This window comes from Bos javanicus, chromosome 10 (assembly GCF_032452875.1).
Source record: "Bos javanicus breed banteng chromosome 10, ARS-OSU_banteng_1.0, whole genome shotgun sequence".
NCBI lineage: Eukaryota > Metazoa > Chordata > Mammalia > Artiodactyla > Bovidae > Bos > Bos javanicus.
Genome location: NC_083877.1, coordinates 5,590,907 through 5,735,085, shown reverse-complemented (window position 1 = coordinate 5,735,085; position 144,179 = coordinate 5,590,907). Strand labels below are relative to the sequence as shown.

At 44.0% G+C, this 144,179-nt stretch overlaps 2 protein-coding genes, 1 long non-coding RNA gene and 1 other non-coding gene across 5 annotated transcripts; 2 read left to right on the top strand and 2 right to left on the bottom strand.

Annotated features, from left to right (window-relative positions):
• The first annotated feature begins 3,077 nt into the window (after positions 1-3,077).
• TRNAW-CCA (transfer RNA tryptophan (anticodon CCA)) lies at positions 3,078-3,150 on the top strand. The gene has a single exon. It is a non-coding gene; the product is annotated as a tRNA-Trp (tRNA).
• Positions 3,151-7,555: 4,405 nt separating this feature from the next.
• On the bottom strand, positions 7,556-11,776 carry DRD1 (dopamine receptor D1). The gene is made up of 2 exons (XM_061429985.1): positions 11,214-11,776; positions 7,556-11,119 (listed from the first exon to the last, which is right to left on the bottom strand). Exon 2 carries the CDS (start codon positions 10,614-10,616, stop codon positions 9,276-9,278), a length of 1,341 nt encoding a protein of 446 aa, XP_061285969.1. The 5' UTR covers positions 10,617-11,119; positions 11,214-11,776; the 3' UTR covers positions 7,556-9,275.
• A 39,884-nt stretch (positions 11,777-51,660) lies between these two features.
• On the top strand, positions 51,661-113,792 carry SFXN1 (sideroflexin 1). 2 transcript variants are annotated; one of them, XM_061429984.1, is made up of 12 exons: positions 51,718-51,999; positions 68,092-68,264; positions 92,185-92,355; positions 93,277-93,375; positions 94,837-94,912; positions 95,482-95,567; positions 96,794-96,921; positions 100,032-100,081; positions 106,576-106,597; positions 107,514-107,563; positions 107,970-108,017; positions 111,373-113,792. In XM_061429984.1, exons 2-12 carry the CDS (start codon positions 68,101-68,103, stop codon positions 111,433-111,435), a joined length of 957 nt encoding a protein of 318 aa, XP_061285968.1. In that variant the 5' UTR covers positions 51,718-51,999; positions 68,092-68,100; the 3' UTR covers positions 111,436-113,792. The 2 variants fall into 2 exon arrangements, with proteins under 2 accessions (XP_061285967.1, XP_061285968.1); XM_061429983.1 differs by lacking the exon at positions 106,576-106,597 and having other exon boundaries at positions 51,661-51,999.
• A 3,244-nt stretch (positions 113,793-117,036) lies between these two features.
• On the bottom strand, positions 117,037-128,332 carry LOC133255561 (uncharacterized). Its single transcript, XR_009738976.1, has 4 exons — positions 125,710-128,332; positions 123,004-123,081; positions 118,141-118,852; positions 117,037-117,710 (listed from the first exon to the last, which is right to left on the bottom strand). It is a non-coding gene; the product is annotated as an uncharacterized LOC133255561 (long non-coding RNA).
• Between the last annotated feature and the right edge of the window lie 15,847 nt (positions 128,333-144,179).

Sequence of the window (144,179 nt, the reverse complement as noted above, 5' to 3'; positions counted from 1 at the left end):
AATTTACTTTTGCCTTGAAAGTATTACAATGAGGCTATTTAAACAGACTGTTGCCTTCTTGCCCTGGATTCCCTCTCAGAGTGGACCGCCTTTAATCCTCCCTTAAAACAGTCAGGAACACGCTGTTTTATGGCAACCACACCATCAAACAAGGAAAAAACCAGCAGCTCTTTGGGCAGAATTAGAATGGAGCTCCCTCCTTCCCCCTAGTTTAGCAACCAACAGCAAAGTGTGTTAAACCAGCATCTTACAAATGGGGTTGGACATTATCTTAATTACAGTCAACATGTTTATAATGCTAAATACATCTGACCTAAAAACTCAGCCTCAAAACAGCATGCATGCGGCTAGATAATCTCAGAATGGGCTGGTGACATTTGGTTGACATTTCCTCTCTCTCTCGTGTGAAAGGGTTGATCACTCACCAGCGATAAGAGAGACAGCCCTAGCTTGCCATTTAAATCCCCTTCCAATTACTTTCCTGCGATTGTATTAGTACTGGAGAAACTGAACTTAGCAGAGATCAGCCTTTGCAACTTCAGCAGAGTCAACCCCACGGTGAAAATTAAGGTATGTGTGTAAGCAGTATTCATTTTCATAAAATGATTAATTCACCCTTGGACAGCAAGGAGATCCAACCAGTCCATCCTAAAGGAAATCAGTCCTGAATACTCATTGGAAGGACTGATGCTGAAGCTGAAACTCTGATACTTTGGCCACCAGATGCGAAGAGCTGACTCATTGGAAAAGACCCTGAAAGATTGAAGGCAGGAGGAGAAGGGGACGACAGAGGATGAGATGGTTGGATGGTATCACTGACTCAATGGACATGAGTTTGAGTGAGCTCCGGGAGTTGGTGATGGACAGGGAAGCCTGGCGTGCTGCAGCCCATGGGGTCACAAAGAGTCAAACACGACTGGGTGACTGAACTGAACTGAACCACTCATTTAAAAATATATCCACTTGGGTACGTCTGTGTGCCAGGCTATGCTGGGCACTGGAAGGAGAGTGTAGAAAAGGATCCATTCTGTGCCTCCAGGAGCTCCCGTGAGAAACAGGGACACAGACAGCACCCACAGGATGCATGCCCTGCAGTGGGCTGCCAGCCTGGGGGAGGAAGGGCCACAGAAAGGCTCCGCGGAGGCTGACACCTGAGATAAGGCCCAAACAGATGAAGACAGGAGGGAGGGAGTCCCAGGTGGAAAGAGAGAAAAGGGGTGTCAGCAGAGCCTATTTGAGAGCAGATGGCTCAGACGGTAAAGAATCTGCCTGCAGTGCGGGAGACTGGGATTCGATCCCTGGGTCGGGAAGATCCCCTGGAGAAGGTAATGGCAACCCACTGCAGTACTCTTGCCTGCAGAATCCCATGCACAGAGGAGCCTGGTGAACTACAGTCCATGGGGTCGCAAACATTTGGACACAACTGCGTGACTAACACACAAGAAGTGAGCAAGGCTGCAGGGAGGGTATGAGGAGGGGAGGGACGAGCCACTTTCAACTGACGGTCTGGCTAGTCACTCATGTGCTGAACGTGCCCTCAGAACATGGAGAGCGTCCCAAAGCAATTACTTTGACAGCCTAAGGGGCCTCATTTGGATCAAATTTTCTTGTGAGTTTCAATTCATCTCTATTCCAAGTCCTGTATCTAGAAGACCACACAGTGCCCACTCCTCAGACCTATGTTTTGCAGGTACTGGAGTTCCAGCCTCAGGCATTCTCACTCCCTGCCTGTGGCTGCCCAAGCTCTGTCCATCCCTCTAGCCCAGCTCCAACACCACGTCCTTTCCAACTCTGCCCATCCCAACGCCCTCCCAGCAGCACTTCCCTCGCCAAGCATTTTCCCCGCCCCACCCTGTTGTCTCATCCCTCACCGCCACTCCTCTCCCAAAGCAGCACGGAGGACCAGCCAGGCATAGATGAATGTTTGCTGAACCAAACTGCGTAAGGGTGCCCTGATCAAACTGATGGCCAAACGAGGAGCGCTTTGACCTTTGAATAGGCCATCTCCTCATTCTGTTATCTTTGAACTCCACAGGGTGACAGTGTTAAAATTGAAAGGGCCTCTTGACTTCAACCTTGTGCTTTATTCAGACCACCAACCTTAGTCTTGCTCATGTTCTAATGTGGGTAAGAAGATGGGTACCCGGGGTTTATATACAATCCTCTCTATTTTTTGTACATGATTTAAAATGTGAATGATAATAAAAAGTATTTTTTAATCCACCAGTATGTGAGGTGATGTGGGAGCCCACTTAACAAGTAACTTGTTTGGTTAGGCCTGGTTCCTGGTAAACAGAATGGGTTCCTGATCAAAAGAATAAGCTTTAAAGTCCGACAGCTCTAGATTTAAACCTGCTGCATCATTTACCAGCTGTATGACTCAGGACACAGCACAGGTCCTTTCTGAATCTTCATTATTTTCATCTGTAAAATGGGGGTGTTGATGATGGCACCCACCTCACAGGGTAAGTGTGAAGGTGGAATCAGATAATAAAAGGATGCACATGGTACGATGCCCAGGGGCTCAGAAGAATGGTCCTACTGACATCACCTGGCATCGCCTGCTGTTAGCATCAGCATTTTCCTTCTTCTTATATCTTATTTTTAAAACATTCTTTGGTGATGGTTTATTTACATACCTATCTCTACTTCAAGCTCCTCAAACACTGGGATGCTATCTGATTATTTCCAGCATCAAACACCGGAGAAGGCAATGGCACCCCACTGCAGTACTCTTGCCTGGAAAATCTCATGGACGGAGGAGCCTGGTGGGCTGCAGTCCATGGGGCCGCTAAGAGTCAGACACGACTGAGCGACTTCACTCTCACTTTTCACTTTCATGCACTGGAGAAGGAAATGGCAACCCACTCCAGTGTTCTTGCCTGGAGAATCCCAGGGACGGGGGAGCCTGGTGGGCTGCGGTCTGTGGGGTTGCACAGAGTCAGACACGACTGAAGCTGCTTAGCAGCAGCCGCAGCAGCAGACACATGACTTGAATCACAGAAAGTGCTCACAAACTTTATTGATTGCAAACGTCACTGATTATATACATCAGCACACATAAGAATGAGGGGTCTTCCCTGGTGGTCCAGTGGTTAAGACTCCAGGCTTCCAATGCAGGGAGCCCAGGTTCGATCCCTGGTCAGGGAATTTGATCCCTTATGCTGCAACTAAGACCCATCACAGCCAAATTAAAAAAAAAAAAGAAAGAAAGAAATGGAGGGACAGTGGACAGTGTATGCAATGACCTCTATACAACGAGTCAGACCTCAGGGAACTGTAGGCCCCTGAGATCTCACGGGGTTCTACCCAAACATGCTAGAGCGAGCCTTGCAGACCTGCACACATACACCAAGCACTGAAAAAATAAACTTCACTGAAACTGTGGTTCCAGCATCCCCTGTTTTGACTTGCTCATGCTTTCATTCATTCAACAAAGGTTAACGAGCAATTCCTGTAAGACAAGCAGTGTGCTGGATGCTCAGGAATATATGCGTGCTAAAGCCGCTTCAGTCGTGTCCAATTCTTTGTGACCCTGTGAACTATAGCCCACCAGGCTTCTCTGTCCATGGGATTCTCCAGGCAAGAATACTAGAGTGGGTTGCCATTTGCTTCTTCATAGGAATATATGGAGAAAGGGAAACGAAGGCGGGTTTTGCTCTCAAGAGACACATAACCTAGGGAAAGAGAGAAGTAAGGAGATTATTTCATTACAGTATGGCAAACCCTTCAAAAGAAATAAGAAGGAGAATAGAAGAAGGAAGAAAGAAGGCCTTCTGCAATTAAGTCCTGTTGTTGTTTAGTGCTAAGTCGTGTCTCCTTTGCGACTCCATGGACTGTAGCCTGCCAGGCTCCTCTGTCCATGGAATTTCCCAGGCAAGAATCCTGGAGTGGGGTTGCCATTTCCTTCTCCAGGGGATCTTCTCAACCCAAGAATAGAGCCCACATCTCCTGCATTAGCAGGCAGATTCTTTCCCACCGAGAGACCAAGGAAGCCCTAATTATGCCCTACTGAATCTTAAAAGATAAGTAGGAGCAGGCAAACAAAGGAAACAGGGAAGCGTGTTCCAGGCAAGAGGGCACGGCATGTGCAAAGCGTAAAGACAAGAAAGGACTTTGTACACTCCACAAGCTGTAAGAAGTTCCGAATGTCTGTAGAGATAGTACTAGTGGGAGTGGCAGAGACCACCAGGGTTTGTCTGTTTTTCCTGAAAGTAACTGGGAGTCACTGAAGAATGTTAAGAAGGGCATGAGCTAATATTGGCATTTTGGAATTATCACTTTGTTAGCTTTCTAGCAGCAAAGAGAACCAGAGAAGGCAATGGCACCCCACTCCAGTACTCTTGCCTGGAAAATCCCATGGACGGAAGATGCTGGTGGGCTGCAGTCCATGGGGTCGCTGAGGGTCAGACACCACTGAGCGACTTTACTTTGACTTTTCACTTTCATGCATTGGAGAAAGCAATGGCACCCCACTCCAGTGTTCTTGCCTGGAGAATCCCAAGGATGGGGGAGCCTGGTGGGCTGCCGTCTATGGGGTCGCACAGAGTCGGACACGACTGAAGTGACTTAGCAGCAGCAGCAAAGAGAACAGACTTGGAAAATCTATCATATTCCTATTTTACCGGTAACAGATCTAATATTGTCAAGCCAGAAAAAAATCTTAGAAATCACCTCTTCTAACCCACATATTGTAGAGATGAAAAAACTTACTTTCAAGGGTTATAAGGTAGTTTATCAAAACTACTTATCTTTTAAAAATTACTTAGTGAAATTGAAAACTCTGCCCTACAATTCAGTCCCTCTAGTTCTCACTTTGCTGGCATAGCTCCTAGATAGGCTCCTTTCTATGGACATAGCTCAGGGAAGAGCCTCTTCAACGACTGAAAGCATTTACCTGGTCTGAGAGCTGGTAGAATATATATTCTATGAGCATGAGAAAAATTGTAACTGGTTCTGTCCATTTTCTCCTAGTGATTAAAAAGTTAAACCCTTTTAAACCAGAGATTACTCTTTGAGCTTCTAATACTATTTAAATTACAACTCCCAAATCTTGAATGATGTAACAGACTCAAGTCCAAATGCTGCTTTTTTTAATTCTGTGCATTACATGGTGGTTACTTAACATGACAGAAGGCAACAGGACCAGATTGGCCTGGTAACAAGGTCTTAGAGGGGTTCTCGGTGCGGTAATGCTTACCATCCCCTCAATCCTCCGAAACAAGAGACAGGTTGATTATGTCATGTTTATATCCAGGAAATCGCAAAGAAACCCACAGAGGTGCACCTAATCTACGTAATGCTACAGTCTTATGATCCACGGGGTTAGTTCCTTCAAATGACCACAGTAACCAGATCAAGCAGTGAGGTACGTCCCAGTTTTAACAGCCCAGAGCTGGCCAGCCATCAAGTCATCATTCCTGAAGCAAACTGTGCAGGGTTAAGTAGATTTCATAAACTAAAACACCAGGGACAGGTTTATTTAGTAGCTATCTAGTGGGAAAAAATTAAGGCAATTGTCTTAACCATGCTGATATAAAAAGCTACTTGCTTCAGCAATACCAGATAACCACAGCAAAAGAGAATGGGAGAATCCCAAACCACATGCACTCTGAAAGGTATTTCCATTTGCTTTAGCAAACATGCAAAAATTCAAATGCATAGCAGCTCCATTATTAGGAATACAATAAATATTGTCATCAATCCCTTCCAAGCAGAGATCCTACAAAGATGCGGTGAGCTTAAGATTTCAGACCTCAGGACCCTTATAAAACACGAGCATCATTTCAACCCTCACAAGAATCTGTGTGTTTAATTCCATTTCTCAAATAGTCAAACAGGCTCAGAGAGGTACAGTCCTTTGCTTACTCTCTCACAGTTTGAAAGTGGCAGCTGCAATGTGAACCCACGTCTATCCAAAACAAAGCCCGGGCTTTTTGCGTTCCAGGCCCCCACATGTGGACTGGCTCCTGGCCTGTAGAAGAATCAAGCTGAGATGTGTCTGTGTAGGCCTGGGGGAAATCATGATGGAGCCGCCAGAGAGTGCAGCGTTCAGGAAGTCCTTGAGACTGGACTATTTATCAGGTTTGCTATTTAGATGACCTCCTCCACTGAAGAAGTTAATGCAGAGGTTTTGTTCTTCCCATTTAATGGATCAAGACAACTGAGACTCAGAGACCATGACTTGCTTAGATCCCAAGAAAATCAACAACTTTCCTGCATAAACTCCAAATCTGCCAATTGGAGCCCAGGGCTCAGTGTCCCTTCCTTAAGACTTCTTGTTATTCTATTGCCAGTAAAAGCTCTGTATTTATCTGAACAGGAAAGGCATCTTCTTAGATGGAAAGGAAAAAGAACACCTCTTTAAACTGTCTCTGTCTTGCTAAAGTGTCTTACATGTATCTAGTATTATGAAGGCTCATCAGGATAGTTAAATGAAATAAAATGACGTATTTTAAATTTGCTTTTATGGTTGTAAATTAAATTCTCTGAAATATTTTGTCTGTCAAATGAACATTTCATAAGATACCCTCCATTCATCCCACACGCCAGAAACCCAAAGTACAGCCTCATCCACAGTGTCCTAAATTTTACGAGTATTTAATAGTCTTTATTTTTCATTCTGCCAATGAAATACACAGTGAAAGCTTTTGTGCCGTGTTTCATTGGTTGGACAACAACAACCCCGGGCATCACAGCTCATGTTGCTGGACTACTAATTACAAAACAGCAAAATTAAGCTGCAAAGAATCAAGATGTGCAGAAAGTTAGGAAGCAGAACGAAAAGGCATCATGCTTTGAGTGAGTTCATTCTAGATGTGTTCATTATCTGCCAAAGCCTAGGAAAGGCAAATATGGAATTTAAAAAGACACCATCTGTTGTGTGATGTTCAAATTATAAACTTAACCCTTAATTTTTACATCACCTGCTGTTCAATCATTTTCCTTTGGGATTAAGAGGAAAAAAAAAAAAAAAGCCAGGTTAGTACATGATCTAAGCAGGTTTAGCAGGATCAATGGAAGTTTTGTGTAAGACTTTTAAATAAGCCCAGTATCACAGTCTGTATATTTTCTCCAGAAAGAAATTCTTATATTGTACTCTTAAAACAAATACTAGTCATACAGTGGTTGCCATTAAGTCACAGGTCCATGACCACACAGAACAAGCCAGTCTTTTCTGTAATTTTTATGTTATTTAAAATCTCTAGACTCTTAGAAAGTAAAAATAGAGATTTTAAAAGTCTTTTCAATCTGTAAAATGAAAAGGAGAGTAATTCCTTGAGCAAAGAAGGAAGTGTTTGTTTTTTTTTTAATTTTTGGTGGGGGGAGGGGGGAGAATGTTTTTGAGACAGAAGGAAAAGTTTATAGCCCAAAGCAACTTTCTGTTTAAGTATCCAAAGGCAACATATGCCACACATAAGAGGAGACTACCACTAAAAAGAAAAAGAAAAGCAACATATCCTTGAAAATGCCCAAGTTTTCTTACGTGTAGATCTGAAATATTCTAGTGTTTAAAACTCACTTAACTACTGTAGCACAAATGCAACATTCAGGGTGGTTTTGAGTTCACAAAATAATTTTATTATATGTAAGAAAGCATACAGGCAGTAAAATTAAGAAAACATTCACAATGCATAAATAACACAGACCTGATGCAGGAGATAGTTTTCAGTAGATATCTTCCTTGTTACCCACTACATCTGAATGTTGAGTCAATTACTTATCCACAAGAATACTTTGTAAACATTTCCAAAAAATTCTCTTGAAATGCCCCACACGAATTAGTATCTGGCAACAGAGACTCAGAATACTTTTTACAATCCAGGTGATGACACAGGAACTTGATGCCAAAGCACAGAGAAAGGGCTAGCATTTGTCAAAAGAGATGCTGATGGCTTTAGGGTGCTTAACACGAAAGGAGAAAGGGGCTCCTGTTTTTTCCGCCAACAGAAGTGTCTTACTCAAGGATGATAACGAGGCACTATCTGCTAGTTTTATACCATTAACAGTTAGACTTTTTAAAAGAAATCAATTCTAAGTTCAGATTAAAGCATTACCAAAATAGCCCCACTGAGCAGCTTGGCTGGTAAGACGGAGAGGAAGGACTTGACCTTTGCCCCTGGGTGAGACTCTTGTGACACACGAGTTAAGGACACTCACTGTCTTCACTGCACATCTCTAACCAGGGCAGTCATTTATCTGGTTCAGAAAAGCTATCTGACACAGGATATGAGCAAAGACAAAGAGGGCCAATTATTTTACATAAATACAAAATGGCATATACTTTTTATTGCCACCTAATATAAATTTCGAGTTGGATTCTTCTTCAGCTGACTTTTATTTCAGATATTTACAGAACTGCAAATCATTCTGCTGGGAAAGTCTTTGTCACATAAAAAATTTTGAACACAAGAGTGGCTATGCTTTTTTAAAATCTTTCAAAATCTTTTTAGGAGAATAAAGCTATCACAGCATTTGTCAATTCTCATCTCCTATTTAGCTGTGCCAATAACTTTTAAGGAACAGTCACAGCTTCATTTTCTGTTCGTCTTTGCTGCGTTTCTGGAAGTTACAAATGAGCATTTAGGCTCTCAGAGAGTCTGTGTTTGTTTCATTGGCTTACAAAGTGCTAGTCAAATGAACAAAATGCTATTTTAAGATCTCAGATAACTCATTCTATTAAATATGATAAATATAGATTTAATATAATAAATTTAAAATATCCATATAATACAATAAATAAATAAGACCAATATCAACTAAGCATCAATTCTGGGAGAAAAAAAGTCCCATTCCTACTGTAAGGCTCAATTTTTTTTTTTTTTTTAGGAATAATTTATAAAGGCATGCACCTACCTTTACAATCTGAAAACTTTGCTTGGACCAGTGTTAGCACCTGTTTGTACACAGCAAACTCAACCCTTCTCATTTCCTTCCTGGAAAGCTTCAATTTTAAAGCGAAGCTGTTCATTGTTGATTCTTTGCCCTATTTTAAAGTCCTAAGAATCAGTTTCTAAAAATAACTTTGGAGCCAAAGACAGGTCCCTTGTGAACATTCGCTTCACCTGTGTCCCTCCTGATTCACTATGAACACCACAGAAAACACACTGGAACGCAGATTAAAGTGTAGATAGCTGTGTTTTGAGGGGAAGCAGCAGGGGAGAGCTCGCCCGACATCTCGAGTCTCAGCACGCCTTAGTTTTCTCACCACGAGCCTCAGAGAAAACTCTTGCAGCTTTTGGGACGAGCGTGACTGGCAGGATTCGCCCCAGGGCTCAGGTCGGGTGCTGCCCGTTTTGTGTGATGGGCTGGATCTTCTCAAGAGAGACGTCAGTGTCATAGTCCAAAATGACAGACAGGGCTGGGGACAGCTTCTCCAAGGGCTTGGCTATTCCCACCGCCTCCTCCTTCTTCAGGCCCTCAGAGGAGCCCACAGCGTGTGGGATCAGATACACCACATTGCAGTCCTTGGAGATGGAACCCCGAGGCTCGTGATGGCTGGAAAACACCACAGCCCCATTGTTATTGATGCTAACCGTCTCTATGGCATTATTCGTCGTCGGGCAAAGCCTGTAGCATCCTAAGAGGGTGGAAAATGCCTTCCGAAAATCAGCATTAAAGGCATAAATGATGGGGTTCAAGGAGGAATTAGCCCACCCAAACCACACAAACACGTCAAAGGTGATGGAATCGATGCAGAAGGGCTTGGTCTCTCCAGACCCACAGAAGGGCACCATGCAGTTCAAGATGAAGAAAGGGAGCCAGCAGCACACGAACACCCCCATGATCACCGACAGAGTCTTCAGAACTTTAGTCTCTCTTTTGAAGGACATCTTAAAGGAGCTTTCTGGTTGAGAACACTCCATGGGGTTTCCATTACCTGTAGTGGTCTGGCAGTTCTTGGCATGGACTGCTGCCCTCTCCAAGGCTGAGATACGCCGTATTTGTTTCTGGGCGATCCTGTAGATCCTGGTGTAGGTGACAATCATGATGGCCACAGGGATGTAAAAGCTTATTAGAGAGGATGAAATGGCATATGTCCTGCTCAAGCTGGAGTCACAGTTGTTGATGGTCTTGCCCAGGGAAGTGGCGTTCCCCTCAGAGGGACCTGTGGGTTTCGCCTTGTGCCAGCTGAGCTGCACGGGGATGAAGGAGATAAGAACCGACAAAGTCCATGCCACACTGATCAGAATGAAGGCTGCCTTGGGGGTCATCTTCCTCTCATACCGGAAGGGGCTAGAGATGGCCCAATACCTGTCCACACTGATCACACAGAGATTGAGGATGGATGCGGTGGAGCACATGATGTCAAAGGCCACCCAGATGTTACAGAAGGACCCGAAGGGCCAGAAGCCAGCGATCTCGGCCACTGCTTTCCAGGGCATGACCAAGACGGCCACCAAGAGATCCGATACAGCCAAGGAGATGACGAAGAAGTTGGTCACCTTGGATCGCAGGTGGCGGAACCTGATCACGGCGGCACAGACCAGCGTGTTCCCCAGGAGGGTGGACAGGATAAGCAGCGACAGGAAACAGGCTGTGAGAATGCGGAAGGAGAAGTCCCTCTCCGCCACCAGCCCGGTGCCTTCCATGGTAGACGTGTTGAGAGTCCTCATCTTCCTGAGGGTGAGCACAAGGGGGCTCGGACACCCCCAAGTTCCTAAGCAGGGATTGGGGATCGGTCAGACCTGCAGGAGTCCTCACGGGCCACGCAGCCCCTTGCCCAGCCCCACTTGCTCTTCTGGGTGGAGGTCCTCACCAGCATTCCACCAGACGGCTGCAACAACCGAGTGGCAGGAGCCTGCCCGTGGCAGTCCGAGTCAGCCCCTTGGAAGGTCCCTCTTGCTCTCTACAACTGTCTTCTGACTTCCTTGCTCCAGGTCACTGTCGTGGGGACAAGATGACCTTTCAATGCCTCCTGGAAAGCCCTGGTTATTTAGCATATTCTAAGCTGTCAAACCAGAGACTCTCAGGCCTCTACCGAGCTAGTCAACTGTCGTCACATTCCGGGTCTGTGGCCTCTCTGGTGGTGACAGATAATTCTCCCCTCTGAGGCGCAGCTTAAAATACATGCCCCGCTCCTCCAAGCCCCGGGCTCTGCAGCAGCTCCCCTAAAGCCCTAGAAAGCAAAGAGAAAGCAAAGGTCGTTTGCCGAAAGGAGCAGATCGCATCTTCACTGTCAAGCCCAACCCAGCTCCCTCTGAGCCACCTACCTTGCCTTGGGGTTGTCTCTCTCCAAGCCCCCGGGAGCTCCTGGAGCTCGGAGAGCAGTCTTCGGAGGCGATGCCGCGCCAGGGCACCCAGGAGGCGCGCCTGAGTCCTGCCCTGCGCGCGCAGCTTGGGTTCCGTGACCGATGAGCAAAAATCGCAGGAGCAGGTTTGGGACAAGGATCCCGGGCCAGGTCTACAGAGAGCTGGCGTTGCCCCCCACTGCCTGGAATGGCTGGAGGCGGTTCAAAGCGGACGAGACCCCGGGAAAGGGCTTCCAGGCTCTCGGAGAGAGGGCACCCCCAGTACTACTCACCTGGGCAGCTACCTTTCTCCCGGGGCCGAGCGCCCGGGCACCCCTCGAGCTGCCTCTGGCCCCTCGGGGATGAGCCCTGCGCCTTCCCGCGGAACTGCCCGCTTCCTCCCGAGAGCCCGTGGGCACACGAGGCAGAGAGAGCCGAGCTTGTACCGGAGGGCGCCCGGGCCGGCCGGATTCCCTCGGGGCACAGCCCACCCCGCCCCCGCGTCCCCTCCCCTGCCCCGGAGGCGGGCCTCGCTTGACAGGCAAGAGTTGCGGGCGACAGCCGCACGTGGTTCGCCCGGCTGGTGCCGCGGGCGAAAGGGGTGGGGGGAGCCCAGCTGAGTGCTTGCCCGTCCCGGGTTACCCCGCCAAACCCCGGGCCCCCGGAACCCGGGACGGCACCGGGACAGGGGCCCGTGAGAAAAGACCCCTAAGTGAAAGCCTCAAGCAAGCCCGAGTCTCCAGGAAGCAAAGCTCCGCGCGCCATCCAGCGCCTGCGGGGGTCAACCCCATGCCCTTCTCATGACCAAACGCAAGCTGGGAGCCGGCTCACTCTCCCACGCACATCAACCTCCAGAACAGCCCGGCTCCGACAGGCGCTGCCTCCAAGGGCCCCTCAACTGGGATGAAACGTGCCCCGCGAGCGCCTGTACTCACCGGTCGCCGGGAGGGCTCCGCGCAGGAGCGCGCCTGGGCGGGTGCGCTCCACTGCGCCCCGAGGGCGCTCACCTGGCGCCCAGCTTGGGCAGCGCGCGTGTCCACGGCTGTGGTCAACGCCGGACTGCAGCCTTTGCCCGGCGCTCGGCGAGCGCTGCAAGCCCAGCGCCACGCTTTCAGCGGGCCCGGGGCGCCCTCTGCCGGCCGTTTTGGCTTCCAGCGCCCCGACTGCGCCCTCTCAGACCCCAGCCTCGCCGCGCCTGGACCCACACTTCCTCGACCATGACTGCCAGAACCTGGGAAAGCGGGTGGAGTTCTCTGCTTTAAATCCCTAAAAACTGACAAGGGTGAAAATTTTCTTTTGCTGGCACTTCATTCCTTGAGCCAATGTACAATATTTTCCAGAGCGCTTACTGCATGTACCAAGAGCTACAGGATAAGCAAGATGTAAGCTCTTCTCCCAAAGAGTAAACCAGAGAGATCTGGCATTTACTGAACAGACTCTGGGTCCCAGACACACGCCATATGTCGCCCACCCCTTAAAAAAAAATATCCCTCCTCTTAAACTTCCTCATCTCCATTCTGCCCAAGTGGAAAATCAGGTTCAAAAATGTACCCAAAGTTACAGGGTTGCTGAGGGTGTGCCAGCTGCCTGACTCCCACCTTCGTGTTATTTTCACCTACACATCACTGCCTTCTGGGAACTCTGAGTCTAGTCTGGGATTCCACGAACTACATAATTACCCACAAAGCTTATTTAAGGAAAGGACAGGATGGAAGCAAGGGAGCCTGGAGATGACTGCCTCTGAGCCCCTCCCCTGCTGTCCTGGACAAAATCTCAGGGAACAGACTTCACAACTAAAAGGCAGAAATTACCTTTATGTAAATGGTGACATCGCAGTGCCTTGCTGTGCCTTCCTAAGAGTAGGGAAGATAAGCGAGTAGTTTCCATGTCAGACTGCCTGGCTTCCTGTCCCTACCCTGCCACCGCCGGTCATATATGCCCTCTCCCCTCTCCGAGCTTGCTTTCTTCCTCTATAAAATAGTGACGGCATAAAAGGTTTGTTCTAAATATTCAAGGAGATGATGTTTGTTGGGGGCTTGGCACGGAGCCTAGGACCCAGTCAGTTCCCTTTCCTGGTAGGAACCCCTGGGGGCTCATTAGAAAATCTATAGTCTTATTTCGCTGAGAACCTCACCCCACATTGAAAGCCACAATTTTCTTGGTAAAAACCCTGACTCTAAATAATAATTCCATTCAATTAGCCAGTACAAGCTGCACCTTGGTTTTCAATGAAAGAACCGCATTACAGACAGCAGACCCTCCTTCGCTCCCATACCCAGCTGTTCTCCCATCCTCACCTTTACTGTCCCACACAGTGGGACATGGGGCATGAGTCATGGTCACAGATGCAAGCTTTGCCACAAACCTGCCCAAAGAACCACATGCTTGCAGAGTCTTAAAGCCATGCTTAGCATAATACTTCCAGACCATTTTCCTTAAAGTAGTCATTCCCCAAACTTCCTGGCTGTATTGCATCTTTCTCTCCCTTTTCCTAACAAGTGAAAGGATATGCTTCTGGTTGAAGATAGCCATGTCAGCCTGAACATTCTACCCATGAACTCCCCACATTCTGCCCACCCACCCTGGAGTGTTTCCACTGCGATTACCCAGAAACACACAGGTAGGGAAAATTCAGCAATAACCTTAAAGGCAGGAAGCAGGGAATCCTTTTCTGGAGAATAAAAGGCAGATTGTAGTGACTGAGCACGCATGAACAGGATTGAACTGGAGGAAGGAGTTGACCCGGGATTTTTCATCTGAGAAGAAACTCCATGAGAACACGCTACAAGATAAAAGTAACAGGGCCTGGAGGTCAGGACAAGGCCAGTGTGAGGTGTAAATTTCTAGTGATTCCCCTGAGAAATACACCCAGCGTCCAAACCTCCCAGAGTCAATAACCCTGGCACTTCCCACTGCTCTTTAGATCAGAGCCCAGTGGCAACCAGTCTGATATCCAGTGGCGTCACATTCAATGAAACAACAGTTCAACAGCTGAAAAGTATTTGAACTGAAATTTAAATATGAACCAAAACCTCCGTTGGAGGGAAATGACTTTCACATCACACTTCATATCCTCTTTCTCTCAAGCTCAGCAGCTGCTCAACAACAACCACACACACACACAAAGCTTTCTTTTCTTTGCTTGAAAAATTCCCTAAATTCTTTCCAAGCTATCCCACACTGACCTGTGTCTTTTTCTCTCAACACATTCACCTGAAAAGTCTAGGTTATCAAATCTACATATTGTACAGCTTGAGAAGTATATCTTCTAAGAGAAAACTTCTGCCATTTTTACTGTCTGGACCTCCAATTTTCTCCTTACCCATAACATATACCCCCCCCCCGCCCCGAAAAGACTCAGGAATGCAGCTAGAGGAGGGAAGACTCTGTGAATACCTAACGGGATAATTTTGTTTCCTGTCACCCAAAAAACGAAAGAGTTGGACAATTTCTTACGATTCCAAGACGGACTCCTGAGGTCTCTTTCTGGCAAACGTAGGTTATTGATTTTTGAACGTCATTGCTAATGGAGCAGGAGAAAGGAAAATGTAACTTAAATCTCAGGGTTTTTTCCACTTTGCAGAGAGTGTGAATTTCAGAGGAACTTACAGTTTGGCTAGAAAGTGAGCATGTTAGTTGCTCGGTCGTGTCTGACTCTTTGTGACCCCATGGACTGTAGCCCGCCCGTCTCCTCTGTCCTCGGAATTCTCCAGGCAAGAATATTGGAGTGGGTAGCCATTCCCTTCTCTTGGGAGGATCTTCCAACACAGGGATCAGGTTTGGGTTTTTTCCCCCATGTTTTCTCTCCCGAAGCCAAGGTGAAACAAAATCTTCCGTTTTGTTCTATAAAAATCTCCCCCACAAACATCAGGAACTGAATATAAATGCAAGCAGGTATTAGCATTAGATCGTGCCGGGAATGTAAACCTCAGCACAAAAGCACCTTTGTTTCCCAAATTGGCATGTCTTTTAAGCACTACCATGATTTATGCACTGCAGGGAGGGGGAAGTTAAAATGTTGCTTTTCAATAAATTTTTATTTGGCATTTGTAAAAGTAAATGAATGCAGAAGGCACGCTATCATAGGGGAGCTTAAGCTCATAAAAGACTAAATAAAACAACTGATCTGTCAAGTATAACAAATGAAATATTTGGGAGGCTTTAGGATATTAGCTAATAGGATATTAGCTAATTTAATTAATTTAAATTAGCTAATAGGATATTTAATTTAAATTATATTTAATTTAATTTAAATTTAATATTTAATTTATATTTAATTTAACTTAAATTAGCTAATAGGATATTAGCTAATTTAATACCCTAAAGTGATTGCTTATAATGTTAGTGAGAAGAGATAAAGGTTGGCTGACCTTGACTAAATAGCTAGAATGCTTGTTTTACATCATAAATACAACTTCTCTGAAAATTCCTGATCCCATGTTGAAATTTCTTCTCCTATAGCTTATTATATGATTCAAAAATCAACACTATTAAAAATTTTAAATCCACAAGTACCTCGTTGGGTGGAGTCTGCGAGGTAGTCCATCTCACATACTGTGTGTGTGTTACTGTTGGGTCTTTCTTGGTTGCCTTTGCTCTCTGTTGTCTGACTTCTGTAGGCTTCCCTGAGTCGTTTTTATGATTTCTTTTTATCTCCTTCATTGCCTTATTGTCTATAATCCTTTGTTTTGATATTTTCGTGCTATTTTCATGCTTTAGGGTTCACATCATATACATGAGACGATGTATAAGATGTAGTTACAGACATAACGGTTTTACTGTGTTTCACAGATATTGTGTGTTTTACAAATTGAGGATCTGTGGCAACTCTGAGCAAATCTGTCAGTGCCCTTTTTCCAACAGTGCTTGATCGCTTTGTGTGTTTCTGTCACATTTTTGCAATTCTTATAACATTTCAAAGTTTTTCATTAATTTATATTTGTTATGGTGATCAGTGAGCTTTGGTGTTCCTGCTACAACTTGCTGAAAGCTCAGGTGATGGTTACCATTTTTTAGCAATCAAGTATTTTCTTAAGGTATGTACAGTGCTATTGCACACTTGGTAGACTACAGTATAGTGTAAAACACAACTGTGTATGTACTGGGAAATCAAAAAATTTGTGTGACACATTTTATTTGTGATATTCACTTAATTGTGGTGGTCTGGAAATAGACCCACGGTAGCACTGCAGTACGCCTATATATATCTTCTATCAGACATATGTATGATATTTTACAGATCTGTGAAAGACACGTTATGTCTTATACATCTTTTTCATAGACTGTCTTCAAGTGAAATGCACCATTGTTTGTATAGTTAAGAAATTCACAATAGTATTTTTCTATGTCTTTCCTTTCAATCTTTGTGTTGTTTTGTCATATATTTTACTTCTATAATGATATAAATCCCAGAATACATCATTGTAATTTTTCTTTAAATAGTCAATTATCGGCAGCACTGTTAACAATATCCAAGACATGGAACCAACCTAAAAGTCCACTGACGGATGAATGGATAAAGAAGATGTGATATATAAATACCCAAAGGACACTACTTAGTCATGAAAAAGAATAAAATAATACCATTTACAGCAACATGGATGGACCTAGAGATTATCATACTAATTTAAGTAAGTCAGATAGAGAAAGACAAATATCATATGATATCATTTTAACATAATGTAAAGTATGACACAAATGACCTTATCTATGCAACAGAAACAGACTCACAGATAAGAGAGAAAAACTTGTGGTTGCCAGGACGGTTAGGAGGTGGGAATTGGAAGTTCAGGGTTAGCAAAAACGAACTGTTATATATAGAATGGATAAACAGCAACATTTCACTGTATAGCACTGGGAACTATATTAGTATCCTGGGATAAACCGCCACTCCAGTACTCTTGCCTGGAAAATCCCATGGACGGAGGAGCCTGGTGGGCTGCAGTCCATGGGGTCATAAAGAGTTGGACACGACTGAGCAACTTCACTTTCACTTTTCACTTTCATACACTGGAGAAGGAAATGGCAACCCACTCCAGTGTTCTTGCCTGGAGAATCCCAGGGATGGGGGAGCCAGGTGGGCTGCCGTCTATGGGGTCGCACAGATTCAGACACCATTAAAGCAACTTAGCAGCAGCAGCAGTGATAAACTATAGTGAAAAAGAATGTACATCCACACATATAACTGAATCCCTTTGCTGTACAGCAGAATTAACACAATATTGTAAGTCAACTATACTTCAATAAAATAAATTTTAAATAGTCAGTCATCTTATAAAGATATTAAATAGGAAAGAACTATTATGTATTTATGGCATAGTAATGCAGCCATGAAATTAAAAGACACTTACTCCATGGAAGGAAAGTTATGACCAACCTAGATAGCATATTCAAAAGCACAGACATTACTTTGCCAACAAAGGTCCGTCTAGTCAAGGCTATAGTTTTTCCAGTGGTCATGTATGGATGTGAGAGTTGGACTGTGAAGAAAGCTGAGTGCCAAAGAATTGATGCTTTTGAACTGTGATGTTGGAGAAGACTTTTGAGAGTCCCTTGGACTGCAAGGAGATCCAACCAGTCCATCGTAAAGGAGATCAGTCCTGGGTGTTCTTTGGAAGGACTGATGCTAAAGCTGAAACTCCAGTACTTTGGCCACCTCATGAGAAGAGTTGACTCAATGGAAAAGACTCTGGCGCTGGTAGGGATTGGGGGCAGGAGGAGAAGGGGACGACAGAGGATGAGATGGCTGGATGGCATCACCGACTCAACACACATGAGTTTGGGTGAACTCCGGGAGTTAGTGATGGACAGGGAGGCCTCGTGAAGAGTCCGACATGACTGAGCTACTGAACTGAACTGAACTGAACATATATGTCTCTTCTGATGCTCTTCATTCTTCTGAAACTAGATCCATAGTTTCATCTGGTGTCATCTTTCTGATTGAAGGATGAACTTTAACTTTTCTTACTACACAGATCTTCTGGGATTGATTCTTTCAACTTCTATATCCCTGAAACGTCTTTCTTTTGCCTTCATTTCTGAAAGACGGCCTGCTAGGGAGAGGATTCTGGGTTGACAGGTTTTTCCTTTTTGTGCTTTAAAAGGTTGGTCCACTGTTGTTTTATTTGCATTGTTTTCAGTGAGAAATCCGTTGTCAGCTTCAGCTTTGTCCTTCCGTATGGAACATATCTTTTTTCCCCTGCCTACTTTTAAGATTTTTTTTGTTTATTATTGATTTTGATCAATTTAAATGTGTGTGGGTTTATAGTTTTTGTCAAATTTGGAAAATTTTGGCCCTTAATTTTTCAAATTTTTATCTGTTTCCCCTTTGTTTCAGGTTCTTCAATCATATGTGTGTTAGACTGCTTGGGATTGGCCTACGGCTCACTGATGCTTATTCTATTTTATTTACTCTCTTTTCTCTGCATTTTCATTTTGAACATTTTCTGTTGCTATATTTTGAGTTCCCTAATATATTTATTTTTCACTGTCTAATCTGTTCTTAATCCCATATTATGAATTTACCATCTCATCATTTGTAGCTTTCTTCTCTTGAAGTTCTTTTTGTGTCTTTTTTACATCTTCTATGTCTCTACTTAACATTCTGAATGTATGACATATATTTATAATAAGTGTTTTACTGTTCCTCTTCACTAATTCCAATCTCTGCATCAGTTCAACTGATTGCTTTTACTTCTTATTATGAGTTTCAATTTCCAGTTCTTTTCATGCTTAGCAACTTTTGACTGGATTCCATACACTGTGAATTTTATCTTTGGGGTACTGGATCTTTCTATATTCCTACAAATATTCTTGAATTTCGTTTTTAGAACACATTTAAATTTCTTAAAAACAGTGTGATCTTTCCAGGTATGGCTTTTGTGGTGGTCTGTTTAGGTTGAACGAGAGCAGTGTTTAGTCTGGGACTAATTGTCTTCCTTGACTGGGGCAAGATTCTCCTGTGTGCTCTCTCCAGTGCCGTGTGAGTTATGAGGTTTTCCAATCTGGCTGGTGGCAACAAGCCTTGTTCCTGGTCTTGTGTGAGTTCCCTATAATATAATCTCCACACTCCCATATCCTCACATCATATACAGTAAATTCTCTACATACAAACAAGTTCCATTTTGAGAGCTTGTTAGTAAGTCCAATTTGCTCATAAGTCCAAAGTAGTTAGCCTAGGTACCCAACTAACACTATTGGTTATATAGTACCATACTGGAATAGGTTTGTAATACTTTCCACAAAAATAATACACAAGAAAACGTTTTTAATCTTATAGTACAGAACCTTGAAAAGTATGTCCAAGCTGGGTTTAGGAAAAGAAGAGGAACCAGAGATCAAGTTGCCAACATTCGCTGGATCATAAAGAAAGCAAGGGAATTCCAGAAAAACATCTACCTCTCTTTCATTGACTGTGCTAAAGCCTTTTACTGTGTGGATCATAACAAACTATGGAAAGCTCTTAAAGAGATGGGAATATCAGAACATCTAACCTGTTTCTGTGAAACCTGTATGCGGGTTAAGAAGCAACAATTAGAACCTTATGGAACAGCTGATTGGTTCAAAATTAAGAAAGAATTGAGCAGTCCGCTGCAGCCCTGTTTAACCTATAGGCTGAGCACATCATGAGAAACGCTGGGCTGGATGAGTTACAAGCTTAAATCAAGATAGGCAGGAGAAACATCAACAACCTTAGATATGTGGATGATACCACTCTGATGGCAGAAAGTGAAGAGGAACTAAAGAGCCTCTTTATGAGGGTGAAGGAGGAGAGTGAAAGAGTCAACTTAAAACTAAATATTAAAAAAAAAAAAAAAAAACTAAGATCATGGCATCCAGCCCCATTATTTCATGGCAAATAGAAGGGGACAAGGTGGAAGTAGTGACAGATTTCCTCTTCTTGAGCTCTAAAATCACTGTGGATGGTGGCTGCAGACATGAAATCAGAAGACAATTGCTTCTTGGCAGGAAAGCGATGAGAAACCTAGAAAGTGTGTTGAAAAACAGTGACATTACTCTGCCGACAAAGGTCTGTATCATCAAGGCTATGGCCTTCCCAGTGGTCAGGTACAGTTGTGAGAGCTGGACTGTAAAGAAAGTAGAGCACCAAAGAATTGATGCTTTCAAACTGTAGTGCTGGAGAAGACTCCTGAGAGTCCCTTGGACAGCAAGATCAAACCAGTCAATCTCCAGGGAAATCAACCCTGAATACTCATTGGAAGAATTAATGCTGACGCTGAAGCTTCAGTATTTTGGTCATCTGATGTGAACAGAGGGCTCATTGGAAAAGTCCCTGATGCTGGGAAAGATTGAGGGCAGAAGGAAAAAAGGGTGTCAGAGAATGAGATGGCTAGATGGCATCACCGATTCAATGGACATGAACTTGGGCAAACTTTGGGAGATGGTGAGGGACAGGGAGGCCCAGCATGTTGCAGTCCCTGAGGTTGCAAAGAGTCAGACATGACTGAGCAACAACAACATGGTAAAACAGCTGGCATACAAGGGCTGGCATCAAGTGAACAGGCAAGAAGAATTACTGACTGGAGGAGGGAGGGGAGGTAGGAGATGGCAAGACTGAAGGATTGTCAGCAATAGGAGATGGAGGGCAAGCTGCACTTTCATTCACACCTTACATGACTGGACATGCAAACACACATTTACATTTTTGAAAGTTTTCTACTTAATGGTTCATATGTAGGGGACTTACTGCACTGATGAGTTTCCTGTGAATACTCTGCTACTGCTAAGTCACTTCAGTCGTGTCTGACTCTGTGCGACCTCATAGACGGCAGCCCACCAGGCTCCCCGGTCCCTGAGATTCTCCAGGCAAGAATACTGGAGTGGGTTGCCATTTCCTTCCCCAATGCATGAAAGTGAAAGTAAAGTGAAGTTGCTCAGTCGTGTCCAACTGTTAGCGACCCCATGGACTGAAGCCCACCAGGCTCCTCCGTCCATGGGATTTTCCAGGCAAGAGTACTGGAGTGGGTTGCCATTGCCTTCTCCAAATACTCTAAGGGATGCTAAAGGCCTCTGGAGTTCCCTATCTGTCTGTCTGTCTCTCCAGGTCTCTCTTTGCAGTACTTTATTCTCCAGCTGCCTTGATGTCCCTGGACTCTAAATGATGTCTCTTCAATTCTAGGAGTCCACCAGACTCCACCTGTGCTACCCTTCCTCTCACCATGACCTGGAAATTCTCTTGAGTCAGTAAGCTGGGACAGCTATAAGTCTCACTTCATTTGGTTCCCATCTCTGAAGGATCACCATCCTTTATTGTATGGTATCCCATATCTTAAAAACCATTGTTTCATACATTCTTCCCAATTTATTGCTTGTTTCAGATAGGAGGATCTATCCAGTCTCTATTACTCCTGTCTGGAAATAGAAATCTCAGCTTTTAAAATTTTAAGTCTAAAAAAGGCAAAGGAATCTAAGCCAACAAAGGAAATTGGGATTGGAAACAAAGATTAGTACAATACTGATTTTCTTCTGATTTTCTTTGCACCTCCAAACTGCTCCTGGCCCATGGCTCTGGGCTGCCACAAGCACCAGATCTAGCCCTGGCCCACCTGTGTTATGACTCCAGTGTTTTCCCTCTTCCCCCATCTAATTCCCTCAGTTTTGAGAGATACTTGGAGTCAGTTTGGCCCAGTCTGGCCTTCTGGGGTTGTGGACAGAGTCAATTCTCTGAGAAGAAATGGAATGGTAACAAATGGCATCATGCGTTCTGTAAATATTTATTGAGTACCTGTTATTGGCCAGGTGCCTTTCTAGATGCTGAGGCCACAGCACCATACAAAGAAAACACCCCTGTCCTCGTAGCATTAATATTCCTGCACTAAATCATGCCCAGCTTTTTATAACAAATTGCCCTGAGTTTCAACTTTGTTGAAAGAAAGGATGTTCTTACTGACAAACCATAATCTAAGCTAAGATAAAAGATGGGCTCATTCAGAAAAGTTGTTTATACTATGTAAATACAGAATCTATTTAAGTCACCTTAAAGAGTCTTCTTTAGGCCATTTACAGAAAATACAAGGCCCAAGGGAGAGGCTTTGCAGAGAAAATGCCGAAGCAGGCTTTTGTAAATCAACGCTCTGTGAAGACTCAAAAGAAGCTAATTTGTCTGTTGGGCCTATGGGACAATGCATGATTAGAGGACTCCAGAGAGCATCCTTCAATTCACAAAAGAATTCACGAGTATGAAATGGCAACCCACTCCAGTATTCTTGTCTGGAAAATTCCATGGACAAATGAGCCTGGTGGGCTGCAGTCCATGCAATTGCAAAGAGTTGGACACAGCTGAGGAAGCACACACACACCAAAGAGTCAAAGCAGCTTTTCCAGCTTCAGGAAGGTACATAGAGGGACCAGGGGAGACTCCCCAGAGGAGGCAACACTTGATCTGCTCTTAAAAGAAAGAAAGGAAAAAATCCAGATGAAGTGAGGGAAAGGTATGTTTGAGAAAGAGAACACAGTATATGTGATGTGATGGCAATGGGAGAGGGGGTGGGGAATGATGAAAGAGGAAGTTGGAAGATTGGAAGAAATATAAAGAAGAGGGCCCACCCCTGCTTTGGAAACCCAAGCAATTTTAAGGTCAATCAATATGCTTTGATTTAGAGGCTTCGGGGTGGATCTCAAGAATAACTAGCAGGACTTGTGTTCATGGAATAGAGAAACTAGAGGCAGAAGCCCCCACATAGCTCAGTGGCTCCAATTTGGAAGACATAGGGAACATGGAGGAGCATGGTCAACACCCTTGCAGACAGAATCCTGGGATCCTTGTGAAAAGGTTTCCTCTCCACACCACCCATGAGCTGTGTGGCTTCAGGTTCTAGCCCCTACTTCTCTGGAACTACTGCGTCACCAACTGCTTACTCAGAACCCCCACCAGGCCATCATAACTGTGTCCCCATCTTCCTCTGTGCTGTTCCTCTTGTGATTCTTCTCTTGGTGAAAGACATCTGACTCCCCCAGGTACAACAGTGGGACTCGACACATTACCTGAGGTCTTTACTTGCTTTTTCCTACCTTTAAAATCATACCCCCACCTTTTTATTCTTCTGAGATTCATGGAGACTCCCTTTTCTTTCTTTCCAAAACTACTATTCTATTCCAGGTCTCAACATCTCTCATTTGGTTAGTGCAACCAGCTTCCCAATCCTCGTCCCAGCATGTGCCTTCCTGAGTTGTTAAGTCATAGGTTATGTGTCTCTCATCTTCACAGACACCTTGTGAAATGGGATGAGCAGAACCTTTCATTGCTCTTCCCATGTTCCCACCTGACGCTACTGGATATGGTAGCAAGTATTATATGTTACTTGTCCCTTTCTTTAAAATGTAATACGTCTTTATATGTTATATTGGCTCTTAGATTTCTGTAGGCATCACCTCATTCAATTCGATTCTAGTGAAAGCACTGTTATTTTCAGCTTTGCAAAGGAAACCCTCCTAATTACAAGCAAAAGAACAGCAACAACAAACAGAAAAGCTTATAAAAATTTTACCAGACCCACTCCCATACTTTACATTTTAAGGTAACAGGATTAGAACTTAACAATAGAAAAATCTTACCAAGCTCAATGAAACTATGAGCCAAGCCATATAGGGCCACCCAAGACAGACGGGTCATGGTGGAGAAGTCTGACAGAATGTGGTCCACTGGAGAAGGGAATGGCAAACCACTTCAGTATTCTTGCCTTGAGAACCCCATGGACAGTAGGAAAAGGCAAAAAGATAGGACACTGAAAGATGAACTCCCCAGGTTGGTAGGTGGCCAATAAGCTACTGGAGATCAGTGGAGAAATAACTCCAGAAAGAATGAAGTGACAGAGCCAAAGCAAAAACAACACCCAGTTGTGGATGTGACTGGTGGTGGAAGTAAAGTCTGATGCTGTAAAGAGCAATACTGCATAGGAACCTGGAATGTTAGGTCCATGAATCAAGGCAAATTGAAAGTGGTCAAACAGGAGATGACAAGAGTGAATGTTGACATTCTAGGAATCAGCAAACTAAAATGGACTGGAATGGGTGAATTTAAATCAGATGACCATTATATCTACTACTGTGGGCAAGAATCCCTTAGAAGAAATGGAGTAGCCATCATGGTCAACAAAAGAGTCCAAAATGCAGTACTTGGATGTAATCTCAAAAACGACAGAATGATCTCTGTTTGTTTCCAAGGCAAACCATTCAATATCACGGTAATCCAAGTAATGCACCAACCAGTAACACTGAAGAAGCTGAACAGTTCTATGAAGACCTACAAGATCTTCTAGAACTAATACCCAAAAAAGATGCCCTTTTCATTACAGGAGACTGGAATGCAAAAGTAGGAAGTCAGGAGATACCGGGAATAACAGGCAAACTTGGCCTAGGAGTACAGAATGAAGCAGGGCAAAGGCTAATAGAGTTTTGCCAAGAGAACACACTGGTCATAGCAAGCACCCTCTTCCAACAACACAAGAGAAGACTCTACACATACACATCACCAGATGGTCAACACCAAAATCAGACTGATTATACTCTTTGCAGCCAAAGATGGAGAAGCTCTATAGAGTCAGCAAAAACAAGACGGGGAGCTGACTGTGGCCCAGATCATGAACTCCTTATTGCCAAATTCAGACTTAAATCGAAGAAAGTAGGGAAAACCGTTAGACCATTCAGGTATGACCTAAATTAAATCCCTTACAATTATACAGTGGAAGTGAGAAATAGATTCAAAGGATTAGATCTGATAGACAGAGTGCCTGAAGAACTATGGACAAAGGTTCACGACATGATACGGGAAACAGGGATCAAGATCATCTCCAAGGAAAAGAAATGCAAAAAGGCAAAATGGTCGTCTGAGGAGGCCTTACAAATAGCTGAGAAAAGAAAAGATGCAAAAGGGAAAGGAGAAAAGGAAAGATACACCCATTTGAATGCAGAGTTCCAAAGAATAGCAAGGAGAGATAAGAAAGCCTTCCTCAGCAATCAATGCAAAGAAATAAAGGAAAACAACAGAATGGGAAAGACTAGATATCTCTCCAAGAAAATTAGAGATACCAAGGGAACATTTCATGCAAAGATGGGCACAATAAAGGACAGAAATGGTATTGACCTAACAGAAGCAGAAGATATTAAGAAGAGGTGGCAGGAATACACAGAACTGTACGAAAAAGATCATCATGACCCAGATAACCACGATGGTGTGATCACTCACCTAGAGCCAGACATCTTGGAATGTGAAGTCAAGTGGGCCTTAGGAAGCATCACTACAAACAAAGCTAGTGAAGGTGATGGGATTCCAGTTGAGCTATTTCAAATCCTCAAAGATGATGCTGTGAAAGTGCTGCACTCAATATGCCAGCAAATTTGGAAAACTCAGCAGTGGCCACAAGACTGGAAAAGGTGAGTTTTCATTCCAGTCCCAAAGAAAGACAATGCCAAAGAATGCTCAAACTACCGCACAATTGCACTCATCTCACATGCGTAAAGTAATGCTCAAAATTCTCCAAGTCAGGCTTCAACAGTATGTGAACCATGAACTTCCAGATGTTCAAGCTGGATTTAGAAAAGGCACAGGAACCAGAGATCAAATTGCCAACATCCGCTGGATCATCAAAAAAGCAAGAAAGTTCCAGAAAAACATCTATTTCTGCTTCATTCATTCAGCTTCCCTCAGAGCTCAGTTGGTAAAGAATCTGCTTGCAATGCAGGAGACCCCAGTTCAATTCCTGGGTGTGAAGATCCACCAGAGAAGGGATAGACTACCCACTCCAGTATTCTTGTGCTTCCCTTGTGGCTCAGCTGGTAAAGAATCCGCCTGCAATGCAGGAGACCTGGGTTCAATCCTTGGGTTGGGAAGATCCCCTGGAGAAGGGAAAGGCTACCCACTCCAGTATTCTGGCCTGGAGAATTTGCTGGACTATACAGTCCATGGGGTCACAAAGAATCAGACACGACTGAGCAAATTTTATCATCATTCATTATTAACTACACCAAAGCCTTTGACTGTGTGGATAACAACAAACTGGAAAATTGTAAAAGAGATGGCAATACCAGACCACCTGACCTGCCTCCTGAGAAATCTGTATCCAGGTCAAGAAGCGACAGTTAGAACTGGACATGGAACAACAGACTGGTTCAAATTGGGAAAAGAGTATATCAAGGGTGTATATTGTCACCCTGCTTATTTAACTTATATGCAGAGTACATCATGAGAAATGCCAGGCTGGATGAAGCACAAGCTGGAATCAAAATTGCCAGGAAAAATATCAGTAACCTTAAATACGCAGATGACACCACCCTTATGGCAGAAAGTGAAGAAGAACTAAAGTGCCTGTTGATGAAAGTGAAAGAAGAGAGTCAAAAAGTTGCCTTAAAACTCAATATTCAGAAAGCAAAGACCATGGCATCTGGTCCCATCACTTCATGGCAAATAGATGGGGAAACAGTGGAAATGGTGAGAGACTTTATTTTCTTGGGCTCCCAAATCACAGCAGATGGTGATTGCAGCCATGAAATTAAAAGATGCTTGCTCCTTGGAAGAAAACCTATGATCAACCTAGACAGCAAATTAAAAAGCAGAGACATTACTTTCCTAACAAAGGTCCATCTAGTCAAAGCTAAGGTTTTTCCAGTAGCCATGTATGGATGTGAGAGTTGGACTGTGAAGAAAGCTGAGTGCCGAAGAATTGATGCTTTAGAACTGTGGTGTCAGAGAAGACTCTTGAGAGTCCCTTGGACTGCAAGGAGATCCAACCAGTCCATCCTAAAGGAAATCAGCCCTAAATACTCATTGGAAGGACTGATGCTGAAGCTGAAACTCCAGTACTTTGGCCACCTGATGTGAAGAATTGACTCATTGGAAAAGACCCTGATGCTGGGAAAGATTGAAGGCAGGAGGAGAAGGGTATGACAGAGGATAAGATGGTTGGATGGCATCAAACTCTAAGGACATGAGTTTGAGTCAGCTCTGGGAGTTGGTGATGGACAGAGAAGCCTGGCATGCTGCAGTCCGTGGGGCCACAAAGAGTTGGACACGACAGAGCGACTGAACTGAAGTCACCAAACCCACTCCCATAATATACATTCTAAGGTATCAGGATTAGTCAGGTTTTCAGGAAGGAGAAACTGTCCTCAAGCAGGATACATTGTTGCTATATAATCCTTAGTACAGAGTTTAAACTGAGTTGTTTGTATTGTAATCATCAGTTCCTGGCTTAAAGAAAAAAAGTTTTATGTGACTAAGACTAAGGAATGTAGAGAAAAGCAAGATGTCTGTCCTTTCCTCTCCTTGAGAATGCCAGAGCCCTGTCTCCTCCTCGGGGACCCTGGTCTTTTTATCAACCTGCCTAGGAATTGATTCTCTGAATCCTTTATCCATTCTGTTTTCACCTGTGCCTGACACTCCATCCCTCAGTCACCTTGCATGTCCAGGGTCTTCAAACTGAAGATTCCTTTGACAATGCATTCTTGGTTTTGTACTGGTTTCGTTCTTCTCTTCACCCCCAACAGGGGACATGCAACACAGTCTATGGGCCTGAAAAAGTTACCAACTTGCTCTGGTCCTAATTCTTGGACATGACATTATAGTCAGCACCTACCCTGCCTGGAGGAGGAAACTGTTCAGACATGATCTCTACTTTGGCATTGTTTAGTCGCTCAGTTGTGTCCAGCTCTTTTGCCACACCATGGTCTGTAGCCTGCCAGACTCCTCTGTACATGGGATTTCCCAGACAAGACTACTGGAGGAGTTGTCCTTTCCTTCTCCAGGGGATCTTCCTGACCCAGGGGTTAAATCTGCGTCTCCTTCATTAGCTGGCAGATTCTTTACCACTGAGCCACCAGGGAAGTTCCATCTCTATTTTGCTCAAGATAAGTGAGGGGCTCAGAGAAGGGAAGTGAGTTGTCCGAAGTTACCTAATGAACAAGATGTTAGCGCAAGAGTCTTGCCAGTCCTGTTTAACCCCAAAGATCATAATCTCTGAATGTTGGCTGGAAGATGGCTGAGAGTCTATACATCAGAAGTAATTATTGCATCAAAAACAAGAGTTGGGGCTAATTCTCCAAAATCACATTCATTAGTTTGGGAGTAGGACTCATTATCACCATAAAAAAAAATTGTGTAAAATATTCATCAAGTGAAACAAAACAGTCAAGATATCAACAGATGTCATTTTTTTAAATCCAGATTTAGCAGGTTAATTAGAGAATATGAGACACAGTGGAAGAGACAGAAATCACTAAGGTCCTCTTAGGTTAAATTGTCGCAATACACAGCCCATGCCAAATGAATGAGGTTTCTGAATCAACGCCAGTATAAAAATGTTTTTTTATCTGTTCCAATACAATGAATGTCATGTTCATGCTCATTTGTGCTAAAAGGAAACACATTTCAAGAGTGAGAGCCAGTAAAGTAACAAAGTGGGAAAGAAACTCCTGTTTTTTAGCGCCATCTATGGGCCAAGTCTGGTGAAAGTTTCATCAGCCTCATTTTAAATATGAAGAAAGTGCAGCGCAGCAATATCATGTATTAATAAAAGGCAGGCTGGGATGCACACATGCCTAATTGTATGTGATTGCAAAGCATGGGCTCTATATTCTCCCACGTTTATGTGGTCATTCATTCAATAATGATTTATCAAAAAATCTATCATGGGCCAGGCCTCTATGACACACACATACAGACACACATACCCAGAAACATCTGCCTGGACATGCACACAGTTTTTGGATAAATGAGGACTTATTTGCAGTTTACAACTGTAATAATTTCTATGAAAGAAAGCAAAAAAGAGGAAATAAAAAAGAATGCAAATTAAGAGTAAACTTTTCGGTAGAATATGTTACTGTTCCAAATATTTGCCTCCTGGGAGAGCATTACCCTTCCCCAGCTCATTGACTTTAGGCTCGCCCTGGGACTTAAGGGTGCCCTCCCTAAGGAAGCATTATGAGTCCCCACCCTGTTGCACTCAGGAGTGTCCCGTGTGACTTGTTTTGGCCAATAGAATGTGGCTGGAAGCCGTGCGTGTTTTTGTCAAGCAGAAGCCTTAAAATCAGTTCTCTCTTCTCTCTCCCCTGGGTCCAGCAGTGTCCAAGGCAGAAACTGTGAACAGTCTGTCCCAGAGAGAAGCTGTGGTGGATCAGGGTTTCAGCCTTCCCTTTGCAGGGATGCCCTTGTTAGACGTCACTGAGATCTGGGCTCATTTGTTAGTGCAGCATGACACACCTTATCCTGACTTATAGACTCTCTTACCAGGGGTGGTCATTGAAGACCTCTTTGAGGAAGTAACATTTGAGCTGAGCTCCAAATGCAGGTTCCTGTTAGGTAAAGAGCAGAAAAGGCGAGCTTCCCAGAAAGGGTAAAACAGCCAGTGCACATGCCCTAAAGAGGGAAAAAACGTGGCATGGTCTACGCATCTGGAGCTGATAAAAGTGATGGAAGGGGAAGCTGGAGAGATGCCTGGGCTGAGTTTAAGGACAAGGGAGCCAAGGGAGGAGGCTGGATTGCATTGTATGTGTGATAAGAATCCACAGAAGGCTTCCAAGCAGTGACATTAAGTGATCAGATTCAAGTGTTTAAGAGATTTCCCTGCATTCTATTAAGCAGGAAAGGAATCAGGGAGTCCAAGTAAGAGGCTATTTCATTATTGAATTTGTGTATCAGGCACTCCATCCAATGCTATCATGAATTACTGCTCTCTTCAGAAGAGTCCTGCGTGTCAGTTGGGTCCTCTGGGAAGCAGACACTGAGAAGAGATTAGGAATACGAAAGAGGGAATGCCCGTGGAAGATAAAAAGGGAAGAAAGCAGAATTGGACCGAGGAAGAACTGTGATGCAAATCTGACAAAGTTTTAGCCAACTCAACCCTGTGGGGAACCTCAGAGCAGAGACTTCTCATCATGGGAGTCCTGCACCGGGCCGAAGTAGACAGGCCCTAGTGTTTCCACAGGGCTTTGTCATCTACCAGAAGAGAGTAGAGACTCTGCTTGAATGTGAAGTCAGATCCTAAAGGCTCTCCTGCAGTGGAACAAAACCTTTCTTAAAGGGAGACCCAAGCAGGGCACCGTGCCCTTTAAGGATGGATTTTTAGCCATATCTTACAAATTAGGAAATAGATGCTCAAAGATCATACTTTGACAATGTATTTTGAGTAAGGGTACATAGACTCTGGCTGACATCCTCTAATGGCATGGTCTCTGTGAAGTTCAGGTTAGTATTAATACTTATGGCAGGCACTGCCAGCACCCGTCCAAAGTCCCTCCCAGCTTGCCTGTCTGGGCTGTAGCAGACGAAGAGCTAAAAACCATATTTCCCAGAATCCTTTGCTGGCTACAGGCAAGTATGTGACCTCGCTGCAGCCTGCCTGCCACATCCCTAGACGCAGATGTGGCAGTGAGGAAGGGAAGCTGGGCCCCCAGCACATAAGAGAATAAAGTGGTGAGCCCTGTGGTGAAGGTTTTCAGTCCCCATCACCACAGTGTTTTTCTAGGACAATCCTTCATCTGACTGTTTCTCCAAACGGCATTTTTTCCTGATCATGCATTCCCAAGTCTGATTCTTCAAACATCCTGGAAGTTTGCAAACTATCCAATATCTGTTAACAAATGCCCTTCTGTTTAAAGTAGGAGAAGGGGCCTCTGCAACTGCAACTGAGAATCTTCAGAGAGGGACAGTACTGGTGTAAGTTCACTAGACTGTAACGGCACATATGCACCATTCAGCAGGGGAATGGAGCTTAGATCCAAAGGCATTTCCCAAGCTCTGGCACACTTTAGTGTGGCATTCCTCCCAACTGAGTCACCCACCACTTGGCCTTCGCAGCGTGTAAACAATATTTTAAAAGTCAAATACACACCTGGCAGTGTTTTGGTTAAGAGAGTCTAGATGCTTTCAGACCTGCTAGAAATTGCCTTGCAAGAGCCAGGATTTCTTTCCAGCTAGAAGCAAATTAACTTTAGCATCTCTCAAAAAAGCAAAATAATACTGCTGCACGGTGGGACTTAGCTACAGCACAGAAAAGCTGCTCACAAAGATTTTTTTAGTCAAGGCCGTTTTGAAGACACCCATTTTCAGTATTTGATTTAAATCAGAGAACAAGTATGATCATCTGTCCTTACCTGCCCAATACAAGCAAATCCTAGGCAATTTTCTTCAAATGATTTTTCCATACTGTGTAGCAGCCAAGAACATCAACGACTGACCTACAAGCCCATCCCAGTAAGGGCCTCTTCCTGTGCTGGTACGGATGCTGCATGGAACAGTGGTAAAGTAAGGAGAGGGCAAGGCGTGCACTGAGGGGAAGAAACTGACTCTGCCACCCAGTCCCGAGCTTTTGTGTCTTCCTCTCCCATCTCATGGTATCAAGGTCAGGACTGCACCAAAAAACTGACAAGCACGAAGCTAAGATGAGCTGGTCTGAAGGACCATGGGATTGAGTCAAAGGCGCAGAAGACCACCTCTCCCTGAAGAAACCATGTGAGCAGGACCACACCCAAAACACCAGTAAGACCACACCACCCTCGAGACACCCCAGACACAACAGTGCTGCTCCCAAGGGCAAAAGCCCCTACTCCAGTACGGCTGCAGATACAGTGTTTCCTGCCTCCCAAGAAGCAGGTCTCTGCGTTTTAATCCTATTCACTGGATTAAAAATGGCAGTATATTTATACAAAGAAACACTACTCAGCAGAAAATAAAAGGAGGGAGGGTGAAGTACTGATACATGCAACACTGTGGATGGAGCCACAGTCATGCTGAGCCAAAGGAGCCAGACATACAGGACTACATGTAGACGTTTCTGTTTATTGATGTCCTAGAAGAGGATGAACTAATATCTACTTACAGAATATTGAACTAATATCTAGTTACAGAAAGCAGAGGAGTGGTTCCCAGGGTGAGGGTCTGAGTGCCAATGAGCACAAAAGAAATTTTTTAGGACAATCAGATCAGATCAGATCAGTTGCTCAGTCGTGTCCGACTCTTTGCGACGCCATAATTCACAGCACGCCAGGCCTCCCTGTCCATCACCAACTCCCGGAGTTCACTCAGACTCACATCCATCGAGTCAGTGATGCCATCCAGCCATCTCAGCCTCTGTCGTCCCCTTCTCCTCCTGCCCTCAATCCCTCCCAGCATCAGAGTCTTTTCCAGTGAGTCAACTCTTCGCATGAGGTGGCCAAAGTGCTGGAGTTTCAGCTTTAGCATCATTCTTTCCAAAGAAATCCCAGGGCTGATCTCCTTCAGAATGGACTGGTTGGATCTCCTTGCAGTCCAAGGGACTCTCAAGACTCTTCTCCAACACCACAGTTCAAAAGCATCAATTCTCGGTGCTCAGCCTTCTTTACAGTCCAACTCTCACATCCATACATGACCACGGGAAAAACCACAGCCTTGACTAGCCAGACCTTTGTTGGCAAAGTAATGTCTCTGCTTTTGAATATGCTATCTAGGTTGGTCATAACTTTCCTTCCAAGGAGTAAGCGTCTTTCAATTTCATGGCTGCAATCACCATCTGCAGTGATTTTGGAGCCCAGAAAAATAAAGTCTGACACTGTTTCCACTGTTTCCCCATCTATTTCCCATGAAGTGATGGGACCGGATGCCATGATCTTCGTTTTCTGAATGTTGAGCTTTAAGCCAATTTTTTCACTCTCCACTTTCACTTTCATCAAGAGGCTTTTGAGTTCCTCTTCACTTTCTGCCGTAAGGGTGGTGTCATCTGCATATCTGAGGTTATTGATATTTCTCCCAGCAATCTTGATTCCAGCTTGTGTTTCTTCCATATTAGGACAATGGAAATATGCTATATTTTGATTGTTGTGGTAACTGCACAACTGTTTATACATTCATTGAAACTCCATGAGCCATACAATTTCCAGTGAACTGTACATTTTATTTTGTATCAATTATACCTCAATAAAGTCCATCAAAAATTCCTAGCACAATGACTGTCATCTATGCAGAATCTGTGTGAATCTACGTAAAAATTGCTTTGCTATAAACACTTGTTCCTTTCAAATACACAACCCTTCAGCTCTCCGAGGGTAGAGAAGGTTCTGCTGCCAGATAAATCTGATTAATAGTTATCCTTGACACAAAATGCTATGTTAACCTTTTCCTGGGAAAAAAAAAAAAGTTGGCTGGCAATGACTTTCTGTGTGACATTAAGTGTGATCCTTTGCTTCTAGGAGACAGTTTCCACGTGTGTGATGTAGAAACAGTATTACAGGGAAAGTTATCCAATGCAGGTTATATGAGGGTTCCAAGTTCAGAGCTGGGCAAATGGGTGTGTGCTCAACGTGCTGGTTTGTTTTTTCCATTCCATCAGTGAGGACTCTTTTGATTGCAACTAACAGACTATCTGACCCAGCTTATTTAAGCAAAGGAGGGTTTATTAGCTGAACAGCTGAACAGCACAGAGTTTGCACTGGCCTTAGGGAAGGCTGGATCCCAGAGGGCTGGCAGTCATACCACACCTCGGATTTCTCTTCCTCTCTCTGCTCCGTGTTCTGCCATATCAGCCTCATAATCTGTCTCCACACAGTCCACTCCCTCCAGCAGCTCCAGCCACTCTCTTTATGCCTCATTCTCACATCACAACATCCTCGATGCGCTCTGCTGTGTTTCAGATGGGGACCCCTGCCTATACCTGAGCCAAGAGCTGTAGCTAAGGGGGTGTGGTATGCTGATGCGCCAGTCACCCTGGAGCTGAAGCCTGGCCCAGTCCACCTAAAACAGATGGCTGCTACGCAACTGGGTAGAGCTAACTGCTCCAAATCAGAGTGCTCTCAGCAGAAAGAAGATAATGGATATTGAAAGGCAATCATCAAATGCCCACTGAATGCATTCTATCAGCCAGGGGCTCCATCAGGAATACAAAAACTACACAAGCTATTTTAACAGAGAAGATTTAATCTAAGGAATTGCTTGAATGGGTTTAGAACCCTGGAATGACAAAAAGGAACACTAAGCCTTCAGAATGTAGCCACTGCAGGAATCAGCCTCTGGGTTTAATGCATCTTAGGGGTCTGGAGGAGAGGTCAGGCAGGCCAGTCTGTGGTGGTGATCTGATCGGTGTCTCAGAGCTTGGAGGAGAGGGCTCTTGGATCCAGAACTCCAAGGAAGGGCACCCTATCTGTCTGCGCTAGTACCTCTGAAGAGGTGCAATGAGTCTGAATCTGGGCATGTGGAAAAAGCTTGGCCTTCGAGATGAAGAAACAGGCTGAGGTGATGCCAATAGGAAGCAACCACGAAGGGACGTGTTCCTTTTTCCTCGTTCAGTCTCTCATTTTCCCCAGGCCCTAGCAAAGGCCCTGTTCGCAGAGTCCTAGAATAACAAAGCAGGGTATAGAAAAATTGGGTTTGGTGCAGAGAGATAAGTACTTAATAACTAGCACACAAACCGGAGAAGGAAATGGCAACCCACTCCAGTGTTCTTGCCTGGAGAATCCCAGGGATGGGGGAGCCTGGTGGGCTGCCATCTATGGGGTCACACAGGGTTGGACACGACTGAAGGGACTTAGCAGCAGCAGCAGCAGCAGCACACAATTTACATGATCAGGGTATCAGTGAGAATATTTTGTTGCAAGCAATGGATAAATTCTAACTTAATTAGCTTATACTTAACAAAGTATATATATTTAAAAAAAGTATAAAATAGCCTTTGACTGTGTGGATCACAATAAACTGTGGAAAATTCTGAAAGAGATGGGAATATCAGACCACCTGACCTGCCTCCTGAGAAATCTGTATGCAGGCCAGGAAGCAACAGTTAGAACTGGACATGGAACAACAGACTGGTTCCAAATAGGAAAAGGAGTTCATCAAGGCTGTATATTGTCACCCTGCTTATTTAACTTCTATGCAGAGTACATCATGAGAAACGCTGGACTGGAAGAAGCACAAGCTGGAATCAAGATTGCCAGGAGAAATATCAATAACCTCAGATATGCAGATGACACCACCCTTATGGCAGAAAGCAAAAAAGAACTAAAGAACCTCTTGAGGAAAGTGAAAGAGGAGAGTGAAAAAGTTGACTTAAAACTCAACATTCAGAAAACTAAGCTCATGCCATCCAGTACCATCATTTCATGGCAAATAGATGGGGAAACAGTGGAAACAGTGGCTGACTTTATTTTTCTGGGCTCCAAAGTCACTGCAGATAGTGATTGCAGCCATGAAATTAAAAGACACTTGCTCCTTGGAAGGAAAGTTATGACCAATAGAGGCAGCATATTAAAAAGCAGAGACATTACTTTGTCAACAAAGGTCCGTCTAGTCAAGGCTATCGTTTTTCCAGTAGTCAGGTATGGATGTGAGAGTTGGACCATAAAGAAAGCTGAGCACTGAAGAATTGATGCTTTTGAACTGTGGTGTTGGAGAAGACTCTTGAGAGTCCCTTGGACTGTCAGGAGAGCCAACCAGTCCATTCTAAAGGAGATCAGCCCTGGGTGTTCATTGGAGGGACTGATGTTGAAGTTGAAACTCCAATACTTTGGCCACTTGATGTGGAGAGCTGACTCATTTGAAAAGACCTTGATTCTGGGAAAGATTGAAAGCAGGAGGAGAAGGGGACGACAGAGGATGAGATGGTTGGATGGCATCACCGACACAATGGACATGGGTTTGGGTGGACTCTGGGAGTTGGTGATGGACAGGGAGGCCTGGCGTGCTGCAGTTCATGGGGTTGCAAAGAGTTGGACATGACTGAGTGACTGAACTGATAACAAAGTATAAGTTCCCTAGAAGAATGGTTCCAGGATTGTATAATTCGGCTATTCAATATTGCACCAAAGATAAATGTTCTTTCTGTTTTTCCACTCTGACATCTTTAGAATGTGGCTTTTTCTTCAGCTAGTTTTCCTCATGGCAACAATATGGCTGCCACAATTCCAGACATCACATAGCCATTACAGATTCAGACATAGAAAAAAAGGACTTTGTGAAAGAAAATCTCTTTTTAGTTCAAGGAAACTTTTCCTTGAACTTTGGAAATGAAGGCATATGAAATATGCCTCCCAGCATATTTCTTCTCATATTTCATTGGCCAGGACAGGGTTACATGGCTATATGAAATCAACCCTCAACAAAGAAAGAAACTGAAATAACAAGTACAGCTTAGAGTAATCAAAATTTATTCCTGGGTAACATGTGGGGAGAGTATTTAGGTAAATAAAACTGAGGCTTGAGCCAGAAGTGTAGGTTAAATATTTAACAACCAGTACTCTGAGAAATATATATACATATGAAAACTTTATTAGAAATACACTGATGCAAAGGATGTGTAGAACAAAATTTACAAATGATAGTAAAGTATACAGTATTCTTTTATAAGTTTCACATAGACAACTGATATAAGATTCATTGATTTTTACTAATACTCCTATATTCTTAGTCAAACTATAATTGCAACTGATCAACAAATTTAGTTCTGATAAAATATTGATTGATATGGTAGAAAAAAGTTAAATAATGAAGATGTATATTTGCGCTTAACTCAGCCAATATATCTCTATCTCAAGCTCCCATTCCACAGAGGTGGTTGAAAGTTTATCTTAGTTGATTGAAAGTTCACCTACCTTCCCAGTTTCTTGGGGTTTAGTCTAAGTTCCAAAGCACATTAGAAGGGCCCATCACCTTTTGTTAGTTTAAAGAGGTTGCTATTTTCACATACACATACCCTTATGTGCATGTCAATCTTTATGTGTATATATATATACCCCTCATTTCTATCTGCCAGGAATCTTTTGATCTATCAGTTCTGTTTCCATACATGAGAGCCTGAGAATATCTATGAAGCTAAGATTCCCTCTTCCTAGACTCATTAAAGTCTGCCAGGGAAGCAAAAGGCAGGTTCCCTCTCCTTGGAACACATTAATATCCTGGATTTTCAACATTTTCCTTCTTCTCTTCTCTTCCTTTGATCTGATGGAATCATTCCCAGCCTGGGAAAGGAGTAAACTTTACACTCCTTAAATCCCCTTATCCACAGTTTAGTAGACAGTGTAGCAAAATCTGGCTCATTCTTTAGAGAAAAATGAAATTGAACCCCTACCTCACACTGTATACAAAAGTCGATTCTAGATTGATTAAAGACTTAAATGTGAAACATAAAACTACATAACTAGTGAATTAAATAGTGGAGTGCATCTTTACAACCTAGCATCTGGGGAGACCTGCTAAAACCTGGACTCAAGAGCTCAAAATATAAGGTAAAAAGCAAATGGCTTCAATTACGTAAAATTTAAAGATTTCTGTTCAACAAAACACACCGTAGACCAAGTTAACAGAAGAATGAAGGTTGGGAGAAGATATCCACAGTGTTTACAACAGGCATGGAATACTGCAAAGAAGCAAAGACGGGAAACCTGATTTTAAAAGAACAAAGCAAAAAACAGGCAATGAATATGATCAAGCAAATGCCAAGTAAATGAGAAGCTCCTCAAAGTCACTGATAATCAAAGAACTACAAAGCACAACAGTAAAATAGAGCTTTATTCCCTCAGACTGGCGAAGATCAGAGAGAATAATGATGCTAATTTTTTTGTGAGATGTGAGAAACAGAAGCCTTTTCTGTACGCTGCTGGTGAATGTTTAGATATTGCTGCCCTTCTGGAGGGTTCTCTGGCAGTACATATCTAAATTAAGTGTGCTTGTGTGTGCAGAAATCTCATCCCTCTGTATAGTTCCAGAGTCTTTATTAAACAGGACCGTAACTGGACATATGAGAAGGCATTTGTCACAGAACTCTTGATGGCATTGAGAAGCAGAAGGCATCCTGGTGGCCATCTCGGAGAGTGTATGTAAAATACGGTGGCTCTGCTCCATGGAACTGTGTCCACAGATAGAAGGAACAAAGAGATAGGCACACATGGTGAGACCTGGAAGTTATCAGACTAAGTGAAGGAAATCAGAAAGAGAAAGGCAAATGCCACATAATATCATTTATGCATGAAATCTAAAATATGACACAAATTATCCGTGAAACAAAAATAAACTCCCTGACGTAAAGGCATAAAGAACAGATTTGTGGTTGCCAAGCGGGTGGGGAGGATTGGATTGGGAGTTTGGGGTTAGCAGATGCAAACTATTATATGCAGAATGGATAAATGTCAAAGTCCTGCTGTAAGCACAGTGAACTATATTCAATATCGTGTGAGAAACCATAATGGAAAAAATGTGAAAAAATGTGTATCTATACATATATATCTAACATATATAAAGAATATATATATATGTAAGAAGGTGTGTGTGTGTGTGTATGTATATGTATATATAACTTTGGCCACTTGATGTGAAGAACTGACTCATTCAGTTCTCATTCAGGAAAAGCCCCTGATGCTGGGAAAGATTGAGGGCAAGAGGGGAAGGAGGCGACAGAGGATGAGATGGTTGGATGGCATCACTGATTCAATGGACATGAATTTGAGCGAACTTCAGGAGATAGTGAAGGACAGGGAAGGCTGGCATGCTGCAGCCGTGGGGTTGCCAAGAGTCATGCATGGCTTAGCGACTGAGCAACAACAACATGTATAGCTGAATCACTTTGCTATGCAGCAGAAATTAACACAACCTTGTAAATCAATTATGCTTCAATAAAATAATTTTTTTAAAAAGGATATGCACAGAACCTTGTGAACGGATTCAGAAAATTTACTGGGGAGGGGAAAGTAAGAGACTAAATGAGATCTACAGCAGAATAGCATTACTGTAATTTAAAAACCACATACCCACAACAATGTTACGTGTTCTACAACGACACGGAGTAGTGTCTTAGAGCTGTCATCTGTGGAGGGGAGGAAAACAGACAAGGAGAATTGGGATTCCGTGACTAAATAAAAGGGGAATATTTCTTTCCAACATGTCATCTCCACTCAACTGCTCTCCATCCTGCTAAAAACTCAGATGTTGAAGGCCAGAGCCTAGGAACATTTTGTCTGCCCTGTAGCTACTGTCGGCTGAGGAATTTGGCCCAGAACAGCTTGGTCATTTGAAGGGGAGGGAGGAGGCCAAAGGGAATGGGGGGAAGGTGATCAATTAATCAGCTAACCAGCTAATCTCTCAAAATATTATCCCATGGCAACTGTTTCGGGCTTCTTGGAGAGCATTTTCAAACCCATAAAAACTATCACATAAAAACTACTATATATACATGGATAAACAACAACAAGATCCTGCTGTGCAGCACAGAGAACCGTATTTAATATCCTGTGATAAACCACGGTGGAAAAAATACAAAAAAGAGTGTATATATATGTATAACCGAATCACTCTGCTGTACAGCTGAAATCAACCCAACACTGTAAATTAACTATACGTGAATAAAATAATTTTTTTAAAAATCCAGAAAAATAAAGTCTAATCCATCTCATCAATTTCCTGTGACTTGAGTGAGTCTGTTTTCATTGAAATTCAGTGAGGTCTGCTACATACAGTTGTACAGTTTGTGCACTGCACAAAGATGCCCCTGGCCAAGTGAGTGAATGAAGGGGAGCTAGAACCCATCAGGGGTTCTGCTTACAACTGGGCCAACCTGGAGCTACTTTAATCACAGGTAGAAGTGCTTTGATAATTTGTCTGCCAGTCAGACTGATCTTCTGTGGCTTCTACCAAAGCATTGTGTGTGCCAGCTGGAGCCCTGAGTCTCAGTCTGATCATCATTCTTATCAGAAATTTACGTAGCAACTCAAAGGTGTTTTTGCAGCCTCTGCTCTTAGGACAGTCCTTGAGGCTGTTTCCTCCTGGCCTTCCCTTTTGCCTGCCTTCCCTCCTTGATTTGGGTCTCTGTTCCCAAGTCACCTCCGCAGAGAAGCCTTCTCTGAACATTTCCTCTAAGATCAGCCCCCTTCCCATCCTTACCTTGCTCTATCCTCTTAGCCAGTTTTCTTCATCCCACTTTTCACTCCCTGAAGTCCTGCATATATCGGGTTATTTCCTGTCCCCCTCCCCCCACCACTGGAGTGTAAGTTCCCACAAAGGAGGGAGTCTCACTCGCTGGTACCTGTGTAGGGCAGGCATGGAATAGATGCTCAGTTGATGTACGTTGGATGGGTGAATGGATTGGACCAAAGCAGCAAACAGGGTATCATAGTCTTCTCAGATGAATTACAGAAAGGGCAAGGTGAGTCCTCACCCAGAGCAAAAAGAAACGTGAAGTAGTATTTCTTCCTTATTTCTGCCCTAATATGTTAAGATTAATTTGACTAATGAACCAGTTTCTTAAAACCCATAATGGAGTGAGTCAGCTTTCCCGGAGTAATCAACATTGTGTTTAGCCTCCAGGACCTATTTAAGACATAATTGGCTTCCAAGTGATATTCAGCATTGCTGTATTTTTAAACAAAGAGCCAATTCATGATGTGTTTTTCAGATGCTTTGTGTGTGAGACACATTGAGCTTTCATACCCCCCCAAACAAGAATGCTTTTAGGATTATTGTCTGCAGATTTGAGGAACAAAAGCCGAAGGCCTGTCTGCCCTCTGCTCACAGTCCAGCCCCCATTTCGGGCAGATGGCAGATCAGCTCTGCAATTAACCCACAAAGATCCCTGCAGTCAACCCCTGACACCTCAAGAACAGGAGGGGCCCCTATGAATCAACTGAAGGAGGATCCTGTGGGTTCTGCAGTGTTTGGACCACCCCTTGACTGCCGTGACCTCCATCCCCGGCTACACACTGAAGCATTAAAAATCCAGATTCCAGGTCCTGCCTTTTAGGATCCTGATGTAATTTGCCTGGATTGTGGCCCAGAAAACTGGATAAAATTGGCAAGTTTTTAAAGCTTCCTGGGTGACTCCAAGCTCTGGCCAGGGCAAGTCACTATTTTCAAAGGTCCTTGGTGGCACCGAGGCAGATAGCATGAAGCCCCACCGCTGCCTGCACTCTGCCTCCAGAGACACCCTGGGCTGCCGATTTGTCCATTCTGCTGTGCTGGCCCCGTGGCTTTCCCTTCCTGGGCCCCGACTCTGGCCCCACCCTCTCCCTAACCTCTCCAAGGAATGGATCCATGGGGGTAGTGCTTCTAGTTTTGACCTCACCCCTCCTGAGAAGTATTCCTACACGCCCTTCTCCACCTACCCCTACATCTTCCAGGCCAAGCCCACTCCATGCCCATCATCACCCACCTGGACCACAGCTCCCCCACCCACACCCACCGTTGCTGGCCAAAATCTTGGCTTTCTCCGTCCACTGAAGCCAAATAAAAAGTATGGAGACAGAGTTTGGAAGGCACAGGTGGCTTGAATTCTCAGCCGGCTGAGATGGAATCACAGCAGGCTCACGTCTCAAGAACTGTGCCCACCTCCCCCTCCGTGAGGAGTCTAGGGACTTATGCAAGGTAAGGGCTTGCAGTCAGGAGTCTGTGATGAGGAGCAAAGGTGTTAGGATCTTGTCAAAGACAGTCATAGGCTGGCATCAGTAACCCAGTAATTGAGTCTGGCGATCGGTGGCACTGTGCCCTTGTTTCTGATGTAACTACAAGGGGAAGTTGTCGTAAGGGCAAAAGCTAGACACAGGATTAGTCAGCATAGTGTGCGTGCTAAATCGCTTCAGTCATGTCCGACTCTTTGCAACCCTATGAACCGTAACCTTCCAGGCTCCTCTGTCCATGAGATTCTTATCCAGGCAAGAATACTGGAGTGGACTGCCATGCCCTCCTCCAAGGGATCTTCCTGACCCAAGCTCAGACCTGCATCTCTACGTCTCCTGCATTGGCAGGCAGGTTCTTTACCACTAGCACCAGCTGGGAAGCCATTTAGTGAAGAGTCAGGAAAATAGATATGAAGTATAGCTCCTGCGAAGTTAGGTGGCAGAAAAGCAGACTTGGTTACAGACATTAAGAGCGACAGGCAATTAAAGTAAAAAAATAAAAACAAAAAATCACTAGGAATGCTCAGGCCTGCCCACTGTTCTCTTTATCTTCTTTGTCCTTGAGAAAGCCAAAGTCACTCAGTCGTGTCTGACTCTGTGACCCCATGGATTAAAAAAAAAAAAACCCTCATTTCTCTTTTTTTACCTTTGCACTGCAACAAATTAAAAAAAAAAAAAAAAAAACTCATTCCCCTTTTCTTCCTTTGCACTACATCACCATCTGGTGGGGCCTCTATGTTCCCCCTGCAAAGAATGTCCTTTCCTGCCTGCCTCTTTACCCCGCATTCTCTTGCTTGTCCCTTAAATCTGTTGCCTCTACCCGGAACCCTTCCCTGACACGTATGTCCTCCCCCTGGGCTGTGTGTCTGCTGCTGAGACCACCTGGCCCTGCGTGGGCCCTGACTGTCTTTCTGGCAGGCGGACTGTATCTAACACCTCAGTGGCTATAGTACCCTCAATGGGGCTTCATCGGATGATATCAACAAACACAGCAAGAAAACTAACAAACAAACGGGACCTCAGAAACCTAGGACATTTGACTTGGTTTCCAGGTGAATCTCTGTCTGGGCTACAAGCAGTAATTTATCACTCCTATTTTTAACTTTCCAAAGTAAGAATGACCAGGATGCAGATTTTGCATGACAAAAGTGGATGTACAAGAAGCAAATGAGTGTAAAAAGGCCTGAATGCAGCCCACAGATCTTGTCTTTGTATTTAAAACAATACCTTACTAACATTCAAAAATTAAGAAATTCTGGCTCTTTTGTGGATTTCTGGTGTCTCTTGAAACAAATCAGAAGATGTGGCCCCTCAGGTTCCCATGGCAACCTCTCTGGTGGCTTTGTCCCGACCACTTGGCCCAGTTCCAGGCTCTCTGCTGGTCTCACCGAGATCAGGACCCCCAGGCCCTTGGAGCTCCAGCTTCTGGTCTCCATTAACCTTGCACATGGTGATTAGCATGCGTTCCACCAAGTCTTATGGTGTTAAGAGCATTTAACCTGGAATCAGGCAGACCTGGAGACACAGAAGCTGTGAGGTATCATTAGGTACACCACTTCACTGCTCAGAACCTCCTTCTCTGCCTTTCAGAGCTCGCAGACAAGAAGAAGGGACAGACCACAATCAGAGAACTGTGAAGAAGTAAGTGCTCTAACAAAATTAATACCAAAGTATACACCCAATGGAAGTACAATAAAGTGCCTGGCAAACTGAAGGACAGCTTCCTGGAGGAGGTGTCTTTCAACTGGGCTTTGAGGGATGTGTATCATTTTGTCCAGGAATCAAGACTCTCTGGGAAAGGCATTCCAGACCAAAATCTGAACAAAGACAAACAGGAAGAAAACAACCTGTTACAGAGTATATCATGAGAAATGCCGGAGAGGATGAAGCGCAAGCTGAATCAAGACTGCCGGGAGAAATATCAATAACCTCAGATACGCAGATGACACCACCCTTATGGCAGAAAGTGAAGAGGAACTAAACAGCCTCTTGATGAAAGTGAAAGAGGAGAGTGAAAAAGCCGGCTTAAAACTCAGCATTCAAAAAACTAAGATTGCAGCATCCGGTCCCATCACTTCATGGCAAATAGCTGGGGAAACAATGGAAACAGTGACAGGCTTTATTTTGGGGGGCTCCAAAATCACTGCAGATGGTGACTGCAGCCTTGAAATCAAAAGATGCTTGCTCCTTGGACGAAAAGCTATGACCAACCTAGACAACATATTAAAAAGCAGAGACATTATTTTACCGACAAAGGTCCATATAGTCAAAGCTATGTTTTTTCCAGAAGTTATGGATGGATGTGAGAGTTGCACCATAAAGAATGGTATAAAGCTGAATGCCGAAGAATTGATGCTTTTGGTGTTGGAGAAGACCTGAAAGTCCCCTGGACAGCAAAGGAGATCCAACCAGTCCATCCTAAAGGAAATCAGTCCTGACTATTCATTGGAAGGACTGATGCTGAAGCTGAAGCTCCAATACTTTGGCCACCTGATTCGAAGAACTGACTCATTGGAAAAGACCCTGATGCTGGGAAAGATTGAAGGCAGGAGGAGAAGGGGACGACAGAGAATGAGATGGTTAGATGGCATAACCAGCTCGATGGACATAAGTTTGAGCAACTTCCAGGAGTTTGTGATGAACAGGGAAGCCTGGTGTGCTGCAGCCCATGGGGTCGCAAAGAGTCAGACACGACTGAGAGACTGAACTGAATTGAACTTTCTGGAAACAGTGAGTTGATCAATATTCTTGTATCAGGGTAAAAGGTCAGAGATAAAGTTAATTGGAAGTTAAGGTCAGTATCAACAAGTCTTGAATGCCATATCAAGACTTTATCTGGAGGCAAGAATCAGTTTTCCGGTGGGGAGTGATATGATTTCAGATCTTGGAAAAATTGCTCTAGAGGCAGAAATTAGGTGAAAACACATGCCCCAAACATTGCAAACTAAATGCAAAACAGAACAATCCCCCCTGCTCTTTTATCCACGAAAAGATTATACTTGAGTACTGCAGCTGCTTTAGTCATAATAACCAAAAACTGGAAACACTGTAAATGTTCATCATTTGGAAATGGACACAAAATATGTGGTCTATTCCTATGAAGCAGAATTCTACACAACTAGAGAAGACAGAGTACAACTACATCCAACCACACAGATACATCTCAAAAACAGGCTAAGTGAAAGAAACCAGACACACACTCAAAAAAGCACATATTGTATGACGTCATTTAGATAAAGTTCCAGAACAGATAAAACTAATTAGAAGTTAGCACTAGACATCATCGAAGAGAGTTGATTAAAGTCAAGATAGTGTTTGTGCGTGCTCGTGTAGCCGCTCAGTCGTGTCCGACTCTCTGCGACCCCATGTACGGTAAACTACAAGGCGCCTCTGTCCATGGGATCATCCTGGCAGCCATACTGTACTGGGTTGCCATATCCTCTTCCAGGGGATCAATCCAGGGATTGAACCCACATCACCTGTATTGCAGGAGGATTCTTTATCACTCAGCCGTCTGGGAAGTCCCAAGGTGTTACCCCTGGAGAAATCAAGGAGTATGTTGACTGAGAAACAGCCTGAGGGGACTTTCTGGATGATTCAATGCATCCTCTTTGCTTGAGTGTGAGGCAGAGACCATGCCTCTACAGAGAAGTCTTGATGTCGCACTGGCAGGTGACCTCAGCTCAGCCGATCAGATTGACACGCCCAGTACCATGGAGAATCGTTTCCAGCAGTGGCTGCAATGAGCAATTCCAGGAGCAGAAGTGACTCTTGTGTAAGCTGTAGTGTCCGACATCCAGGGGTGGTGGCTGCAGGGCCCTCACCACGGTGCTGCTGTGCTGTGATTTGAGTGGGGGGGGGGTGGTAATTGCAGCAGGCATCATTCAAGGACCTGAGAATACAGTGGCGGGTAGACAGAATCCCTGCCCTTGTGATGGAACGTTCTAGTGCAAGAGATAGAGAAGAAACAGGTCAACAGATAAGTAAACACAGTGGTTTTGGATAGCAACAGTGCAGTAACAGAAATAAAAGAGTGTTGAACTCCAGTGGGAGTGGGAGGGTCAAGGAAGGCCTCTCTGAGGACGTGATATTTGACCTGAAAGCATTCCAGGCAGCTGGAACAGCATATGCAAAGGGCCTGAGGTGGGAATAAGTTGGCCTGTTCAGAAGTCAGGAAATTTGGTGATATTAATATGAAATTGCAGCAATGGGACAGGACAGATCATGCAAGTCCGTAGCTCATGATGGAATGTTCGAATTTAATTGTAAGTGTAGCTGGTAGCCATTGAGGATTTTAAAGCAGAGGATGAATTGATCTTATCCACATTTCAAAAGATCAGGGGATGGATTGTTAGAAGCAACAGTGAGGAGAGATATAAAGTCAGGGGAAGGATAATGTGATGGTTAGTTTTATGCATCAGCCAGGCTTGTTTAGAAACCCAGTTATTCAATTAAGCACTAATCTGGGTGCTGTTGTGAAGGTATTTTGTAGATATGGTTAACATCTGCAATCAGTTGAGTTTGCATAAAGAAGACTGTCCTCCATAATGTGGGTGGGCCTCACCTAAGCAGTTGATGGCCTTAAGAGCAAGGAATGATTTTCCCAGAGACGTTCAGCTACTCAAAACTGAAGCATCAATGGGAGTTTTCAGCCTGCTGGTCTGTCCTTTAAATTTCAGGCCTGCAAGCCCCCACAATCATTGAGAAAACTCCTTACCAAAACTCTCTAGACAGATAGATAGATAGAGGATGGATGGATGGGTAGCTAGCTAACTGTAAAGATAGAAACATACCCTATTGGTTCTATTATCTCAGTGAACCCTGACTAACACAAGTAGTTAACCTCTCAGAGTTTCGCTAAGGACTAAAGAAGATGTTTGTGAAAGTGACTACTATAAGCCCAGCTCACAGTGGATAGTCCATGACTGTTATACCCCTATGTCCCTCCTTCTGTTAGGCTCAGGATGAAGAGTTTGATTAGGCCAGAAAATAAAAGAAAATTCTGGGAGAAAACATACTAAAACTCTCTCAGGGAGAGTGCTGGGGAACAGCAGGGAGTACTTACACGAACTTTTGCATACCTCTACAAACTCATGGTTATGTATTTCCTCTTATCATCATAAATAACTTTGCTAAGAGAGTCTGGCCCTGGTGGCTCAGACAGTAAAGCATCTGCCTACAGTGCAGGACTACAGGACTGGAAAAGCTCAGTTTTCATTCCAATCCCAAAGAAAGGCAATGTCAAACAATGCTCAAACTACCACACAATTGCAATCATCTCACATGCTAGTAAAGTAATGCTCAAAATTCTCCAAGCCAGGCTTCAGCAATACGTGAACTGTGAACTTCCTGATGTTCAAGCTGGTTTTAGAAAAGGCAGAGGAACCAGAGATCAAATTGCCAACATCTGCTGGATCATGGAAAAAGCAAGAGAGTTCCAGAAAAACATCTATTTCTGCTTTATTGACTATGCCAAAGCCTTTGACTGTGTGGATCACAATAAACTGTGGAAAATTCTGAAAGAGATGGGAATACCAGACCACCTGATCTGCCTCTTAAGAAATCTGTATGCAGGTCAGGAAGCAACAGTTAGAACTGGACATGGAACAACGACTGGTTCCAAATAGGAAAAGGAGTTCGTCAAGGCTGTATATTGTCACCCTGCTTATTTAACTTATATGCAGAGTACATCATGAGAAACGCTGGACTGGAAGAAACACAAGCTGGAATCAAGATTGCCGGGAGAAATATCAATAACCTCAGATATGCAGATGACACCACCCTTGTGACAGAAAGTGAAGAGGAACTCAAAAGCCTCTTGATGAAAGTGAAAGAGGAGAGTGAAAAAGTTGGCTTAAAGCTCAGCATTCAGAAAACGAAGATCATGGCATCCGGTCCCACCACTTCATGGGAAATAGATGGGGAAACAGTGGAAACAGTGGCAGACTTCATTTTTCTGGGCTCCAAAATCACTGCAGATGGTGACTGCAGCCATGAAATTGAAAGACACTTACTCCTTGGAAGGAAAGTTATGACCAACCTAGATAGCATATTCAAAAGCAGAGACATTACTTTTGCCAACAAATGTCCGTCTATGGTTTTTCCCGTGGTCATGTATGGATGTGAGAGTTGGACTGTGAAGAAGGCTGAGTGCCGAAGAACTGATGCTTTTGAAGTGTGGTGTTGGAGAAGACTCTTGAGAGTCCCTTGGACTGCAAGGAGATCCAACCAGTCCATTCTGAAGGAGATCAGCCCTGAGATTTCTTTGGAAGGAATGTTGCTAAAGCTGAAACTCCAGCACTTTGGCCACCTCATGCGAAGAGTTGACTCATTGGAAAAGACTCTGATGCTGGGAGGGATTGAGGGCAGGAGGAGAAGGGGACGACAGAGGCTGAGATGGCTGGATGGCATCACTGACTCGATCGACGTGAGTCTGAGTTAACTCCGGGAGTTGGTGATGGACAGGGAGGCCTGGCGTGCTGCGATTCATGGGGTCGCAGAGTCGGACATGACTGAACAACTGAACTGAAGAGAGTCTGGAACTTAAGGTTTTCATTTAAATATTAAGTCTCACTGAATTCCCTGTTCTACAATGAGGAAACTTTCATCTTGTGATATATTCTGCAAGATCTTTGCTCAGCTCATGGAACTTATACTGTGCTCAGAAATGTCCCCCTATCTTTGCTGACTTAAGCATTGTTTTGTTTTTGCCATGCCCTGAACAGTTCAAAGTCCATATTAAAATGTCAGGGTTTTGCAATCTTTGTCAATGCAAGCCCAGCAAGAATCCCCAAGCCCTTGTCAACATCCTTGTCATCAAAGCTGAAAAATACTAGTTTAACTTCTCTGGACGCTGTTTCTGAAAAATGTTTATGTAAAACAATGGTAGGAACACATGTGGACACCTATTTTTTATTCTTTAAACCTTAGCTTATTTCTTCTTCTGTCATCTGCCTTCTTTTCTTTGATTTTTCAAATTTGGTTTTATTCAGCTCAAAGTCACCACTTCTGTGCACCTACCAGTCAGCAGAGATAGAACTTTAACTCAAAAGAACTTATGACTTAAAAAAAAAAAATGTGCTTGTGGGTTGATATATGGACTCCTATAACTAGAAGCCCAGGAAGTAGGTTAAGCTTCACTACTGAGTGAGCCCAGGGCCTGCAATGATATCATCTGAACTGTCTCTCTTGAATCTTTCAGCTTAGTTTCAATTCTGCCAATGGGCAAAAGCAGCAGCCCTGGCAGCCCCCAATCCGTATTCTTCCAGCTTAGCAACTCCAGGAGGGCCAGCGGAGGGAGGTGACTGCTCTTTTCCCCAGTGTCTACATATAAACTCAGGGCAAGATTCTGGTTGCCCAAGCTTGTGTTACATACCCATGACAGTGGTAGGCAAGAGAAGATAAATTCCATGACTGATGATCTGACCTGGATCAAATGAAGTGAGTGTTGGGAGCTCCCCAAAAGAAATTGGGATGCTGAGAAGGTAAAATACACCCAAGAAAGAATTTTTGAAAAATGTCCCCCAGTTTTCACTTGTCTATATATCATAGCTATTTATAGTCACTATACATCTTCTCCCATTAAGAGATAAAGAATCTTCGCTGGTTGTGTGACTTACTTTGACCAACAGGATAAAGTAGAAGTGAAAGCAACCTTGAATTGCTGGAAGAAAGAGACTTGGAACAGAGCCCAGTCAGTCCTCTTGTACTAGTGAGAAAGTCCTGCCAAGACCCGCAGAGCCACCAATTGAGTAAGTTTTGCAGAGCCCAGCTTTGATTGGCAGAAGTGCCAGCCAACCTACAGATGCAGGAACAAAAATAAATGTTTATGAGTGTACACTCGAGGTTTTTGTGGTTCTGTCGCAGCATCAATGTGGCAAAAGATAACAGATAAACTTTGTATCTACCAGCCCTCTCTCTCATCCCCATTCTGCCCCAGAGGTAAGCATCCCCCCCATGTGCTCATAGCACTTACTTTCACAGCCCATATTACACTGTGACAGTGTTTATACTGAGTTATAATCATTTATTGTAACTACTTGTTTACATATTTATCTCCTTGACACTAAGTTATTTTAGGGAGGAATTTTTTAAAATCTTTTTAAGCCTAACAATCGGCACAATATGTAGTAAAGAAAAGAAACTGGTTAAACGTTCCTAGGAATTATGAGTTACCAAATCGCTAGCCAGGTTGAATATCTTTCCTTGGGTATTAGGGTCGTTTGTTTTTCCTTCGCCATGAATGGCATGTTTCATAGTTTTCTGTATGTGTTTCTATTGGATAGCTTCTCTTTCTTTCTCTTAATTTGTAAATCTTTTAAAATATTGTTTCCATATGTATTCTTTGTCAGATCCATGTATTGAAAACAACTTCCTGCCAGGCTGTAAACAAACTCTTTCCCTTTTATTATGGACTACATGAATTGTTTAATGAGGTTTAACTTTTTAATCTTCCCTTAATATTCCATTCATGCATGTATGCTCAGTCACTCAGTCATGTCTGACCCTTTGAGAAGCTATGAACTGTATGTAGCCTGCCAGGCTTCTCTGTCCATGGGATTAGCCAGGCAAGCATGCTGGATTGGTTTGCCATTTCCTCCTCCAGGGGATCTTCCAGATCCAGGGATCAAATCCACATCTCCCGCATTGCAGGTGGATTCTTTACCACTATACCACCTGAGAAGCCAATAGTCCATCTATTTCGTGTTTATTTAAGCATGCCCCCTTTATTTCCGGGTCATAAAGGCACCCTCCTATATCGTCTTCTAAAACTCTGGGAGTTTTGTTTTTCATATTTGGGTCTTTGAACTGTGTGGAGCTCACTTTCATAGATGGTTTAAGGTAGGGATTCAATTGCCTCAGCATCATTTAATGGATATTTAACCTTCCCCTTCACCTGAAAGTGAAAATCGCTCAGTCCTGTCCGACTCTTTGCGACCCCATGGACTATACGTCCATGGAATGAATTCTCCAGGCCAGAAGACTGGAGTGGGTAGCCTATCCCTTCTCCAGAGGATCTTGCCCACCCAGAAACTGAACCGGGCCCTGCTGCATTGCAGGCGGATTCTTTACCAACTGAGCCACAGGGAAGCCCAGACACTGGCTCGCCTTCACCTGGGATGCAGCTAGCAGCAGGTTTCTCTATGCGCAGGGCTGATGTCTGGTACCTCTATTTGGCCCACTATTTGTTGACGCCTGCGCAAACACACAACCTTCTGTGTTCACAGGACAAGCTACTCCACCTTGCTCTTTTTCTTCAAACTTGCTTTGGCTATTTCTGGCTTTTTATTTTTCCATATTCATTTTTACCGTCACCTTGTCAAGTTATACGCCACACCCTTATATGCACTAGAGTAGTCAGAATTTTGTTTGGAAGTGCATTCAATTTTTAGGCTGATTTGGGGGAGAATTTACGACTTTAAAAATGGAATCTTCCTATCCTCTAAATAATGTAAATTCACCATTTATTAGATTTCATCTGCCTCCAAAATATACCCAGAATCCAGTAATTCTCACCAATAACCAACTTGGTCCAAGCCACGATCATCTCTCCCCTGATTAGCCAAAGTCGCCTGCCTACCGCCTCTCTGCCTCCACGTCACCTCCTCCACAGCAGCGGGGTGAGTTTTGTGAAGACATAAATCAGGTCATGGCCCTGGCATCAGGGCAAATCGCTTTGTCGCCTCCGTGTCAGATTCCACACTTTGGGAAACAGTGGCTTAAATGAATGTGACTGAGACGATGCTGGTAACTGGGAAATGATCAACTAAAGGGGGCGGAGTGGGTAGCATTTCCCTTCTCCAGGGGATCTTCCCAACCCAGGGACTGAACCCAGGTCTCCCGCATTGCGGGTAGATTCTTTACCCGCTGAGCCACAAGGGAAGCCCAAGAATACTGGAGTGGGTAGCGTATCCCTTCTCCAGAGGATCTTCCGGATCCAAGAATCCAAGCGGGGTCTCGTGCATTGCAGGCGGATTCTTTACCAACTGAATGAGAAGATGAGTGAGTGAGAAGATGAGCAAGAAGATGCTGGTAACCGGGAAATGATCAAGTAAAGGAGGCGGTCTCCTGGAAACCAAAATGGAAGCGGAGGCACCGGCCTGAGCAGAGCCTCGCACCGCCGCGAGGATGAACTTGGGAGTTTCTGATGGACTCAGAAGCAAACGCGCGGGCACAGCGGTTCCGCTCCCGGATCAGGCGGAGGCTGCGCCCAGAGCGCAGTGACAGCGAGGGTGCGTCCGGGCCTCCTGGCCTCGTGGCTGCGCACGGGGACGCGCTCCGAGGGCGCGCTCCGGGAGGCGGCGACGGCGACGCGCGGGGCCGCCGTGGCGGGAGAAGCGTTTCCGGTGGCGGCGGAGGCGGCGCCGAGCAGATTCTGTCTGAGAGCTGCGCCGGCTGTAGCCAGTGAGTAGCGGTGAGTTGCGGGCCTGGGTGCAGTGGGTGGGAAACGCGCAGGGAGCCGGGCGGACGGGCGCGGGCTGGAGCTGGGGCTCGCGCCCGCGGGCGGCTACTGGGCGACCCCCCCACATCCCGGCTGGGAAATCAAAAACCCCCTCGGCCTGCCCGGGACTCCCCGGGCCAGGGGGTCCCTGCACCTTGGAAACCCCACCTGCCGTCCCGCTGCCTGAGCTCCCCACCTCCGGCAACCTGACCTCCCGCGAGCTCCGCCCGGAGCCCTGCGGTGGAGCGGGTCCCCCGGCACGGAAGGGGGTTCATGCATCCACGCCTGCACGCGCCCTGCCACGCCGTCCTCGGGGCCGCGTGCCGAAACCCGCCGCGGGGAGGGCACCAAGATGGCTGCCGCGGGGACGGGTGCGGGCGAGTGCAGGTGGCCGGTGACACCGACCCCCGCGTCCCCAGCTCCTGGCTCCTGGCGCAGAGCGGGGCTCCAACCCTGGAACGAGCCATCTATTAGGGAAGAGACCGGCAGGTGACGGAAACAGCGGTGGTCCTCTCAGAGCTTCCATCTCAGTGCTGACCTCCTGAGCTTTCGCACTTGTCACGGGTCTCTAACCTTCTGAGAATGACAGTAGCCACAGTGTCTACTAAGTGTGTGCAGGTGATCCAGGTCCATGCATTTTTACATTACATTCCTGCAGCCCCATGAGGTACTTGGCCTTGCCTTCCTAATCCAGATGAGAAAGGAAACTGGATCTCAGAGAGGTTGTGCATCCTGCCTAAGGTCACACAGTGGGTCCTCTGTAGTCTCAGCTTAAACGTTACTTCCTCAAAGACAGTTTCCAAACTTGGCTGTCTTGTTTGACATTTGGTTTTTCCATAAGAGAATTTGTCACCAGTTGAAACGAACTATTGGCTTTCTTGTTTGATTCTCTGCTTGTGGTCAGGACCTCTGTTTTTCTTGCTCATCTGTCTGTTCTCTGCACCAGGTAGACCCTCACTGAATATCTGTTGAGTGCCTGAATGAAAAAGCTTAGCATGGGAAAAAAAAGCTTAGCATGGGTGACTTCAGAGCTTGGACACTGAATCAGTCCATGAGCCACTGCCTTCTGAACCCCCATGGCATTTTGTTTGTACTTATCTCAAACTTGTAATCTCTCTTCTGCCTCATTGTCTAGATTTTTTCCTTGCATGCCTCTAGCTTTTCTCTTCCTGTGCCCATCCCCAGTTTGTTGAGCTGCTTCTATGTTTCAGGCCTTGTAATAGGTGTGAGATGGATATACAAGTGAATAAGGAAGCTTTGCCACTCTTGTGGTGCTGAACTTGGACTTGCCATGTAAGATTGACTTGCCATATAAGAGGCATATAAGATGAGAGGGAATCTGGGACAATGAGGCTCCACCAGGAGGTTCTGGGACCTCAAGCAGCTCCTTTCTCCCCTGAGGACTGTGGGTGTCTGGTTTGTAAAAAATGATGGTGTTTGGAGAGGTGGGTATATCAGTTTCTCTCCAGCTCTCATATAATTGTTCTAAGTCTGTATTCAAGGGTTCAGCTGAGTGTGCAAGCATTTAAAGTCCCATGGACTTTCAGGAAAGTGTTGATACCTGAGTTGCGGTTGTCAGAGAAAAAGCTGTAGCTATAATTCAGAATCAGGAAAATATTTAGAACGCTTTTAATAGTCTGCAGAAGTTTTACAAAATCCCATGTGGATGGGTATAGAAGGAAGCCCAGAGGGCAGCTGGAGCATCCGTGACCCTTGGAACAGATGCGTCATACAGCTCCTCAGTTATCTGATGCCTTGGAATGAAGAATAGCCTCTAACCTATTAAGCAAGCAGTGCTTAGGTGCACTCGATTGGAGTATGATAGTGAATGGAAGAACCTTTTGTTTGAGGTTAAAGGTAAGCAGGCAGTCATTTTTTAAAGGCTGAAGAAGGCCTCGACTTGAGAACTTATTGTCAGAATAGAAATCAAACCTACACTCAGTTAATTATACAAAGTTTAAAGTTATCAAGTTTTTGGTTAACTATTACTTTGTGAAATAGACAATATATATAATCTGTGACTTGATTTTTTAAAGTAGGTGGTAAAATATGCAACTTGGTATGTCCAAAGTGCTAGAGTTTGGGAGTATTTTATTATTTTCACAGGCTGACACCACTGTCTCTAGTATAAACCAGTAGGATTTTTTTTTTTTTTTTAATGGATAAGAACTTCACTCATCATAAGAAATTGATTAAGAAACTCAAAGGTGATCTTGAGGACCATCGAAATATAAACAATGATTATATTGTCACCTGTGTGTTTGAAAGTTCAGCTAAGAATGGGATCTTCCCTGTGAACTGGGAGGTGGGGGGCAGGAATGCTGGCAGGGAGACAGACAGACGGCAGTCATTCCCCCATGGCTTCTTGATTCTACACAGGCCCTCTGTCTTCATGCAGACATGTCCCTGAAACAGAGGAAGGTATGCAACAGAAGGTCATGCTGGGATTCGAAAGAATCTGCTTCTCAGCACAGGATTCAATTTAGTGTTCTATAAACTGATATCCTGAGTGGCCACACCCGTAACAAAGGAATGCTGTGTGCTAATGACCATCTCAAAGCCAAATTAGGAAATGTGCTCCTTGAATAAATGTTATTGCTGTTGCCATTCACATCACTTTTGGCCTCACAAGGGTCCGGAGTGAAAGAAAGTGTTAGTTGCTCAGTCGTGTCCGACTGCAGCCCCGTGGACTGTAGCCCACCAGGCTCCTCTGTCCATGGAATTCTCCAGGCAGGAACACTGGAGCGGGCTGCCATGTCTTCTTCCTCCAGGGGGTCTTCCCAGCCCAGGGATCCAGCCTGGGTCTCCTGCATTGCTGGCAGATTCTTTACCATCTGAGCCACCAGGGAAGCCAAGCAGGATATAAAATCAGGTAGAAATGCCATCTTGGGCATGACACTTGGTTTCGCTGAGTAGCTTTACAAAATAGGGGGAAATTTCTTAGAGAGCTGAAGTGAGAATTTAGCTGTCTAGTAACATGTGGAAAGCCCGGTATCTGGCACACAGTGGGCTCTCAGCCACATCCCGCCCCGGGGACTGGGATAGGGTATGTCGCACTTTCTGGCCCTAACCAAGTAAACCAAGGGCAACCAGATTCCTTCCCAGCTTTTTCAAATGCAGTTATCTTAACTAACAGTAAGCTTCCAGTTTAATAATTATCATTGTTAATCTTTGTCCAAGGTTAAAGGTCTTTTCCCAAGTCCTTGGGAGAGCACATTTCCTGATAATTTGTTTTCTGTGAAGTAAATTCTTCTTTTTTTTTTTTCACAATAGTTAAGCGTTTTCTTGGCATGTAACTCGAATTTTGAAATAAAGCTTATCTTAGGAGAAAAGTGTTTTTCTCAGGTGTTTCTGGTCATCCTCAGGCAGTTCAGGCAGCCAAGCACTATTGTGCCCCTCGGGTCCCACCACACCAGCGGCCACCGTGTTTACGGACAAGACTTCAGCACGTGAGGACAGGAGGGTCTGTGCATGGAGAACCGCGTGTCAGTGACGATCTGACATTTGTCTGCCCCTTCACATTTACTAAGGCTCAATAAAGCCCTCCTGTACACCTCCGTTTTATAATCCTTTCAACTCTGTGTTAGCCAACCCTCATCTCCATCTTCAAGATGAGAAAGTTGAGGCTCAGAGAGGCAGAGTGAGTCACCCAGTGACATGCTTAGAACAGAAGTGACAGAATCAAGACTGTAACCCAGACTGCAGTGGTTCAAGTCCGGTTCTCATTCTGCGGGTTGGTTGTCAGGATGGATACTCAGGGAACCAGAACGCAGAGTAAGGGCTCTTCCTCACAGGACCCAGCCAGCAACTAGTGTGGATGGCCATGGAGTCATCTAAATATTTATACTTCCCCAGAAAGAGGATAAAAACCTTCCCTTGATTGGAAGAGCATTCGGTTATTAATGTTTACTCGTAAGTTTTATATTCTTTACCACATAGTGTTTCCCAAACTTAGCTAGTCATAGGATGATGGTGGTTTACTCACTAAGTTATGTCTGACTCTTTGCGACCCCATGGACTGTGGCCCACCAGACTCCTCTGTCCATGAGATTTCCCAGGAAAGAATACTGGAATGGGTTGCCATTTCCTCCGCCAGGGGATCTTCCCAACCCAGGGATCGAACCAGCATCTCCTACGAGTCATTCATATCGAAGTCATCAGTAAGGTTGATAAGTTAGTTGAAGACTTCAGTGGAGGTGGGTAATGTCCATCCGAAACAAGCTCTATATGGGAAGGGTGTCTGTACGTACGTTTGGGGAAATTTAGGCTATAGTCATTAGAATGTGTTTGCTTTTCAGTCTGTTCACTGTGTATTGGGTCTTTCCAAATCCAAGGCCAAGCCAGCGTGGGGTGCAGGAGAGGACTCCAGCCCATGCTGACAAACAGGGACAGTGACAGTTAAGTTGCTCAGTCGTGTCCAACTCTTTGCGACCCCATGGACTAACCTATCAGGCTCCTCCGACCATGAGGTTTTCCAGGCAAGCATGCTGAAGTGGGTTGCCATTTCTTTCTCCAGGGAGTCCATACTGAATGTACAAATTAATTTTGTTCTGGGCTTCCCTCGTAGCTTAGTCCATAAAGAATCTGCCTGCAATGCAGGAGACCCTGGTTCAATCCCTGAGTTGGGAAGATCTCCTGGAGGAGGGCACGGCAACCCACTCCAGTTTCTTGCCCGGAGAATCCCAGGGACAGAGGGACCTGGTGGACTGCAGTCCGTGGGTGGCACAGAGTCCGCCATGACTGAAGTGACTCGGCATGCACACACACTTCCCCCTCATCCTCGTGGTGCCCAGTGTCGTCACAAGGCTGTCCAGCGAAATGCCTTCCTGTCTCCTCTGAGTAAATTCCTGCCCGAGAAGCACTTGCTCTAGTGTTGTCACCGTCCATTGTCATGAAGCACTGTGAGAACCACATCATCAGCTGTGCTCAAAACGCTCTGGAAAAGTGTCTGATCTTTGACCAAAGTCAGCCTGGACGGGGGAGAGAGGGAGGAAGGTTCAGGGACTGCAGGCAGGGGTATGGCTATGCTTTTCATGCATAAACCAGACTTTATGCTTAAAGTACACCATCAACCATAAACCTACCACTACCACTGGGGGCTTCACTTCCTATCCACGATGGTGCCCTGGGCAGGCAGCCCCATGGCCCAGCCCACAAGCTGGCACCAGGTGTGCGGGCCGGAGGACCCCTAAGCTCAGACCCTGGCAGTCAGTGGGCGCCCACGATGCTGCAGGACCAGGTGTCCAGGCCTGCCAAGCTTCAGCAACGAGGCAGGTGGAAAGCTGCTGTGCCCAGGGACCCCTGCATAGCAGTCAAGGTCATGGGGTGCTTTGCCCCCCAAGGCAGCTCCTGGGGCAGGAGCCCCCGCCTTGGCCCCCTGCACTTCGGGCAGAGGCTCAGAGCTTCTCCTGGGTCTACAGCTGGGGAGACAAGTGAGCCAGGGCAGTGGTGCCTTGTCCACTGTCCCACAGTTTTAGTATAAAATAAGAAATAAATTTCATTTGTTTTGTTTTCAAACTGGACTCTTATTTACAGAAACTGGTTATTTTATTTAGTTGAGCTATTCCAAATCCTGAAAGATGATGCTGTGAAAGTGCTGCACTCAATATGCCAGCAAATTTGGAAAACTCAGCAGTGGCCACAGGACTGGAAAAAGTCAGTTTTCATTCCAATCCCAAAGAAAGGCAATGCCAAAGAATGCTCAAACTACTGCACAATTGCACTCATCTCACACGCTGGTAAAGTAATGCTTAAAATTCTCCAGGCCAGGCTTCAGCAATATGTGAACCGTGAACTTCCTGATGTTCAAGCTGGTTTTAGGAAAGGCAGAGGAACCAGAGATCGAATTGCCAACATCCACTGGATCATGGAAAAAGCAAGTGAGTTCCAGAAAAACATCTGTTTCTGCTTTATTGACTATGCCAAAGCCTTTGACTGTGTGGATCACAATAAACTGTGGAAAATTTTGAAAGAGATGGGAATACCAGACCACCTGATCTGCCTCTTGAGAAATCTGTATGCAGGTCAGGAAGCAACAATTAGGACTGGACATGGAACACAGACTGGTTCGTCAAGGCTGTGTATTCTCACCCTGCTTATTTAACTTATATGCAGAGTAGATCATGAGAAACATTGGACTGGAAGAAACACAAGCTGGAATCAAGATTGCCGGGAGAAATATCAATAACCTCAGCTATGCAGATGACATTATACCCTTGTGGCAGAAAGTGAAGAGGAACTAAAAAGCCTCTTGATGAAACTGAAAGTGGAGAGTGAAAAAGTTGGCTTAAAGCTCAGCATTCAAAAAACGAAGATCATGGCATCCGGTCCCATCACTTCATGGGAAATAGATGGAGAAACAGTGGAAACAGTGTCAGACTTTATTTTTCTGGGCTCCAAAATCACTGCAGATGGTGACTGCAGCCATGAAATTGAAAGACGCTTACTCCTTGGAAGGAAAGTTATGACCAACCTAGATAGCATATTCAAAAGCAGAGACATTACTTTGCCAACAAAGGTCTGTCTAGTCAAGGCTATGGTTTTTCCAGTGGTCATGTATGGATGTGAGAGTTGGAGTGTGAAGAAGGCTGAGCACTGAAGAATTGATGCTTTTGAACTGTGGTGTTGGAGAAGACTCTTGAGAGTCCCTTGGACTGCAAGGAGATCCAACCAGTCCATTCTGAAGGAGATCAGCCCTGGGATTTCTTTGGAAGGAATGATGCTAAAGCTGAAACTCCAGTACTTTGGCCACCTCATGTGAAGAGTTGACTCACTGGAAAAGACTCTGATGCTGGGAGGGATTGGGGGCAGAAGGAGAAGGGGATGACAGAGGATGAGATGGCTAGATGGCATCACTGACTCGATGGACGTGAGTCTCAGTGAACTCTGGGAGTTGGTGATGGACAGAGAGGCCTGGCATGCTGCGATTCATGGGATCGCAAAGAGTCGGACATGACTGAGCGACTGATCTGATCTGATCTGATTTTATTTAGAGTGGGAAAAAAGTATAAACTGTTCCTGGGCTTGAAGGTTGGTGCAAGAAAATGCTTGTCCAATTAGATTGTGGGAGTCATAGTTAATAATTAAAATTTTATCTGGCTTGAGATCAGCTTTCTTTGTAAGAATGTTCATATGGCATTTCTGATTCATCTTTATGGTTTTGAAATTGGTGGGGGCAGGGACAAGCTCTCAAGTTTAGTTGGTATGTCTTACACCAGTACACAGTTGTATTAAAATCCTTTTTAAATAGTTTTATTTATTTGTTGTTACTGAAGTTTAGTTGATGTAAAATGTTGTGTGTGTTTCAGGTGTACAGCAAAACTCTTCAAGTATGTGTATATATATACACACACATATACATATATATACAATAGGTCCTTGTCGTGTGCCTGTTGTATATGCGTGTGTGTGTGTGCTCAGATGCTTCAGTCATGTCCACCTCTTTCTGACACTATGGACTGTAGCCCGCCAGGCTCCTCTGCCCATGGGATTCTCCAGGCAAGAATACTGGAGTGGGTTGTCATGCCCTCCTCCAGGAGATCTTCCCAACCCGGGGATCGAACCCCAGTGTCCTGCATCTCCTGCATTGCAGGCAGATTCTGTACTGCTGAGCCACTGGATGTATTTTATATAATGTGTAGATATTACTCACAAATCCCTAATTTATCCCTCCCCTGACCCCCACCTTTCCCCTTTAGTGACTGTAAGTTTTTTTCTAAATGAATGTATTTACAAAATCACGTCCTTTTAAGTAGTAAAAAGAGTGCAGTGTTATAGCCTAATGCTACTTAGCATATTGCTACAAATGTAGTACCTTAACACAACTAAATCTTACCCTAAAACAACCATATATTAGCTTATCTTTCTGGAGGTCGGAAGCCTAGACTGTGTTGCCTCTGGAGGCTCCAAGGGAGACTCTCTGTCCCTGCTCTTGGTAACTTCCAGAGGCCGTGCCCCTCACTGGGCTCCTGACCCTGCCTCACACCAAGCTCTGCTTGTCCCTTGTCACATCTGCTTCTCTGACTCTACTCTCCTACCTTCCTCTTTCTCTCACAAGGACCCTTGTTGTGATCAGGCCCACCTGAATCGTCCAAGGGAGTTTCCTAGTCTTAAGAGCTTTGACTTAATTATGCCAGCGAAGTCCCTTCGCCAGATAAGGTCACACAGTCAGAGTCTGGAGGTTGGGGGCAGGCATCTCTGGGGAGCCATGGTTCTGCCTGCCACAGTCTATACAGAGTGGGTGGCATGAGGTTTCAGTGTTGGGCTTTTGGCAGGCTAGGCCTGGCATCTGATGATAAGCCAGCCTTCTTCCTCCCTTGCTGGATAGCTACGAGCGACTTCTGAGAATCTTACTCTCCTCCTCTGTGAGTTGTGCATAATATGCCTAAAGCACAGTGTTGTGGAAACTGACATAGAATATTCTTCCACTGGCACACAGTAGGGGCTTGAACTCTCAGGCAAGTGCACAGCCCTGTTCCTTGTATGCAATAGAAACTCCAAAACTGTTGGAGTTCCTTTCCCTATCCGTCTCTTTTTCCTTTGCCTGTTAAAGAAGAGACTTTGTATACACTACTATATATAAAATAAACAACAAGATCTTACTATACAGCACAGGGAACTGTATTCAATATCTTACAAGAATCTATATGGGAAAGAATCTTAAAAAGAATATATATACAGATACATACATATATTGATACCTGTCTGAGTCACTTTGCTGTACATCAGAAACTAATGCAACGTTGTAAATCAACTATACTTCAACTTAAAAAAAGAGACTTTGTGAGGCCTCCACAGCCGTCTTCTCCTGTATACTGTGGGCACCATAGGGTTAGCGTAGCTTGGAGCTTCGTGGTATGAGTAGACCTGCTTTTATTTAAGGGGAAAAAGAAGGGCCTTAAAGACAGCCGTTCTGTGAAGACATTAACTGCTGTGATTTGAGGGCGGGGGATAGCTGAAGGAGTAATAGAGAAGAGAATGATCTGGCTGACCAGCACCCGAGAGTCCCGTCCAGCTTTGGGCCTCTGCCCACTTCCTTCTGCTGCCAGCACCAGGGGCACACCCTGGGCGGTTATTTCCCCCTCTGTTTCCTGTGTGATGGGCACATTGAGGGCATCATTTTTAAGATCTTCTCTAGCTCTTACCCAATTAGAACATCTTTTATGAAGTACTGTATTATAAAACCAGATCATGTTTTCAATAACGTGACCTTAAGTTTGCCCCATATTTAACAAATTAGAGGTTGGTTGCATTGTGGGAGACCTGGGTTCAACCCCTGGGTCAGGAAGATCCCCTAGAGAAGGAAATGGCAACACACTCCAGTATTCTTGCCTGGAGAATCCCATGGATGGAGGAGCCTGGTGTGCTACAGTCCACGGGGTTGCAAAGAGTCGGACACAACTGAGCAACTTAACTTTAACTTTTAACTTGTCGTTAAGAATGAGAATTCTCTGAAAGCTAAATTAACTTTTTGTTGTTGTTGCTGTTATATATATTAAGTGTAGAGGGGAAATAGTGACAGTGAGAATTAGACTTTACAGGGAAGAAGGATGACTTGGTACACAATTTTATGAGAAGACATCAGTGTCAGATACCCATGGGGGAGCACAGCAGCCCACTCAGGGCTGTGAGAAGACAGCTCCCAGCCTCACACAGAGGCGCAGCCTGGTGCCTGGAGAGCCGGAGGCCCAGGCCCAGAGCGCCTGCAGGAGCACCTGCTGGGCCCTGTGCTAGACCTCCTGGGCCGAGTCTCCAGAAGGCTGACAGTGTTTGTCTTTTTCAGAAGCTCTTCAGGTGATGTCAGTGTGTTCTGTTGGTTAGGAGCCACCAACAGGAGTCCAGTACAGTAGAGTACAGGAGTCTGTACTGGGGGCTTTGCAGGAATAAGAGTGCCCCAGGGCGGGGCCGCTAACGTGCTGTGTTGCCACTCCCTGCTTGCCACCACCATTGCTCATCCTTTTTAGAATTTGTCAAGATAACCAGCTTGCAGTATTCTCACTCTCCCGATGACCTTTGGGACTTGTCTCCACCTCCTCACTGCCCAAGGTGGAGACAACCAGGGGGATGTTCCTTTTGGGCAGCGGGCCGACTGGTAGACTCACTTCCCCTGTCCTCCAGGACAGCGCCCTGCTGAGCTCCTACCCACTGTCACCCTGTCGCAGCCTCTTTTGCTGTGACTTAGTCTTTCCCAACCTCTTAACATCTGAGGCCTTGGGTTCCTTCTCTTTTAACATTCACGGCCCTGTTGATCTCCCATTGCATGAGTTTCCGTAGTCTCTGTGCTTATAGCTCCCAGATGAGTATCTGTAGACAAAAGCTCTCCTCTGAACTCCAGACTCTCCCTTTCAACTGCCTCCTGGACATCTCCACTTAGAAGGCCCCTAGGCATTGCAAACTTCATTCGTCCAAAGCTGAACTTACTGTTTTCTCCCTAACATCTGCTCCTCTTCCATCCAGATTACCTTAGGAGTCATGCCTTTTTATTCTGTCCCACCCCCTGTCCAAGTTAGCAGGAAATCCCGTTGGCTCCATCAACAGCATATCCAGAACATCAGCGCTTCTTGACAGCTCCCTGCTGCCACCTGCTCCACATCAGCCCTCCTCTGGATGTCTGCAGGAGCCTCACAGTGACTCTTCCTACGTCTGCTCTTATCACCCCACTGCATTCTCCACACAGCAGCTAGAGAGGTCCTTTTAAATTATAAGTCAGGTCATTTAGTCCTCTGTCTGGAACCCACCAGTGACTCCCGTTTCCCTCAGGGTAAAATGCAGAGGCCTCACAGTGGGCACAGACACCAAATAATCCTATTCCAACTTAACCCGCTCCCCATGCCTCTCAGACTGCTCATCTCCTGTCCCCGTCTTCCTCTCTCCAGCCCAGCTGCACACCTTCTGGCTGTTCTTTGAAGACATCCGCCTCAGGTCTTTGCCGTGTCTGTTCCTTCTCCCTGGCATGCCGTTCCCCCAGTGCCCGCATGCTTCATTTCATCTCTTCACTCCCATCTTGCTCCACTGTTATTTTCTCAGTGAGGCCTGCCCTGACCGCCCTGGTTCAAAACACACTCCCCATGATGGTTCCTATTCTGATTTTTCCCCAAACCACCTATTACCTTCTTGTATATTTGACACTTGGTTTACCTTTTGTGTTTTTACTGTCTGGCTCCCCTTCTATTCCCACCATCCCACGTCAGCTCCACCAAGGCAGGAATTTTTGTCTTTGTTCACTAATTTACCCCAAGAATCTGTCACAGGGTGGGTGCCCAGTCAGTGAACACTAAAGGTAGCAGAATTTTCTAGACTTTAAAGAAAGAAGAAACCTGTAAGTCTGGTCTTGGCAAAAATTTCTTCTGTATTTAATCTGTGACCTACTGCAGTGTAGAGTATAGGAACTATACCATTCAGAAATGGGAGTGAGTTTGACCAGATTATCTGGTGTAATTATTACAGCATAGAAAGTATAACTGTAGAAACAAACTGTGACCTATATGCATAAGTGGAAATTCAAATGATGATCCTGAGGCAAAGCCAGTGTGAACTGTGTGTTATAGATCCATACTGGAAAAAGCACAGAAATTGAAAGTGCTGAGAAACTTCCATAAAACCATGTTAGAGTTCTATTATGTTAATATCTGCTGATCAATAATAAAAAATTGGGACTTTTTTGTGTCCAGCCTTTTTCAAAATTTATTTTTAATCTAGTTTACGAAAGCATTGGCTCAAGACAGGGGATTGGAAATGGGAACAAACCAAGCAGGGCTTTGACCACACAGTTTAAGACACACCGATCAGACAGGTTCAGGCGCCCTCAGGGAGCCGGAGTGAAAAACACGTGAGACCTTCTGTACCTTTATGAGTTATCTCAGAGATCTTCATTTTATTGTCTCCTACAGTGATTTTCAACTTTTTGTTTTTTTGCTTTTCTTCCCCCCAGCAGTAGAACCCTCTTTTTAAAAGATCGTTGCCATAAAACACAGCTGTAGAAGGCAGATGAAAGCAGACCTACTGTGGTTGAGTATGAATCCCCTCCACTCCCTTCAGTTTCGTTCAGTCGCTCAGTCGTGTCCAACTCTTTGCGACCCCATGGACTGCAGCACGCCGGGCCTCCCTGTCCATCACCAACTCCCAGAGTTTACCCAAACCCATGTCCATTGAGTCGGTGATGCCATCCAACCATCTCATCCTCTGTGGTCCCCTTCTCCTCCTGCCCTAAGTCTTTCCCAGCATCAGGGTTTTTTCCAATGAGTCAGTTCTTTGCATCAGGTGGCCAAAGTGTTGGAGTTTCAGCTTCAGCATCAGTCCTTCCAATGAATATTTAGGACTGATTTCCTTTAGTATGGACTGATTGGATCCTCTTGCAGTCCAAGGGACTTTCAAGAGTCTTCTCCAACACCACAGTGTAAAAGCATCAATTCTTCAGTGCTCATCTTTCTTTATAGTCCAACTCTCACATATACACAACTACTGGAAAAACCATAGGTTTGACTAGAGAGATCTTTGTCAGCAACGTAATGTCTCTGCTTTTTAATCTAATGTCTCAGTTGATCATAGCTTTTCTTCCAAGGATCAAGTGTCTTTTAATTTCATGGCTGTAATCACCATCTGCAGTGATTTGGGAGCCCAAGAAAATAAAGCCTGGCAGTGTTTCCATTGTTTCCCCAACTATTTGCCATGAAATGATGGGACCAGATGCCGTGATCTTAGTTTTCTGAATGTTGAGTTTTAAGCCAACTTTTTCACTCTCCTCTTTCACTTTCATCAAGAAGCTCTTTAGTTCTTCTTTGCTTTCTGCCATAAGGATGGTGTCATCTGCATATCTGAGGTTATTGATATTTCTTCAGCAATCTTGATTCCAGCTTGTGCTTCATCCAGCCCGGCATTTTGCATGACGTTCTCTGCATATAAGTTAAATAAGCAGGGTGACAATATACAGCCTTGACGTACTCCTTTCCCTATTTGGAACCAGTCTGTTGTTCCATGTCCAGTTCTAACTGTTGCTTTTTGACCTGCATACAGATTTTCCAGGAGGCAGGTCAGGTGGTCTCGTATTTCCATCTCTTTCAGAATTTTCCACAGTTTGTTGTTATCCACACAGTCAAAGGCTTTGGCATAGTCAACAAAGCAGAAGTAGATGTTTTTCTGGAACTCTCTTGCTTTTTTGATCATCTAATGGATGTTGGCAGTTTGATCTCTGGTTCCTTTGCCTTTTCTAAATCCAGCTTGAACATCTAGAAGTTCACAGTTCACATACTACTGAAGCTCAGCTTGGAGAATTTTGAGTATTACTTTGCTAGTGTGTGAGATGAGTGCAATTGTGCAGTAGTTTGAAAATTCTTTGGCATTGCCTTTCTTTGGGATTGGAGTGAAAACTGACCTTTTCCAATCCTGTGGCCACTGCTGAGTTTTCCAAACTTGCCGGCATATTGAGTACAGCACTCCACTCCCCTAGAGGTCACTAAAGTCCCTCAGCAGAGCCCTAAGTCCCTGCACACAAGTCTGATTCCTATTTTCCTGGGCATGAATTGGAGTTTCTGTTTTACTTTTTATATGTTTTATAGATAATATATCTTATGTAGTCTTATTGAAATTTGGACATTTCTTCATACAGTGACCCAGCTCTTTGAAGTGTTTCCTCGTATATCCGGACTTAACATGCATGACTTAAAGGTGCCCTAATTTGAAATTTAGACACTTCTTTTATCGTAGCAGTACTGGCTCAAAACTAGCAGGGACAAACCTTAGTTAAATAAAGTCATGTGTATTTCAGTGAGAGAAATAACAGTGGAGGAACTGGGGCTGTCTCAACAACAAAGGAAGAGATAGGTCTTTGAGAGCATCTTGGAGAATGGTGGAATTTAGGGAAGCTTAATGAAGAAATATTATGATTGACTCAGAGCAGGGCTTGGAGAAGGCCATGGCACCCTACTCCAGTACTCTTGCCTGGAGAATCCCCGGGACGGGGGAGCCTGGTGGGCTGCCGTCTATGGGGTCACACAGAGTCAGACACAACTAAAGTGACTTAGCAGCAGCAGCAGAGCAGGGCTGGCTGTGAAGCTCTGAACCATGAAGTAGCCCCTTGACCTTGTTTCTGTGGAAACAGCAAAGTTAAGAAAGATTTGGAATATTGTTTCCAGAAACTCCTTAATCTGAAACTGTCCTCCGGGGCTGGAAATCCAGGCTCCTTTTCTGTGTCAAAAGTGGGATATTTCATTCTTCCAAGTTTTATTTCAAACAACAAAGTTTCTGACAGTCTGTGATTATGGAGAACAAGGTTTCTTATCCACAAGTGAGATAAGAAAGTGGGGTCACCCAAAAAATGGGGTCGTTATGACACCTTTTAGCTGTATTATGAGTTTCAGAGAAATATGAAAGGAAGTGTTAGTCGCTTAGTCATGTCTGACTCTTTGCAACCCCATGGACTGTAGCCCACCAGGCTCCTCTGTTCATGAAATTCCAGGCAAGAATACTAGAGTGGGTTGACATTCCCTTCTCCAGGGGACCTTCCCAACCCAGGGATCAAACCTGAGTCTCCCACATTGCAGGCAGATTCTTTACTGTCTGAGCCACCAGGGAAGCCCCTGGGAGAAATATGGTTTCCAGTTAACTTCACAGCTGACTTTATCTGTTTGTCATCTCAGCCTGTTTTAAGAATAATAGGGCTAATTTTTTACTTTCTCACTCTCACTGACCTGCTATTTCACATACACTACATTCCTCACATCTGCGGGCCTAACATGCTTGATTTTGATCCCGTGAGCCATGATACATGTTAATTTGAGATTCTAATAAAGTTTAAATGTCAGGACTGACATCTTAAAACACCTGCCATCTAGTGAAGCACTGAAAATTAACTTAATGAAAAAATGACCTGGAAAAGAAAGCTACTAGAAGAACCAATATTAGAAATGTAAGAGGAGGAAACCAGTATGAGAAAGCAGTGGTTTGAAGCCATAATAGTGACCAAATCCTTGGACCTTCTAATATTGTACAGAGAGGTATAGTTTAAGGAAGTCACTAGCGACGAGGGAAAAAATTAGTAGACAGTGATACAGCGTTACTTTAAAATAACATAAACTTTGAAGGTGTTGCTAAATACCCCAAATGAATATTTAGTGCCATAGGGGGTGCTTATGAAATAAGTGCAAGAAATAGTCAGGGTATTAAAATACCAAGTATGAAATCAACTTTGTTATTTGTTTTAATTAGATGATAATATGTATAGAAAATATCTGCAAGGAAATATACAAAGAGAGCAACAATAGTTATTTCAGAATGGCTAAATTATAGTAAATTTTGTTTCTGTATTCTTTATTTTCTAACATAAACTTATATTATTCAAAATAGTACAATAAGCATATATTACAACAATACAGAGCAGTTCTAACAATAAACATATATTACTCAGAGAAAGAAATTAGTTACTTTAGAAAAAAGTAAGGGTTCTTAGCCAGAAAATACGTACTTTATGAGAAAAATTATATGCTCCCATGTTATGACTATTCATGGGGTTGGCAAAATGTGTTTTTCCCATTATGACCCTGTTAGATTGAAGAGCATACTTTTTCATTTTTGATTGGTGGTTTTTATGCTGAATAAGGCTGAATGAATCTGAATCTTTTTTTAATTGTAGAATTTTTAGCATTGACCCTTTTTTTGCATTAGTCACTTCTACTTGTAGGAATAACAGATTTAGTAAACCAGAATGCAGTAGTAGTTTGATGTTTCTTTCACCCAGAAAAAGAATTTCAAGCTTTAGTTGATTACTGTTGATGTTATTTCTAACTTTTCATATTTTAATTTTTTTCTAAAGGATAGCTTTTCAAAAGTAAGGGATGATGAAATACTATGTCCTTTTAAAAACAATTGTGTGGGAAATTATTGAAATTTGTTTAGGATCAACTGAGATTTGCAAACAAATTTAGCTTTGGACTTAAATTGTTCTCTGCCATTTATTACAAAGTTATTTTCGCAAACTGAAGTGTCTGTAACTCTTTAGTGTGATTACAAAGTTTCCAATTGTATGGTAACATTATAAATCTTAAATCAGCTTGTCTTTCTGATCCTCTCCAGTCCAGGAAGATGTCTGGAGAACTTCCACCAAACATTAACATCAAGGAACCTCGATGGGATCAAAGCACTTTCATTGGACGAGCCAAACATTTCTTCACTGTAACTGATCCCAGGAACATTCTGTTAACCAACGAACAGCTGGAGGCGGCAAGGAAAGTAGTCCATGATTACAGGTAATACTGCTGCTGCTGCTGCTGCTGTTGCTACGTCGCTTTAGTCGTGTCTGACTCCGTGCGACCCAATAGACGGCAGCCCACCAGGCTTCCTGTCCCTGGGATTCTCTAGGCAAGAACACTGGAGTGGGTTGCCATTTCCTCCTCCAATGCATGAAAGTGAAAAGTGAAAGTGAAGTCACTCAGTCGTGTCCGAGTCTAGCGACCCCATGGGCTGCAGCCCACCAGGCTCCTCCGTCCATGGGATTTTCCAGGCAAGAGTACTGGAGTGGGGTGCCATTGCCTTCTCCGACAGGTAACTCTAGTGGTATGCCTTTTGACTTAATGTGTTAATAGATCGTCCTGATGGCCTCTTGTCTTAAACCTTCTCTTAGTGAGTTTTCAACATGTTTTTGCAATTGAATCCTTTTTATCAAAAGAAGAAAAAAGTGAGAAATAAGAAGACAGGTTTTGTGCCCCATTGCTGACCCTTAACAGAAATATCCAAGGTTCATAATAACCTGAATATAAGACAACCATCCTCCAACTCATAAGTGCCGATCTGTGAGGTGCCCTGCCTCCCACTCTGTGATACAGCTACTCCTGCATCCACATCCTTCTGTCTCCAGGTGGAGACCGCCTCTTACAGAACCAAGTTGTCAGGAATTAGGTTATGTTGGTCGCTTCTTCTTAGATAGAGCCTCAACGAATAAACCCCACATATAGCAGCTCAGATGGGAAGGATGCTGGTGGCATGGTTTGTAGGTTTGGGATGGATTTGGTCAGTTCAAAGAGCCAGGCATGAGGTAGAGAAGAGGCATGAGTTCTAGGGCAATAGTCACAACTTTCATTTATTTTTAATTTTTTTAATGCAATTTTTAAAGGCTATACTCAATTTACAGTTGTTAACAAAATAACTGTATGCTATCTTCTGAAATACGTCCTTGAGCCTGTCTTATACCCAGTGGTTTATACCTCCCACTCTGCCACCCATATACTGCCCCTCCCCCAACTTAAAACCACTAGTTTGTTCTCTGTATCTGTGTGCCTGATTCTTTATTTGTTGTATTCACTGGTTTGTTGTATTTTTTAGATTCCATATATAAGCAATAATATACAATATTCATTTTTCTCTGTCTGCCATATTTCACTTAGTTAGCATTCAGTTCAGGTCAGTTCAGTCGCTCAGTCGTGTCCGACTCTTTGCCACCCCATGAATCGCAGCACGCCAGGCCTCCCTGTCCATCACCAACTGCCGGAGTTCACCCAGACTCAACGTCCATCGAGTCAGTGATGCCATCCAGCCATCTCATCCTCTGTCGTCCCCTTCTCTTCCTGCCCCCAATCCCTCCCAGCATCAGAGTCTTTTCCAATGAGTCAACTCTTCGCATGAGGTGGCCAAAGTACTGGAGTTTCAGCTTTACCATCATTCCTTCCAAAGAAATCCTAGGGCTGATCTCCTTTAGGATGGACTGGTTGGATCTCCTTGCAGTCCAAGGGACTCTCAAGAGTCTTCTCCAACACCACAGTTCAAAAGCTTCAATTCTTCGGCGCTCAGCTTTCTTCACAGTCCAACTCTCACATCCATACATGACCACTGGAAAAACCATAGCCTTGACTAGACGGACCTTTGTTGGCAAAGTAATGTCTATGCTTCTGAATATGCTATCTAGGTTGGTCATAACTTTCCTTCCAAGGAGTAAGCGTCTTTTAATTTCATGGCTGCAATCACCATCTGCGTGATTTTGGAGCCCAGAGAAATAAAGTCTGACAGTGTTTCCACTGTTTCCCCATCTATTTCCCATGAAGTGATGGGACCGGATGCCATGATTTTTGTTTTCTGAATGTTGAGTTTTAAGCCAACTTTTTCACTCTTCACTTTCACTTTCATCAAGAGGCTTTTGAGTTCCTCTTCACTTTCTGCCATAAGGGTGGTGTCATCTGCATATCTGAGGTTATTGGTATTTCTCCCGGCAATCTTGATTCCAGCTTGTGTTTCTTCCAGTCCAGCATTTCTCATGATGTACTCTGTATATAAGTTAAATAAGCAGGGTGACAGTATACAGCCTTGATGTACTCCTTCTCCTATTTGGAACCAGTCTGTTGTTCCATGTCCAGTTCTAACTGTTGCTTCCTGACCTGCATACAGATTTCTTAAGAGGCAGATCAGGTGGTCTGGTATTCCCATCTCTTTCAGAATTTTCCACAGTTTATTGTGATCCACACAGTCAAAGGCTTTGGCATAGTCAATAAAGCAGAAATAGATGTTTTTCTGGAACTCTCTTGCTTTTTCCATGATCCAGTGGATGTTGGCAATTTGATCTCTGGTTCCTCTGCCTTTTTAAAAACCAGCTTGAAAATCAGGAAGTTCACGGTTAACATATTGCTATAGCCAGGCTTGGAGAATTTTGAGCATTACTTTATTAGCGTGTGAGATGAGTGCAATTGTGCGGTAGTTTGAGCATTCTTTGACATTGCCTTTCTTTGGGATTGGAATGAAAACTGACCTTTTCCAGTCCTGTGGCCACTGCTGAGTTTTCCAAATTTGCTGGCATACTGAGTGCAGCCCTTTCACAGCATCATCTTTCAGGATTTGGAATAGCTCAACTGGGATTCCATCACCTCCACTAGCTTTGTTCGTAGTGATGCTTTCTAAGGCCCACTTGGCTTCACATTCCAGGATGTCTGGCTCTAGGTCAGTGATCACACCATCGTGATTATCTGGGTCGTGAAGATCTTTTTTGTACAGTTCTGTGTATTCTTGCCACCTCTTCTTAATATCTTCTGCTTCTGTTAGGTCCATACCATTTCTGTCCTTTATTGAGTCCATCTTTGCATGAAATGTTCCCTTGGTATCTCTAATTTTCTTGGAGAGATCTCTAGTCTTTCCCATTCTGTTGTTTTCCTCTATTTCTTTGCACTGATCGCTGAGGAAGGTTTTCTTATCTCTTCTTACTATTCTTTGGAACTCTGCATTCAGATGCTTATATCTTTCCTTTTCCCCTTTGCATTTTGCTTCTCTTCTTTTCACAGCTATTTGTAAGGCCTCCCCAGACAGCCATTTTGCTTTTTTGCATTTCTTTTCCATGGGGATGGTCTTGATCCCTGTCTCCTGTACAATGTCACGAACCTCATTCCATAGTTCATCAGGCAGTCTATCAGATCTAGGCCCTTAAATCTATTTCTCACTTCCACTGTATAATCCTAAGGGATTTGATTTAGGTCATACCTGAATGGTCTAGTGGTTTTCCCTACTTTCAATTTAAGTCTGAATTTGGCCATAAGGAATTCATGGTCTGATCCACAGTCAGCTCCTGGTCTTGTTTTTGTTCACTGTATAGAGCTTCTCCATCTTTGGCTGCAAAGAATATAATCAGTCTGATTTCGGTGTTGACCATCTTGTGATGTCCATGTGTAGAGTCTTCTCTTGTGTCGTTGGAAGAGGGTGTTTGTTATGACCAGTGCATTTTCTTGGCAAAACTCTATTAGCCTTTGCCCTGCTTCATTCCATATTCCAAGGCCAAATTTGCCTGTTACTCCAGGTGTTTCTTGACTTCCTACTTTTGCATTCCAGTCCCCTATAATGATAAGGACATCTTTTTGGGGTGTTCGTTCTAAAAGGTCTTGTAGGTCTTCATAGAACCGTTCAACTTCAGCTTCTTCAGCGTTACTGGTTGGGGCATAGACTTGGATTACTATGATATTGAATGGTTTGCCTTGGAAACAAACAGAGATCATTCTGTCATTTTTGAGATTGCATCCAAGTACTGTATTTTGGACTCTTTTGTTGACCATGATGGCTACTCCATTTTTTCTGAGGGATTCCTGCCCGCAGTAGTAGATACAATGGTCATCTGAGTTAAATTCACCTATTCCAGTCCATTTTAGTTTGCTGATTCCTAGAATGTTGATGTTCACTCTTGCCATCTCCTGTTTGACCACTTCCAATTGAAAGGTTGTTGTTGAATCACGCGAATACACCGGGATTCTTGGGCCCCGGAGGAGAAGAATTCAATCCGGGGCCAGAGACGAGGCTTGATCACTCAGAGCTTTTGTGTAATAAAGTTTTATTAAAGTATAAAGGAGATAGAGAAAGCTTCTGACATAGGCATCAGAAGGGGGCAGAAAGAGTACCCGCTTGCTAGTGTTAACAATGAAGTTATATACTCTCCAGTGAATCCAGAGAATGTCTGGAGGTTGTAAAGACCTCATCAGACCTACTCCCATAATTTACATTTTAAGATAACACTGTCCTCAGGCAAGATACATCCTTGTAAAGACCAGGTCTACTCCCATAATTAACATTTTAAGATAACAGAAGGTTGAATCCAAAGACTGTCCTTAGGCAGGATACATCATTGGTATATAATCCTAAGGAATGTGGAGAAAGAAAAAAAGTTTGTCCTTTCTTCCTCCTTGAGAATTCCAGACCCCTCTCTCTTTGGGGACCCCTAGACTCCTTATCAACCTGCCTAGGAAATGACTCTCATTCCCCCCTTTTCTTTTAGGAGAATTATGTTGCCTAGGGAAAAGGGGCGTCGTTCTCGTTCCATAACTGCTTCCGAGCTGACAAGGGGCGTTGTCCCTAAATTGGTGAGGCAACATATTCTCCTAATCCTCATATTGAGGATATCTGATCCAGGGGCCCCAAATAGTAGTTGGAGGAAGCTACAGCAGTAGCAGGAGTTTGAGCAACCATTTGTAACTTAAAAGCTTTCATGAGACTAGAAACAAATCCAGTTATACAATTACAGATGCAGGGAGCAAACAGCAAAAACAAAACAATCAGAATTAAAATTAAAAGTCACATTATGTCCATAGTTAAAGTACAAAGTTGCACCAGTCCATTTTAGGGTTGGTAGATGTCATCAGATGAAGAAGAGGCATCGCATGTGATTGTTGTCGAAGGTATTCACAGACTTGGAGAAAGTCTTTTCCTTGAAGTGGGGATGTCCACCATGGGAAGCCTTCCACTGACGAAGAGGGGAGCGCTCCGCAGACCCAGCAGTTAGACCGATTGTGGAATGCAGCATAGGAGTGAGCCCAGGACAGGAAGACATTGTCTTGAGGATCCAACGGCAGACTCAGGATATTTGGAGTCAGTAGAAGGAGACTCACATAGATTATCAGGCCCATCTGCTGGCCTTTGCTTAACTCTAGAGCTTGGGTCAGAGCCACAAGCTCCGCTAACTGAGCATTGGTTCCCTGGGGGAGAGATTTTGCTTCCAAAACCTGTTCAGCAGTCACCACGGCGTAACCTGCTTTACGGTTTCCATCCTGAACAAAAGAACTGCCATCTGTAAATATTTCCATGTCAGGATTGGCTAATGGGGTATCCTTTAGATCCTCCCAAGCTGCATAGTTTAAAGTTAGGAATTGAGAACAATCGTGATCAGGTGTTTCATTTTCCTTCTCAGGAAGGAAAGTGGCAGGATTTAAATTTCCACAAACTTTAAGTTTAGTTACTGGTCCTTCTAACAACAATGACTGATACTTAAGAAGCCTACTGTCTGTCATCCAAATCTTAGAATGTAATCTTAGAATGTAAGATTCCACTTACATCATGAGAAGTCAGTACAGTAAGGTTTCATCCATTAATTATTTTTAAAGCTTCAGGTGCTAATAAAGCCGCTGCCCCAATTGCTCTTAGGCAGTGGGGCCACCCACGTGAAACTACATCTAATTCTCTGCTTAGATAAGCAATAGGTTGCTGGTGAGGCCCTCGGGGTTGTGTCAAAACTCCCAATGCCACACCTTTTCTTTCAGTGACAAACAAATTAAATTCTGACCCTGTGGGCAAGCTCAGAGCTGGAGCTTGCAGGAGAGCAGTCTGAAGAACCTTAAAAGCCTTTTGAGTTTCTGGAGACCAAACAAGTTTGTCGGTTTGGGCCTGTTGAGTTTCAGCTATAAGTTTATATAAAGGCCGAGCAAGTTCCCCATAACCTGGAATCCAAATGCGACAGTAACCTGTGATTCCCAAAAAATCCTCTCAATTGTCTTAAAGTCATAGGTAGGGGGTGATTTAGTATAGGTTTAATTCTCTCAGGGCCTATGGCCCTAGTCCCTTCTGATATGATTAGGTGCAGATATCTAACTGATTGTTGACAAAGCTGAGCCTTTTCTCTTGATGCCTTGTAACCACAGTCTGCCAGACAGTTTAAGAAATCTTCTGAGGCTCGCAAACAAGCTTCCTCTGTCTCAGCACAGAGCAAAATATCATCTACATATTGTAACACCACTGCTTCAGAGCTATTAAAGTTTTGTAGATCCCGTGACAAACTTTGTCCGAATAAGTGAGGACTGTCATGAAATCCCTGGGGCAAAACTGTCCAGGTTAACTGAGAAGCTGGCTGCGTAGGGTCTTCAAAGGCAAATAGGAATTGACTTTCTTCTGCCAAAAGCACTGAATAGAAAGCATCTTTTAAATCAATTACTGAGAAATATTTGGCCCGTTCAGGAATTTCAGACAATAGAGTATAAGGATTAGGCACCACGGGGTGTAAAGGAACTACAGCCTCATTTATTATTTGTAAATCTTGAACTAGTCTCCATTTACCATTTGATTTCTTTATATCCAAAATAGGAGTGTTGCAAGGACTGTTACAGGGAATTAATAGTCCCTGCTCCTTTAAATTTTCGATGATGGGTTTTAACCCTTCCTTAACTTCAGGTTTCAGTGGATACTGCTTCTTATGTGGAAATGTGTGTGGGTCTTTGAGCTTAACAACTACAGGAATAGCATTTTGTGCTCGACCCACAGATTTTCCATCAGCCCATACTCTAGGATTTACATTTTGTTCAACTAAAGGGAGAGAAAGGGAGGGCTCCATATTCATGAAAACAGAGGCATGGACCTTGCTCAGTATATCCCTTCCCAAAAGGGGTGAGGGAGATTCTGGCACGATCAGAAACTCGTGTGAAAACAGCACAGAATCCCAGTTGCAAGATAAAGAATAACTGAAATAATACCTTTTGGCTCATCCAGACAGTCCCATTACGGAAGCGGATCGGGAATAAAGTGGGCCAGGGGCTTCAGTAAGCACAGAATAAGTTGCCCCAGTATCTAAAAGGAAATCGACGGATTGGCCCCCCACAACTATTAATACCCGGGGTTCCTCAGGTGTAATTAGGATGGGAGCTTGTGTGGGGACCCCCGGGCACCTTCAGTCCTGATTGTCTTGAGAGTCCAACCCGGGAGACCTACGCCTCTGGGGGCAGTCTCTCTTCCAGTGTGGTTCTTTGCAGACCGGACATGGAGCCGGGGGCGGCTTAGATGCCTGAGGGCAATCCCGCTTGAGGTGCCCCTCCTTTCCACAGTAATAGCAAGCCCATCACTTTTCACCTGGGCCCCTCTGGGCATTTTTCTCAGGCTGTTTAAGAACGTTTTTCATAGCCATGGCGAAGGCTTCCGCCTTTTCTTTGTCTTTTTTTGCCTTTCTTTCTTTTCCTCATACTCCCTACCATAATTGACTGTCTGAGCCAGTTGTAACAGAGTATCTAAAGACTGATTTGGTCCATACGCCTGTTTTAATAGCTTACGGCGGATATCTGGAGCCGACTGAGTGAGAAATCTATCCTTTAAGATCACTTTTCCCTCTTCACTTTTGGGATCAATCTCAGTGAATCTGCGAAGGCCTTCTCTCAGTCTGTCTAGGAATTTACCAGGAGCTTCTTTCTCCTCCTGTTCTATATCTGCCAATTTGCCATAGTTTAAAGGCTTAGAACGCGCCTGCCTAAGTCCTTCAAGAATACATCTAACAAAATGACTCTGATCCCATATTCCTTTTGCTGTGTTGTAGTCCCAATCTGGTTCTATAGTTGGGACTGCCTGATTCCCAGTGGGGAGGGCCGCTATCTTGTTCTCCCTCTTCCCTACTGATTCATTACCAAGCCATTCATCTCCATAAGCAACCGCTTTTCCCAAAACTTGAGTCTTTGACTCAGGAGTCAGCGTTTGTCCCAAGATATACATCACATCCTTCCAAGTGAGGTCATAAAGCAGAGTAACACCTTTAAAGGCTCTAATATATTTTTCTGGATCCTCTAAATAGTCTCCCAGATTCTCCTTGATTCTTTGTATTTCTTGATAAGAAAAAGGCTTATTAACTCTCACAGACTGATTATTTCTCCCGGTGGGTGTTTCATAAAGAGGCAACAGCTTGTGTGGCTGTTCCTCAGTCTCTCTGGCTGCTCTGTGCATATGATCCCAGGGATAGATTGGAGAAACCTGTTTTTCTTCTTCTCTTTGTCTCCTGTCCTCCATCTCATCTCTTACTTCGATGGTCTGAGTTTCTACTGAAACCAGAGTAGTCTGAGGTCGTACTGAGACAGGAGTTGTTTGGACCTCCATGTGGGCAGTTTGAATCCCAGTTTGGAGTCCCAGGTACGGGGGCAAAGGAAGAGGATAGGGAGGAGCTGAAGGTTTCACGCCCAAATCTATACCCTTAGGACATAAGTCTGGCATATTTCGCAGAGAGAAAAAGGGCAACACATATGCTACTTCTACCCATTTCCCTTGTTCCTGACAGAACCGGTCTAATTGTAGAACAGTATTATACTTAAGAGACCCTCCAACTGGCCACCGTTCGTCATCCTCCAATGGATACCGTGGCCATGCAGTATCACATAGGAAGACCAGGTGTGTCTTTTTTAAGCCCTGGGGATCAAATCTATCCCAGTTTTTCAGGATACAGTTCAAAGGAGTGAGGCTGGAATTGTTAGCTCCCATCTGTAAGAGAGAAAAAAAGCGACCAAGGCCATTTTTCTACCGGAGGCGTCCCTCCCTGCTCTAGATGGGGGTGTAGACAGACGTTACACCAAAAGCTTTTCCTTCCTGGTCGGACTTAGTCTGTCCCTTACCGACGCAGGCGCCGTACTCGTCCCTCCCGATTCTACCACCTAGATGGGGTGGGGATGTAGCAGTGGTAGACTTGATAGCATCCCTACTTGACGTCCAGCTCTTCACCCTTAACCTTGCTTGCCTCTGATGTCACCCGGGGTGAATCAGAGTAACCTTCCGGGATGCCTCCCAAGCTAAGACTACTGGGGGAAACGTTCGTCACCTGAGTGCCTGTGCACGACCCTGAGTATTTCCTGACCACAATAAGACCGACGCGAACATAAAACTGAGATGTTCTTTCCAAGCATCACCAAACCAGTATAACAGCCTCCTCTGATCCACTAAGAGCCGGCGTTACCAAAGAAAAAGAAACCCATCACAGTCCCAATCTGAGTAACCTTTAACCTCAGAGATGTTCTGGGAGCTAGAGCTCCATCTAGCTTACGAACTTTCGATTCCTAGCGAGGCTAGACACTTTCTTGACTACCACTCCAAGTTTGGGACCTAAGCCACAGTACACAATAACAGTATAGATCACAAGTCCCTTGAAAGTCTATGATCCGATAGATTAGGTTAGTACTTCTAATTCCCAAGGAGTTATGAAATGGTCAAAGAGACTGAAAAGTTTGACCGAGAAAGGAGAGTTCAGTCCACACGCTTTGCCCATTTCTGGTCGGTTCCCGAAGGAGACATTGGGTGCCTCTTGGCATTGGCAGGTCGGTATAACGCCCCGACAGGTTTCTGCCATAAGCCGTATGAGATCACCATGGAACCACAGAGCAGAGCTCCTTACTTGTTTCACGCAGGGCATGCCATTCATTCACACAAGCACACGGTTAGTAAAGCACAGCAGAAAACGTGTTCGCTAAGAGAACAAAGAACTAAAGCTCCAAGCATCCTTACCTTGTCCTGAAGGATCCCAGACGAGCCCCCAAGATGAAAGGTTGTTGTTGAATCACACGAATACACCGGGATTCTTGGCCCCCGGAGGAGAAGAATTCAATCCGGGGCCAGAGACGAGGCTTGATCACTCAGAGCTTTTGTGTAATAAAGTTTTATTAAAGTATAAAGGAGAGAGAGAAAGCTTCTGACATAGGCATCAGAAGGGGGCAGAAAGAGTACCCGCTTGCTAGTGTTAACAATGAAGTTATATACTCTCCAGTGAATCCAAAGAATGTCTGGAGGTTGTAAAGACCTCATCAGACCTACTCCCATAATTTACATTTTAAGATAACACTGTCCTCAGGCAAGATACATCCTTGTAAAGACCAGGTCTACTCCCATAATTAACATTTTAAGATAACAGAAGGTTGAATCCAAAGACTGTCCTTAGGCAGGATACATCATTGGTATATAATCCTAAGGAATGTGGAGAAAGAAAAAAAGTTTGTCCTTTCTTCCTCCTTGAGAATTCCAGACCCCTCTCTCTTTGGGGACCCCTAGACTCCTTATCAACCTGCCTAGGAAATGACTCTCTCACAATTTGCCTTGATTCATGGACCTGACATTCCAGGTTCATTTGCAATATTGCTCTTTACAGCATTGGACCTTGCTTCTATCACCAGTCGCATCCACAGCTGGGTATTGTTTTTGCTTTGGCTCCATCCCTTCATTCTTTCTGGAGTTATTTATCCACTGATCTCCAGTAGCAAATTGGGCACCTACTGACCTGGGAAGTTCCTCTTTCAGTATCCTATCATTTTGCCTTTTCATACTGTTCATGGGGTTCTCAAGGCAAGAATACTGAAGTGGTTTGCCATTCCCTTCTCCAGTGGACTACATTCTGTCACATCTCTCCACCATGACCCGCCCATCTTGGGTTGCCCCACAGGCATGGCTTAGTTTCATTGAGTTAGACAAGGCTGTGGCATAATGCCCTCCAATTCCATCCACGTTGCTGCAAATCGCAAAATTTCATTCTTTTTTATGATGAGTAGCATTCTCTCTCTCTCTCTCTCTCTCTCTCTCTCTATATATATATATATATATATATATATGTATATCAATCAGTTTAGCTCAGTTCAGTCGCTCAGTCGTGTCCAACTCTTTGCAACCCCATGAATCACAGCACACCAGGCCTCCCTGTCCATCACCAACTCCCGGAGTTTACTCAAACTCATGTCCATCGAGTCAGTGATGCCATCCAGCCATCTCATCCTCTGTCGTCCCCTTCTCCTCCTGTTCCCATCCCTCCCAGCATCAAGGTCTTTTCCAATGAGTCAACTATATATATATATATATATATGTATGTATATACACCACATCTTCTTTATCCACTCGTCTGTTGATGGATATGCAGCTTTCTTGATAAATGATCATGCTGCTGCTGCTGCTGCTAAGTCACTTCAGTCATGTCTGACTCTGTGTGACCCCATAGACGCCAGCCCACCAGGCTCCCCCGTCCCTGGGATTCTCCAGGCAACAACACTGAAGTGGGTTGCCATTTCCTTCTCCAATGCATGAAAGTGAAAAAATAAAGTGAAGTCGCTCAGTCGTGTCCGACTCTTAGCGACCCCATGGAAGGCAGCCTATGAGGTTCCTCCATCCATGGGATTTTCCAGGCAAGGGTACTGGAGTGGGGTGCCATTGCCTTCTCCGAAATGACCATATAAGAAATATTAATCTTTGAAGCTTCGTGGACACAAAGGGTTTCTGTCTTATTCTGCATGTTCTGTCTGTTCTTGCTAATTTCTTGGCTGTTTGCTTTTTGGTTGGTTGGTTGTTTTACAATCCTTTAAAAAAAACAATAGAAAAACCACTCTTAGCTAGCTAGCCATATAGGCCACAGACAGTAATTTTCTGACTCCTGCTCTCAGGGAAAGTTAGAAGCTGAGAATTGGATTAGTGTGAGCTAGAAGCCTAAACGTGCCGTAAATAATGCATGCAGGGTACATACCTGGCTGTCACGTGGGTAGTCAGGGAAGCCGAGGGCAGTCTACAAACTGTTGCCGAGCACTGAGCTGGCCAGGTCCTGGCATGCGCAGCCGTGCAGAAGGAGGGCTCCCTGGGCAGAGAACATCTTGGAGCCCTGTGAGCAAGTCCTGAGAAAACAGGCAGTGGAAGAGAGCAGAAATGTTATTCTGGGAATTCTGACAAATAAAATGTTCTGTGATTCTGGAACAAAAGCCAAGAAAAGAAGAGAGGTAGAGAGGTAAAGACAGCTAGGGGAGTTGAAACGAAGCCATAAAGGAGATTGCAAAGCCCCTAAACCTGTAAGAGCAAAAGTAAAACCTTCACTGGAACCAGTGGTGGAGAACTCAGGATGTCAGTGGTACCGAGAAGCAGCAGACACAGAGACACTGGGGGTGAACCTGAGCCGCTCTCCAAGGGTGAGAATCCAGGGTCGGCAGACTTCCTATGCGAAGGGCCAGATGTAAATATTTTCACTTTGCGAGCCCTATAGTCTTATTCTTTTGTGTTGTTTTGCGTGTTCACCACCCTTTAAAAATGGAAAAACCATTGTTAGCTTCCCAGCCATTTAAAAATAGGACATGATTTGTCAACTTCTGACCCAGGTGAAAAAGTGAGAGTGTGCAAAGGATTGTATTTCAGGAGAATAGAGGGTGGCGCGTGAAGACGTAATTCACTGGTGCTTCTCAAGGAGAAATTAGAAAAATGCGGACAAAGCAATATTAAGTAAATAAAGAATTTTCCTCTGGTGAAATATCTAGAAATTAAACTCACTCTGTTGCAGGCAGAGACCCCCACAAAATGGAAATTTTTTTCCTTTTCTTTTTCTACAAAGAAACTTTAAAAAATGTTATAAGCAGCCAAAACAGGAAAAAAGTTATTTTAAAAAAGAACAAATGACAGAGAAGTCAACCTCTTCATCTGTGCACTGAGCACGTGAGGACAGCAAAAATGTGCTGGGTTTCCTGGAGAAAGCATGTAACTGAGGAACGTTATACCAGAGAGTCTGTTTAGAGAGGCAACAGAAAAATATACATCAAAAATGAACTCCTGGGGACTTCCCTGGCCCTTCAGTGATTAAGAATTCATCTTCCAATGCAAGAGGTGCCTGTTTGATCCCTGGTCTGGGAACTCACAGCCAAAAAGCCAGAAGATAAAACTGAATCAATATTGTAACAAATTTGATAAACGCTTTAAAAAATGGTTCACATCAAAAAAAAAGTCTTAAAAAAATGTAAAAAATAGACTCTTCATCAGTCCTTCTTACGAAGTCAAGAAATGAAGCAAAATTGAGTTCAAAAATAAGAAATCTGTAGTATGTAGTGATTCTGCAAACAATTCAAAATGGAATTGCCATATATCTAGCCATTCTGCTTCTGGGCACATACCCAAAAGAAGAGGCAGCAGGGTCTTAAACAGATATTTGCATCCTGGTGTTTATAGCAGCATTACCCACAGCAGCCAAAGCTAGAAGCAATGCAAGTGTCCATGGAAGGATGAATGAAAAAATAAAACATAGTATATTCACACAATAGAGTACTATTTGGCCTTGAGAACAAAGGGAATCCTAACACATGCTCAGTTCAGTTCAGTCGCTCAGTCGTGTCCCACTCTTTGTGATCCCATGAATCGCAGCACGCCAGGCCTCCCTGTCCATCACTAACTCCCAGAGTTTACGCAAACTCATGTCCATTGAGTTGGTGATGCCATCCAACCATCTCATCCTCTGTCGTCCCCTTCTCCTCTTGCCCCCAATCCCTCCCAGCATCAGAGACTTTTCCAATGAGTCAACTCTTCGCATGAGGTGGCCAAAGTACTGCAGTTTCAGCTTTAGCATCATTCCTTCCAAAGAAATCCCAGGGCTGATCTCCTTCAGAATGGACTGGTTGGATCTCCTTGCAGTCCAAGGGACTCTCAAGAGTCTTCTCCAACACCACACTTCAAAAGCATCAGTTCTTCGGCACTCAGCCTTCTTCACAGTCCAATGCTCACATCCATACATGACCACAGGAGAAACCATAGCCTTGACAAGCCAGACCTTTGTTGGCAAAGTAATGTCTCTGCTTTTGAATATGCTATCTAGGTTGGTCATAACTTTCCTTCCAAGGAGTAAGCGTCTTTTAATTTCATGGCTGCAGTCACCATCTATAGTGATTTTGGAGCCCAGAAAAATAAAGTCTGACACTGTTTCCACTGTTTCCCATCTATTTCCCATGAAGTGATGGGACCGGATGCCATGATCTTCGTTTTCTGAATGTTGAGCTTTAAGCCAACTTTTTCACTCTCCACTTTCACTTTCATCAAGAGGCTTTTTAGTTCCTCTTCACTTTCTGCCATAAGGGTGGTGTCATCTCCATAGCTGAGGTTATTGATTTCTCCCGGCAGTCTTGAGTCCAGCTTGTGCTTCCTCCATTCCAGCGTTTCTCATGATGTACTCTGCATAGAAGTTAAATAAACAGGGTGACAATATACAGCCTTGACGAACTCCTTTTCCTGTTTGGAACCAGTCTGTTGTTCCATGTCCAGGTCTAACTGTTGCTCCCTGACCTGCATACAAATTTCTCAAGAGGCAGATCAGGTGGTCTGGTATTCCCATCTCTTTCAGAATTTTCCACAGTTTATTATGATAAGACATATATATTCATTTGTAAAACCAATTGTTGAATTAATGACTAAGAAATACCCCAGAGTTCTCCTTCTTCTACCAAAAGACAAACTATCTGTGACCTTTTGGGGGAGGATATCTCAAAGGGTTAGTTGGCATCAAAGAAGAATCATGTATAGTGTAGCTTCAGGAAGTATGAATACCAATAATCTGTAGTCTTCGTGAGATTCCAACAATGCCACTTTAATGTAAACCCAACCGAAGGTAATAAAAATGGCTAACATTACAAAGCAGGACAAAAGTAACTGCAAATAAAAAGGAAGTTGTATGAAAATCAGACAAAATTCAATTCAGGGCAAATAGATCAGAAGAAAATTGATATTGAGAAAATGAACATGGTCAGTATTCATGAAACAGTGGTTAATGTTGCATCAAATACACAAAGAAAAGACCGTTAGAAATACAGACAGAACTTGATTAAACATAGTCATCTAATCACATCAGAGTTGTTCAATCCTTTCCTTTAACTGTATGAAAAGAAAAACCAAGAATAAAATCACAAAGTAAAAATAATGAGAAAATTAATATCAAAACTTAGGGGATTGTGCCAAAATTGTACTGTGAAGGGAAGTTTATAGTTTTACATGTCCCTCTGATTAAACATTAAAGGCTGATGACAAATGAACTGAGACTTCAGCTTAAAGAAATTAAAGAGCAGCACAAAATAATAAAAAGAAAATAGCAATACCACATGGCACATGCTGTGGGCTGATACTGCCTGCAGCACTTTACATGTGTTCATTTAAGCGTCACAGCAAAAGTAAATGCTATTCGTGTGCCCATTTTTCAGATGAAAGAACCAAGGCAGGAAAGTTTAGCTGGCTCCGAGTCCTGCCGCTGTTAAGGGACAGAGCCAGCATAGGAACCAGACAGTCTGACTCCAGAGTACATGTTGTTAACCACTCCACAGACTGCTTTTCAAGGAAAACAGAGGGAAGTTCGTATTTGTTTAAAGTCAGAAATTAATAGAAAAATAAATGTAAAAACGAGTTCTTTGATAAACCTAGAGAAAGATAAGCCTGTAGCACATCTAATCAATACAAAATAAATACATAAAATTCAAACTATATAGCAAGAGGATAAGAAAGTTTCCTATGGGAAATAGAAATATAAAAATAAAGCCTACTATTTAGCTCTTTGCTAAAAATTTCAGAAATCTTAGTAAAATATCTCTGCTGCTGCTGCTGCTAAGTCATTTCAGTCATGTCCGACTCTGTGTGACCCCATAGACGGCAGCCCACCAGGCTCCGCCGTCCCTGGGATTCTCCAGGCAAGGATACTGGAGTGGGTTGCCATTTCCTTCTCCAATGCATGAAAGTGAAAGTGAAGTCGCTCAGTCATGTCCAACTCAGCGACCCCATGGATTGCAGCCCACCAGGCTCCTCTGTCCATGGGATTTTCCAGGACATTTCCAGGAATATTCCAAGAATACTGGAGTGGGGTGCCATTGCCTTCTCTTTCTATCGCTCTATGAATATACAAATTACCAAAATTGACTCAATGCAAAAGAAGGCAAGGAAAGAGAAAAAAGGAATAAGGAAGAAATGAGATGAATAAAAAATAAAGAGAAAGATGGAATAAATAAATAAATATAAAACTTTCCCACTAAAATCTCTCAGACCAGTTAGCATCACAGGTGAAAGAAATCATTTCTTCATTGGAAGAAACAACACCAATTCCATCACAAACTTTCCCAGAAAAGAGAAGAGGGGGAAAGTCTTCCTCATCCATTTTATGACACTAATGACAGCAAAGCCAAAGGGATTGCAAGAAAATTACAGACCAATATCCCTCATTAACATAGACATAAAAATCCTCAATAAAATTAACAGCTTAAAGCTAGCCACATAAAAAATGGATAATACCCAAAATAAGCAGAACCCAAATGTGGTTTATTACAACAATGCAATTTCATTTTAACATTTGGAAATTACTGTATTAGTAGACTATGACAGAAAAACATATGGTCATCTCAATAGATGCAGAAAAAGCAGACAGAAGAATCCAACATCAATTCATGATAAAACTCTCAGCAAACTAGGAATAGAAGGAATAAAGTACATCTAAGAAAACCCTACAACAGACACCAAGTTTAATGATGAAAGAATGAAAACTTTTCCCCTGAGATCAAGAACAAAGCCAAGAGTTCAACAGTCACTACTTTCATTTAGCATTGTGCTGAGTGGCTAGTAGTCCAGTAAGAAAAAATAGCAACATAAAAGATGTATAGACAGGAAAGGAACTAAAACTGTCTTCATTCACAGAAAGCATGATCATCTGTGTAGGAAAAATCAACCAAAAATGCAAAGAGTGTGTTTAGCCCAATCACAAGATATAAGATCAATATACAGAAATTAGTTGAGTTTCTATTTGCTGCTGCTGCTGCTGCTAAGTTGCTTCAGTCATGTCCAACTCTGTGCGACCCCATAGACGGCAGCCCACCAGGCTCCCCCATCCCTGGAATTCTCCAGGCAAGAACACTGGAGTGGGTTGCCATTTCCTTCTCCAGTGCATCAAAGTGAAAAGTGAAAGTGAAGTCGCTTAGTTGTGTCCGACTCTTATAGACCCCATGGACTGCAGCCTACCAGGCTTCTCCATCCATGGGATTCTCCAGGCAAGAGTACTGGAGTGGGGTGCCATTGCCTTCTCCGTGAGTTTCTATTTAGTAACAGTTAATAACTGGAAATTGAAATTTTACAAATAGTATTTTCAGTAGCAACAAAAATATTAAATGCCTGATTTCAAGATTTACTATCAAGCTCAAGTAATCAAAACAGTATAGCATTGGCATAAAGATAGGTATATACATCACTGGAACAGAATAGAGGATCCCAAAATAGGATTCTCAGGATAATTCAGTAGAGAAAGAATATTCTGTTAGATGAGTGGGTCTGGAAAAATGGATTTTCGTATTAAAAAAAGTATTAATCCTTAAAACCATAAACATAACTTGAATGATAAACCTAAATATACAAGCTAAACTATAAAGCTTCTAGAAGAAAGCAAGATAAAAGCTGTATGACTTTGGGATAGGCAAAGATTCCTTAGGCTGTAAGCATAAAGAATAAGGGGAAAGTTACGTCTCTACACTGCAGAAGACACTGCAACAACGCAGTTCACAAACTGGAAGAAAACATTTGCAAAACTTACAGCTCATAAGGGACTTACATCAAGAATGTATACCTGTGGCGGATTCATTTTGATATTTGGCAAAACTAATACAATTATGTAAAGTTTAAAAATAAAATAAAATTTAAAAAATAAATAAATAAACAAAGAAGAGATAAAGAATTCTTTTAAACCCAATTTTTTAAAATGGCCCAAAGATTTGAGTAGCCTGCTGACACTCAACCAAAGAAAATATAGAGTATCAAGCAAGCACGCAGAAGGTGCTGAGCATCATTAGTTGTCAGGGAGATGCAAATTAAAACCACAGTGAAGTATCATCTCACACCTGTCAGAATCAAAAAGACAACAAATAACAACTTTCCGTGAGGATGTAGAGAAAAGGGAACCCTCGTGTCCTGTTGGTGGGAATGTATAGAATGGAGATTCCTTTAAAAATTAAAACCATTAGGTGGTGCAAACATAATTGCGGTTTCGGATCGTGAATTTTAAATCATTATAACTAGGCTCAAACACATCTTTATTAATCAAAATAGGAACCATCACAATCAACACATTTTTGCCAACGAGAAAGAAGTTTGTTTATTCCTGTAGCATAAAAATTCATGCTTGGGGATCCGATGAACTCTGGGAAAGCGTTTTCCAAGCCCCCTGCTGGTTGTGGAAGCATTTTCCCTGCAAAAAGGGATCAAGATGCTTGAAGAAGTGGTAGCCGGTTGGTGAGAGGTCAAGTGAATGTGGTGGAGGAGGCAAAACTTCGTAGCCCAACTCGTTCACCTTTTGATGTGTTCGGTGTGCAAAGTGTGGTCCGGCGTTGTCACGAGAAGACCGGGGGCCGTTCTGTCGACCAGTGTGGGCTGCAGGTGCCACAGTTTTCATGCATCTCATCCATCTGCTGAGCACGCTTCTCAGATGTGGTGGTTTCACTGGGATTCAGAAAGCTCTGGTGGATCAGACCAGGAGCAGACCACCAAACGGTGACCATGACCCTTATTTTGGGTGCAAGTTGGGCTTTGGGAAGTGCTTCGGAGCCTCTTCTCAGTCCAGCCACTGAGCAGGTCATTGCTGGATGTCATATAAAATCCACTTGTCACACATCACAATCCGGTTGAGAAATGGTTCACTGTTATTGTGTAGAATAAGAGAAGACGACGTTTCAAAGCAACAATTTTTTGATCTATGGTCAGCTTGTGAGACACCCACTTACCGAGCTTTTTCACCTTTCCAGTTTGTTTCAAATGCCAAACGACCACAGAAAGGTCGATGTGGAGTTCTTCAGCAACTTCTCATGTAGTTTTAAGAGGATCAGTTTCGATGGTTGCCCTCAGTGGTCCTTGTCAACTTCTGATGGCCGGCTGATGGGCTCCTCATCTTCAAAGATCTCGTCTCCTTGGCAAAATTTTTTGAAGCACCGCTGCACTGCATGTTCATTAGCAGTTCCTGGGCCAAATGAGTTCTTGATGTTGCGAATTGCCTCTGCTGCTTTACAACCCATTTTGAACTTGAAAATCACTCAGATTTGCCTTTTGTTTAACGTCATTTCCATAGTCTTAAAAAAATATGAAATATATAGCAAGTAATATGGAGAAGGCAATGGCGCCCCACTCCAGTACTCTTGCCTGGAAAATCCCATGGATGGAGGAGCCTGGTAGGCTGCAGTCCATGGGGTCGCTAAGAGTCGGACACGACTGAGCGACTTCACTTTCACTTTTCACTTTCGTGCATTGGAGAAGGCAATGGCAACCCACTCCAGTATTCTTGCCTGGAGAATCCCACGGATGGGGGAGCCTGGTGGGCTGCCGTCTATGGGGTCGCACAGAGTTGGACACGACTGATGCGACTTAGCAGCAGCAGCAGCAGCAAGTAATAAGACATTTCACAACAAACTGTGGAAAATTCTTAAAGAGATGGAAATACCACACCACCTGACCTGCCTCCTGAGAAATCTGTATGCAGGTCAAGAAGCAACAGTTAGAACTGAACATGGAACAACAGACTGCTTCCAGATCCGGAAAGGAGGACGTCAAAGCTGTATATTGTCACCCTGCTTATTTAACGTATATGCAGAGTACGTCATGCAAAATGCCAGGCTGGATGAAGCACAAGCTGGAATCAAGATTGCTGGGAGAAATATCAATAACCTCAGATGTGCAGATGACACCACCCTTATGGCAGAAACCAAAGAAGAACTAAAGAGCCTCTTGATGAAAGTGAAAGAGGACAGTGAAAAAGTTGGCTTAAAACTCAACATACAGAAAACTAAGATGATGGCATCCGGTCCCATCACTTCATGGCAAATGGATGGGGAAACAATGGAAATTGTGAGAGACTTTATTTTCTTGGGCTCCAAAAATCACTGCAGATGGTGACTGCAGCCATGAAATTAAAAGACACTTGCTCCTTGGAAGAAAAGTTATGACCAACCTAGACAGCATGTTAAAAAGCAGAGACATTACTTTGCCAACAAAAGTCTGCCTAGTCAAAGCTATGATTTTTCTAATAGTCATGTATGGATGTGAGAGTTGGACCATAAAGAAAGCTGAGTGGTGAAGAATTGATGCTTTTGAACTGTGGTGTTGGAGAAGACTCTTGAGAGTCACTTGGACTACAAGGAGATCCAACTAGTCAATCCTAAAGGAAATCAGTCCTGAATATTCATTGGAAGGACTGATGTTGAAGCTGAAGCTTCAATACTTTGGCCACCTGATGTGAAGAACTGACTCATTTGAAAAGACCCTGTTGCTGGGAAAGGTTGAAGTCAGGAGGATGAGTTGGTTGTATGGCATCACTGACTCGATGGACATGAGTGTGAGTAAGCTCCAGGAGTTGGTGATGGACAGGAAAGCCTGGCGTGCTGCAGTCCATGGGATCACAAAGAGTCAGACACGACTGAGCTACTGAACTGAACTAAATAAGTCATTAGCAAAAAACGATAAAGCAAGGAATGCACATTAAAATGATGTATAACATAACCACATTTATTTAAGTATGTATTCCAGTATCAAATGGCAAAATTCATCAGCGCAAAACCATAATTACTTTTGCACCAACCCAATACATACATACATCAGTTCTACTCTGGGTTTTCAAAAAAAGATATATGTACACCTATGTTTATTGCAGCATTGTTTACAATAGCCAAGATATGGAAGCAATCTAAGTACCAATCAATAGATGAATGGATAAGAAGTTGTGATAAATATAGATATGTAAAAACTATATTACTCAGCCATAAAAAAAAAAGAATGAAATCTTGTCATTTCTGAGAACACAGCTGGACTTGGGTGTGTTATGCTAAATGAAACAAGTCAGACAGAGAAAGACAAATACTGTATGATTTTACTTGTGTAGAATAAGAGAAGACGCTTCAAAACAATAATTTTTTTGAATCTAAAAAATGAAACAAATGAACAAACAAAACGGACACAAACTCACAGGTACAGAGAACAGACAAGTGGTTGTTAGAGAGGAGGTTGTGGAGAGGAGAGGGATAAGTGAAGGGGATTAACTCCCAACTGGTACAAACTCCCACTTACTGAATTGTCATCGTTGTTCAGTCACTTAGTCGCGTCCAACTCTTTGTGACACCAAGGGCTGCAGCATGCTGGTCTTCCCTGTCCTTCACCATCTCCCAGAGCTTGATCAAACTCATGTCCATTGAGCTGGGGAGGCCATCCAACCGTCTCATCCTCTGTTGCCTTCTCCTCCTCCTGCCCTCAGTCTTTCACAGCATCAGGGTCTTTTCTAATTTCAAAAGAAATGAGTCACAGGTATGAAATGTACATTGTGGGGATATGTCAAGAATTATAATTTGAATATCTTTGTAAGGTGGCAAATGGCAGCTAGACTTATAATTTTGAAATGTATAGAAGTACTGAGTTACTATGGTGTGTACCAGAAGCTCACACAGAGTTGTAGGTCAGCTATCCTGCAAAAACAAACTCATGGAAAAGAGCTCAGATTTGTGGTTACCAGAGGCAGTGGGTAAAGGAGAGGAAGTGGATAAAAACAGTCAAAAGATACAAACTTCCAGTTACAAGATAAGTACTTGAGATATGATATACAACATGATAAATAAAATTAACACTTCTATACATTATATATAAAAATTGTTTAAAGAGTACATTCTGAGTTCTGATCACAAGAATCTTTTTCTATTTCTTTAATTTTGTATCTGTATATATGAATGTTCGCTAAACAACTATTATGCTGATCATTTCATGATGTATGTAAGTCAAGTCATTATTTTGAACATCTTAAACTTACATAGTGCTGTATGTGAACTATATCTCAACAAAACTGGAAGAAAAAAGAGAGTATATACTAGAAAGTCTTAAGTAAAAAACAGAAACGACAAATACCACTTTATGCCTACAAGAATGGCCAAAAAGAGAATTCATCAATGTGAGGCAAGTGCAAGACGCTGGGCGTCGTCTTTAAAAGAAGTCCTTTGAATAACTGGAAGAATATGTGGTAGGCCTGGATATGTTACAGAGGTTTCAGTTCTCTCCAGATTAATACAGTTCTGGTCAAAATACAATTGTGATCACCTATAAAATTAACAAAATAATAGCTAAGGCAGTTTTGAAAAAGCAGAAGAGGAATGGGGTGAAGGATCACTGCTGCACGAAACATGAAGTGGACTGTCATACAGTGGCAGCTAACACGTCATAAATCAACTATATTCCATTAAAAAAGTAATTAAAAAAATAAACCATCGATTGCAATAGTGGCTTCGACACCACAAGATGAGGGGATTACTGTGGAACGGCCAGAAAGCAAGCCTAACGTTCATAAAAGCTCGACTGGTGATAAAGATAACATTGAAATCTTCATATTGGAATGGAAGACCAGCCAACTGGAAACAGAAGTTAAGCAATTTCTCATATTTGTATCTTAAGGTAAATTTCAAATCTATTAAAAACTTTAAGTGACAAACAAAAAGACTATTAAGAAAATGCAAGAAGTGTCTGTAAACATACCTATAACCCTACAATGGGTCACACCTTTCTGGGCAGAGCCTTATTTTCTTCCTGTGCTGTGCTTGGTCGTGTCCAGCTCTTTGCAACCCCGTGACCTGAATGCATAATAATAAAAATTTTCATGACAGCAGATAACCTAACTGAACAAAATTATCCACATTGTGTAAAGAGTACAACAGGCTACCTAGATAATGATGATGGGACCGCTGCTGAGGATAAGAAAAGGGACATACTCAAGTCGAGAAAAAGGATAAAATATTTAGTTTTAATGTTTTACATAGTTTTTATCTCAGAGAATATACTCATTTCTAAGTAATCTTGGATGTGGGGAAAGTTTTATTTATAAGGACGTTTACTTCCTCATCCTTTACCAGTGGAAAATGTTAAATGCAGTTGCAGTGTCCTACAGCAGGGATTAGGATTTCTATGGCTGCCTTAACACATGACCACAAACTGAGTGACTTAAAATAATGGAAATGTATGGTCTGAAATCAAGGTGTTTGCCGGGCTCCCTCTGACAGCCCTAGGGCAGATCCTTCTTTATCTCTTCCAGCGTCTGGAAGCCCTAGGCTTGTAGCCATGCCTCTCAAATCTCTGTCTCCCTCATCACATACCCTTCTTTATGTGGCTGCGCTTGGTCTTACAAAGACATCAGTCATTGAACTTGCACCCCCTTCCCCGCAATCCAGCATGACCTCATCTTAACTACATAATTAACAGCCCTGTTTACAAATAAGGTCATATTCTGAAGTTCCATGTGAGTGTGAATTTTGGGGGGAAAAGTATTCAACCCAGTATAGATAATATAGAATATATGAAGATATAGAGAAAGGTTTACAAAATAGCATTGATTAAAAAGGTGATAAACGCATCATATATATCCATCTAGAAAAACCTGAAAGAGTATTCAGTAAGCATTACCAGTGGCTGTGAATCAGGGAAAGCTCGAATGGTTTTAGTTATGCTAATGAATTTCTGTGTTTTCTAAATTTCTTGCAAGGAATATGTGTTTCTTTGATAAGGAAATATAATGAACCTTTCTAGTCTAGGTTTTCAAAATACAGGTTTAAGAATGACTTCATGTTCTTGATTGCCACAGCCTTTGTCTAATGAGGGAAAAATATCTTAGAGTTTACAGAGTTCAAAGTACATTTGAAAATGTCATTTAAAACAAAGAATATTTCAAAGTTGAATAGTTCCCTATTATACACAAATTTTTGTTTTTCCAAATTATAGATAAGTTGAGATTTGTGGGTTTAAAATGCTCATTTTAAGTGTATACTGTCCGTTGTATTATTGGAATTTCCCTGACTTTATGACAGTTCGATTTTTCACTCTACCCAGACAGAGATGTTCTAGGTAGCACTGGTGAGAGACTTGGAATGGACAATTGCTGTGTTGCTTTTGCTGTTTTCCTAGGCAAGGAATCATTCCTTCAGGTCTCACAGAAAATGAATTATGGAGAGCAAAGTACATCTATGATTCAGCGTTTCATCCTGACACTGGTGAAAAGATGATTTTAATCGGAAGAATGTCAGCTCAAGTCCCAATGAACATGACCATCACCGGCTGCATGATGACATTTTATAGGTGAGTTCCGGCAGTGTCACAACACTTTGTTTTATATTCCAGGAGCTTAAAGCACATTTTTGTACTTGAATGGTTGTGTTGAAATAAATGTCATTTCATGTGGAGTTTCATTTTGTATAAAAGTTACAATCCTGGGAGGTTGTTTTACCTTTTCCTTGTGTTGAATAGAACTCTCCTTGTTACCCAAAAAGAGGTTGAATTTCTCCCTAAATCTTAGACTCAAAAGAAAATGAGAAAGAACATTTAGAAAGCCTCTAAGCAGAGTCTCTTTGTAATCGATTCGTATAATATAGGTATAAGTATGTATGTAGGTGGTAAACACCTAGGCTTATACGTGGAATGAGGGGCGATGAGAAATACTTAGCCTGCAGATAGCTTCTTTCTGTAAGAGAAGGGACCTGACGTTAATCACAGCAATTGAGTGCCTGCTCTTTGCTGGGCTCCCTTACAAGTTTAAGACAAGATTTAACTCCATCCTCACCTTAACCCAGCGATCCCATCCTCCAGGATCTAATGCCTGATGATCTGAGGTGGAACTAATGTAATAATAATAGAAACGACGTGTGCAATAAATGTAATGAGCCTGAATCATCCCAAAACCATCCCCCACTGCAGTCCGTAGAAAAATTGCCTTCCATGAAACCATCCCTGGTACCATAAAGGTTAAGGACCACTGCCCTAGCCCTCTTAAGCTTGTTGCTATCCATAGTTCATGAATGAGGAAACTGAGAATCAGAGAGGATAAAACCCTGCCCAGCTCCACTGGTCCTCAGCCTCTGACGCAGAGCATCCAGTCCTGGGCCCAGCGCTCTCCCTGCTCCAGCCCGTCTCCCGTCTGGTTCCCGGCGCTCACGTCGTCTGCTCTGCATGACGGCTAGACCCCAGGCGGCGGTGGGTGTGTGACGGACCTCTCTATTTCAGGACCACTCCAGCAGTGCTCTTCTGGCAGTGGATCAACCAGTCCTTCAATGCCGTGGTCAACTACACCAACAGAAGTGGAGATGCTCCCCTCACTGTCAAGTAAGACTGGAAGCGTTAACCAGCCTCTGCATTCCTCTGGCGTTCATTTGATCCAATGCTGATGGCCTCCTGGTGAAAAAGTATATTTGTACAGATCGTTTATATGGTTCGGAATCTTAGGGAGCCTGTATCTCAGTAGTGTGTCTTTTCCTCCCTTTCTGCCTAAACACCAGTTTCCACAGCCTGCCTTCTCAGACATCATCCGTGCTGTTAGTGGCGCTGGTAGGAAGGCAGGGCTCCCGCACCGGGAGCACATCCCCTTCACCCCCACGGATCACACAGCAGGCAGCTCGGGGCAGGCCTTGTGGGTTACACAGATAGCAGCATCAGCAGTGGGGGTCTCTGCAGAAATGCAGGGGATTTTATATCTGATTTGTCTTTAAAATAGGACGTCTCTGGAGCCTGAAAGAAAGTGAATGGATTTAAAATTTTGCCTCCTGTGAAAAAATGTTCAGGCAAGCTAAAGTGATTAGTTAACCAAAACTTTGAGCCTAACTGATACAACACTTCAAAGAATTTTTGGTTTTGTTTTAACTCTTAAATTGAGTTTGATCATCTGTATTCTTCTATTATCATCCTAGGGAACAAAGAATACTGAAATCTGCAACGCAGAAGTGCTGATCACACCTTCATTTCATCCAATTCTTGAATAAAAATTTATTTAAAAATAATAGAGAACTGCTTGGGCTTACTTGTATTTTGAGGATAAGATTTTTAGTATTTTTATACAGTAAGATGTCATTTTAAGAATGGCTGCACTGCATTTTTACTTTCAGTATATATAGCGATATTTTGGGAAGTATTTTTTATATAAGTCCATATGCTACAAACATTTAAGTTAATATGAATTTCCCCACATCTGTAGCTTCCTGCCCAGTCACAGCTTCCTTTCTTCCCCTCCCCGAGACATACATATTCTCCATGTCTACTTGTTTGGCGTGGTATTTAGGTTATATGTGAAGAATGCCATTTTTATATGGGTCTGCTTCCTTTTTGTATGAGTAGCTCTGCTGGCAGAGCTGAATATATCATTGATGAATCTTTTTAAAAATTTATTTTATTGAAGTATGGTTGATTTACAGTGTTGTTAGTTTCTACTGTGCAACAAAGTGATTCAGTTAAAATGCACACTCTTTTTCACATTCGCTTCCACTGTAGTCTGTCACAGGGTGTCGACTGGAGTTCCCTGTGCTGTTCAGGAGGACATTGCTGTTTATCCATTCTATATACAGCGGCTTGCATCCGCTAAACCCAGCCCCCCACTGTGTTGCTCCCTCCCGTCTTCTGGCCTGGCAGCCACGAGGCTCTTCTCCTGAGCGTGTTCCTGTCTCTTCAATGAGTTCATTTGTGTTATATTTTATGGAATCTCTATTCTTAGTCTTCTTCATTTCTTCCCAAAATGTCAGACTTGAGTTTTCTGACATACACTCATTGTTTTTGTACCATTTTCCTTCTTTTCAGTGAACTGGGAACAGCTTACGTTTCTGCAACAACAGGTGCTGTAGCAACAGCTCTAGGACTCAACGCATTAACCAAGGTATTCAGATTATTGTCTCCGTAGTAAAGCGTCTTAATTTGTTCTCACCTACCTGGCTCGAAGTCTCTCTGTTATTTCTCAAAATAGTTCAAGTCTGATGAATACTGTAGTCATCATCTTCAACTGTATTTTGTTTTTTTAAAAAGATTATATCATCACTAATAACATTTGCCAAGACACTAGTTTGTACCTGACACTGTGTATTAAGTGCTAAATGCTTCCCTACCACCCACACGGCCCATCAAGGCTGGGCGCTGGGCAGGGTGCCTTGGGGCACACCTCTGAAGAGTGGAGGAGTCAGCATCTAAACCCAAGACTTTGGGACTTCAAAACCCCTGCTCCATCATCCACATGCAGCCATCAAAATATGGATGTCCACCTGGTCCCAGGATGCCCAGGCTGGCAATATAAAAATAACCTCTAGGAAACAAGTTTTGAGCACACTTTTGGCCTGTGTTTCTATACAAGTAGGACTCTGTGTTGGTAGTGGTTTTTGAGAAGAAATAAGTATTTGCATTCAGTACTGTAGAAAAAATAAGATCTTGCTTTTGGAATTATCTTTTCTGCAGCATGTCTCTCCGCTCATAGGACGTTTTGTTCCCTTCGCTGCGGTAGCTGCGGCTAATTGCATTAATATTCCGTTAATGAGACAAAGGTAAGGTTAACATGCCCTCCTAGAGAGGACTTTTGCTTGACAGTAGGATCTCTTCTAATAAATTGCTTTGTTGAAACTTTAACAACTTTTGTTTTAATATTTGCAGATGAAATTATGTGAGATTTGCTTTCATATAATCTGGTAACGGGGTGAGGATGGGTCCATTGATGAAACAGGGTCAGCTCTGAGTTGCTGATTATTAAAGTGGACTGATGAGCATATGGGATTTGGACTAGTCTTTCTACTTCTGTATGATACAAAGTTTAAAAAAATAGATCTCAGACTTATGTCTGTGCCTGGAAAGCTTATTCTATAAAATAGGTTCTTCCCCCACCCAGATTTTCTTTTAGGGTTTAAGATAAGATTAATCTATATCTTTGGAAGTATTTTTTAGTACTGGCAAAAATTAAAGGAGAAGGAAGAATGAAAAAAAAAAAAAGCATTTTGGAATGGATAACGAAAAACAGGGTAACAGAGGAGCGATAAATATAGCGTTAGTGACCGTAGTTAAATATTCAGTAGTGCCTGTTCTTGTGGCTGCTCAATCAGTATTGTTAGCTTACTTAATGATGCTGTGAATTGTATCTCTCTATTTTCCTTCTTTTAGAAATTCAGGCAAGGCTTCATTGTTAGGGCATATTCTGGAGAAAAGACATAAAGAGACCAAAAAAGGCAGCTCCCACTTTTGAAGAGCCTGGAGCAAAAGCAGGGGGCTGGGGCAGGCCCCTGCGCACGCAACCTAAGGACTGGGCAAAATGCCTCAGCCGCCGTCCTGCTGGACGCCTGGACACACCCCTGCCCTCACCACTATAAGGAACAAGCTGGCCCCCAACCGAGGGAGCAAGCAAGCCCCCAGCCAGCCAGCAAGCTAGAAAAGGAAGCTGTTACTTGTTTTCGCTCTCCACTGCTGCAGCAGGAGCCCCAGTTAAGCCTTGCCTGAATTTCTTTAAGTTACCTGTTCATCCTTTGAGTTCTATTGTTATTCAAAATGCTACCTTTTTTTTTTTTTTTTTACAAAGTTTGCTAGTGTTGTTTCCTTTTTGTGTCTATCCCACAAGGATTAAGCTTGTTCATGGCATTTAAAAATAAGGCTTATTAGGGCCAAAAATGACCCTGGAGTGCATTTTTGGATTAAGTAGGGACTTGATCTTTCACAGCGTAAGTTCTGTTTCCAGCTGTTCCATGAACCGTCTGTGTATGAACTTTGCATGTGTCTTGCTCTCCAGGGAACTCAAAGTTGGCATTCCTGTCACAGATGAGAACGGGAACCGCCTGGGCGAGTCGGCAAACGCTGCCAAACAAGCCATCACGCAAGTGGTTGTCTCCAGGATCCTGATGGCAGCCCCTGGCATGGGTGAGGAGAACCTTGGCACCTGTTCATGTACTTGGCAGGTCTCGCTTGAACAAGCGTTGGTGTGCCAGTGAGCACCAACCATGAAGGATCCCTCCCTGAGGCGGCCTCTGGTGGTGGAGGCAGAAAACTGACCAAATAAGTCAGATATGTAATCTGTGGGATGGTTATAAGGGCTCAGGGGATACAGAGTGTGGGGATCTTGGAGTAGAAGTTTTATCAAACACAAGTCCGTGTGTGCAGTGAGGCCAAACGACAGAGTTTGGAGAAGAGGAAGATCTATTGCAGGGCTGTGCAAGGGCAACGCGGCTCATGCCCCCCCAAAAAACCCCAAAGCATTTAAAAACAAAGCATTCTTAAAGGCCACACAATGGGGAGGGGGTGCCGCGGGGTGATTGGCTCATGCACAGTTCTCTGATTGGTTGATGGTAAGGTAACAAGGGGCTTAACAGCACAAGTCCTTGGGCACCGGACAGTCTGGGGCTGCGTGCTCATGATCGTCCTGAGATACTGTTATCTGGGTGCTTCAGAGAGGAGCTGCAGCAGAGGATGTGGGGGACGGCGTCTGTCCCAGGAAGACCCCAGAGGTCCTGCTTGGTGACAGGAGTAGATGGGGCAGATAAGGGGGAGGGTGGTTCCAGGCATGCATCTTCTGGGGCAGATGGAACAGCAAGAGATGGCTGAGGAATGCCTGGTGGCTTGGAAGCATCACAGGGCTGCGTGGGGAGAGAGAAGGGGGCAGGAACAGTAGACAGGGGAGCCGGGCTGACGTGGGCAGAGCGCGGATGGCTCTGCAGGCATTTGGAGCCCTGGCTTTAGTCCAAGGGGTGGGAGGCCATGCAGGGTTTTGAGCAGGGCAGTAGTAATAATAACCCAATTCGGGCTTTAACTGCATGACTCTGGGTGCCATGTTGAGAGTCAGCTGAAGAGGAACCAAGACTGGTGATTGGAGACGGGTCAGGATGGTGGTTGGACCAGGGCAGTTCACAGTACGGGTGATGAGGATCGGAAGAGAAAGAATTTGGTCTTAGTCAATCTTGACAAGAAACTTCTAACAGTTCTTGAATGAGAATAATTTATACTGAGGATTTATTTGTATCAATTGGAAACCATTGGAACACAAACCAAGTTGGGTTAATTCCAACAACTGTGAATAAAATGGCTGCCAGTATGGACTCAGTTTTGTCCGTTAGACTTGGACTCAGCATGATGAAATGCAGAGAATCTCTGTTGTAACTTAGCTCCTCTGAGAATCTCTCATCTACTCCTAAAGCTTCTTCAGCTACATTCAGACCAGGACTCTTAAGAAGGTTCTCAGAAACCAGAGGGCCCGAGAGTACGGTACTCTTTAAAGAAAAAAGAAAACAGAAATGAGTATCTTCGATTTCCTTGTCTAAATTGAGTGCAAACAGCCCTTGGCTATTTACTAAGCTCTCAAAGGAAGCACGCTTACTTGAGTGCTGTTAGGTTTTCCCAGTGATGTGTTTTTGTTTGAATTCCTTTTGTCACTGAGAACGCTCATCAGCATTCCTCACAAGTAGGAGTGAACAAACAAGTTAAACAAAGAAAACTTTCTTCCTTTCCAACTACTGGCACTCCAGCTAATTGGTTATCTGATTAAAAAGCAGAGACGTTACTTTGCGGACAAAGGTCCATCTAGTCAAAGCTATGGTTTTTCCAGTAGTCATTTATCGATGTGAGAGTTGGACCATAAAGAAAGCTGAGCACTTAAGAATTGATGCTTTTGAACTGTGATGTGGAAAAGACTCTTGAGAGTCCCTTGGACGGCAAGGAGATCCAACCAGTCCATCCTAAAGGAAATCAGTCCCGAATATTCATTGGAAGAACTGATGCTGAAGCTGAAACTCCAATACTTTGGTCATCTGATGTGAAGAGCTGACTCATTGGAAAAGACTCTGATTCTGGGAAAGATTGAGGGCAGGAGGAGAAGGGGATGACAAAGGATGAGATGGTTGGATGGCATCACTGACTCAATGGACATGAGTTTGAGCAAGCTCCGAGATAGAGTGAAGTACAGGGAAGCCTGGCGTGCTGCAGTCCATGGGGTCGTAGAGTTGGACACGACTGAAAGACTGAACTGAACTGAACTGATTAACCACCGTTAAGTGATTTAACAAAGACATCCTCGTGCGACAGCAGTGTGCATGCACTGTAGGGGTGGGTGAACTGAGGAAACCACGGTCATGAAATGCAGGCCGAGAGTCCCCTGAGTCAGGGACCAGCACGTTGTCACTGACCTGTGGGGAGCTGGGGAGGCTGCCCTGGTACGCCTGCTGAGCCCAGGTCTCCAGATTTTATGAGACCAAGCTGGCCACTGCAGCTTCTACCCTGGGTAGGCTTTTGGTTTTGCTCTCTCCCATTTTGAAATACAAGGCTCCTCTTTGGAGTTCAGGCATCCCAACAGCTTTGTTTCCAGTGGCTTGGTTATCTGAAACAGTAGTCCTGGGAGAAGAGACAGTCTTCCTATCCCAGCAACATCTCTAAAGGTGATTGACATATTGGAATAGCTGTGACAGTTTAGTCTGATGGATAGTTGAGCCTGAATCATGAGTAAATGAACTGTGCTCTCTGATGGTTACGTGCATCATTGCAGCTTATCGTCCGGGCTAGTTTGGTACAGTTATCCCATTATATAGATGAGGAAAGCAGAAAACCAAGGCTCAGAGCAGGGAGGTAACATTTTCTGGATCACCCAGCTAACAAGTGGTCTGTGTGACTCAAGGCAGGAATTTTTATACTGTACTCCACAGGGATGGACATCCGGGGAAGCCTGCATTTGTATCATTGGTACAGAAGGGGAAAGTTCCTGATGCTTGCATTGTTGCATATTTAATGTTAAAGTTCTCATCAAAATCATAAAATTTTCTAGCGGGCATAGAGCATTGTGTTATTTTTCAAAACTTTAACAAATAGAAACAGTGGGAGTTTTTTTAATGCTAAGATATTTTAAAGAATATTGCAACGGCTTTTACTCTGCCAGTGTGAAACTAGTCTGCAAGTAATATAAGCCTTTCGTGAAATTGTTGAGAAAAAAAAAGTGAGCTGAAAATAGACATTATCCAAGATTTAAGCGGGTCTATCTTTACTTCCAGCCATCCCTCCATTTATCATGAATACTCTGGAAAAGAAAGCCTTTCTCAAGGTAAGTCCCAGTTCTGTTTATCCTTGTCTCAATCCTTACAATTTGTCTTCAGACTTCAAGCTATACAGACTATTTCCCACGTGGATAGGGAGTAAAGAATTTGAAGGCCAGTGGCAATTGGACACTTGATGAAATATTTTATTTCTAATGAGAAATATTTGAAAAAGCTCCCATAAATCTTTCATTTGTTGAATGCTGCCCACTCCTCTTGAGCGGCCATAACCCAAGTACAGGCTTATCTTAGTTATCAGTCAGATCCCTAGCTAAGTAATAATGAAGGGAGAGTATGAATTTGGAATAATTTGTTTGTAAGTCTGTGTACATACTATCTGAAAGGAAAGAATAATTGGGAGTAGCAGCTTCACAGAATACTGAATTAGTGCCTAGATGGATTTTTCTGTGGTAATCATCTCTAATAATCCATTAATCTATCAGCCACCTCCCCTCAGGGTCTGAAGATATTCCAGGATGAAACTGTAACTGAGAAACCTCCTTGCATTGTCTGCATTCTTGTGGTTTCCAGGATTCAAAAGCAGTTGTATTTATGCTTCACCTTAGCTTTCCAGTTTCCTGTAACAGGTAGGGAAGAGACGGATGGGGTAGCTCCTCTGGTTCCTGCTGTGCTTGGAATCTGACACCGTTGCTCCTTCGGGAGGAAGGGCTCCAGCTCCTGGCTGGGGGAGCAGGCGTGTTGTAAACACTGCAGCTGTCTCAGGGTGAACCGTCACAGTGAGGGAACACTACCAGACTTTGAAAGAAGGACATGGTTCATAGGCCTGATGCTTTCTGAATGATTTCTGTGATTAGGAAAATTCTAAATGTCCGACAGGTTCATTAACCTGTATTCACCCTATGGGCTCCAGAGGGGAAAATTAAGGCCAACATCAAATACTTTCAATACAATTACATTCTCAGACGCTAAGCCAAGAAAGTATGCTTTGAAAAGTCAATAGTATTGAGTGCCTCATTTGACTGGCATGTTGGATGTACCAATCACGTGTGAGAGTCAAAAAGAGGGCCCTCTCCTCCGCAGCCCGCTCATTCTCTCCTGGGAGCTTCGGGTACGTGAGCAAATTATATTCTCGGAGCTTCTTCCTCTAGCAGTCTCGCACGTCGATGTGAATAGTGGGATGGGGTGTTGCAGTGTCTCTGTAGTGATCGAGCTGTTCTCCTCCGAGCATCCCGGGCGGTCCACAGACCCCTGGACCACCCCCAGGAGGCAGCATTCTCACATGCCTGCTGAGTCTCTATCCATCTCCTGGTGGATTTCTACAGTCTTAAGTGTAAGATTAAACAAAAATATAAAACAGTTTCATTGATTTAACCAGTAAAGCTATTAGTGAAGACCAAAATGTAAAGGTGACCTCATTTGACATCTTACCTACTTTGATAAGCTCTTACTTGAGGATTCATGAAAAGGCTTTGCTGAAGTCTCTTTCCTCTGCAGAATTTAGAAATAATGAATTCTTTAAAGCTGCTCAGGGATTAGTGTGTGTGCTGGAACAGGGACTAGATCTTGAAGCTACCATATTATGTAAACAGATGAACTCTTTAAAGCTGCCAAGGAATTGGTGTGTGTACTAGAACGGTGACTAGATCTGGAAACTACTAAATTATGTAAACATCTAAAACTCACCAACTTTGATGTCTCATTTATTTTTGGATAATCTAAATAAAAAAAAAATTTGATGTTCCTTTCTCTATCTATCCCTGCTTTCCTTATGGGAAGTGGTTTAGGCTCTGAAGGAGAGAACCTGTCAAATGAACTTAGAGAGGGGCCATCAGCCTTATCCTCCAGGATGCTGGTAGGAAGTGGAACATCCAGTGGCTCCTTGACTTTACAGATATGGAATTGATTCACTGTGTTCTTCACTGCTAGCTCTTGATCTGATAAGACATTAGGATTATAGTCCTTCTGCAAGGGCATACGTTGACCCAGGCAACCTTTGGATTTTCCTGATTGTTAATTTCTTAAGGTATTGGCATGCCAACTTCAGGGGCAACAGAGAATAAAAAAATAATAATAATAAATCCAACCTCCCCCTCCTGCAGACTTTAAGCAAAATCAGACTTTTAAAGCAAGATCAGATTTCCGAGTGGATACAAGGCTTGGAGACAGTCACCTCATCCTGTTGTCTGACATAAAAGTAAACTTCTGCAGGAAAGGAATACTAAGTGTGAGTCATTCCACCAATAGTATATGATTGTCGTGAATCAGCACCTGTGAATGCAGTGGGGAGACCACCTTCAGTGGCAGTACCCCCACCATCAAAGCTTTCCCAGTCCTTTCTCTCGGCCTCCCCAACACCACCCAGCACCCAGTTAGCAGAGGGGTGTCAGCAGCCCAACTCCGCAGCGAGGCTCCGAATCTGGCCATTTGCCACCGCTGCTGGGACATTACTCCCTGGGCATCTCACTCCTGGCTGTGGGTATTGAGCACACATGGGTGCTAATGTGGGCCTGGGATTCCAGAAATTCTCTGAGAGAGTCTGCATGCAGACCTACGTTCATGCTGAAGTTAGTTCACCAGAGAAAGCAGTGATGTGAACTTGGCCTTTTCTTGTTGTTGGGAAAGTTGCTGCCGTTACTCTAATATCTCAGCAACAGACACTGGCCAGGAGACAGAGTTGGGCATATTGCATCATTTTCCTGCTGGGACAGACAGAAACTGCTTCAGATACAGCCTGGTGTTTTCTTCCATGAAGCAACCAGCAAATTGTTGCTGGTTAACCAGTTAGCCACTACTCCCACATGGCCCTAGGGTTTTTCACACGAAAAATGAATAACTATTGTGTTTTCGTCTGTTGTCCTTCCTCCCTGGTTTGTGGTTTTTGGCTTTGCTTGGAACTGCACCCTTCAACAATAATTTGGAGGTGTGCCACCTTGCTTCCCCTCTGCCTGCCCCACTTCCCCCCTGAAGGGCCTCACACAGGGCCGGAGGAGGCTGCTGGCATCAGAAGCCATGTGGCAGGGCGGGGAGGCGGTCAGAGCAGCTCATGGATCCGTCCAAGGGCCTCACTAGCTGTCAAGGGTCTGGCTGCTGCTAAACTGATTCAGACCTCCTTGGAGGATGATGTTTTGAAAAAGCTATGGTTAAATGTTGAGCTCCTCAGACGTACATCCCACCCCTACATTCAGGGTTGTTGTTACATCAGAATATTGCATTTTTGCCCACGTGGCAAGGACTGTAGGACTTCACCGATAGTATGGCCATTGTGAAAGCGGAGGTGGAGGCAGCTTATATTTGTATCCATACATTTCCATCTGCAAAGCACATTCACACACTATTTTGAAAGGGAGGCTTTTCTGAGCCCTGTTTACAAAGGCCCAGAGATCATTTCTTCAGCTGTGCATCAGGTCTGTGTGGGCGGCCACGTCTGCCTGGGTCGGTCGGCCCTCTGTTCCCACAGCTCCAGCAGTCAGATGTGCCTCCCTGCAAGGATGTGCTTCTCGGGGCTTTCACCTTGGATGTGACCAAACTCCTCTGCAAACATGAAAGGAATTGAATGTTCTTGGCTTTTTTAACCCGTGAGCTTGGGGAGCATTTGGCATGACTCATCCTTCCCCCCACGCCCTGTCTTTTTCCAAACGGAGTGCTAGCAAAAAGCATCAGCTGTGGGCAGGTGACTCACTGAAATCTTTGCAGTAAACCAGAAGTTCACTGCTTAAAAGCTGGTGCTTCACCCAACAGTGTTCTTGAAGAATCGCTCCTGTGGCCTCTTTACCTGGCTGGCACTTTTCATTGAGAACAAAGTTGACATGAATTGGGTCAGATAAGAGCTCCTCATTCCTGAAGTTCTTGTTCATTTATATTTTCTTTAAGAAAGGTGGACGGCTCTGTCTACTCAGTAGACTTTAAGGATTGTCTGCTGATGGAGTGTGACTACAGCATTTATTTGTTCACTCGTTTGATGCAGCAGCCCTTTGGTGAACGCCTACTGCACGCCAAGCAGTGTGCTGGGTGCCATTATCTTAGAAATAGGGCTTGGGCCGTGCTCTCAGAACCACATGGGGTGGTGGCAGGGAGGGCACAGGACATGGTCCAGTGCATGGTGAGTAAGAGTGTGGGGCATGGTGGGAGCATAGGGGAGTTCTCCCCCAGCTGCCGCAGGTGAGCGGAGACCCCTGAAGATGGCTGGCCGGGGGCACAGGCACTGCAGAAGCACAGAAAGGGCACAGAGGTGGGAGGCCTGTGTATGGTCAGGTTGCCTGGGATGTGGGCCATGTGTAGGGAATTGGTGGCATACACACATACACATATCAACTCCCAGTGGTTCATAGAATCTAAGTGTAAAAGTCTACAATTGTCACGCTTCTAGGAGAAAATAGAACATCTTTGAGATCTAGAGTTAAGCAAAGATTTCTTAGACTTAACACCAAAAGCACAGTCCATAAAAGAAAAAAATGGACAAATTGGGCTTCCTCAAAATGTTAAAATTCTGTGTTTTGAACACTATAAAGAGAATGAAAAGACAGGGAACAGACTGGAGAAAATTTATGCAAAGTATGTGTCTGATAAAAGACTTGTATCCAAAAGATACACTTATTCAGGAAAACAACTCAGTGTTTTTTTTAAAGGGCAAAAGGTTTGAACAGATATTTCACCAAGTATACATAGAAATCAAATAATATCACATTTAAAGATGCTCAGTATCTTTAGTCATTGGGGAAATTCAGTTTAAAAACCACATTAGCTACCTTTAAACACCTATTGGAATGGCTACAATTGACAAGACTGACCATAATAAGCGTTGGGCCATAGTAAGGATGTAGCTAGCGGACCTGAAACTCTCATTCCCTACCGGTAGGAATGGAAAAGGAGCCAAAGACTTTGTTGTTCTTGTTGTTCATTCTCTAAGTTACGTCCAGCCCTTCGCAGCTCCAGGGATTGCAGCACACCAAGCTTCCCTATCCTTCACTCTCTCCTGGAGCTTGCTCAAACTCATGTCCATTGAGTCAGTGATGCCATCCAAGCATCTCATCCTCTGCCGCCCTCTTCTCCTCCTGCTCTCAATCTTTCCCAGCATCAGAGTCTTTTCCAGTGAGTCGGCTCTTCTCATCAGGTGGCCAAATTATTGGAACTTCAGCTTCAGCATCAGTCCAATGAATATTCAAGGTTGATTTCTGATAAGATGGACTGGTTTGATCTCCTTAGAATCCAAGGGACCCTGAAGAGTCTTTGGAGAATAGTTTGGCAGTTTAAGTTAAACATATCCTTACCCTGCAATCCAGCCATTACACTCCTAAGTATTTACCTAGAAGAAATGAAAATGTATGTCCATAAAAGGCAGGTATTTAAAGCAGCTTTATTTGCAATAGCCCCAAACTGGAAACAGTCCAAATGTTCATAAACAGGAAAATGGATTATCAAATTCCATGCACACAATGGAGTACCTAACCCAGCAATAAAAAGCCCCGAACCACGCATATATACACAGCATGAGTAAATCTCAAAATAATTATACGAAAGAATAGATACTGTATATAAAATCCTAGAAATCATAAACTAGTATATAATGACAGAAAGTAGGTCAGAGGTGGCCAGGGAATGGGTATAGTAGGGTTTAGGAAAGATGGTGGAACGGCCAAGGGCACAAGAAACAAAACAAGGATGATAACTACTAATATTTAATGACCTTGATTGTGACAATGGCCTCACAGCTGAATACTTGTGTCAAGACTTCTGCATGTGAGTATGTGCAATTTATATTTCATATACAGTATGAAGTAAAGAGTAAAGGTCATTGGAAACAGAAAGAATTTACTCACACTAACTTTTTGAGCTTTTACTTCATTAGATATGTATCTTTTTAAACTTGTGATTACTGTCTGTAATTCATTTAAAATATCCTGTTTCCACAATTCTATGCTATGTCTCTCCCTCAAGTTCTGTGATTATTTAGGTGAAAACCCAAACATCCTCAGCTCACTTTGAAAATCTCAGACCAAGTTCTGTTTGAAGTAGGGGTGAATGAGGCGGGAGGGGGTGCTGGAAAGGAGTTGGGAGCGGGGATGACATACAGGTTGAGCTTCATGAGAGAGATCAGAATTGTCCGGAATCCTTGCGGTTACTGAGAACCCTTCCAACAAAACCCTCTGCACGAGCCTCCATCAGCCTTTGGTTTGTGCACACCCATTGTTGAGATTACACACGCCTATTCAAGAGTCCACTTGAGAAGAAGAGGCTGCTCTCATGGGCTCTTGTGGGTCAATCTTCCAGCAAGATGTTATTCAGTTCTTAGCTTGCCTTCCCATCGTCAAGTCTGTGCTCCCAGACTGATGATACAGGACTGGGAAAGAAGGAAGACGATTTACCATCTCCTTATGAAAATCATGCAGCATCATTCGGAGCCAGCTGCCCCGATGCAGTATTTCCTTCTCCTGCCATCCCTTGAGGGGCGGGGCCCACCTGCGCGAGCTCTGTGGGCCTGTCTCTGCTTGCTGACATCTCTCCCTTTCTCTCCCTTAACCCACGGGATGTACCTTTTCGCCAGAGGAGCCTTCTCAGAGACCAGGGTACGCCTCTCACACAAGCCCCCTTGGGATCCTGATCTTTTAATTAACCACTTGTGTTGACTCTGGCTGATTTCATTACAACTAGTTGGCAACTTGGTGGCAGCTCTTTCAGTGGCCTTACTTACATAATCTATATATCTCGTTGCTCTTTATATTGCATATTATGCGCTTATAAAAATTCCCTTTTGAAAGCTAAAAATCTAATAGCACATACCCTCCAAAAGACCAACCAACTCATTCATTTCCATTAATGAAAAAGTGGCAGTCAAGAATTTGTTATGCTAGCAATTATTCTAACCATACTGACAGCAACTAAAACCAAGGCAGGAGAGGTGCAGGGTTGGGGGCAGGAGCAGGCCAGCGATGCCTTTGGGTTTCTGAACATTCCAGGCACAGCGCTAGGTGCTTGATAAATGTTATCTGGCGTATCTTCGTGCACATGTTTTTAGGAACCTGTTGGGATCTACATTCTGCAGAAAAGGAACCAGAGCTTGGGCTGGGTGGACTCTGCCTCCCTTTGCCCACAGTGGGGGTGAACTGGAAGGACAGAGATTTGAATACAGGTTTGTTAGTTTTCTGGCTTTGGAACCACACTCCTCCCCAGCCAGGAGACAAATGATAGTCAAGCGATAACACTTTCTCCAGTTCCCATTTACGAGCAGGCATCTCTCTGATTCTAAGTGCAAGGGAGGAATATGAGAAGCCGCCTGACCCTTGCATGTGCATTGTGGCCAGATCTCCGAGGGCTGCAGGAAGTCAGGACTAACGAGCCGTTGCAGTGGTACCCCCACACCTCGCTAATCGCATCCCAGCTGCATCTTGTAACGTGGCCATGCTCCTTCCAATTAACCAGCAGAGAAAACTGTCTCTGAAGCCTGTATAAAAAGTATTCAAAATAGTTTATTTCTTTACCCAGAGGTTCCCATGGATGAGTGCACCTGTTCAAGTTGGAATAGTTGGCTTTTGGTGAGTAGAATTACTTCAATGTCATTCTTTCCTTTTTTAAGATTAATATACAGCATATGAAAGTGAGGGCTAATAAGGGACATGCATTTTGAAAAATGAGACCATCTCAGAACATCTGGTCCCAGTCATTAGCTAGAAAGAAACTGCCTTTAGAGAAACCTGCAACATTTGGAGCTACTTGTGTGATTCTTTTTAAAACTCCTTGTATCTGTTTGATTTTTTCCCTTTTTAAAATTATTTTGGCAGCCCTTAGTAGTAAAATTACACAAACAGGACATATTTTTGAGTTGGCAGTATAATACCAAAAAGAAAGAAAGGGGATTGTTATCAAAGTAGAATAGAAAAAGTCTGAAAAGTAGACCATTTTTAAAAGTGCTCTGATGTGTCTTTTTCATTTTTCTTTAAGCTTGGTGTTTGCTACGCCTCTGTGCTGTGCTCTGTTTCCGCAGAAAAGGTATGTATTTGTTACTCTTCAGAATGATCATGCGTTTTAACCTAAAAACAAGTTGCAGACACAGGTTCATTTCACTAGGAGGAAAGTTGAGTCTCAAAAAGACAAGGAAGCAGAGTCTCTAAAAGGAAGAGAGAGGCAGAAATTAAATGCACATCTATTTAATATCAAAACTCTCTTTGCCCAGCTCTTCGCTACTTGCTATGATTACATTTGAAAATGCTTTATTCTTGTGTAAGACCCAGGTTAACTCTGGTGCCAGTTTGCTCTTGTAAAAGTTTAAATATGATCCACTGATGTCCTGTCCATTGGCAAAGGCATCTATAAGGCAGAAATATTAGAATTTAAGTTCCAGCCCCAGGGAGAGCAACTGTATGTACTTAACTTTGGTTGGTATATTGGCTTTCCTTCTTCCTACTTGAGTTTTTTTTGCTTTTTTCCTTAAAAGCCTTATTGTGCATGTATCTTTCATCACAAGTTGCCCTTGAATCCTGCCTTTGATGTAAGAACAGGATTAACCGGCATTAAATAGGCATAGATCTGAGGCTTCAGCCTTTTTCTGTCTAATGCCCAGGTGCAGGGGGGCAGCGCTGTGCTTCGTTGCTGGGCTTCTGCTTCCAGTCCTGCCTTTGTCTTGTCCTTCATGGGCCGACAGGCCCCGCACAGATGGCCTTTAACACCCGAGGCTTTCCAGTGGCTTTGGGACGCGGCAGTCTCTTCTAGAACTGACTTCATCAGGTTCCCCATCTGATGAGACATCCGTCTTTTATCTGGTCTTTTGCTTGTCTCTGACCCCCACTGTTGTTAGCTGGGGACTTAAATTTCAAGGAGAGGGAACCTTTATCACCTTGACGCCCATAGTTAAGCCCCGCTTGGAGAGGGCAGGAGCTTCAGAACCTGTTGTGAAGCCCAATACAGATGAATTTCCTGAAGAGGAGCACTGTTTAATTGGGCGAACCCCAGAATCTCAGGGCTTCGGGTAAGGAAGGTTTGTTTCCTTAGTCTGTGGTACTGGAATATCAGTGTTCAGCACTTGGCCTTACACTCTGTGACTTAGGAGCATGGCGTTTGGGTCGAGAAGGATCTAACTTCAAATCTCAGCTGCACCTCTGGTTTCCTTATCTGTAAAATTAAGATAATACTTAACTTTCCAAGGTTTTGTAAGGGTTAAAAATGCATAATGTCTGACCCAAAAATTAAGCACTAAGTCATAGCCATTATCATTGCCATTAGCAACATTATTTTAAAATTACCCAAGGTCTCCCTATATAGAAGAAAAAAAACAGCCACTATATTTCTATATTCATCATTTTTCTTTTTTTTGCATTATGTCTATAAATCTATATCCTATCTTTTTACCTCTTAGTTCACCACATCTCAACCATGGTGGTGGTGGTTTACTCACTAAGTCCTGTTTAAATCTTGCTACCGCATGGACTGTAGTCTGCCAGGCTCCTCTGTCCATGGAATTCGCCGGGCAACACTGGAGTGTGTTGCCATTTCCTTCTCCAGGGGATCTTCCTGACCCAGGGATCTCCATTGCAGATGGATTCTTTACTGACTGAGCCACCAGGGAAGCCCACTCAAGTAAAGAATAATTCTTAAGAAACTAATTCCTAGTGTTACCAAACCCAAGTTCAGCAGCTTGCAGCTCAGAAGCCAGTAATTCAAGACACAGGTGTCAGTAGAAAGGAAAGATGCTTTACTCAGGGAGAAGGTGAACTCATGTCCAGAGACCAACTCCAAAGATTTTGCTCAGTTGTGACACTTTTTTTTTTTGTTTCATGTAATACCTTTTATTTAAAAAAAAAAAAAAAAACAACTTTTAATTTTTGTATTGGAGTGTAGCCAGTTAACAAAGTTGAGAGTTTCAGGTGAAGAGCAAAGGGACTCAGCCATACACATACATGTATCCATTCTCTCCCAAACTCCCCTCCCATCCAGGCTGCCACATAACGTTGAGCAGAGTTCCCTATGCTATACAGTAAGACCTTGTTGGTTATCCATTTTAAATATAGCGGAGTGTACGTGTCCATCCCAAACTCTCTTAACTATCCCTTCTCCCCATCCTTCCCCCCAGCAACCGTAGGTTTTTTCTCTAAGTCTGTGAGTCTGCTCCTGTTTTTTAAGCAAATTCATTTGTATCGTTTCTTTTTAGATTCCACATATAAGGGATGTCATACGATATTTCTCCTTCTCTGTCAATCATGACAGTTTTTAAAGGAAAAAAAAGGGGAGGGGAAAGAATCTCAACGAACCACCTACTGTGTCTTCAGATGTTGTCTTGCCCGAATGATCTGCCTGCAGATTGCTTGGCAGGGGGCAGAGTAGGGGGTGGGTGTTGGGGATAGAGAGCTCGTCATTTTTTTTTAACTGCTTAATTCTTCATTCTTCTTTCTATCTAGGAAAAGAACAGGTTATTCAGGACAGCATAAGTCAGGAGTTAGGTTAAATTGCCTGGTGATCTCATTACTATTAAGATTAGAGGGGAACAGAAATGGGCAAATAGGAAAGGGGCAAATGAGCTTTCCATAACAGAAAGTCAACAGTTTTTCTGGCCAGTTTTTCTTCATCCTCTTATATATTAAGTATGCATTCATAATGAAAAAATAAGCTTTAATACATGGACTTCCCTGGTGGCTCAGACGGTCAAGCGTCTGTCTACAATGTGGGAGACCCGGGTTCGATCCCTGGGTCGGGAAGATCCCCTGGAGAAGGAAATGGCAATCCACTCCAGTACTATTGCCTGGAAAATCCCATAGACAGAGGAGCCTGGTAGGCTACAGTCCATGGGGTCGCAAAGAGTCGGACACGACTGAGCAACTTAAAACATTCAGGTACATTTTTTACATGCACAAAGCAAAGACTTACAGTGGTCCTTCTCAGTAGTGTGACTACAAGAGATGTTTTTTCTCATATATTTTCATATTTTCTAAAAGTTCAGAATATATATCATTATACAGTGGACAGAAGCACATTAATGCAAGTGAATTTTTAGTGCTAAAAATTCCACTGAATGCATGTGTCTTTTTCTCATGAATTGTGAACATTTATGTTATCTCTCTTAGGAAGTGTCCTGACCACAGATTACTTTCCGATACATCAGGGTCTGAGAGTGTGATTACCATACCTCCTTGCCAGCGATAAGTGGTTTTTAAAGCTTTCAGTAAGATGAGAGATCAAAAGGGATCTGATGGTCCCTTTCTTTCTTATTTAGTGATAGTTCCCTGGGACACGAAGCATTTTTCAGACAGGGCTCTTGCACCAGTCGGGGTGAACGGGGTCCTCGCTTTCCTCTCCTCAGGTTCGAATTTCCACCGTCTGTGGGATGACCCTGTCATTTTCTCCCTTCTCCCAGTTCCATGTCTGTGACAAGCTTGGAGGCCGAGCTGCAAGCCAGGATCCGAGAGACCTACCCTGAATTACGGCGTGTGTACTTTAACAAGGGGTTATAAAGCAGGTTAAGAAGCATCTTCAGAGGAGCCTGCCTGCCGCGAGCCTGGTGTACCCAAGTTGGAGAGGAATAACCTGGGCGGCCGGGTTCTCTCAGTGAAGAAACCTTTTAAAGACCCATAGAAGCCTTTAGAGTCCAGCTGCTACTTACGCCACAGCCCCTGGGGGTGGTCCAGGTGCCTCACCTGCCAGCCCCCGCCCCTTACATTTGAATCATGCTATGATTTACAGACACCCTTCCTGTAGCTTTTATAGTCACTGTTTTTTCAAAGACAATGTCCTGACTCACACCCAGAGTTTTCCAGAGCACTGCTAGGCATAGAGTTAGATGTTCAGTATATTGATTGTCAGTCAGTGAAAAGGAAATCATACTGAAATTTTATCCCACCCTTGTTTCAAATCAAGGAGAGCTGAGTAGTGAGTTGAGAAAACACAAAAGCCCTGAGGCTAAACTGTAACAACAACAACAAAAAAAAGACTCGTAAATATTAAGGACAGTTTGCTTTTCTGCCCAGGTTGGGCAGGAGGCAACTGAAGTAGAAGATGAATGTTTTGGATTTGTAGGATAAAAGCTCCTTCATAAACCTCCTGAAAGTCAAAGTAATAGACAAGTGTGGTGCATGGAGGCTGCTGTCAATATCTGTAAGCTTTCCTATTGCTGGTGGCTTTCTTTGATTGAATTTTAAATTTACTCTGTTTTGTATTCTTATGAAGATATTAATCTTACCTTGCACTTGTTGACTTTATATTCAGTCATTTAAATCAACTAATTAAGTAACTGAAATGCACAAATGTCAAATTTGGGGAGTATATTCAAAACCAGCACTATATGACTGGGTTGAATCTGGCTTTTTTTTTTTAGAATCAAGAGAATGGTCTCATCTACCTACATCTCTTTTCTTGTCCTATAAGATTTCTTTGGCTTTCAGAAAGCTACAGAAATGATGTGTATGTGAATCATTGACTCAATGGATTTTACTTGAATGTTTGTACATTACATTCCACCCTGTTGGAAAATAACCAGCCCAGGGACCACTGTTTACATCACATGTCTTGGTTTCACAAGTAACATATTCAATGTAACCGAGATTATGCTGTAATTTATAGAGGTTCAGAGGCATATGGGAGGTGGTTATTTCAGTAAGTGTAGACCACTCAGTACGATGTCTAATAGAGACCTGTAAGTGGAAACACACGTAGAAACTAGTTTGGGCAGGTTTTTGCTGACGATGTGAGCAGACTGAATTTCCTTATAAAGGCAGAACGGTGCGCCTCGTGTCTGTGCTTCTCTTTTCTCTGAAACGGTGAGTGGGCCTGAGGCTGGGCTACTCTGGGCCCTCCTGTGTGCTGCCAGAACCCTCTCACGGAGGTTTTCTGTCTTAAGCCATTTGAAGCAAAAGAGCTGCCCCGTGACATTCTGACCTTGGACATCTTTTGTTGCCATTTTTGCTTCTCTTTAAAAATTGGTAAAAGCTAGAAATTTGAGCCTGAGCTCCACGAGGTGCTTACAGGGCACTTTTAACAAGAAACTGAGGCAGCTCGAAGGGCTTCCCCAGCGGCTTAGATGGCAAAGAGTCTGCCTGCAATGCAGGAGGCTTGGGCTTGATCCCTGGGTCGGGAAGATCCCCTGGAGAAGGCAATGGCAACCCGCTCCAGTACTCTTGCCTGGAGAATCCCATGGACAGAGGAGCCTGGCGGGCTGCAGTGCATGGAGTCGCACAGAATCAGACACGACTGAGTGACTAACACTTTCACATTCAAGGCCCTGAAGCCTCCACCCCCACCCCCCGCCCCCACTAACCTCAGAATTCTTAGCCCTGGATAACTGGCAGCTCCACGTTAGTCTTAACCTTCATTGGAAATTGAATGACTGGTTGGAAGATTGGCAAACTAACCAAACGTTTAATGCACACCAGGATGAGATGGCCAGAGCCTCATGACAGAAGGGACCATGAGCCTGGAGATGTGTCTTTTAAAGTGTTATCTGCTGATTTTTGATGCTTTTATAGAGAAATACGAATCTGTAGAGTTGAATCATGGTTTATCAAAAGGAACAAAATGAACCAAGGTTGGCAGTCTTTGCTGATCTCTTAGGAATACCTTTTCTGGAGAAAAGTTCACATGAAGTGCAATAAGCTTGTAAAGGTAAATAGTTATTAATATTTTGGGTAACATAACGAATTATAAGTATGAGCTGACTGGCAGCTTTTATTTCAGTATTAGCACAGTGTCTAGCCAGTGTTGGAGTCCACGTATTATTTCATTTCAACCGGATGAAATGTTAAATAAACTCAGAATGAAAATAAACCCTCTCTTTTATTTGTATGTAAAGGACGAAGCAGTTTTTATGTTATAGTCAACGGTACCTTTCATTCAGACTTCATACTGGGTACTGCCAGTAACTCCTTATTAATCAGGTAATACATTTCTAGTTTTGGCTACCAGTTTTCCACTTTCTTGAACCCCACAGAGGCACCCAGCACCCGCCATGAGCCCCACAGTGTAAATTCCAGGAACATGCATTATGACACAGGGGATGAGACTCTGCCTTTGGCCTTGGGGACTAACACCCTTGCACGTGATGCTGAGGTCAGTTGGCTTTTGTATTGTTCGTCAGATCCTAACATGGAACTCGCGTTTGCCATAGTTCACAGAGAAAATACACATCTAACCCAGGATCTGGGGAGTGCCTTTTAACAGACGTCATAAAGAACTGAGCGTTTTACCCTCCTTGGTCACATCTCTGCACCTGTTTTACTACTGGAACTCTGTTCGTCACTTAAATCATGGAGATACATTCGAGATATAGTTTAGGAGTCAGATACAGCCAGTACAATCTCGATCGTACCTACTGTTAAAATACATGTATTCGGGCTGCTGACATTCTTTGTGACCTTCACTTTTATTGATTTGGATCGTTTGGACAGAATAATTAGATCTGCCTCATAAAGCTGTTGTAAACAGGATAACTCCAGTACAGAGCTTCACTTATTGCCCGGCACGCTCAATGGATTGTTCATCATATATTTGTTTAAAAACACTGGATGTGCATTCAAAATGCCAGTGTATCAATATACTGGTAAGATTTCAGAATCCCAGCAACTTCCCCAGAGACAACCCACAACCTCACTAAAAATAGCAGATTAAAATGGTCACAGGGAGACACTTGAATCCATGCTTTTTAAGTCCCTAACACAGGTTTGCCTAAATGAGACAGAGGTAGGGAAAGTTTCTGCACACAGATGAGAAAGCCGGGGTTTCGATAGTACAAGCTCAAGACTGTTCCCGGTCGCTTGAAAACTACAGTGGCAGCCAAGGTCTGACACTCAAAGCTACAATTGGAATGCTCTAATAAAATTAGTTTTTCAGAATTCGTGTATTCTCATGCATTCAGAATTTCACTGAAAGCCAAAGAAAAGGTTATGTTTGGTAGCAATGATACAAGGATCGCTTAAACTCTAGATATTCAAAGTGTGGTCCCAGCAACATCCAGGTTTGTTAGAAACGCAAGTTCTTGGGCCTCAGCGTCTGCAGAAACAGAAGCCCCAAGATTCCTGCACACGTCACAGCTGGAGAAGGTATGCCGTGCCACATCCCCGCTGCTCCCAAAGACCCAAGTTTCCCTCGGTCAGTTTCAGGTCGACTTCAGATACTCTGAATGTGTGTATCCACCCCTCACCAGACTCCAAGGAAGCTTGCAGCCTCAACGCTGACAGTCTTAGGGACACGATCAACACACTTGCACTTTCTGCTTTGTCCACGGCTACAGCGCCGTCCCCTGAAATGCGTGGCCCCAGCCAACCTGTGATTATCCGGCTCATCCTAGAATTCGGGTTCTTTCCAGGAATCTGAAGAAGGGTCCTCACATGTCCAATTTCCAGTTGTGGAGAAGAATCCACCTGGTGTCACTGAGAGGTCATCCCAGGATGTGGAAAGAACAAGGAATCTGAAGGTTTCTAGGAACAGAGCTGGAAGTGGACGTTACCGCTGGGAATCGAGAGGCAAGATGGCTGGGACCATCCAGGTTGTAGCCATTGTTCCTGAGCCAACCCAGCTGTCACTGAGGACCCCGCTGCCCCTGGGGCTTCTGGCGCAGAAGGAGCACTCAAGACAATCCACAGAGGGCTTGTTGAACCCTTGGGGAGCCCGTGATATGCCCAGTCTTCAAGAGAAGGAACGAGGCTCAGAGAAGAGGCCTGATTCGTCTAACGTCACGTGGGAGCCAAACTGCCACCTCAGTCCAGGCCTGTCAAACCCGAATGTCTGCCACTGTGCTTCCCAGCTTTTCCATCAACAGGCATAATGAGAACTAGCTTTGGTATAGTAAATCACAATCTTCAGCATGTTTTTTTTCCTGCATACATTACTCCTTGTAATACCCCCAAGAGGTTCCTGTGAGCATCGTCTCCATTAAAAAGATGGGGAAACTGTCTTGAAGAGGTGAAATCACTTACCACAAACCAAACATGGTAAATTCAAAGGACTGTAAAAGATGTACTCACGTTCCCACATAAACCCCCACAAACAAGGTTTGTAGAGTATACAAATTCAAATAAGCTCCGAGCCAAGGTGAAAGGCAGGCCCACAGGTCATTTGCAGATGGGATTCCGTATTAGAGTAACGTGAGCAGTGATTCTCAAAGGATGGTGCCCGGGCCAGCAGCGTCAGCGTCGCCAGACCTGCATGTTCTCGGGCCCTTTCTGTTGTGCTGAGTCAGACACTAAGGGGACTGCCAATGAGCCCTCTGAGTGCCATGACACAGCCCTCTCAAACTTGAGCACCATCAGGCGGATGTTGGGATGGATGCTAGAGTTGGGCTCAGCTCCATTCTAGGAACCGAGGAAGCATAAAGTGCTCTGACCCTGTTTCCTAATCTGTAAAGTGAAGTTAATACTGCTTCCCCCGTTGGGAAGATTCAATGAGAATTAACTAACGGACAGCCCTGGGACCTCTCTGGTTAAGACTGTGCTTCCAATGCAGGGGTGTGGGTTTGATCCCTAGCCAGGGGACTAAGATCCCACACGCCTTGCAGCACAGACAGGAGATCAAAAATAAAATCAATGGACAGCACTTAGCCTGGTGTCTGGCACAGAGCACACTCAGCACATTGTAGCTGAATTTATATGATCCCCAGGGCCGGGAGTCTGACAGCGCTGTTGGTGATCCTCAGGACCGCTGGTGGGTGTCCAAATTTTCCTCTAAGATAGCTTGGCAGTATTTATCAAAGCTTATAAAAACACACACCCTCCTTAAAGCAATTTCACTTCTAAAAATTAATCCCCCAGGTGAATACACTCAGATTCACAGGAGGCCTGGCTACTCCTGGGAGCCTTATGAATGCAATGGTCGAGGAAGGTGAAGGAAAGGGGAGGTTGGAGAATGTTTTCAGAAACTGCCAGGAAGAAAAAAAAAGTGTATGTCATTATCAGGTAATCCAAAGTATAAGAGTAAATTTTCCCTGGGGAAAAATTCTTTTAATTTCTGAATTGGATTTTTGCAAGAGAAATAATAATTGATTATCACAAATATAAAGTAATTTGGAAAGAAATGCTCTCTCTGGATAGTGCGATTTTAAGTAATGTAAAATTTTTCTCCTTTATGCCTTTCTAGTTTTCCATTTTTTCTTCTGCTTCTGAACTCAGAACATGTTCAATACTTTCAAAAACAAGAACGACAACTATAGATTATAGACCCAGTTTTGTAATAAAAAATGCATTGATACGTACAGAAAGATATATACCACAATGGTTAAAAGTTGGTGTCTATGGATTTACAGGGAAACTTTATTTTCTTTACAATTTTCTGTTTCTCCGATTTTCTGGAATGCTCCTACATTGGTTCTATTGATAAAATCAGAAAGTTCGGGCCGTCAGTGGCCTCAGCTCAGACTCGGAAGAGGGTGCCTCTCAGCTCCCAAGCCCTGGGATTACCGAGCCAGTCATCGACCCTCCCTTGGATTCCAGCTCCCGGCTAGAAATAAAGGAAACAGAATCTGCCTTCTGAGACCAACCTGGACCTGTGGTTTCAGCGCTCCAGACCAGAGAGAGCCGCAGCGCCTAGAGACGCCGCCAGGGGGCAGCATAGCCTGCAAGATCGCGCGGTTGGAACCCGCCGATCCCCAGAACGGCCGGCAGAGGACGCAAGGCCACAAACTGCGGCCTGGGAACGTGCATCTCTGGATTTCGGAGGCTAGGTCGGGAGGATGATGCAGGAAGCTTCGAGAAGGACGTGCTGCCTCGGAAGCTGGGAAAATGCGGAGACAAGCAGGAATGGAGTCATCCCCTGGGGTTTATTGTGCCCAGCGCCTGATTCCCAACGGGAGGAGTCAGAGCTGAGCCCAGAACCACTGGGGGCTGGAGTCTGTCCCGGCCCTCGGGCCATCGCACCTGGCCCTGGACGAGGAGCCCTGAAGCCAGCTTGGAGAGGGGAGCTGGGACGCGGGAGGGCTTTAAGGAATGGTATCTCAGCTGATACTGGGAAGAGGAGTACAGATTTTTCACTGGGCGGAGAAAAGGGGCGGGGAGAAGACGCCGGCTTCTCCTACAGGAAAGGCTTCACCTTACCATGAAAAGACCTGGAAGCCCGGGAAAGTGTGGCTGAGTGGTGTGTGCAAGGGAGGGGAATTTGGGGAAAATGCCGCCAGTATCTCAGGATTATGAGGGCCCTTCAGTACCCAGTGACGGAGTGCCGGCTTCATCCTGAGAGCAGGCAGTCCCTCTGCAAGTGTTTGTCCAGGGGAGGAGCAGCAGCCACACCCTCACTCGGCCACTTACTGCTTTTGTCTGTGTGGCATCAGCCAGATCCCCTCTCTGAGCCTCAGTGCTCTCATCTGTAAAATGGAGACAATAAAACCTACATCACGGTCTTGCTGTGAAGCTTAAAATGGATAAATGGAGAGCCTGAAGTCATGACTTTCCTTCCCCTGCCCTTTCATCTCTCTGCAGTAAAGCAAATAGAAAAGGCAGACCAGCAAGCCCTAATTTACAGTGTCACAGTGACAGCTCGGCGAGCATGACTAGGCCAGGGGAGTCGTCCCAGCTAGTTTCTAGGGACCAGGAAATCATTTCATCCTGTGTGATTGCAATCAAGAACAAGTTCTTTCGTCTTATTCCCGTTTATAATGAAAATGTATTTTAATCATGTGCAGTCTCCAAGAAAGATGGTAGCAGGAGAGAACAGTGCTTTTGATAAGAAAAAGCTAAAAATAGAGATGAAGATGTCGATTCTATTGAAATTCCAAAGGATGCCAAACTCTGAATAATGATTTCGGTCCAGAAGGTAGGAGGGGGTGCTGCTGGGAACACTTTCCCCGCCGTGGAACCACTTCAGGTGCAGCAAGAGAAGGGCTGTGCAGCTTTCTGGCTGGGCGGCGTGGGTGCAGATGGCTGAAATGAGAAAGAAAGAAAAAGTTTTCTTCCAACAGCCTTCTCACCAGCAGGGTGACTCACATCTGTAAATCCAGTGATGATGACCTGAGGAGGAGGAAGAGGGTGCTGTTACTGAAAAAGAAGCTGAAACGGAATTTTGCTTCAGCTTCCCGGAGCTCCTCTGCAAGACAAAATCTGGACAACGGGGAAAACAAAACAAAGAAACCCCAGGCTAAGTAGAGCCTGACAATAAAAATGGAGGGAGGAAGAGGGTAAGTCTGGACAGAAAGCTGCCTGGACCAGCTGTGGGCAGTAGCTTTCAAGTCTGAGAGTTGAAAGCTGGGCGGGGTGGGGGTTGGGGGCGGGTTTGCGGGGAGAGGGTGCCAAGGGACAGCACATGCGGAGCTCCCATCCTTGAAACTACACATTGAGAGCACACCCCAGTCTGGGGGGAGGACAGGGTCTCTCCCCTTTCCTTCACTGCAGCATCATCTGAAGAGCCTCTCACAAGTCCCACTGCTTAGGCCCATCCAAGCCGATCACATCCCAACATTCAGAGGTGGCCTGGGAATCGGCATTTTAGGCTTCCCAGGCCTTGGGTTCTGAGTGCGGCCGGGACTGAGAACGGTTGTTCTCAGGATTGAGGAGTACACGGAAGTGTTTCCATGGCTTTGGAGGTGCGGGAGTTGGGGGGATGGGGGGCGAGGGGACGGGGACGAGGTTGATGCCCAGCAGTGACTTGGGGTTCAGCAGGGAGCTAGGCGTGAGGGCGTGTCATCGTTTAAATGCACTCGACCCCCCAGGAGCCGCTGTGACAGACAGCGGGGCTCACAGTCGCTGAGCAGTCGTTTTCCCCTATCACCACCTCGTTCACTCTCACAGCACCCTGTCAGTGAACTGTGACTCTAGTGGCCACCACGTCACCGGTGAAACGGCAGCCTTTCAGGCCCTTGCCAGGGACCAGGGACCGGCAGGGCGAAGGGAGGCAGGGCGCTCCCGGCCCCGGACCCGCCGCTCAGCCCGCCGGCCTTCGCGGCGAGGGGACGAGCCCGCCTTCTGACCCCGGGGTACAAGGGGACCCGGACCGTCGCTGGACGCCCACAGCAGACGTCCGCAGGAGCGCAGCAGCGCGGGAGTTCTGGAGAACGTGGGTCTGCAGAGCTTGCAGCGTGAGTGGAGTGATGAGGCTCCTGGAGCCCCGCAGGGAGCTCTATTCCGGGCACGCAGCTGCCTCCTCCAGCCTTTCCCACCCGCATCCCCGCTCCGGCAGGTTCCCCCGGCACGCCTCCTCCTTCAGCCGTCTTTTCTGCCTCAACCTCTCTGACCTCAGAAGCTCTTTCTTTTCACTACCAAAATAGTACATGTTCATAAGGACAAACTAAGATGTCACAGAAGTGTGTACAGTGATCGCTTCCTTCTTTCTAATCCCAGCCCCAGCCCTGCCTTCTTCGGGGGTTGGGGTAACTGCCTTGTATTGATCTGTACTCATCCGGGGCTTCCCTGACGTTAGTTGGTGAAGAATCAGCCTGCAATGCAGGAGACTGCAGTTAGGTTCCTGGGTGGGGAAGATCCGCTGAAGAAGGGATAGGCTCCCACTCCAGTATTCTTGGGCTTCCCTTGTATGGCTCAGCTGGTGAAGAATCTGCTGGAATATTGCAGCAGATCCCCTGGAGAAGGGAAAGGCTACCCATTCCAGTATTCTGGCCTAGAGAATTCCATGGACTGTATTCCATGGGACTAGAATTCCATGGGGTCGCAAAGAGCTGGACACCACTGATTGACCTTCACTTTCATCTGGACTTTACATAGTATGCCATTGACTGTAATTGTGTTCAGGCTCCCCAGTTGGCACTAGTGTGGAATCTGCCTGCCAATGCAGGAGACTTAAGAGATGCACATTCTATCCCTGGGTTGGAAAGATCCCCTGGAGGTGGGCATAACAACCCACTCCAGTGTTCTTGCCTGGAGAACCCTATGGACAGAGGAGTTTGATGGGCTGTGGGCCATAAGGTTGCAAAGACTGAAACACAAATGAAGCGACTTAGCACATAAGTATATTTTGTTTGACTTTGTACAAATGAAATACACATATTCCCCTACAACTTCGTTTTTCCCCTTAAAATTTTCTTATTTTTTAGGTAATATTTATAGCTCTTCCTCATTCTTGCTAAGAGCCTCATAGAAGTCTGAAGCAGTAATTCCTGTAATTTATTAATCATTTCTCTGTTGATAGACATTTCTGTTATTTCCACATTTTTGCTACTACTGAAAAAATAAAAACTTCTGTCCTGAATACGCTTGTGCAAAGATTTATATTGTTATGCCGTTGTTTCTCTGATAGAGGTTCCTATAAGTGAGATGAGTTAGGTCCTAGGAGCATTTAAATTTTTGGTGGTGATGATCAAAGCCAGCTGTATTTAGCATTTATTTTGATGTGCATGATAAGCACAGTTTATTCATTATCCCATTTTAGCCTCTTATCAACTCTATAAGATAAATTCTATTATTAGCCTCATTTTTCACACAATAAATTGAGACCTAGAATGGCTGACCCCCTTGCCCCAAATCCCACAAAGATCATATGGATTGTCCTCCAAAAGGGTATTTCACTCTAGCAGTAAAGGCCCACACCTTCCCCAACACAGAATATAATTGTCTATTTAAGAACTAAAAATCTAAAGGTAACTTTTAAAAAACTTTATTTTGTTCCTATCCCTGCTTCCTCCCCCTTTGACCTTTCATGGGCCTGATGCCTGTTGGTCCCTTTGCTCTGCTACTGTCTACACAGCCCTTAGGCGCCGATGCTCTGGGTACACTGCTGTTCAGTCCCCACATCAAACCTATGCGATACGAACCGATCATCCTCCTTTCATAGATGAGGAAACTGAGGAGCAGAAAGGTCATGTGACTCCCCTGGGGGTCAAGGTCAATGGGAGCAGGAGCGAGGCTTGGACTCGGAGACAGTGTCTGCACCCCTCCCACAGACACGGTGCAGAGCAGCTTGCCATCGTTTGCACTGCTCCGTCCTCTCTCCTGAACACTTCCAGGCTCTCATTACCTCCCGAGTTTTAAAAACACACTTTCCATCTTGGAATCTGTCCAGTTGGGAAATGATGCTTCCTGGTAATCTGGTCCTAAATTCCTTAGCAAAAGCTGCAGTGAAAGGCTTGTCCTTGGTGAAGTCCCACCAGAAGTCCCATCTTGGAGATGTGAACCAGATGGTGGAAAGGAGAGAGCCCCATGTGCACAGAGCCAGGGGACTGCCTAGGTCTCCCCAAGATCTGCAGCCACAAAGACCAGAGACCTCAGTTCTGGAGATGCTACAGTTTAGAGAAAGAGCCAGGTTGGCTGACCCCTTGCATCAGAAATGCACCTCCAACCTACACTGTTGGTGGGAATGTAAATTGGTACAGCCAATGTGAAAAACAGCATGGAGGTTTCTCAAAAAACTAAAAATAGAGTTATCATATGATCCAGCACTTTCACTCCTAGGCATATATCAGGGAAAAAAAAAAAAGAACTCTAATTTGAATAGATACATGCTTCCCAATGTTCATAGCAGCATTATTTACAGTTGCCAAGATATGGAAGCAACTGTCCATCAACAGATGAATGGATAAAGATGTGGTGTACATGCTGCTGCTGCTAAGTCGCTTCAGTCGTGTCCGACTCTGTGCGACCCCACAGACAGCAGCCCACCAGGCTCCTCCGTCCCTGGGATTCTCCAGGCAAGAACACTGGAGTGGGTTGCCATTTCCTTCTCCAATGCATGAAAGTGAAAAGTGAAAGTGAAGTCGCGCAGTCGTGTCCAACTCTTCACGACCCCACGGACTGCAGCCCACCAGGCTCCTCCGTCCATAGGATTTTCCAGGCAAGAGTACTGGAGTGGGGTGCCATTGCCTTCTCCTCAGCCATAAAACAGAATGAAATTTTGCCATTTGCAACAACATGGATGGATTTGGAGGGTATTATGCTAAGTGAATAAGACAGAGAAAGGCAAGTACTGTAAGATCTCACTTATATATGGAATCTAAAAAATACAACTAGTGAATATAAAAAAATGAAGAAGACTAGAACGAAAAAGAGAGAGAAAGAGAAGGAAGGAAAGAAAGAATGACGTGGGTGGTTCAAAGCATGGTGGCTGCCCCACCGTAGACAGGACACTTTACCCGCCCCTCTTGTTCTAGGAGGCCCACCAGCAGTCAAGCAGACAGAGGATGGCTGAGAGAACTCACTCCTTTATGACTCTAAAAGTAGTGAAGTGAAAGTGTTAGTTTTCAGTCGTGTCCGACTCCGTAGCCCACCAGGCTCCTCTGTCCATGGGATTCTCCAGGCAAGAACACTGGAGTAGGTAGCCATACCCTTCTCCAGGGGATGTTCCCCACCCAGGGACTAAACCTGGGTCTCCTGCACTGCAGGCAGATTCTTTACCACCTGAGCCACCAGAGAAGCCCCTCTTTATGCCTCTAGTAATAATGAAAACACTGATGACCTTTCCACGGGGCGTGACTGAGCTCTTCTCTGGCTCAGACCCCCACTTTCATCAATCTCTCATGACCCATAGATCTCTAGAGCCTAGCTGTTCTCCCCCCACCTTCAGCCCCACCCCTGCAGAGGGGGTCTTTGAAATCCCTGCTGAATGAGGCTCTTCACATCAAATCAGTGAAACAGACCCAGAACAGAATCAGTCAGGGCAGACGCCCTGGGGCATCCAGAGTCCCAGGGACTCTGCCCTGGACGATGTCTCAGTTGCTGTGTGCCTCTTTGAGCTCTGGCTTTCTTGTTTGTACAATGAGACAGTAATAGGAGCTGCCTGATGGGGTTTGTACAAGGAGCTCGTGCGGCGATGCTCTGGGAGGAGGCAGCAACACAGCCTCGGGCAGACACACCAGCACCTAAGTGGTAGGTCCTGTCTCAGTCTGCTGGGGCTGCTCTAACAGAAATATTGCAGGCCAACCGGGTGCCTTATAAACGATGGAAATTCAGTTCTCAGACTTCTGGAGGCTGAGAGTGGAAATCATGGCCCTGGCGATTCCGTATCTAGTGGGGACCCGCTTCCTCACTGAGGGCCATCTCCTCACTATAACCTCACAACCTCCCAGGTTGAAAGGGAGGGCTGGCTCTCTCTTTGGTAAGGGACCTTATCCCAACGCTGAGGGTTCTGCTCACATGGCCTAATCACCCTGCACAAGCCCCACCTCCCTAACAGCATCATGTTGGGGATTGGTTTCAAATGTGAGTTTCAGGGGTTGGGGACACAAATGTTCCACCTGCAGCCATTAGCATTCCATCCGTGGCGCCTGGTCCTCAGAGAGTAGGACTTGAGATCCTATGCTTTTAACGAGGTGATACCAGAGAACAGGATGGAGGACAGCGGGGAGTGGCGGGAGCAAGCCAGCGGGCTGTGGTTTGAGCAGGCTCCTGTGTAGGCACCTGGGGGCTCAGGCCACTGAGGAAGTGTGGAATCACATCCGTGCCATCACCCCGCACAACGGGAGGGAGGTGGGGGCGGACTCTGAGCCCCAAGATGTAAGCGTTGCCTTGAGAGGTGTGGTGGTTGCCAGCCCCACTGAATGTCTGGGCACAGCTGGGTAAAGAGACAAGGGCAGAGAAGAGGGATGCAGAAGCTGAAGAAGGGTGGTGCTCAGCTTCAGGCCCACCCTGGAGGCTCAGGAGCATTGCTTACCTCAGGGCTCCACTTTCCATTATCACCAGAAACAACAAGTACAACAAGTAAAGAGGTATTTTTCTGTTCACTACCCACTTAAATGTAACAGAATGCTTTGACCACCTCAGCACGCATGCACATGACCAACTTGATCTAATTTTTATTCTTCTCTGTGAAGCTTGATGGCTTCCCAGGTGGCGCTCATGGTAAAGAACCCGCCTACCAATGCAGGAGGTGCAGGCTTAGTCCCTGAGTCAGGAAGATCCACTGGAGGAGGGCATAGCAACTGACTTCAGTGTTCTCGCCTGAGAAGTCCAGCAACAGAGAAGCCTGGAGGGCTATGGGCCATAGGGTCACAATGAGTCACACACGACTGAAGCGACTTAGCACGTATGCACATGACGCTTGGATTTCAGTAAATACTCAAACAGTCTCCCTGGTTCGGGAAAAGGTAAGAAGGGAAATGGCCACTTATGGAGGGGTTCTGTGTGCCAGCAGCCATGCTAAGCACCCCATTCTCATACAGCTCAAGCCCTTGGGAATTCATCACACTGTTTTGTAGGGAACAAAACAGGCCTGGAGAGGTAATGCATCTTGTCCCGGATCACACAGCCGGAAAGAGATCCAAATACATTAAATTTAAAATCCCGGCATCAGTCATCCCAACTACCACTGGAATGGGATGAAAAGGGCTCTACTCTTTGAAGGAGTCCAGATATCTGGTGAGTGGGGAGGACAGAGCAAAGTACTCAAAGTCAGAAGCCTAAAGGGCTGAGTTAATGACCTTAAATCACTTCCCACAGGTCCTCCTCCTGAAGGGTTTCTCTTCTGCTCTTAGGAAAGCCAGCTGATAAACTGAACGCTGAGATGGAAAATGGTCCTGCATTCCAGTTGACTGGGCATCATTGATAACAGCACTCTCTTCTGTTCTCAGTCATCTTGGTTTGGACACTGAGCTGTCTCCCTCTACAAAACTGTGGCTCAGATGGTAAAGAATCTGCCTGCAATGTGGGAGACCATGTTCCATCCCTGGGTTGGGAAGATCACTTGAAGGGAATGGCTACCTACCCGAGTATCCTTGCCTGAAGAATCCCATGGACAGAGGAGCCTGGTGGGCTACAGTCCATGGGGTCGTAAAGAGTTGGATACAACTGAAGTGACTCAGCACACACACACACACAAATGATATTAAGTTTAAAGAGCTTACCATGGTTTAGTTTACTTAATGCTCCCCACAATCTTGAGAGTTGGACTATAAAGAAAGCTGAGCACTGAAGAATTGATGTTTATGAACTGTGGTGTTGGAGAAGACTCTTGAGAGTCCCTTGGACTGCAACCAATCCATCCTAAAGGAAAAGAGTCCTGAGTATTCATTGGAAGGACTGATGCTGAAACTGAAACTCTAGTACTTTGGCCACCTGATAGGAAGAACTGACTCACTGAGAAAAACCCTGATGCTGGGAAAGATTGAAGGCGGAAGGAGAAGGGGACAACAGAGGATGAGATGGTTGGATGGCATCACTGGCTCAATGGACATGAGTTGGTGATGGACAGGGAGGCCTGGCATGCTTCAGTCCATGGGGTCACAAAGAGTTGGACACGACTGAGCGACTGAACTGAACTGAACTGAACGATCTTGAGAGGGAGCTGTTTCTGGCTCCACTTACTGAATGAATTTAAGGAGAGACCCAGAGAGGCAAGATAATTTGCATGAGGCCACACAACAAGCCCCCAGTATGGCTGAGACTGGATCCCAGATGCCCAACCCCAAAACCCATGTCCTTTTTGCCCTGCCATCCTGCATTGCTCTTAGATTGGAATCCATCCATCCATGCATTCATTCTTTTTCTTATGAGCACATGAAGCCAGTCCTCATGTTTGACTCTGCTTCCCAGAAGCTTAGAGTCCAGGGCACAAAACCCAGTCTTGCACCTCACCCCAAAGCCCATGCGATTCTGTGCACGGCACATGGTGTCAACTCTGTGAACCTGCCTGTGGTTTCAATCCTGGTTTGGGGGCTAACAAGCTGAGTGACTTCACCTGGGAGAGTCTCTCTGCAGAATTAGATAATCCAAGCAAGTGCCTACCTCATACAGCTGTTGAGAGGATGAAAGGAGATAATGGTCAGAGAGCGAGCTTGGCACTGTGCCGGGCACACAGAAAGTGCTCAGAAAAAAACGTGAACCATTCTTTTCTCTATCAGGTAGGAAACACCACCCAGATCTGAACCTGGATGATAGAGTCTCTAGGAAGCCAGAAAATTGGGGGGTTTTTTTGGTTTTAGCACGTGGCTGGGAACAGTGATTCAAAAATTTATTTTCCCCTGGGGAATATGGACCACTTTCCAAAGAAAACAAGAGGGACTGTGGAGAGGAGAGTTATTTGGCTTCTGAGGGAATGGGACTTGAGAAATGTGGGTCCTTTATTTCTGCATCTGTGCTCAATTTATCCTAAGAGAGTCTCCATTTAATCACACAGGGAAGACGGAATCCAAGGGGGAGGGTATTTGCATAATAAAAGAGGTGATTGAATTTAAACGTGTGCAGTCTCTACCTTTCAGAGGCTGCAGTCCTTTTGTTCTCTGTTCTAATCGTTTCTGGCAGTTTTTTCAAAGGCTAAAGCATGTGGCAGGGGGAGATATAAATTCAGAAGGAAAGAAAATATGGTCATAAAAGGGGTTAATTTGAATCATGGGTAGAAAGCCTTTTTTTCTTTCTCTCTCTTTTTTTCCCTGCGAGGGGCCCTGACCCAGAAGGGGAGAGAGTGACTGCCGGCAGAAGGAAAAGCAACTGATTTCCTGGTTTCTTTTTCCTTTCCTTCTTCCCCACCCTACCCAGCAAGGGTGGGGGTGGAGGAGGGGTATTTCTTCAAAGTGGAATTTTAAAACATTTTGAACGCACATCTGCTTTGTTTAAAAAAAAAAAAAAAAAAGAAGTAAAACTATTCCATAAACACAAACAAAACACTGAAAAATGTACTTGAGTTTCACTTTTAGGACCAGCTGGAGAGACTGAAAGGCACTACTTAAGGACAGACCATATCCTTAATCTTCTCAAAGTCTTTTAATGTGTTTATATTATTCCCATTTCACAGATGAGGAAATTGAGGTTTAGACAGTTCAAGAAAGTCTAAGTAAAGTGCTTGAGGAAGGGATTGGCTCTCATTCTTTTTTCTGCAATGAAAGCAATATTGGTTCTGTTCAGTTGCTCAGTCATGTCTGACTCTTTGCGACCCCATGGATTGCAGCACGCCAGGCTTCCCTGTCCATCACCAACTCCCGGAACCTACTCAAACTCATGTCCATCGCTTCGGTAATGCCATCCAATCAACTCATCCTCTGTTGGCAATACAGAGAAAGACAGAAACAGATACCTCCCTCCCACTCCACACCCCCAAAATAACACACGAACAAAGAGAGAGAGGAATAACTTCTTGTCGTGGTCCATGTTCCCGTTGGAAAAGAATTTCCAGGCATGAGAATGAATGAGAGGAGAAAAAGGTTTCTTAGAGTGGGAGACACTGTTAGTGGGCTGGCTGAAAGGAGACCTGACCCTTTTGCAGGCAGTAACAATGGCACCCCACTCCAGCACTCTCGCCTGGAGAACCCCATGGACGGCGGAGCCTGGTGGGCTGCAGCCCATGGGGTCTTGAAAAGTCGGATACCGCTGAGCGACTTCACTTTCACTTCTCACTTTCATGCATTGGAGAAGGAAATGGCAACCCACTCCATTGTTCTTGCCTGGAGAATCCCAGGGACAGGAGAGCCTGGTGGGCTGCCGTCTATGGGGTCGCACAGAGTCGGACACGACTGAAGCAACTTAGCAGCAGCAGCAGCAGCCGCCAATTTTCATAGCCTCAAGAGAGAGAAAATTCCTACTGAAGTGGTGGCATTAGGTGATTGGTTAGGATGCTATATTATTGCTGTTGTTCAGTCACTCAGTTGTCTCCTACTCTGTAACCCCAGGGACTGCAGCACAGCAGGCTTCCCCCTCCTTCACCATCTTCCTGAGTTTGTTCAAACTCATGTCCCTTGAGTTGATGATGTCATCCAACCATCTCACCCTCTGTCGCCCCCTTCTCTCTCCTTCAACCTTTCCCAGCATCAGGGTCTTTTCCAATGAGTCAGCTCTTCAAATCAGGGGGCTCAAATTATTGGAGTTTCAACTTCAGCATCAGTCCTTCCAATTCAGGGTTGATTTTCTTTAGGATTTCCTTTCCTTGCTGTTAAAGGTATTTTCAAGTGTCTTCTCCAACACCACAATTCAAAAGCATCAGTTCTTTGGTGCTCAGTCTTCTTTATGGTCCAACTCTCATATCCATACATGACTACTGGAAGAACCATAGCCTTGACTATATGGACCTTTTCCAGCAAAGTGATTAAAAAGTGGTGCTTTTTAATACACTGTCTAGGCTGGTCATAGCTTTCCTACCAAAGAGCAAGAGTCTTTTAATTTCAGAGCTGCATTCACCATCCACATGATTTTGGAGCCCAAGAAAATAAAATCTGTCACTGTTTCCACTTTTTCCCCTTTTGTCTGCCTTGAAGTGTGGGACTGGATATCATGATCTTAGTTTTTTGAATGCTGAATTTCAATCCAGTTTTTTCACTCTCCTCTTTCACTCTCACCAAGAGGTTCTTTAGTTCCTCTTCACTTTCTGCCACTGAAGTGGTATATGCATATCTGAAGTTGTTGATATTTCTCCTGGCAATCTCGATTCCAGCTTCTTCTTCTTTCAGCCCAGCGTTTCTCATGATGTATTCTGCATATAAGTTAAATAAGCAGGGTGACAATAGACAGCCTTGTCATACTCCTTTCCCAATTTTGAACTAGTCTGTTGTTTCATGTCCTGTTCTAACTGTTGCGTCTTGACCTGCATACAGGTTTCTCAGGAAACAGGTAAGGTGGTCTCATCCTCCCATCTCTTTAAGAATTTTCCAGTTTGTTGTGATCCACACAGTCAAAGGCTTTAGCGTAGTCAATGAAGCAGATGTTTTTCTGAAATTACCTTGCTTTCTCTATGATCCAATGAATGTTGGCAATTTGATCTCTGATTCCTCTGCTTTTTCTCAATCCAGTTTGTACATCTGGAAGTTCTCAGTTCACATACTATTGAGGCCTAGCATGAAGAATTTTGAGCATTACCTTACTAGCATGTGAAATGAGTGCAACTGTGCAGTAGTTTGAACATTCTTTGGCATTGCCCTTCTTTGGGATTGTAGTGAAAACACCTTTTCCAGTCCTGTGGCCACAGATGAATTTTCCAAATTTGCTGACATATTGAGTGCAACACTTTAACAGCATCATCTCTTAGGATATGAAATAGCTCAGCTGGAATCCATCACCTCTAGTAGCTTTGTTCATAGTAGTGCTTCCTAAGGCCCACTTGACTTCACACTCCAGCATGCCTGAATCTAGGTGGGTGACCATACCATCTTGGTTATCTGGGTCATTAAGACCTTTTTTTGTATAGGTCTTCTGTGTATTCTTGCCAATGGTTCTTCATGCATACTCCTCATAACTGGCTTGCCATAGGAACCCAGGGCAGCTACCCATCTGTCTGCCCACTGTTTCTTTGAGAGCATATTCCTGCTTAAGTAAATCCTCACTTGATCTTCCTTTCTCATTTCTGAATTCCATCTATCATAAGAACCTTTCACCAGGAACAGTCTGTCTGGAGGACAGAGAACTTGAATGGGCCTACAAGACTCTGCACTGCACAGGGATAGAGGGGGTCTGGGATGACCTGGAAACTTGAGGCTCTCCAAAGTGCCAGGAAAGAGACAGAATTACCCAGGAGGAAAACTGCAGAGAAATGTGCAATACAGCCAAGGTAGAATGTGTGTGAGTAAAAGTTAAAAAAAAAAAAGTCTAACTATTTGTAGGGGAAGTGGCCAGAAGATACAGATCTCTGAAAATAAAAAGGGAGGAGCTTGATGTATTGCTATTTTTAAATAACTTGTGGAAACAGCAGAAGAGAGAGAAAAGTGTGACGTGTCAAAGAAAACCAGCATCAGACACATGTTAAAGGCACCAAGGCAGATTTTTTTTCAGACCAGGGCAGTAGGGCAGAAACTCAGGTACAAAGTGAGCTCAACTCTAACTGGGAAAAAGGTGACTGAAGCTTTTAAAGGAAGAGCAGAAAGGGGATATGAGGAAATGGAAAATCACGGACGGGAGTTAAATGAAGAACTACTGAAAATAGTTTGATAATGTGGGTTGGAACAGGTACATTTTGTGGTTTGGCTTAAATTTTTTTTTTTTTTTTGAGTGCCAACTACAATTGGCACTTGCCATCTACCTCTGCAAGGATTAACTATGTGCTGCTGAATTTGCTGATCTTCAACACCTCCTGAAAGGAGTTCGGGGTGGAGAGCAGAAATGAGGCACTCTGTGCTCTGGGAAAAGTTGGCAGAATGGGTCTTCAGATAATTAGATATTTTCAGGAAGAGATTTTATGAGCCAATTCTTGTATCTCCTTGTATCTAGAAAAACACTAAAGTCCTTCATGGTGGCGTCTGCTTCTTGTAACTAACAACAACCTTCTGCAAAAATCATATGCTTGATTGCATGGTCTCCCCCTTCTCTAAAATCATATATATTCTGACCTCCGCACCCACCTCTTTGGAGCAGTTTCTCGGAGCTCTCTGAAATGCTGTCTCCTGGGCTATAGTCCTCATTTTGCACAAAGAAAACTTAACTCAGAACTCTCATGTTGTGCTTTTTTTTTTTTTTTTTCCCCAGTCGACATGAGCACAGACTTAGCACAGGGGCCTGGGGTTACCTGTTGAGGCGTGAGCTAGTGCAAGTGGAAGCCAGGCTAATATCTGGCCAAGCCTCTCAGCAGCATGCAGGCAAACTCTTTGTACTAAGGGGAAGTCTATGGTTCAGAGTAGCCAGGAGAGCTGGCCACCCCATCTTCTGCACAGGGTAGAAAATAATCTCACATTTTAGTGGGAAATTATACATATTCTATAGCACACCCTTATCAGACTCTGATTCTGTGGGAGTCTGTAAGTAGTTTGTTAGATGTAGACACGTGGAGTCTGTCCTGTCTCATTCCCCTCCACAGATTTGCAGAAAGTTTGCCTTCATTGGTAACTCATTTCAACACTCCTTTACCCACATATATTTGTCCTTTTCTGACTCTTCCTTTGAATGGGTTAAAACATCCTCCTTGTTCCTTTGTTGAAATGGACTAAAAATTTTAAGATATGTTCATATTTAAACAGGTCATTATTTCACCTGTTTGTGAAAATCATCTTTTAACAACAGAAATTTCTCCAAAATGTATGGGGAAACCCATCCCACTTAAATATGAGTAAGTGGAGGAAGATTGGGGTTAAAGAATAAGAAAGACAGAATAATTAGCAAAGTAATATATCTATGAAAAGCAACAACACATTAGAAACACATAGTTCCAGTGAGAGGAAAACTATAACCTAATACTTCAACATGAGCTAGAAAACTGGGAGGGAAAAGAGCCATTAAGAAAGACCAATATAAAACAGAACTAGAAAAGGTCAGGAATGAATTAGAGATAAAATTGATAGGCACCACAGAAAATTGCTGTTAGAGAAATATAAGGTTAAAAGGGAAAAAAAATGAAACAGAAACGAGGAATTTTAAAAGATTTGAGATAAAGTGATAGATATAGAAAATAGAATAGAATGTTCACCTTCAACACAAGTATAATAGTTCTGAATGGGGCGAGGGGTGCAACACAAGAAAAATAGCAAAAACTGTGATCTAAGAAGCTTTTCTGGGGGGGGGAAAGATACTTGAGTTATATAATCTGGGAAAAGCAACTGATCAAAGCTAAATGGTCAATGCCAAGTCACACTCCAGTTAAACATTTGGACTTTAAAAGGAAAAGTACATTAGGTGTCCAGCCAAAATGAACAAATTAATAAGAGGGAAAGAATTCGAAGACAAATTGTCATCAGAACCACTTTATGTCAGAATTCTAAAGCGTAACATATTTATGAAGTTTCAAGAAAGAAACGAGAGCCAAGGATTTTATAGTCAGTCAAAGGGATCAAGTGAAAAGGTCACAGCACAAGCCATTATAAATAGCCAAGCAGAAAAATCACACAAAATATATGACATCTCTAAATTCAAAATGATAGTTTAAAAGTCTCATGGTTTCCTTTAGAAACTGCCAAGTATCAACTCTTTATGCCAAAAATTGATGAACAAAGAATAAGACTGAAGCATTTACTTGCCTTGTTTACATGGATTAGATTTCAGGGAAACCAAATAGCAAGCAAAAGTTTTTTCTATATAGGATAATCATAGCCAAGAAATGGTAGCATTAGATAATCACCAATTTGCAATCCCTAATGAAATAATACGTCTATGCCAATGTCTGCCGACCTCCTTTTCATTATCACCCTCCTCAAGGAACCTTTTTAGACTTTTTCCCCCAATCAACTCTTCTCCCATGAAATTTTAATACTACAAATGTATTGTATACTACTGTGTACTATATCTACTTCTATGCTTTATACACAGAAAAAAAAAGATTTTTTTTTAATCCCCCATCCAAGAAAAATTTTTTGCCCCCTCAGAGACATTGTCAGCCCAGTAAGAATGCATGATCTGGGCAGTGATCATCAACGGCATGATGGTGAACTTTATCATGCGGAGATCCACTGACACATCTGAACTTGCTAATCATTCTTTAAAATGTGGAAAACAGATGTTCTGGGTACCTTGATATGAAGCAGTAGGAAGTAAAGAGCACTACTGATGAAGGTGAAAGAGGAGAGTGAAAAAGCTGGCTTGAAACTCAACATTCCAAGATCTAAGATCATGGCATCTGATCCCATCAGTTCAGTTCAGTTCAGTTCAGTCGCTCAGTCATGTCCGACTCTTTGCGACCCCATGAATCGAAGCACGCCAGGCCTCCCTGTCCATCACCAACTCCCAGAGTTCACTCAGACTCACGTCCATCGAGTCAGTGATGCCATCCAGCCATCTCATCCTCTGTCATCCCCTTCTCCTCCTGCCCCCAATCCCTCCCAGCATCAGAGTCTTTTCCCATGAGTCAACTCTTCGCATGAGGTGGCCAAAGTACTGGGGTTTCAGCTTTAGCAACATTCCTTCCAAAGAAATCCCAGGGCTGATCTCCTTCAGAATGGACTGGTTGGATCTCCTTGCAGTCCCAGGGACTCTCAAGAGTCTTCTCCAACACCGCAGTTCAAAGGCATCAATTCTTCGGCGCTCAGCCTTTTTCACAGTCCAACTCTTACATCCATACATGACCACAGGAAAAACCATAGCCTTGACTAGACAGACCTTTGTTGGCAAAGTAATGTCTCTGCTTTTGAATATGCTATCTAGGTTGGTCATAACTTTCTTTCCAAGGAGTAAGTGTCTTTTAATTTCATGGCTGATCCCATCACTTCATGGCAAACAGAAGGGGAAAAAAGTGGAAGCAATGATAAGTTTTATTTTCTTGGGCTCCAAAATCACTGTGGATGATGACTGCAGCCATGATATTAAAAGACACTTGCTCCTTGGAAGGAAAGCCATGATAAACCTAGACAACATACTAAAAAGCAGAGACTTCACTTTGCCGACAAATGTTCATATAGTAAAAGCCATAATTTTTCCAGTAGTCATGTGTGGATATAAGAGATAAAATAGGCTGAGAGCCAAAGAATTGATGCTTTAGAATTGTGGTGCTGGGGAAAATTCCTGAGAATTTCTTCCTTGGACTGCAAGGAGATCAAATCAGTTGATCCTAAAGGAAATCAACCCTGACTATTCATTGGAAGGACTGATGCTGAAGCCGAAGCTCCAATACTTTGGGCACCTGATGTGAAGAGCTGACTCTTTGGAAAAGACTCTGATGCTGGGAAAGATTGAGGGCAAGAGGAGAAGGAGGTGGCAGAGGATGAGATGGTTGGATGGCATCACCGACTCAATGGACATGAAATACCAGAAGCAGTGCAGGAGAGGGAAGCCTGGGGTGCTGCAGTCCACGGATTGCAAGGAGTCTGACATGACTTAGTGACTGAACAACAGCAACAAACCCAGGAGTAGCACTTGCAAAAAAAGGAAAGAATAAATTTGACTCTAACCAAGCCTCTAACTATAACTGGTCTAGAGGAAATACAAAGATAGACAAGGATGTTAAATACAGCAGGAGGAAACAATCAGTTAAACCTAGATTATGCGAAGTTTTACAAGAGAAATGACCCAGTTTCTTCAACAAATGGGAAAAAAAAAAGTAACAGGAAAAAAAGAAGAAGAGGGAAAAAGAACTATAGATTAAAAGAAATTTAGGATATGTGTCAACCAAATGCAGTATGTGGGTCTTATGGAACATAATTTGGATATTGGATGATATTAAGGAATTGTTACCAATTTTGTTGAGTGTGATAATGGCATTGTGGCTATGATTTTTAAAGGTCTTCACCTCTTAGAAAGTCAAATTGTTGTATTAATGGGTGGAGTCACATGATGTCTTGAATTTAGTTTAAAATAGGCCAACCTTCCCCTCCCCTGGACAAAAAGGAAAAAAAAAAAAAAAGGTTGGGATAGAAATTGAGAAAACAAGAAAGGCAGTCTTAATAACTGTCAAATTTCTTGATGATATGGCGAAGTACCTCACATTCGTCTCATCTCTACTTCTTAGTATGTAGAAAGTTTTCACTGTAAAAGGGTTTTCTTTAAAGGAATTGTTATTTGCTTAACCAAAATATTCGAGAGTAAATATGAAAGAGGGAAGCCAACTAATGCTTTCTGGGGATTAGAGGCCAGTGTTCTCAGGTGCTCTTGTTTTTTAAAGAACCTAGAAATTGGGTTTTTATGGAAACTCTCCAAGTTTTTAAGTGTTAGCAGCAAGTTCTGGATGTGAGAGTTGGACTATAAAGAAGGCTGAGTGCCAAAGAATTGATGCTTTTGAACTGTGGTGTTGGAGAAGACTCTTGAGAGTCCCTTGGACTACAAGGAGATCCAACCAGTCCATCCTAAAGAAAATCAGTCCTGAGTATTCATTGGAAGGACTGATGCCGAAGCTGAAACTCCAATACTTTGGCCACCTGATGCGAAGAGCTGACTCATTTGAAAAGACCCTGATGCTAGGAAAGATTGAAGGAGAGAGGAGAAGGGGATGACAGAGGATGAGATGGTTGGATGGCATCACCAACTCGATGGACATGAGTTTGAGTAAACTCTGGGAGTTGGTGATGGACAGGGAGGCCTGACATGCTGCAGTCCCTGGGGTCACAAAGAGTCAGACACGACTGAGCGACTAAACTGAGCTGAACTGAACTGAGCAACTTCTGCATTTGGCCCCATTGTGGATCCAATATAACTTGTGAGGCCCTCATGTGGGCGTTGGGGAAAAAAGCCAAACTCCATTTCTCTGATTGAAAGTAGTCCATGTTGGGAATAACTTGTCTGCTTTTAGTTTTGAAAAGCATGGTTATTTTTGAAACGTTGGTTTATTTTCCCAAGGCCAACTGAAACGATTGACTTTAAAAATGTACTTCCGGGTCTCATCTTCCTGCTGTGCCTGAAACCAATATTGCTGCTCAGTCCTCGCTCCTGCATGTCCCTGCAACACACTTTTTTTAAAAAAAAATGAAGTGTAATTAATTTACAATATTGAGTTAGTTTCAGGTGTACAGTAAAGTGATTTAGTTATACATATTTTTTCATATTTTTTTCTGTTAGAGGTTATTACATGATATTGAATATAGTTTTCTGTGACACATAGTAGGTTCCTGTTTACCTGTTTTATAAGCTGAAATATGTATCTGTTAATCCCAAACTCCTAATTCATCCCTCCCCCCAACCAGTTTCCTTTTTGGTAACCTTAAGTTTGTTTTCTATGTCTGTAAGTCTATTTGTTTTATAAATAATTTCATTTGCATCATTTTTTAGATTGCATATATAAGTGATATTATATGATACTTGTTTTTTCTGTCTGACTTACTTCACTTAGTATAGTAACTTCTAGGTGTATCCATGTTGCTGCAAATGGCAGTATGATATTCTTTTTCATGGCTGCATAATATTCCACACAGATAGCTAAAGATGTGATATATACATATATGGGCTTCTTTGTTGGCTCAGACAGTAAACCATCTGTCTGCAATGCAGGAGACCCGGGTTCGATCCCTGGGTTGGGAAGGTCCACTGGGGAAGGATATATCACATCTTCTTTTCCATTCATCTTTTGATGGACACTTAGGTTGCATGGCTATTATATATCATGCTGCTATGAATATTGGGGTACAAGTATATTTCCAGATATATGCCCTGGAATGGGATTGCTGGATCATATATTAACTCTGTTTTTAGTGTTTTAGGGAACTGCCATACTATTCTCCATAATGACTGTACCAATTCACATTCCCACCAACAGTGTAGGAGGGTTCCCATTTTTTCACATTCTTTTCGGCTTTCATTATTTGCAGATATTTTGATGATGGCCACTCCGACTGCTATGAGGTAACACCTCACTGAAGTTTGATTTGCATTTCTCTAATAATTAGTGATGTTGATTATCTTTTCACATGCCTGTTGGCCAACTGTGTGCCTTCTTTGGAGAAGTGTCTATTTAAGTCTTTTACTCATCTTTTGTTTTTTTTTTTAAATATTGAACTATGTGAGTTATTTATATATTTTGGAAAGTACAAATAGAAAATGATGGCCCCTTCCCAGTTGCATCCCTGGAGATTATTTCTTTTATCTCTCTCCTGCCCCTTTTATTGACCTGTCTTACCATCCTTTCTTCACCCCTCTTCCTCCCTCCAGTCTGCACAAGGCTGGGCCCCCATTCTGTCTTACACACTCCCGTGGGCAGGCACCTGTGATTTGTGTCACACCCATGACTCCTAAGTCCCCCTCTTCAGCCCAGCCTGCCCTCCTGATGATTTTCCAAGACGCCTCAGTAATGACTCAGCTGGACAGTGTTCCAGCCAGGTGCACAATCTTTCTTTCCCTGCCACTCCCCTCTCTTGATGTCACTGTGAACAGAGCCACTCTGCTCAGAAACCATAACTTGGGATATCAAATAGCTGTATGATCTCACATCTGGGTCCGTGTTCATTTATTCATTTAACAAACACTTATCGAATGCCTACCATGTGCCAGGCACTGTCTGGACACTGGGGAAGTCAGACACAATGGCTTTGCTCTGATGAAGCTGATGATAGAAAGACAGCTCCATGATATAAAGCAGGGCAAGGTGATAGAGAGTGACTCTGAGCAGGGCCTTTGGAGCAGAGCCCTGGGTGAAGTGAGGAGTAAGCTATGTGGATATTTGGGGAAGAAGGTTCCAGACAGAGGACACAGCATGTGCAAAGGCCCTGAGGCAGCAGCATCTTAGCAGATTCCAGAAACATCAAGTAGACCAGGAAGGCTGGAATTGAGTGAATGAGAAGAGGGTGGTAAGAAAAGGGATCAAAGAAGCAGCAAGAAGCTGGATGGTGCAGAATCTTATCAGTCACGGGATGGGCTCCAGGTTTACTTCTAGAGCAGCGGGAGGCCCCTGGAGGGCCTTGGGCAAAGGGATGACCGTATTTCATGAACATTTGTGTTACAACTCTCTGGCTGGAGAATAAACTGTAGGAGGACAAGAGGAGAAGCAAGGAGACTGGTGGACTAGCATTTCCATGAGACCCTGTTCTCAGAGATTCCTTGTTCACTTGGACTGTTTATTGCATTCTAAATTCTGAGGGCCCTGGATGAGCTGTTTAGAACTGGCTACCTGCACTAAAATTCAGAGTTCCTGGCTGTGTGCTGTCCATGATGCACAAGCTAAAGAGGTGAGAAGCTGTGTTCCGCCTACATTCCAGCCCTTGCCGGGATCTCTCTTCCCTGAATCATTCCAGCATCTGGCTCCTTCTCTTCCTTTGGGTCTTTGCCTAAGTATGAGCCCTTCAGAGGCCTCTTCTCTGATACTCTATGTAATCAGAGCCCCTCTGTTATTCTCTGCCACTGTGCTCTGTCCATTTTCATGGCACTTATCACACGTCACGTTCACACACATGCGTGCATTCTAGATTACCACCCGTCTTTCCCTACTAGGGGATTCCCTGGTGTCTCAGACAGTAAAGAGTCTGCCTGCAATGTGGGAGACCTGGGCTCAATCCCTGGGTTGGGAAGATCCCCTGGAGAAGGAAACGGCAACCCGTTTGTCCACTCCAGTATTCTTGCCTGGAAAATCCCATGGACAGAGGAGCCTGCTGGGCTACAGTCCCACAGCAGAGCGACTTCACTTTCCTTTTATTTCTCCTACTACACTAGAGAACCAGGACCACTATCTTGCAAGCATGAGAAGAAAGACTCTCAGAGAGGCTGCCCGGAAGTTCCGACAAGCAGAGCTGGGTCATCCAGCTTGGAACTGTCAACCTCCAGACTTCCTGTCAAATGAGGACTTTAAAAACCCCCATGTTTAGGCCCTTTTTGTTTGGTATGTTGGTCACAAAGCTAATAGCATCTCAGTGGACACACCCCATTTTCCAGAAGAGCAAACCGAGTCTGACTAATGACGTCACTAAAGAAGCACCTGCTTTCGCTGTTTCTGTCCTCTCCACCAACGTGCCTCCTTTGCCCGGCCCCTATATCCTCCCGGCAAGGACAGCCTTGTCCTTGAGGACCCCCCTCCCAAGCCCTGTCCCCTAGGAAACCTTTGATTCCACCACCCCCTGGCGCCTCCCCACCTAGAGGATTGTTTGTGAGGGCCCTGTAGCACCAGCAGCACGGAGTTCTTAGAGAGAGGGGGGGCTTCAACACTGGCCTTTTTAAAAGCCATCGTTATTGTTTCATGTTGGAATTGGTGATCATTATTTTATTTCCCGCTGAGTTTATGCCAAAGAATCAGCTCATTCCCTCAGAGTCTTCAAAGGTATCCCTGTGCCCCGGGGACTCTCCAGGTCTGCAGGGGAGGCAGGGCCTTTTCTGTGCTCACTTGGAGATCCATCCTGAGGGTGGTGAGGCTGCTCTGGGCCCAGCTACAGCTAACTGGTTGCAACCTTGGGCTAGTCACCTCTCTGACACTTGGGTATTTCCTCAGCAAAGGGAGGTTGTTGGACTCAGCGGGTCTTCCTGTCCCAATCTCTGAAGACATTTTTCTGAGTCTGTGAAGCATCAAGGAATTGCTTACTGAATTCTGAGCTGATTTCTCTAGTCAACTGTGCTGTCGTCCCAGGAACTGAGGAAGCCCTGGAGGGCCCAGGACTAGATGGAGCTCTATGAGATGGGTTATCTTGGGGAAACTGTCATCCATGCAGCATTTTCCCCTATTGTTTCTCATCAGGTCCTCTCGAAGACCCTGGGCTGTGGGGAAAGAATGATCTTTTCAACAAACTGTGCTGGGACAACTAGATATTCATCTAGAAAGGAATGAATCTATACCCCTACTTCACACCACATACAAAAATTAAACCAAAGTGGACCAAAGAACTAAAAATAAGTGATAAAGGTATAAAGTTCTTAGAGGATAACACAACAATAAGTATTTGTGACATTGGACTAGGCAGTGATTTCCTAGGCCTAACACCAAAGGCACAGACGAGGATAAAAACAAAAAATAGGTAAATTGGACTTCATTGAAATTCTAAACTTTGGGGCTTTAAAAAACACTATCAAGAATGTGAAAAGACAACCTCCCAAATAGGATAAAATATTTGCGGATCTTATATCTCATAAGGAACTTGTATTTAGAATATAAAAGGAATCTTTACAACATGATAATAAAAGTACAAATAACCCAACTTAAAAATGGGGCTGTTGCTGCTCTTTAGTCTCTAAGTTGTGTCTGATGCTTTGCAACCTAATGAACTGTACATGCCAGGCTCCTCTGTCCTCCACTGTCTCCCAGAGTTTGCTCAAATTCATGTCCATTGAGTTGGTAATGCTATCTAACCATCTCATCCTCTGCTGCCCCCTTCTCCTTTTGCCTTCAATCTTTCCCAGCATCAGGGTCTTTTCCAATGAACTGGCTCTTCCCATCAGGTGGCCAAAGTATTGTAGCTTCAGCTTCAGCATCAGTCCTTCCAATGAATATTCAGGGCTGATTTCCTTTAGGACTGACTGGTTTGATCACGTTGCAGTCAGTCCAAGGGACTCTCAGGAGTCTTCTCCAGCACCACAGTTCCAAAGCAATTCTTCGGTGCTCAGCCTTCTATATGATCCAACTCTCACATCTATACATGACTACTGGAAAAACCATAGCTTTGACTAAGTGGACCTTTGTCAGTAAAATGATGCCTCTGCTTTTTAATACACTAAGTTTGTCATAGCTTTCTGGCTGCAATCACTGTTCATGGCGATTTTGGAGCCCAAGAAAATAAAATAGTCACTGCTTCCACTTTTTTCCCTTTCTATTTGTCATGAAGTGATGGGACCAGATGCCATGATCTTAGTTTTCTGAGTGTTGAGTTTTAAGCCAGCTTTTTCACTCTCCTCTTTCACCCTCATGAAGAAGCTCTTTAGTTCTTCTTCACTTTCTGCCATAAGGGTGGTGTCATCTGCATATCTGAGGTTATTGATATTTCTCCCGGCAATCTTGATTCCAGCTTGTGCTTCCTCCAGCCCAGCGTTTCTCATGATGTACTCTGTATGTAAGTTAAATAAGCAGGGTGACAATATACAGACTTTTCGTACTTCTTTCCCAATTTTGAACCAGTCAGTTGTTCCCCGTCAGGTTGTAACTATTGTTTCTTGATCTGCATACAGTTTTCTCAGGAGACAGGTAAGGTGTTCTGGTCTTCCCATCTTCCCATTTAAGAATTTTCCAGTTTGTTGAGATCCATATAGTCAAAGGCTTTAGCATAGTCAATGAAGCAGAAGTAGATGTTTTTCTGGAATTCCCTTGCTTTTTCTATGATCCAAGGAATGTTGGCAATTCAATCTCTGCTCTTCTGCCTTTTCTAAATCCAGCTTGGACATCTGGGAATTCTCCGTCCACATACTGGTGAAGCCTAACTTGAAGGATTTTGAATATAACCTTGTTAGCATGTGAAATGAGTGCAATTGTGCCATAGTTTGAACATTCTTTGGCATTGCCCTTCTTTGGGATTGGAATGAAAACTGACCTTTTCCAGTCCTGTGGCCACTGCTAAGTTTTCCAAATTTGCTGACATATTGAATGTTGTAGTTTAACAGCATCATCTTTTAGGATTTTAAATAGCTCAGCTGGAATTCCATCACCTCCACTAGCTTGGATCCTAGTAATGCTTCTTAAGGCCCACTTGATTTCACATTCCAGAATGTCTGGTTCTAGGTGAATGACCACATCATCATGGTTATCCGGGTCATTAAGACCTTTCTTGTATAGTTCTTCTGTGTATTCTTGCCACCTCTTCTTAATATCTTCTGCTTCTGTTAGATCCTTACCATTTTTGTCCATTATTGAGCCCATCTTTGTATGAAATGTTCCCTTGATATCTCCAATTTTCTTAAAGTATCTCTAGTCTTCCCCTTTATATTTTTCCTTCTTTTTCTTTGCACTGTTCATATAAGGAGGGCTTCTTATCTCTCTTTGCTATTCTCTGGAATTCTGCATTCAGTTGGGTATATCTTTCCCTTTCTCTCTTGCCTTTCACTTCTCTTCTTTCCTCAGCTATTTGTAAAGCCTTCTCAGATGACTACTTTGCATTTTTTTTCTTTGGGATGGTTTTGGTCACTGCCTCCTGTTCATTGTTATGAGCCTCTGGCCATAGTTCTTCAGACACTCTGTCTACTAGATCTAATCCCTTGCATCTATTCATCATGTCCACTGTATAATCATAAGGGATTGGATTTAGGTAATATCTGAAAGGCATAGTGGTTTTCCTTACTTTCTTCAATTAAGCCTGAATTTTGCAATGAGGAGTTCATGATCTGACCCACAGTCAACTCCAGGTCTTGTTTTTGCTGTCTATATAGAGGTTCTCCATCTTTGGCTACAAAGAATATAATCAATCTGATTTCAGTATCAACCTTGTCCTGATACCCATGTGTAGAGTTCTCTCTTGGGTTGTTAGAGAAGGGTGTTTCCCATGATCAGTGTGTTCTCTTCACTAAACTCCTGCTTCTTTTTGTACTCCAAGGCCAAACTGGCCTGTTGTTCCAAGTATCTCTTGACTTTCTTCTTCTGCATTCCAATCCTCAATGAACAATAAGACATCTTTTTTGTGTGTTAGTTCCAGAAGTGTTTAGATCTTCACAGAACCATCAACTTCAGCTTCTTTGGCATCATTGGTCAGGGCATAGACTTGGATTATTGTGATGTTGAATAGTTTGCCTTGGAAATGAATTGAGATCATTCTGTCATTTTTGAGATTGCACCCAAGTACTGCATTTCAGACTGTTTTGTTGACTATGAGGGCTACTGCATTTCTTCTAAGGGGTTCTTGTCCAAAGTAGTAGACATAATTGTCATCTGAATTAAATTTGCCCATTCCCATCCATTTTAATTCACTGAGTCTTAAGATGTCGATGTTCATTCTTGCCATTTCCTGCCTGACCACATCCAATTTACCTTGATTCATGGATGTAACATTCCAGGTTCATATGTAATATGTTTTTTACAGCATCGGACTTTACTTTCATCACCAGATACAAATGAAAACCTAATGTCCACACAAAAACTTGAATATAGATGTTCTTCAGAAGTGACCGGGAGGACCCAGAGGGATGGTACGGGGAGGGAGGAGGGAGGAGGGTTCAGGATGGGGAACACGTGTATACCTGTGGCGGATTCATGTTGATATATGGCAAAACCAATACAATATTGTAAAGTTAAAAAATAAATAAAAAAAGAATTAAAAAAAAAAAGAAGTTATGCATAGTAGCTAAGTGGAAATAATCCAAATGTTCATCAACTGACGGATAAACAAGATGTGGTATGTCCTAGAATGGGGCATTATTTGTCAATTAGAGGAAATGAAATTCTGATTCATGCTACTACAGAGATGAACTAAAAACACTATGGTAAGTGAAAGAAACCAGAAACAACAAAAGGCCAATTACTGCGTCATTTCATTTACATGAAATGTCCAAACAAGACTGATCTCTAGAGATTAGTGTTGTCCATGCAGTAGAGGAAGGGAGAAGAGGGACTGACTAATAACGGGTATGGGGCGTCTTCTGGGGATGATGGAAGTTTTCAGAATTAGACAGTGATGATGGCTGCACAGTCTTTGGCTTATATGAAAAATCACTTGATTGTGAATTTAGAAAGGATAAATTTTATGGGCTATAAATTATATCTCAACTTTAAAAAAAAAGACCCTAGGAGATACAGGGGCTCTATCTCTGCCTCACCCATCTACACTTGCTCTTCCTGCCCTGTAATGCCAGCTTCACCCTGAACTGAAGTCATAGCCCTGGACCTAGCCTGACACTCCTCCTCATGCCCCAGTGAGCACCCAGAGTGCTACTTGTAAAATGCAGATCACATCCTATCCCTCCCCTAGATAGAGTGCTCTGCTACTGCTGCTAAGTCACTTCAGTCATGTCCGACTCTGTGCTACCTCATAGATGGCAGCCCACTAGGCTCCCCCATCCCTGGGATTCTCCAGGCAAGAACACTGGAGTGGGTTGCCATTTCCTTCTCCCATGCATGAAAGTGAAAAGTGAAAGTGAAGTCACTCAGTCGTGTCCGACTCTTCTCAATCCCATGGACTGCAGCACACCAGGCTCCTCTGTCCATGGGATTTTCCAGGCAAGA

Excerpts from the sequence above, each read along its gene's own strand:
- SFXN1 (XM_061429983.1), top strand. The coding sequence starts at position 68,101 with ATGTCTGGAGAACTTCCACCAAACATTAACATCAAGGAACCTCGATGG. Across the intron at positions 68,265-92,184 it reads AAAGTAGTCCATGATTACAG|GCAAGGAATCATTCCTTCAG; the intron begins GTAATACTGCTG and ends CTGTTTTCCTAG. Across the intron at positions 93,376-94,836 it reads GATGCTCCCCTCACTGTCAA|TGAACTGGGAACAGCTTACG; the intron begins GTAAGACTGGAA and ends CCTTCTTTTCAG.
- DRD1 (XM_061429985.1), bottom strand. The coding sequence starts at position 10,616 with ATGAGGACTCTCAACACGTCTACCATGGAAGGCACCGGGCTGGTGGCG.